General features: G+C 36.9%; 4 protein-coding genes and 1 pseudogene across 4 annotated transcripts; 2 read left to right on the plus strand and 3 right to left on the minus strand.

The window, feature by feature from the left end:
- Window positions 1-10,855: 10,855 nt before the first annotated feature.
- LOC125828988 (syntaxin-71-like) lies at window positions 10,856-33,828 on the minus strand (annotated as a pseudogene).
- Window positions 33,829-37,380: 3,552 nt separating this feature from the next.
- LOC125828996 (uncharacterized) lies at window positions 37,381-46,183 on the minus strand. The gene is made up of 6 exons (XM_049508284.1): window positions 45,990-46,183; window positions 45,774-45,913; window positions 40,254-40,606; window positions 39,196-39,292; window positions 38,823-39,110; window positions 37,381-38,667 (listed from the first exon to the last, which is right to left on the minus strand). The coding sequence occupies exons 1-6, from the start codon at window positions 46,135-46,137 to the stop codon at window positions 37,696-37,698; spliced, it is 1,998 nt and encodes a 665-aa protein (XP_049364241.1). The 5' UTR covers window positions 46,138-46,183; the 3' UTR covers window positions 37,381-37,695.
- A 17,839-nt stretch (window positions 46,184-64,022) lies between these two features.
- Window positions 64,023-71,645, plus strand: LOC125829005 (vesicle transport protein GOT1-like). Its single transcript, XM_049508290.1, has 7 exons — window positions 64,023-64,197; window positions 64,380-64,449; window positions 65,325-65,416; window positions 65,534-65,614; window positions 65,762-65,859; window positions 65,939-66,020; window positions 71,279-71,645. The coding sequence occupies exons 2-7, from the start codon at window positions 64,419-64,421 to the stop codon at window positions 71,315-71,317; spliced, it is 423 nt and encodes a 140-aa protein (XP_049364247.1). The 5' UTR covers window positions 64,023-64,197; window positions 64,380-64,418; the 3' UTR covers window positions 71,318-71,645.
- A 1,684-nt stretch (window positions 71,646-73,329) lies between these two features.
- LOC125828998 (feruloyl CoA ortho-hydroxylase F6H1-3-like) lies at window positions 73,330-75,081 on the plus strand. Its single transcript, XM_049508285.1, has 2 exons — window positions 73,330-73,874; window positions 74,452-75,081. Exons 1-2 carry the CDS (start codon window positions 73,357-73,359, stop codon window positions 75,023-75,025), a joined length of 1,092 nt encoding a protein of 363 aa, XP_049364242.1. The 5' UTR covers window positions 73,330-73,356; the 3' UTR covers window positions 75,026-75,081.
- Window positions 75,082-109,354: 34,273 nt separating this feature from the next.
- LOC125828989 (uncharacterized) lies at window positions 109,355-110,865 on the minus strand. Its single transcript, XM_049508278.1, has 4 exons — window positions 110,488-110,865; window positions 109,797-110,139; window positions 109,522-109,664; window positions 109,355-109,387 (listed from the first exon to the last, which is right to left on the minus strand). The coding sequence occupies exons 1-4, from the start codon at window positions 110,863-110,865 to the stop codon at window positions 109,355-109,357; spliced, it is 897 nt and encodes a 298-aa protein (XP_049364235.1).
- Between the last annotated feature and the right edge of the window lie 33,314 nt (window positions 110,866-144,179).

The raw sequence follows: 144,179 nt of genomic DNA on the forward strand, positions 1-144,179 counted from the left end.
CATCTCTCGCCTCATGGTACATGTTAAACCGATCGTAAAGGAGAAACTTAAGGAAAGGTATAGGGAGTCAAAGAGGGCTAAAATCGATGATGGTAATTTCTCTCATGCAGGGTCTGATGGACATGGTCGTCCTAAGTTTTGACAAAGGTTTTTTGGCCAAGGTTCCTCCAATGCTCTTTCTAAGTTCAACAAAAATAGGGTGTCTAACCCTAAGCCTCAAGGAGGGAATGATAGTGGATCATCATTGCCTATGTCTACTTGTGCTAGGTGTGGGAAGAAGCATGAGGGTAAGTGCCTAGCCGGCACGGATGCTTGCTTCGGTTGTGGTAAAAGTGGTCATAAGATGAGGGACTGCCCAATGCTTACGACTAAAGGAAGAGAGGACAAAAGCAAGCTCCACCTAATGGTTCGGGTTCCAGTTCTCCCAAGCAAAAATGATTCTATGCACTCCAGACTCGTGGTGAACAAAAGGGTTCTCCCGATGTGGTTACCGATATGTTGAAAGTCTTCCAACTTGATGTTTATGCTTTACTTGACCCCGGTGCTACCTAGTCTTTTGTGACGCCATATGTGGCGATGAAGTTTGATACCCATTTCTGTCTCTAATCCTGTTGGTGATTCTACTGTGGCTAAGAGGGTCTATAGAAAGTGTCTCGTCTCATTGTCTCATAGAGTTACTTTTGTTGACTTGGTAGAGTTAGATATGCTAGATTTTGATGTCATTCTTGGTATGGATTGGCTGCACTCATGTTATGCTTCTGTTGATTGTATAACTCGTGTAATCAAGCTTCAGTTCCCGAATGAGCCTAACCTAGAATGGAAAGGGGGAAATTCTATGCTTAAGGGCCAGTTTGTTTCTTGTCTTAAAGCTAGAAAAGGGATTTCTAAGGGTTGCATTTACCATCTAGTTAGGGTAAGGGAAGTAGATTCTGAAACCCCTACTCTTGAGTCGGTCCCCGTTATTAACGAGTTTTCGGAAGTTTTCCCAGATGATCTACCCGGTATTCCTCCTGAAAGGGAAATAGACTTCGGTATTGACCTTCTCCCAGATACGCAACCTATTTCTATTCCTCCTTACCGAATGACTCCGACAGAACTTAAATAATTGAAGGAGCAATTGAAAGATTTGTTGGATAAGGGTTTCATCTGACTAAGTATTTCTACATGGGGTGCTCCAGTTTTTGTTAGAAAGAAAGATGGTTCACTCCGTATGTGTATTTACTACCGACAATTAAATAAGGTCACCGTGAAGAACAAATATCCTCTTCCAAGGATAGATGATTTGTTTGACCAACTTCAAGGAGCAAGTTACTTCTCTAAGATTGACCTTCGGTCGGGTTATCACCAATTGAGGGTGAAAGGAGATGACATTCCGAAAACGGCTTCTCGAACTCGGTATGGTCATTATGAGTTTTTAGTAATGTCGTTTGGTTTGACTAATGCTCCAGCAGCTTTTATAGACTTGATGAATAGGGCGTTTAGCAAATACCTTGACATGTTTGTGATTGTGTTCATTGATGATATATTGATATATTCAAGGAGTGAAGATGAGCACACTAATCACTTGAAGATTGTGTTGCAAATCCTCAAGGACCAACAACTTTGCAAAGGTATTGAGGTAGATCCTAAGAAGCCAGATGCGGTCAAGAGTTGGCCTAGACCTCTATCCCCTTTGGATATTTGGAGCTTTTGCGTTTAGCCGGTTACTATAGAAGGTTTGTGGAAGGGTTTTGGTCGATTACCTCTCCATTGACGGCATTGACCCAAAAGAAAGCCAAATTCTTATAGTCGGAAGCTTGTGAGAAGAGTTTTCAAGAATTGAAAGATAGACTAACTTTCGCTCCAGTGTTGAATTTATCGGAAGGGATCGATGATTTTGTCATTTATTGTGATGCCTCGAGAATTGGGTTAGGATGTGTTCTTATGCAAAATGGGAAAGTTGGCCTATGCTTCAAGACAACATAAGATTCATGAAAAGAATTATCTGGCCTATGACCTTTGTTAGAATAGAAATAAGTATTTCCTACTTAGAATAGAAATAAGAATAGGAATAGGAATAGGAATAAGAATAGGAATCCTAGTTGGAAAAGGATTCCAATGTAGTGTCTATAAATAGGGTCTCAATGTAACTATTTAGATACACAATTCAATAATATTTTTCGTATATATTTCTCACATGGTATCAGAGCATTGGTGAGAACAAACAAGTTACCGTATGTCTATGTCAATTTCCGGTGACTGTTGGGTCTGATTTTGTTATACTTTTTTCTTTCTGTGGGTGTTGTGCGAAAACCAACACCACCACGAGGCTCGGAAAGCCCCCGCGACCAAACCCCAGCCAAAACCACCGGAAAACACCACCCCACGCGCTCTCACGCGCCTATCGGAGGTGGCAGTTTCCGGCGAGATCTGTCTCACGCGCCGGCGCGTGAGGGCTTTTCTGATCATATTTTTTTGAGATTTTTTTGACAGTTGGGGTCGTCCAGCCAATCCGACCAGGCCCATACTGTTTTTGACCAGATCCGATCGCCGGAATTAGAGTTCCAGCTATTTCCAGGCAGTTTCCGGCGACTTTTCTTCGAGATTTGAATTTTCCGAGACAAATTTAGCATAATGTCTTTTGGGTGTGATGTTTTTGGTTCCAAAAATATGGGGATTGAAAGTTCTAGCCCTATAATCACTTCAGAACTTTTATTGGGAAGTTCAAACTATTTATCTTGGGCTTCCTCGGTTGAGTTGTGGTGCAAGGGTCAAGGTGTCCAAGATCACTTAACGAACAAGGCTTATGAGGTAGATGTAAAGGCAAAGACTAGTGAGGAAGATGCAAAAGCCAAAGCACAATGGGAGAAAGTAGATGCTCAATTATGTAGTCTCCTATGGCGTTCTATTGATTTCAAGTTGATGCCCTTGTTTCGCCCATTCCAGACGTGTTATACAGTTTGGGAAAAGGCTCGTGCTTTATACACTAATGACATATCTCGATTCTATGATGTGATATCTCGATTGACCAACTTAAAGAAACAAGAATCCGATATGTCTACTTACTTAGGACAGGTACAGGCAGTCATGGAGGAATTTGACACATTAATGTCAGTTACTACGAATGTGGAAAAACAACAAGAACACAGACAAACATTGTTTCTAGTTCTTACTCTTGCTGGACTTCCTCCTGATCATGATTCTGTACGTGATCAGATTTTAGCTAGCCCTACAGTTCCTACAATCGATGAATTATTCTCTCGTCTCCTTCGTCTTGCGGCACCTCCCAGTCACAAGGTAGTTTCATCACCCACTGTTGACTCATCTATTCTTGCATCTCAAACCTTTGAAAAGCGTACATATCAATCTATGGAGAATCGGCGAGGAGGAGGGCGTTTTGGGAAACCTCGATCCAAGTGTAGTCATTGTCATAAGCCTGGACACACTCGTGATATATGTTATATTTTGCATGGTCCACCACCCAGTTATGATCCTATTGTTCTAAAGGAATATAATGAGTTCCTTCGAAATCGCGCAAGTAAACAGACATCTCCACCAGTAGCATATGGTGCTCAACCTAATCAACCATCCAATAATGCTCATATTGCTCAGACAGAATATGATGAGTTCCTTCAGTATCGTGCAAATAAGCAAACGTCTCCACAAGTAGTTTCGGTTGCACAACCTGATGTCTCTGTTGCGGGTAATTCTTTTGCTTGTGTGTCGCAATCTAGTACTCTTGGAACATGGGTCATGGACTCTGGGGCTTCTGATCATATCTCTGGTAATAAATCACTTTTATCCGATATTGTTTATTCACAATCTCTTCCAGCTATTACTTTAGCCAATGGGATCCAAACCAAACCAAAAGGGGTTGGAAAAGCCAAACCCCTATCTTTTGTCACCCTAGACTCTGTTCTTTATGTCCCTGGTTCTCCTTTTAATCTAGCATCTGTTAGTCGTTTGACGAAAGCCCTACATTGTAGCATAACTTTTTTCGATGATTTTTTTCTCATGCAGGACCGCAGTACGGGACAGATGATTGGAACAGGACATGAATCACAAGGCCTTTACTATCTTACCTCTTCAAATTCCTTAGCAGCATGCTCCGTTACAGATTCCCCAGATTTAATTCACAAACGTTTGGGACATCCGAGTCTATCCAAACTGCAAAAGATGGTGCCTAGTTTGTCTAGTTTATCCACATTAGATTGTGAGTCGTGTCAACTTGGGAAACACACTCGTGCTACGTTTTCTCGTAGTACTGAGGGTCGTTCAGAGTCTATTTTTTCATTAGTTCATTCTGATATTTGGGGTCCTAGTAGAGTCAGTTCCACCTTAGGATTTCGTTATTTTGTTAGTTTCATTGATGATTATTCAAAATGTACTTGGGTTTTCTTAATGAAAGATCGTTCTGAGTTATTTTCTATTTTCAAAAGTTTCTTTGCTGAAATACAAAATCAGTTTGGTGTTTCTATTCGTACTTTTCGTAGTGATAATGCCTTAGAATACTTATCCTCCCAATTTCGGGAGTTTATGACTCACCAAGGCATTATTCACCAGACTACTTGTCCATACACCCCTCAACAAAATGGTGTAGCTGAAAGAAAAAATCGGCATCTTATTGAGACCGCTCGTACTCTTCTCCTTGAATCCAATGTTCCATTGCGTTTTTGGGGAGATGCAGTTCTTACGTCTTGTTATTTGATAAATAGAATGCCCTCTTCTTCTATTCAGAATCAGGTTCCCCATTCCATACTGTTTCCTCAGTCACATCTCTATCCTATCCCTCCTCGTGTCTTTGGGAGCACATGCTTCGTTCATAACTTAGCCCCAGGAAAAGATAAATTAGCTCCTCGTGCCCTCAAATGTGTCTTTCTTGGTTACTCTCGAGTCCAAAAAGGGTATCGTTGTTATTCACATGATCTTCATCGATACCTTATGTCTGCTGATGTTACATTTTTTGAGTCTCAGCCTTACTATACATCTTCTGATCATCCTGATGTCTCTATGGTCTTACCCATACCTCAGGTTTTACCTGTGCCAACCTTTGTGGAATCTACGGTTACTTCTACATCTCCAGTTGTAGTGCCACCACTACTAACTTATCATCGCCGTCCACGTCCAACCCTAGTCCCAGATGATTCATGTCATGCGCCAGACCCTGCTCCTACTGCGGACTTGCCTCCTCCTAGCCAACCGCTTGCACTTCAAAAAGGTATACGATCCACTCGAAATACTAACCCACATTATACCTTCTTAAGTTATCATCGTCTATCATCACCCCATTATGCATTTGTGTCGTCTTTGTCCTCTATTTCCATTCCTAAGACTACAGGTGAAGCACTTTCTCATTCTGGATGGAGGCAGGCTATGGTTGATGAGATGTCTGCTTTACATAAGAGTGGTACTTGGGAGCTTGTCTCCCTTCCTGCAGGTAAATCTACTGTTGGTTGTCGTTGGGTTTATGCAGTCAAAATTGGTCCAGACGGTCAGGTTGATCGACTTAAGGCTCGCCTTGTTGCCAAAGGGTATACTCAGATATTTGGGCTAGATTATAGTGACACTTTCGCTCCTGTGGCTAAAATTGCATCTGTTCGTCTTTTTCTATCTATGGCTGCCGTTCGTCATTGGCCTCTTCATCAGTTGGACATTAAGAATGCTTTTCTGCATGGTGATCTTGAGGAAGAAGTCTATATGGAGCAACCACCTGGTTTTGTTGCTCAGGGGGAGTCTAGTAGCCTTGTATGTCGATTGCGCAGGTCACTCTATGGTCTAAAACAGTCTCCTCGAGCTTGGTTCGGGAAGTTCAGCACAGTAATTCAGGAGTTTGGCATGACTCGTAGTGGAGCTGATCACTCTGTGTTTTATCGGCATTCTGCACCAAGTCGATGTATCTATTTGGTTGTTTACGTTGATGATATTGTTATCACCGGTAATGATCAAGATGGTATCACCGATTTGAAGCAACATCTCTTTAAGCACTTCCAAACTAAAGACCTTGGCAGATTGAAGTATTTTCTAGGTATTGAGGTTGCTCAGTCTAGATCAGGTATTGTTATTTCTCAGCGCAAGTATGCCTTAGACATTCTTGAGGAGACAGGGATGATGGGATGTAGACCTGTTGACACTCATATGGATCCGAATGTTAAACTTCTTCCAGGACAGGGGGAGCCACTTAGTAATCCTGAAAGGTATAGACGACTTGTTGGAAAGTTGAATTATCTCACAGTGACTAGACCTGACATCTCTTTTCCTGTGAGTGTTGTAAGTCAGTTTATGACTTCCCCTTGTGATAGTCATTGGGAAGCAGTTGTTCGTATTCTGCGATATATAAAGTCAGCTCCCGGTAAAGGACTACTCTTTGAGGATCAAGGCCATGAGCATATCATTGGATATACAGACGCTGATTGGGCAGGATCACCCTCTGACAGACGTTCGACATCCGGATATTGTGTTTTAGTAGGAGGTAATTTGGTGTCGTGGAAGAGCAAGAAACAGAATGTGGTTGCTCGATCTAGTGCAGAATCAGAATATCGAGCAATGGCGACAGCAACTTGTGAGCTAGTTTGGATCAAACAGTTGCTGGGAGAACTAAAATTTGGCAAAGTTGATAAGATGGAACTTGTGTGTGATAATCAAGCGGCTCTTCATATCGCATCAAATCCAGTGTTTCATGAAAGGACTAAGCACATTGAGGTTGACTGTCACTTTGTCAGAGAAAAGATACTCTCGGGAGATATTGTTACGAAATTTGTGAAGTCAAATGATCAGCTTGCAGATATCTTCACCAAGTCCCTCACATGTCCTCGTATTAATTACATCTGTAACAAGCTAGGTACATATGATTTGTATGCACCAGCTTGAGGGGGAGTGTTAGAATAGAAATAAGTATTTCCTACTTAGAATAGAAATAAGAATAGGAATAGGAATAGGAATAAGAATAGGAATCCTAGTTGGAAAAGGATTCCAATGTAGTGTCTATAAATAGGGTCTCAATGTAACTATTTAGATACACAATTCAATAATATTTTTCGTATATATTTCTCACAACCTTGAACTAGTGGCGGTTGTTTTCGCCTTAAAGATTTTGGAGGCATTATTTGTATATTATTCATGTGGATGCCTTATGAAAAATATTCCAAGGCAAAGGAATAAGGAAGGGTTCAAGGACGGTGGAAGAGTCCACAGTCAGTGAAGTCAGTGAACCCATCCTTGAACCCAAGCCTTGTGAAAAATATTCTAAGGCAAGGGTCTAAGGAAGGGTTCAAGAAAGATAAAAGAGTACACGTTCAGTGAACCCATCCTTGAACCCAAGCCTTGCATATTCTAAGGCAAGGTTCTAAGGAAGGATTCAAAGACGGTAGAAGAGTCCATGGTCGAACCCAAGCCTTGTGAAAAATATTCTAAGGCAAGGATCTAAGGAAGGGTTCAAGGCAGGTGGAAGAGTCCACGGTCAGTGAACCCATCCTTGAACCCAAGCCTTATGAAAAATATTCCAAGGCAAGGGTCTAAGGAAGGGATAAAGGACGGTGGAAGAGTCCACAGTCAGTGAACCCATCCTTGAACAAAAGCCTTGTGAAAAATATTCTATGGCAAGGAAGGTTTCAGGGAAGGTTGAACCCATCCTTGAACCCAAGCCTTGTAAAAAAATTATTCTAAGGCAATGATTCACGGACAGGTTCAAGAACTGTAGAATGGTCCACGGATAATAGACCCGTCCGTGGAGATTGACTTAGAAAAATAAAACTCGCCAGTTATTTTTTTCAAGGGTATATGGGTCTTTTCCTATGCATCTAATATCTAAACTAGGTCGTTTTAATCCTAATCCTAGACCTTATTTAAGCCTTTTAATCCTAAAATGTAACCATTCTAAATCACTCTTTAAATTTCCCCAAATCTCTCCAAGTTCTTTCCCAAATATTTCTCTCTCTAAGAGAAGAAGAAGTCAAGCTAGGGTTTTCAAGACCAAGTCTCCTAATCCTCCATTGATTGCAAGTTTTTGGCATCAAGGTATGATAGTTTTCATCCATGATTCCTTCCATTCATAGAGTTCCCAAATTCTCCTATTTTCAAAGTTAGAAATCCTCAATTGAGTTAAGGTTTTCTTCAATTGCCATGGGTTCTCTTCAATGTTGATTTAAATGATTGAATTATGATCTATTATGCATAAATTGATCAAATACTATGATTTTTATGATGATTCCCCATGAACCCATGTAAATCCCATGTTTTCCAATTATGATAATATGATGTGGGTCTTGAACTATGAAAGGTGAATTATGGAATTATGGAATTATGGAATTATGCATATTCTTATGGAATTGATGAGACATGAAGTAGATTGCTTTGAGACTAAAAGCATATATGTTGTTGTTGTGGTTAATTATTGTGAAAGGATTGCTCACATGACTAACTCATGCATGAATGTCAAAGGTTTTTTCACATTAAGGATTCTAAGGTTGAAAGGTCTGCTAACCTAAAATGAATCAAACATAAGGAGTAATTCTAATGAAACCTAGCTTCCATTGGTTACTTCATTGTACCTTTCCATGGATGACATATGACTTAAACTTGGATTGGTAAGATGAAGTTCCCTTCCATGGATAAAGACAAGTTAAGAAAATGACTATTCCGTGGGATTTACGCTCAACACCGAGAGGATATTGAGATGGGAACTTTCCCATTAGTAGAGGTCGGGTTTCTAGAAGCAAACTCTTTATTCCATACCTATGTGCCCCCATAGGATGATTGTCTTAGATAGACATTAGCTAGTGGATCCACATAAGCTAGAAGTTCATGGTCTTACCTTGGCAAGTAGGACACCCCTTTTTGGTGTGGGATAGACACTGGATTCCGTGTTGATAGCTCACATGGTCTTATACGTAGGTTAAAGGTAAATATCCTACAATAATGAACTAAGGTTACTTCAAGAAGTATCTCACATGTGACTTAAGATGATGTCTATTTGCATTGATCATGTTTTATGACTTATGGTTTCTATCTCTCAAGATTTATGCTTTTCTTGATCGTTGCTTACTCATGAAGATGTCCCTTTTTAGCATGTTTTAAATGTTTATGCATAACTATCATACTTGGTACATTGTTTTGTACTAATGCATACTCTTGCCTACATTTTCCCAAATGTAGGGTCCAACAGTTAGAGTTCTCAATATCGTGGCTAGAGGTTGATTTGAGAGATTTCGAGCTTTGGTGAGTCCTCATGCTTCGAGGACGGCTTTTCTTTGTTTCAGTTTTCTTTCTTACTTTCAGTTTTGGACATGATGTATGGGCTAGGCCCAATCTCATTCTTATGTCCTAGATGGCTAAGGGCATCTCCAACCCTAATCTCTATTATACTCTCCAAATATAGAGTTCTCTATTTTATGAGACAACCAACTCCAACCCAATTCTCTATTTTACACTCTCAAAAAGAATCTTTTTTTCTCTCCTCAATATTATATTATTATTTCTATTTCATTCTTATTTTCTTATTTCATAATATGCATTCTTTTTTTTTCAAATAATCACTTTATATAATTTTCATGTAATGTACAAATTTACTTTTTCAAATTTTTACTTCATATAAAATTATATTTTTTTGCTCAAATTCTAAAAAACATAAATTGCAAGCTAATATTATATAATATACAAATTAATGGACAATTCAAATAAAAGTGAAATTATTAATGAAATATAATTACATAAATACTCTACTTTTAAGATTATTATATTGCTCCCATAAAGGTTCTATTAATGCATTACGAAGTTCAAAATGAACATTTTTACCCTTAATTATTTTATGTCTTGCTAAAGATTGTTCAAATCCGAGATTTTCATGCAACAAGAACAACTACGAATAATTGAAAACAGAAATCAACAAGCACAACCGCAATCACAATTACACTAATTATGTGAACCATACACTATTTTTTTCCGAATATTCTTACACCTGAAAACGACCTACCGGATTACTAAATTATTGTTGTGATAAAATTATTATGTTATGCATTGTTATATGTTATTTAAATTATTATGTTATGTATTGTTATCTTGTATTTAAATTATTATGTTATGTATTGTATTTTTAAATTAAAATTTTCATCTTATCATATTAATGTTGTGCATTCTTCATAGTCAAAATTAATGATGATATCAAACTATATTAAAGTGCCGAAAATTTTAAAAAATTGCAACATTACTAATTTAGGATGAAAGTAGTATATATTAAATAATACATTTTTAAAAAATGTTATATTACATTTAAAATTGATTACTAATATTAGAGATATAATTAATGGCCATATATGGAAAATAATATGTTAATTACAAAATAATAGAAATAATAAAAAAATAATGAAAAAGTGCAATAGAGAGCTGAATAGTAGTTCTCCAAATTTGGAGAACTACTATCCACCTCTCTATAAATAGAGAATAGAGGGTCATTTAGAGAATGGTTGGAGATCCCATTCTCTATTTTACTCTCCAAATGAAGAGAATGGAGGGTAAAATAGGAGATGGTCTAATGAGATATGTGTTTAGACTTCCGCTTTACTTTTATAAAACACTTGAACTTGAAATGTTGTTCTTTACCTCTCTTTATTCTATGTCTTATGTTATGACTGTTAAGTGGCTTGTATAGGGCCTTTCGGGGTCCTATACGCCATGTTACGCCTAGGGGGTACCTTGGGTCGTGACAAAAGATATATCAACTAGTGTTATTCATGGATATAATATAATTATAATGTCTTAGTTCCTTGACCAATTCCTCACATTTGTGGCATAGTGCTATTCGTGGATATAATAATTCATCCTTAAAAGTAACCAGGATGGGATAAATCATTGGGTTCTAACAGATTATTAGAATGAGAACCTACTAATACAAATAGGTTGCACCTCCAAGAATTATGCACAACAAAATGATGTCAATACAGAAGTTTCAGCTAGATCTCAGTTGAAAAAGGAAAAGACTTGTTAAATCTGGTAACATCAAAAGATAGAAGTACTATCCTTCAAACTGCCTGAACTTACAGAGAATGACACAATATAGAGGAAGCTCAATTTACCTGGTTAATCGTGTCCCTAAGCCTAACATTCGTATTCTTAAGCTCAGATGTAGCCTTGTCGATCTGTCCACAAATTAAAGCAAATTAGCACAAGTTTTGAACTCTTTCCTTTAAACTGACTAAGTAATTACAATAAGATTTTATGACCTTCGACTCAATCTCATCCATCAAAGCACTTGCCTATCCAACTACTTCATAGATTGGATAATCATTAATATCCACAATATAGAAGGAGCAAAACAGACCACACAAAAGAAATCCCAGACCCCATTCATATCACTCACCATGTTTTTCAAAGTATCAAAACTTTCTGATATGACCTCCAAACCTTGATCCTATGAGAAGTCGGAACAAAACCATACATCGGTATTTAGGAACCAAAAAGTCAGCAATAAGATGTAATAAAAGGCAAAAAACTTCAGATGAATCATGAACAAGACCTTAATGAAATATTCCAAAAAAATACATGCATGTTACATTTTGCAAAATTCATATTCTTGTTGGAATTGACTTGATTCTTCAGTTCGTTGAAAGTAATCATCATCAAATTGTCCATTTTGTATCCATTCCAAATATAGAAAGAAATGATAAACATATCATCACGATAAAGGAATTGTATAACATTGAAGCGGATAAATGATTAGCGTGGAGTGGAAAAGCTTTTGGAACGAATGCAACTTTATAACCTAAATCAAATTTAATTTCTGCACGAGAACCTGAACCTCCCCATCCACCAGATTGTTTGGGTGTAGCTGCTGCACCGTCTGAAATTGCAGTTATCCTATTGGGCAGTGCAAGTATCAAATCATTACATACAACAAATTGTTTGCTTGGAAGCCCTTTAACCTTCAAGAGGAGGTATTGTTAGTTGACAAGACAAAACAAACCCACTGAAATTAGATTATTTCTTGTGAAGTACGGGCAAACACTGGAGGAAAACAGTCCTAAAGAAATCCAAATAATATAATAACGGAGAAAGGAGTGTATGAGAGCCAGTAACAAGAACCAACTGCACAGACTAAGCTCTTAAGTAACATTATACTTCTATAGCTATTTGTCATATTAAATAGAGAAGGCTTGCTGCCATTATTACAGAGTGGATGATGATTTGAGGTCAAATACTATTATCCCTAGCGAGCTCAATAACCTGCTCATACTAATTTCTACAACACGTGTTCATGAAAAATTGAGATCTACCAACTATCACGCCTTTCACAGCATTAACACCGTATTGCATCCTCATCTCCAGGCACAGCCGCAAGAACTTCAAATAAAAATCATCAAATGCTTTACATCGGAATCTATTATAAATTATTTTATTATAAGTATATTTATATCCAAGTATACACAATGTCATTTCATATGCTTCCTTATGTTTTCCCCGCATGAATTGCACCGATGATACTATAAAGAAGTAGACATGCATACATACATAAACCGCTAAACATACAACCATCACATATCTCAAATCACGCCTCTTGGAAACTCTAAAGAACTCGAGTTTTCCCCTTTGGAAGTATCTTGACTTAATTTTGGTCTTAAACAACAAATAAATGCAAAAATTAATTTAAAAAAAGGCCAAATAATACCCAGATTATTACCAAATCCTAACCCCACGCCAATTCATGACCATCCCCACCCCCTAACTTAAGGTATTTTAGACCATGAAATCAACTCAAGACGCTGCATCAAGAATAATATTCTAGATTCTAAGGTTTATTAATCAAATTACAATATTGGTGAGAAACAAACTTACCATTACTAACGAATTTCGTGGAAAAATGAATGCAAACAGCCCTAAATCACCCCTCTCAATCCTTAGAACAATAATGCAGCAAATTGGAGGTTTTGAGACTTTTTTTGCATAAATTCTCAACTTACCTCGCTATAGCGGCCCTGCTATAGTATTCTGAGCACCGCTATGGCGCTTGCATATTGATACAATGCTTAGATGATTAGAAATGTTTTAAAAAGTAGTTATTATTGTTCATTAGTTACCAAAACAAATATTTATTGTTCACTTTCGTTAGAGTTTGTTAGACCAGTTATTCGGTTAGCTTGTAGCTTTAGCTTCCGATTCTGTTCTATAAATAGAGACGTAATACAATTGTAATTCTGATAATTCTTCTCTTCTCTATTTTATTATGTTCTTCTTAGCTTCTATCTCGGAATTGCCCTGATATAGCTATCTTCTTCTTCGAGGTTCATTCTCCTAGTTGATATTATCCTTTCAATTACTGGTAATTGGATCACATATGGTTGCTATAGCGGACGCCTCCCACTATAACGGACTATGCAAATTACAGAGACTCAAAAATCCCTGAAAAACTCATTTTTCACAACATAATGCTCTTCCCTTTGATGTCTCGAATTATCTCCTTCACACCAAACTAGATTTCGGGAGTTTTACTCACCCAAATTTGATTCCGTCAAACCCTATGGGTTCATTAATGTCTTGGCTACAAGAAAATATCAACCAAGCCTAAACATTACACCCCACCCATTCTCGGATGGCAGTAGACTGCACATAGCCCAGATTCTGTTTGAGGCTAGCCTAGCCTAAAATTTTCAAGTCACTGGCCACAAAGTTTTTTGTCCCCGATATCTCTCACCATTGGCCTAGTCATAACGATTGGGACAGATCATTACATATATGAAAATGGGCTTCTCTGTGATTTTGGACCTTATGATAACAAGTTGGAAGAAGTTCCTAAATGGACCATATAAAGGATGGTCTTGATATTTTATCCCTTAGAAAAAAATCTTTTAAAAATAATCTTCATTTATTTATTTTTAAAAAAAACTAATTGAGAAAAATTGCCCTCAAAAGTTATAAACTACTTGCTGATTGTTTAGTGTCATCCAAAACAATAACAAACTAAAAAAACATAATCTTATAGCATCATATGTGTTCTTATTAAATAAATGGAGCTACAAGTATCTTTTTTTATTCATTTATGAACCTAAAAACTATATTTTCTTATTTATTTTGTACCTTTTTTTGAAATTAATTTACTCCAAGACTCAATTATCATTGTTCAAGATAATATTTTAGCACTTACAATTTTTCTGTATGGATATATATTTTTCACTGAAATCTTCTATTCTATTTTATTTTAAATCTAAAATCGCTTTGGTATGATTTGGTTCGGTCAGTACAATCAAATTTTTTTTAAATCACTCAAAACTTAACTTAGGGCTTTCATGCAATAAATTATGTCGTATTGGCAATATTTCACACTACCTTGTTATGCCTTAACTAGTTCTCATAATAGTCCCAATTAGATAGCATATTTTCGGATGCTTCTCTACTTACAAAGTATAACCAATGTTATTGTCATGACTCAACCTACGCTAGTGACATTTTCTTGTAATATGTTGTCATCTCCGGCTTTACAAGATGTGGAACCAATTGTTGTTGATCATATATTTTATTAAATTTGTACTTCAGCGTTGTCATATTCCACAGAATGACAATAGCTCAGCGGAGAAACATGGGATACTAGAACTAGCCAGAACATCATGTACAATTTATTGCTTTACTGTTTTCTTCTAAATAATTAAATCCTTTAAGCTAAATCATAAATCTCTTTATCTTCTCAATTCCAATCTTGTGGAATATGTTATGGTTATGTTTGAATTGCTTTCACCATCATGTGTGCTTGTTAAACATATTGACGTCTATTTTTCCTTGTTGTTTGGGGCATTTTCATACCTATTATAAGTTTCTTGCGATGACACCCAATCACTTATCTATTAAGATTACATTTGACATTATTTTTGTTAAGGAGGTCATATTTTTACGTTATTTAACACATTGATTTTTTGTCTATTTAATGTTTCCTTGTAGCCTCAACCAACTCCATCGCAACAATAATAACTATGCAAACACTTCTATTCTCAAATGGACTCTTACAATTACGAAGAATCTACACAACTAAAATTATCCAGGTAGGATATCCAAGATCATAGTCCTGAACGGCATGCCCATAAAGATACTAGAAAACAATAATACAGACTCATATCTGTAAATATCGACTCATCAACATATCCATACTAAATACATACCCAACTCGTGCTATTAATGTTAAGAATAATTAGTAATGCATATGGACTCAATGGTGCAAAGAATAAAACATAATACAATTAAACAAAACTCTCAATGCATAATGCATTGCACTACTTCATTTGATATGGTGCAATGAAAGGTATCTCAACTCTTTATCGTCAAAAAGAGGCTCTCGATAGGTTTGTTTATTTTGCAATAATATCTTTTGAATTAGTGTTAAAATTTAATTGGTTTAAATACTACAGACAAATCGTTTTGGTATTTTCGTATTAGAAAAATAGTAATTATGATAATTTAACTTTCATGACTCATTCGACAGTTTAGTATAATAGAGATTATGATTACTCAAGCCCAATTAAGTACTAAAACGTCAAATGTTTGATTTATATTATGTAACTAGTCAAGTGGCAAAAGGTGGAGGATTTGTGGCTTAGGTCGGAGGTTCAAGCCCCACACCATGCAAAGCGAAGCCTGGTATTTAAGTGGAGAAGGGTAGAGGGGCGGGCCCATTATCCACCGAGTTTAGAAGGCTGTGATTGGTCCAAAGGGCGGGTCACAGACGGATTTCTCGGTTATCAAAAAAAATATATATATTATGTGACTAGTCATTTTGTATCCATTTACGATTTATTATTCTATATGAAAAAAGTCAATATTGTATTATATAACTTCGGAAAGATTATTTCAATTTAATAAAATATTAGTCATTAATTGTAATACACTACCTTCATTCTTGTTCTCAAAATCTTATTAATGGATAAATAATAATAATAATAATATTAATGGATAATAATAATAATAATAATAATAATAATAATAATAATAATGACAATAATAATATTTAAGTAGTTCAATGTAAAATCCTACTTTTATTTAACTAAGAATTTACAAATTTGAAAAGAAAGTTTATTGCATTCTGAATGTCATGACTATATAAGCAAATAATTAAGAAGGTATATTTTGGTGATTTGAAGTCCGATTCGAACTCTATTTCAGAAAAAAATTCAAACTTGAATTCCTTATCTTATGGCTAAACAAATTACGAAGGAAAATTTCAGTTTTGACGCTGGGTCTCGAGTTAACTTTGACTCAATTTTGATCCAAACTACTATATTGCGATATGAGTATAGATGAACTCGTATTTAAATGTAGATCATTTTTTGATTGATTTAGGGTGTTCTGAGGCAACATGGAAGGAAATAAAATATGATGTTGTGAGTTTTGTGGCGTGTTTGCTCAATCTTTGAGTTAGGGCATAACTTATTGTTCTAAGACTTAGCTTGGGTAGTAAGTTATTGTATAAAATATGTTATGAGTTGGGCAAACTATTGAGTTGAAGTACTAAATGAGACCATTTAATGTTGTAATACTCGAAAACCTTTGAGTTAGGTCATAACTTATTGTTCTAAGAGTTGGTTTGTTTGGGTAGTAAGTTATTGTATAAAACATGTTATGAGTTGGGTAAACTATTGAGTTGAAGTACTAAATGAGGCAATTTAATGTTGTAATACTCGAAAAGAAAGTTTTAGCTGATAAATGGCTTGAGAACTTGTTTGTGAAATATATGAAACTTATTTAGGGGTAGGATGGGTATTCAAAGTTTAGGAGACAAGAAAAGAATACGGCCATTCTCAATAATACAAGAAGAAATACAATAGATGGTATCTAGACACATACCTGATTCCTCGTCAATAGAATTCAGAAGAAAGAAAGACTTTATAATGGGGAATACACAAGTACACAAATGAATATACAGCTAGAGTCAACCAAATACCTTCAAATTGGAAAGTGGGTATGCCCGCGATAATAATTTACTTCTTCAATACTCTGCAATTGTATAACATTCATCAGTAAGCAATCAGATTGATTCTTAGAGAGTTAGAGTTCACAGTATGAAATACCAAATAAAATTTATGACATGCAACCCTCAAAATTATAATGTCCTGGTTCCTTGGCCAATGCCTCACATTTGAGGCATAATGCTATTCGTGGATATAATAATTGAATATCCTTAAACGTAACCAGGATTGTTAGAATGAGAACTTACTTATACAAATAGGCAGGAATTCCAAGAATTATGCACAACAAAATGATGTCAATGCAAAAGTTTAGACTAGATCTCAGTTGAAAAAGGGAAAGACTAGTTAAATTTGGTAACATCAAAAGATAGAAGTACTATCCGGCAGACTGCCTGAACTTACAGAGAATGACATAATATAGTGGAAGCTCAGATTACCTGGCTAACCAAAACAAAACCATACATCGGTATTTAGGAACCAACAAGTCAACAATAAGACGTAATAAAAGGCAAAAATCATCCGATGAATCGTGAACAAGTCCTTAGTTAAATATTCCAAAAAATACTTGCCTGTTACATTTTGCATATTTCATATTCTTGTTAGATTTAATTTCTGCACGAGAACCTGAACCTCCCATCCACCAGATTGTTTGGGTGCAGCTGCTGCACCGTCTGAAATTGCATTTATCATATTGGGCAGTGCAAGTATCAAATCATTACATACAACAAATTCTTCGCTTGAAAGCCCTTTAACCTGCAAGAGAGTATTGTTAGTTGACAAAATAAATCCAGTGAAATTAGGTTATTTCTAGTGAAGCACGGGCAAACACTAGAGGAATACAGTCTTAAAGAAATCCTAATAATATAATAACGGAGAAAGGAGTGTATGAGAGGCAGTGACAAGAAGCAACTGCACAGACTAAGCTCTTAAGTAACATTATACTTCTATAGCTATTTGTCTTACTAAATATAGACGGCTTGCTGCCATCACTACAGAGTGGACTATGATTTGAGGTCAAACACTATCATCCCTAGTGAGCTCAATAACCTGCTCATAGTGATTTCAACAACACATGTTCATGAATAATTGAGATCTAGAAACTATCACGCCTTTTGTAGCATTAACTACAGTGATCCTCTTACAATCTAGGTGCTTGATATCGTTAGAATCTCGTAGATACCCTAGAACGTTCTAGTAACTTGTAATTATGTATTTTGATTATCTTACCTTTCTTCAAAATGAACACTTGGCTATTTTAACCCAATCAATTGAGGGAATAATCAAGCTGAGTTTTCTCTCAAACTGTGTTCAGGTGAGCATGAAGCAGAAAAAGAGACTAGGCCCTGCTTCTCTTAACGCGTGAAGCGAAGCGCTCACTTCACTTCACCGAAGTGCAGCGAAATTTTTAAAGAAAAACAAAATAAACCTTCCACAATGACAATATATATAAGTAAATGTTCAATTTAAATACCAAAAAGTAGATAGCAGAAAATCCTCCATAGTACAAGCAAATTCAATACTAAAATATAAACTTTAGCAATTCTTCCTAACACATGAGCTGGGAAACTTTGACAAGACGTAACGTTTGGGTTATCATCAATGAGATGGTGTTTGTGATATGAATCCCCCCTTTTGTGATCTTGTTACAAAAAAGACATTGAATAGTTCTTGTCAGTATCACTAATTTTTTGTGCATAGATCCAAGTTTGTCTTTGTTTTGATCTTGTGCCCATTTACAATATTGAAGAGAAAAGAATTCAGATTCAGCTACTTTACTTTTTTTTAAATCCACTGAGAATGGACTATTAGAATTCTTTTTTAGAATTCAACTACTTTAATTAAAATTGAAACAAAAATGAAGAAAAATAACCCTAGCATCAATACCTAAATCATTCTGTCATGACCCGGATTTATTGGGTCAAACGGCAAGCACATGCATAGAATTAGTCCACATCTCTCATATAAGTACAATGAAAGTAGAATTTTGGAAATTATCTCATCTCTCTCCTCTACAAGCTCTCTCCATCTTCTGACTTATTTCTCTAAATCTCGGCCTCCTCTTTGATTCACTTCTTCTTCAGATTTTCAATTGATCCGAACTACTTTAATGAACTTGTGTAATGATTAAACTGAAATCGCACAACTGAAAAATTGAAAGAAATTGGGATTTTCATTGATAACTGGAATGATTATAAGATGCCATCTAGTAATCGAAGTGAACTATCTCTAATGGTGGAACTTGGAAGCTTAACAGCTTATCCATAGCAATTACGTGCAGGTTTAGAGAAGAAGTAATGAGGAAGAAGAAGGGAAGCGAGAAACATGGAATACCGGGTGGATCTGTGATCCTTGTGGAAGCTCGAGATGGTAAGCTACTGACCTAATACGTTTGATAACTTTATTAGGTCCTTAATGTGAGAAATATTGAAAAAGAATATTATTCAATTGTTGTCGACCCTATTTATAGACACTACAATACAATCCTTTACCAAGTAGGATACTATTTCTATTACTATTTCTATTCCTATTCTAAAAAGGATTGTCCTATTCCTATTCTAAGTAAGATTGTATATACATATTACTATTCTAACACTCCTCCTCAAGCTAGTGCATACAAATCATATGTATCTAGCTTGTAACAAATATAATTAATACGAGGACCAATGAAGAGCTTGGTGAGATATCTGCAAGTTGATCACTCGACTTCACAAAATTGACAATCAATCTCAATGTGCTTGGTCTTCTCATGAAATACTGAATTTGATGCATAATGCCGATAAAACACAGTGATAAAATTACAGTATTGAACTTCCCAAACCAAACTTGCAAAGACTGTTTCAGACCATAGAGTGACTCACATAATCGACATACAAGGCTACTAAACTCCCCCTGAGCAACAAAGTGCTCAAAATCTAGTATAAAGTATATGGATCATGTTGGAATCAATAGATGAGTGGATATTAAACAAGTCACTGAAAAACTGGCCGAAACATGCTCATATGCCGGAGTATTAGATTTGATGGCTAAAAGTGATCACAATCTAAGAAATAATATGGCTAGGGTCGGAATGATGGCACAACCTTACTGAAAAAGAAAAATTATACGGGTAGGGTTGGAATGATGGCACAACCCTACGCAAATCAGATTTGAGAAGTCACCAGAAAGACGAATGAAACTATGTAAATCAGATTTGAGGAGTCACCAGAAAGACGAATGAAACTATGCAAATCAAATCTGAGGAGTCACTGAAAAGACAAATGATGCTATGCAACTCAGATATGAGAAAATAGTTCGGAAGAATCCACGGTACTACACAAATTAAATATGAAAAGTAGTCTGGAGATGCACAATGCTACGCAAATCAGATATGCAAAAAAAGGTAGTCATCGAAAGGATGGCACGGTGCTACACAAATTATATATGAAAAAGTAATCACTGGAATGATGACAGTGTTACACAAATTAAATATGAAAAAGTAGTCACTGGAAATATGGCACGGTGCTACAAGAATTTAGATTTAAGAAAGTATCACCAGAATGATGGCACAGTGCTACACAAATTAGATATGAGAAAATAGTCACAAGAAAGATACATGGTGACCCAACTTTCGCTAACATAATCATTGGCCAAACGGGCAACATATATGGGTGCCACCCACTGGCAGCGGAAGCTTTTTGATTTTCTACCAAGATCGTAGAGGCTCTGATACCATGTGATAAATATTGAAAAAGAATATTATTGAATTGTTGTCATGTCTACATTATTACATTGAGACCCTATTTATAGACACTACAATACAATCCTTTACCAAGTAAGATACTATTTACTGTTCCTATTTCTATTACTATTTCTAATCCTATTCTAAATAGGATTGTATAAACCTATTCCTATTCTAAGTAGGATTGTATATGCCTATTACTATTCTAACACATAGTATTTAGCACTAAGCTTTAAATTCTTGCAAACCTCAACTGATGTCTGCCAATACGACTGTAGCTTCAAATAGACTAGATCCCCCTCCTTCAATCCTCTATTTGTATGGTGCCGGTCGGCAAAGAACTTCATATAAACCTATGCCTGATGGAGGTTCTCCCTAAGGTTCTGGAACATGGTTTGCCTGTGAGCCCAGCTATGACCCCATGGAGTGTGAGAAGAATGGGGTAGGGAACCAGTGGTATTTTGGGAAGAGTAAACCCATAAAATGCTTCGAAAGGAGTAGCTTTTAGGGAACAATGGTGGTTGATGTTATACCACTACTCGGCCAAAGGTAACTGTTTGAGCCACTGTTTGGGATTTGAAAAAACCATGGCTCTCAAGTAGGTTTCTAGGCATCTATTCAGTAGTTTGGTCTGGCCATCTGACTAAGGGTGATAAGATGAAGATAATTGCTTAGTGCCCATTTGAACAAATGCTCCCAAAACTGACTTGTAAAATAGAGTCTCTATTTGAGACTATGGTCCTTGGTAAGTCATGCAGTTTGTGGACTTCATTTAGGAAGACTAAAGCAACATCTTGGGTCATATAAAGATTCTTCAATCTCAATAAATGCCCATACTTTTATATGTACCTTGCTGACCTGAATGACCAAAATAGTGTTTTTGTGCCTTGAAGAAGGCAATCCTTCGATGAAATCCAAGGCAATGTCCTGTCAAGGAACTTCAGGGATTGGTAGAGGTTGTAACAACCCAGGATAATGCACATTTACATTCATAACCCCCCCCCCCCCGGCATAAATCACATTCAGACACTCATCTCACAATAAAAACCATATGAATTCTTTTATATGTACCTTGCTGACCTGAATGACCCCCAAGGGGAGATTGATGAGGGGGGAGATTGATGAGGCACTTCAAAAAAACTTCTGCCTCAAACCAGCACTTCTTCCCACAAAAATCTTCATTGCATATCTAATGACTCCAATAAGGGCATTGAGGCTTACTAGAAGGAGCTGTAATAAGGACAGTAAGTAGTTCTTGAGCCACTGGACCATGCTCATAACTTCCACCAATTTCTAGCATCCATGGCTTCTTTTAGCCTCTCAAAGGCATTCTCAGCTTCTTCACTCCATAAAAAGGCATTTTTCTGGAGCATGTTGGTCAATGGTCTGCTAATAATACCATAAGATTGAATAAATCTTCTACAGTATCCAGTGAGCCCTAGGAAACCCCTCAAGGATCTAACAGATTTTGGTTTAGGCAAAGTGACCATGCATTCAACCTTGGCAGGGATTGTGCACACCCCTTTCCCATTAATACTATGACCCAAGTACTCCACTTGTAATTTTCCAAAGGAGCATTTAGACAACTTAGCACGAAGTTGCTCCTTCCTCAATACTGTAAGAACCTATCTGAGGTGAATTGTATGCTCCAATAAAGATGTATTGAAGATCAACATGTCATCAAAGAAAATGAGTACAAACTTGTAATTGTCCAAAGGAGCATTTAGACTACTTAGCACGAAGTTGCTCCTTCCTCAACACTGTAAGAACCTTGCTGAGGTGAACTGTATGCTACATTAAAGATGTACTGAAGATCAACATGTCATCAAAGAAAATGAGTACAAACTTCCGCAAATGTTCTTTAAACACATGGTTCGTAAGACTTTAGAATGTGGCAGGGGGATTGGTTAGTCCAAAGGGCATGACCTTGAACTCATAGTGCCCTAAATGAGTCACAAAACCAGTCTTGTGGGTATCTTCAGCTCCCATTTTTATGTGGTGGTAACCTGCCCTTAAGTCAATTTTGGAGAAAATAGCTGATCCATGCAACTCATCCATATCTTCTACAAAGGGAATAGAAAATCTGTTTTTGATAGTGATCTTGTTAAGCTCTCTATAATCAAAGAAAAACCTTCAACTCCCATCCTTTTTCTTGACTAATAGTACTGGTGAAGAGAAAGGAGAATGACTAGGTTGGATAGTACCATGCTTAAGCATATATATCTGATACTTGTTTCTCTATTTCATTCTTTTGAAAGTAATTATACCTCTAAGGTCTAATGTTGACAGGTGCTACATCCTTTTTCATGGGAATAGACGGGCTCACACAGCTTGCCTTTTCTTGAGTAGTTGCTTAACTCCACTAGCAGTCATACTCTTGAGCTCCTTCTTGGTTGTACATGCTCCTGAGAGTTGCCCTTTTTCCTTTGTGATTCACCTCAACCTTGTACTCCACAAAATCTAGGAGCAATGGGTTATGTCCTTTCATCCAGTCTCCCCCCAAAATCATATCATTTCCTCCCAATGTCACCAACCTGATCAAGTCTATAAACTCCACACCTTGTATTTTCCACTTGAAATTTGGACATGAGTGTCAGCTCATGATATGGCTCACATTAGCCACTGTTACCCTCATGGGAGCAGCTCTACACACTCTACACCCTATCTTCTTGGCAGTTTCACTATCCAAAAAATCGTGAGTGCTACCTGAATCCAGTAAAATAGTTAGCTTGTTCTTCTTTGCATCCCCTTGTAACCTAATGGTATTAGGCACCTTCATACTGTTGAGACTACAATTATATAGTAAAGTGTGAGCTCTCTAACAGCTTAAGCTATTAGATGAGATGACCACACACTTCAACATGGTTTTACAAGAAGGCTCTTGGGTTTTAGGCTATTTGTTTTGGGTAACCATTGGGTGAGATAGGGTGGCTGGTTTTGGTTGTGGCGGTGATGAGTTGGGAATTTTTGACTCATTTATATCTTTCTCTCATGATTTTGTCTCACTTATGTAGAGAATGAGGCTAATTATCTTTTGTTTGATGTTGTTGCGGGTATTTGTGGCGTACAGGAAGTTTGATGGAAAGTGATGAAATTTAGAAGAAAAGAGTGGAAAAAAAAAAGAGCTGCGGACAGGGAAATTGACCCTCTGATGTTGCAAAAGTGACCAAGGACTGGTTTTGTGGTTGGTCAACAACAGGTCAAGTTTCGCTTTAGCGGCCACACGCAGACCTCTTTAGTAAGAGGTCCATGACAGTCAATGGTTTCTTTTGTGACCAGATGGATCGCTTTAGCGATAAGGTCAACAGTGGCCACACGCAGACCGCTTCAGCGAATGCTGAGGAATGTCAGTTATCGTTTTAGCGAATACTTGGGTTGCTTTAGAAGTAGAACTTTAGCATTTGTCTGATCGCTTTAGCGACTGTCAAGGAACTGGTCAGGGGCAATGCAGGAAATTCACATGTTTTACCCCGAATTTTCGCAAAAGCTGAGGAGGAGGATCTTATCTTAAAATTATGTTTTGACATTTGAAGAACATTTTATACTTGGAGCCAGTGGCGGAGCCAGGATTTTCGTGGAGGGTGTTCAACATATAAAGAAGTAAATAAAAAAAATGGAGCAAAACAGATCGGGAAGAAAAAAATTATCCTTAATCCGTTAAATTTAACTTGCCTTGTCATGCCGCGTTTAACGTTTCTTCCTACTTTTACCCTGCTTCATTGATTCTTTTTTTTAAAAAAAGTGATTTTTTTCTTTTATTTTTTATTGTTTTCCTTTATTTTGAATTTTTAAAATAAATTAAATTAGTGTTCATTCAATCATATGTTGCTTTAAAAATTGTTTAATACTCTTTAAAAATGTGTGGGAATTGAATTACTAATATTATAATGCATATTAAAAGGATAAATAAATGGCATCACCGATTTTGTTCATTTATTCAATTTATAAGGTTTTCCATCGGTAAAAAAAAGATGAATAAATCAAATAAATGTAGTTTACATCTCTCTAGAATAGAACTGAAAAAATGAGAAAGAAATATCATGCATAATCATGCCTTTCAAATTTATATTAAGTTTAGTTTAACTTATCTTTAAAATATTTTTTTCTCTATCTCAATTTCAAGTATAAGAATAATTGACAGTTTCTTAAAAAGTTCCTTTGAATTAGTATATAAAAAGAGAGTTACGTAAAAACAAAATGAGCAATAGAGATAAAAAGAATAGAATACAAAAAATAAAAATAATGTGCCTAATAAATTTGAACAAATGAATATTGAAAACGAGAAATAACATTAAAAAAGATGACAAAAAATAGGGAAAAGACATAAAATCCCCCCTGAACTTGTCCGCATAACTTACTTTAGCACTTTAACTATATGGGTGTTTAAATAACCCCCTTAACATCTTTTAAGTGTTTTTTTTTCAACTCTCCCATCACTAGCCCAGTTGAAGGCTAGGTGTTGTTGAGTCACACGCGTTTTTATTCTTCCACGCGTATATTAACTAAATTTCTAATTAATTACTTAAATCTCCATAATAATTTTTTTCATCACTAATTGTCTTCCCCAATGTTTGTCACCTTCTCAACAACAACTCTTCTTTTTACAGTGCAATTTTCTTCAACTTTTCTTCTTCCATTATATAATAATTTTCTCTTTATGTAAAAATAAAAAAAACTTCTCCAATTTTCTTTCTTTTCGTAAGAAAATAGGTTTCAATATTCCATTTGTAGACATCAATTTCCACATTAAACCAACAACTCCTACACCCACCACGATTATATCTAAAATTGAGCCAAAAACTAAACCCATCGATGAATTTACCCCTCAATCTACAAATTATAATTCAAATTTCAATTGCAATTCTAGTTCAGTTTTTAGTTACATCATACCACCTTCCTCGAAAATTTAAAAAATTATTTACATAAAAATGTTAATTTATCAATGAATTGGACGAAATCTCCACAATCAATTTTTTGCCAACAATATCTTTGAATTTTTTTAGTTGAAATCGGGTTCTGTTTTTGATAACTCTTTAAACTCATAGATCTAATAATCTTTTTTTATGTCGAAAATGGTGTCAATGAATCAAACACCAAAAATTTTTGTCAAAGAAAAACAGAAAAAAAAAAGCGATTAAAAACAGAAAAGAAAAGAAAAAGAAAAAATGTGGAAAAAGTTACAGTTAGGAGTAAATGAGTAAATGTTTACCTTGAACTGAATGAAAAGAATAAGAAAGAGTCTTGAGAAAAGAAAAAGAAAGGAAGAAGAAGATGCAAAAAAAAAAAAACTACAGAGAAAAGTTAATTGAAAAATAAAATGTTTATAAATTAGTAAAATAAGTTATTAAATATGTCGTCCAATAAAAAGATGACATGTGTCAGTTTTTTGGTTTTTTTTCTGTCTCACGCGCTTATAGAAAGTTGGTGATACAAATTTTGCCACGTCACATTTTAAGGGGAAATTAAATTCAGTTCAAATTAAATTAGGGGGGTAAACAAACACCCCCAAAAATGTTGAGCCCATCTCAGCCTTGCTATTTGATTTTTCAAATGAAGAAAACAAAACAAATCAAGTGTTGTTGCGCGAAATCGATCCCAAGACGGCAAGGCGAATTCTTGAACCCCCTTTATCACTGAGCTAGCCTCTTTACATGTGTTGACGGGGTTCATTTTTATATATATACACATGAAAACAAAATTTGACCTTATATATACAGTGTAATTTTCCGACAAAGGGGGTTCGGGTGAACCCCCTAACCTCCATGTAGATCCGCCCCTGCTTGGAGCTTGGGTTTAGGCTTGGATAACAATTTTCCTCGCAATTCACCAATTGGAGTGAAGATTGAAACTCTATTGTAACTATTTTTATTCTTTCTTCAATTCCTTGTTTAGTAGTGCTTGAATTGTTGGTATAATGGTTTAAAGATGATTTGGATTTTGAGCTAGAAATATTCAATTGTGGGTTGATTCTTGTATTGTGTTTTTGCATATTAATTGAATACTATCTTGTTTATGATATGGGTCTTTGATTCTCTAACTGATTTCATGCTTAAATTGACTTTCCAAGGGATTGATCAACCCAAGGACTATTTATCTTGATCTAGCTTGAGAAAGAGGATTAAGTGTAGAAAAGATTGATTGGCACAATTTGAGAATTGGGTTGGCTATTTCGCTAGAGTTCGGGAGAATCTAGATCCGGGCCTAACTTTCATTTTAGGATTTGAACCAAAGATAGAATAATCCTAGTGTTGCCATATTGGATTGTTTAATTTTCTATACTTGCTAAGTTTGAATGAATTAGTCAAGATATACTTGCTTGTAATCGAGAGATGCATACTGGTACTTGAGGATCCAAGGAATAGTTGACTTGCCCATGATTATCAAGATAATGTGTGGTCATTTACTATGGATCATTTGAGCATGAATTAAATCCTCATTCCCAAATCCTTTCGAACCCCTTGCTTGAAAAGGTTGTTTCCCTTGTTCTCCTCTATCCCCTATCCTCAAGTGTCACCGAAAATCTTCATATTATAATTGTATCTTTCGCTTTGATTCAAACTAGTAGCTTGTAATTCTTTGTTATTTCAATCGTCGTTATATTGTTCCTTGTGGGATTCGACCCCGACCTTATATGTTGGGTTTTTGTTGCTAGCGACCGCCTACTCATTGACTTGTATGATGGATAGTTGTATCTTTCATTTGAATTCAAACTAGTAGCTTGTAATATATTGTTATTTCAATCATCGTTATATTGTTCCTTGTGGGATTTGACCTCGACCTTATATGTTGGGTTTTTATTGCTAACGACCGCCAACTCATTGTAACACCCTGAAAATTTCTAAGCTAAGGTCCGAACCATTCTTCATTTGCGTATAAGTTCGTATCGGGTGATTGTAAAATTGTCTTTAGGTGTTCATGTCTATTATTTAGTATGGAATGGATTTTGATATGAATTAAGGCCACAAGAATCCCCTTACAGATTAAGTTTTGATATCAAATTCTACTTGGATCAACTTCAAACGATTATATCTCTTAGATCATGAAGATATAGGTGGCCCATAACCTATCAGTGGCCCTCGCTAAAGCAGCCAATCAGCGCGAAAGCGAACCCATGGATTTCATTAAAAGTTGGGAAAGCGACATTGAAGTCGCTTATACGGCATCAAAGACTTTAAAGCCATACCAAAGAAGTGTAACGGTGCAATTCTTTTCCTCTTCTGTTTTGTTCAAAGTTTTCCCGAACTCTTTTGCCCTTCATCTTCAATGAAAATATGGTATGTCTTTTACTCTCTCATACTCTTTAGATGGTAAAATCGTTATCGTCCTCTTATGTTTTTGTTTGAATGTTGTGGTATTGTTTGGGTGAGAGGTTTCACAAAGTGGGGGGGATGGGTATTAACTTTACTGATCTGTCAAAATTTGTTTGTTAAACTTAGAATGAATGAGTTTGGGTTGTAGTATAACACATGGGGAAGTCTTGAGTACCTATTTTGTGTTCAAATAAATTGATAAGTAGTGTGCCCGTCCAAGTGTTTGATGAATTGTTTGTGAGAATTCGACATTGATCGGTGAAAGTTTTGTGTTGAAATGTTGTAGACTTTGAATTACTTTTTGATCACTGTATAGTCGAAATCGTATGAGTTGATGGGTGCAATAGTCGGATGGGTAAGTTGGGGACGACAGGCCGCAATAGAGAACCTTTAGGCGCTAAAGTAACTCTCGCTAAAGCGGCCTCCCCTCGCTTTTGTGATTCCCTCTAACGCGGCACTAAGCCGTTAAAGCGATGTTCGCTTAAGAGGCCTTTGGTCGCTTTTGCGACATCAAAAGCCAGTTTTTGCAGGTTTTCCTAATTGTTGAAATGTGGCAGTTTGGTCCCGAGATGATTTTAAACTAATTTCTTTGGATTTTATCAGTAGCATTGCATTGTTTAACACATCTTTCTTATGTTTTCATGCTATTGTGATATTTTTAGGTTTTCAAAAAGTCGAGAATGGTGCATCAATGTAGAAGTCGACGAAGACTATGATAGGACTCGATTCGTTTCTCTTCAAAGTCAGAACATCTACTATGGGACTTAGTCAGAAAGAAGTTGTTCCCCGAGAGAGGTATTTCTCTTGAAAAGGTCTCCAAGACTCTTCCCAGATTCTATCAAAGACTAGAGGTCACTGGATGGATATGCTTCGCACTTGAACCTTGCAACGCGAATGAGCAATAGGTGAGGGAATTCTATGCTAATCTCATGGTGACAAAACTGGCCAACCCGCTGATGAATATTCGGGGAAAAGTTGTTAACTTTGGGCTGGAAGCAATAAATGAAATATATGGGTTACAAAATCATGGCATTGAGAAGTTCATGGAAAAAGACTACACTCCGGGCAGCTGGTTAGTCTCGAAGTTATGCCCAAGCAAGAAAGTACCCTAGGCCAAAACAAAATCTTAAATCATATCCAACGAGTTCACAACTGAATCGAGGAATTGGATATTGAATGTTTGTAGCCGAGTCTCTCCATGCGGGAACACTAGTTGCATTCCAGTGTTGAGGGCACAGATAATAGCTTGCATTCTTGATGACATCCCGTTGAATGTTGGGAATCTTATTGTCAATTGTAAAGATATGACACCTGGCCTAACTCAACCCCAAAAGCTAGCCCTCCAAGTCCATATAAGGAGACCAATTTTCCATCTCTCTACCGATGTGGGACTTCTTAACACTCCCCTGCACGCCTAGGCCTCAACTGGAGCGTGAACACTTATAAATGGTGGCCCAACATCGGTGAATAACAAATTGGAATGGGTCTGGCCCTGATAACATGTAAAGATATGGCACATGAGCCTAACTCAACCCCAAAATCTAGCTCATGAGGTGAGGTTTGTCCAAGTCCATATAAGGATACCAATTTCCCATCCCTCTACCGATGTGGGACTTCTTAGCATTTTTTTGCTTTTCAGAAAAATCAACCAAAATCCATCAGGATTCCTTCTATTAGCTCCAAGTCAAAAGACCAGCATAAACAGTAGTATTTTCAGACATACAAGAGGATGGACATGAGAGCTTAACTGATATTCAACTGAATCAATCCTGGTCACAAACCTTTCAAGCTCCCAGAAGCTTTCTGCATCAACACTGTCTATGTCTACTTCAATCTCATCATCATGTTGATAAAATGTTGAGTTCCTCTTCTTAATAATCTGAACAACAGCATCAAGCTTTTTAAAGGTAAACTCTGAAGATGTGTGTTGAGTCTATGTTTTTCTTCATAGGTCATATCCATTTTATTTGATACCTCCAATCCAGATTAAACTCGGCCTCTATAATTGCTCACATGTCTTCAAAAATCTTTAACAATTATTTTGACATAACATGAACATCATGTCCTTTAGGATTATAAGTCATGGCATTACGGAAAACAAGTCTCACATCCTCAGCAAACTCCCTGGGAGATTTGTACAAATTTTGAGACAGCCTAGCTTTGATAGCCCAAATCCATAGGATGCTTGATGATAGCATGATAATCATGCAGCCCAAGACCCTCCACATTCACTGGCTCATTAAACACCCATCTATGCTTGTGCTTCATTAACCTCTGAAACAGGGTGGTGCATCTCTTAAACACATGATTTCTATGTTTATCAAAGTCAAAGCTAACGCCAAATGGATACCCCTGCTCCGACTCACCATTGTGTTTCCTCCCAGCGCCATTTGGCTTAATTTTTTATTGCTTTCCGGAGGCAATCTATCCTTCCCAAGTAAGAATTCAGAATTAGTGTAATACTGATTGGCCTTCGGGGTCCTTTTCTCCTTCTCCACGAATATAGCAACTACATTATTATTTTCCAGAACTGCAACCCTTGGTCACTGGAATGGTCTCAATCAAGGGTGCCCCACCAAACCCACCTCTAAATTCACTCGCACTAAAGCCCTACTATTCATCACATCACTATCGATATATCGTGGTTGACTATAAGAATTAACAGCACCACTAGGAATAGCAGTAATCCTACCAATATTATTATAACAACCATTAGTATTTGTATCATGTGTGGTCAGCTGAAGCTCCTTAGCCTCAAGCTCTGTAACTGAACTCCTACTCTGATCAAGCTCACCCACTACTCCTAATACCTCTAATCTCAACTCTTGATGTCGCTCCCACTATATTAATCCTAATTCTATCTCGAACCCTAGAAATTACAGGCTTAACTGTCGAATCCAGCTCAGCATGCTCTCTATTTAATCCATCTGTATAACTCGCCATAGAAGCTCTTCACCCCGAACTTCCCCACCATTATTAGGCTTCACAATTGTGTTGCCACCAACCTCAACCATGTCTCTACCATCTAAATCTCCCTGTGATCCAAGGGTATCTTCCTTCCCTTGTCCACCATTTATCAAGTATGTAAAGATATGGCATCTGGGCCTAACTCAACCCCAAAAGCTAGCTTATGAGGAGAGGTTTGTCCAAGTCCATTTAAGGAGACCAATTTCCCATCTCTCTATCGATGTGGACTTCTTAACATCAATGAATTCTATGAGTTCAAACTCTACGACGACCCCTCTCCATGTTTCCTTCTTTGATAATTGAACTGTGCAAGCGGGTTGAAGTTGAGGAGTATTCAGGCGATAATTGGATAAGGCCCAAAATCCCAATTCTTCCTTTAAAGAAGTGAGGTGAAGGGACTGCCACCAAAAGCAATAAGCAGAAGATGGATTCAGGAAAGACGTTGAGTATTGAGGCCGACTCTTCTAGACCATCGGCGGTGGGACCATTTGAGTCATTGGCCGAAGAGTTGAGGGTAGTCCGAGAGTTGGTGACCAAACTGCCTCAAGGGCCAGGTGAGACATCTGCGGGACCTAATTTGTTGTCCCAAAACAGGAGTTTGATGATTTCTTGGAGGATCAAAGGAAGCAAAAAGCTCATCTATTGAGGTTGGAGAAGGCGCACACTGATCTTGCTAAATCACATGGTGAGTTGAGTCGCTCCCACAAAAAGTTGAAGAAGAGAGAACAAAAGAGATGAAATTTTCACCCGGGTGTGGAAGGGGGTTGAAAGGGTATTGAAAGGTCCTTAAAGCTAATGATCTGCTTTCCTCATCGAGACCGAATGAGAGTAATGATGTTCCGGCACAGTGGTCTGAGGATGATGATGTTGATGACAGTGAGGCAACCGAGAGTGATGACAGCGAGTGATGCAGTTCAGGGAGCCCCTCATATTCTCTTTATGTTTTCATGTTGTACTGTGAGGACACAGTACCATTCTTAGTTGGGAGTGCTCCCCCTAGGATTCTTTTGATGTTTTTGTTCAAGTTAGGATTGCTATAATTGGATTTGGTTTATTTGTGTTATTTTTGAGATTGTTATGGTGGAAGCTTAGAACAACTCATCCATGACAGTTACCTGCAGATTTAGAGAAGAAGAAATGAGGAAGAAGGGAAGAGAGAAGAGAATAATTAGGTAATAATTGGTTAGGTTCCCTCGCTCCAGCTGATATCTGTTATAACAGATTCCATTAACCGCTAGGTTAACTAGGACAGTTGATCACGCCAGTTGTGCTAGATTATGAACCGTTTGATGCATGCCTCCATGTGACTCACACGTGCCTCTACTAACTTCCGCTTCCTCCACGTGTATTCTACCACTGACCTCTTTCTAGATATTTCTCTTGCTACTTTCCTATACTTATCAGCTACTTCCCCAACTTCATAGTTCAAATCTCTAATTCCCTTTCTTACCTTCTATACGTTACAGCTTCATTAGTTGGATTGGTTATTTTTCCTTCATTGTAGATGGTGTTTCTCAAAGTAATAGAAAATTAGAAAATTGTGTCCCAATTTTTGTTTCTGTCAATTAGTTTGTTACACATACTCTTAAGGTTATCGTACTATTTTTGTCGAGCTAACAAGTAACAACCCTTCAATACTGATAATAAATCAGAAAGTTACCTTCACGGAGCTAAAGGTAAAGTAAGCAAGCATGATAACAACAACATTAACATATCAAGTATAGTCCAACAAAGTGGGGTTTGTAGTGGCTAAAGTGTATGAAGACCTTACACCTACCTCAAAGATAGAAAGGTTGTTTTCGAGATAAGCAAGCATGATAAATGACAAAGCAATCCCAACTTTGAAAGTCAAAACTAATTGATTAGCATATGAAGTTCTTAAGGTTAATCACACTTAACCACATCATCTTTTTCAGATCAACATTCATAACCCTCCTCTGATAGCAAAATATACTCATTACTCACTTATAGCTAAAACAAAAGGCTTAAGTTCATTCAAGCTGATTAAAATTTGAATTATACAAACTCTTCTTAGGTTCTACTTCAATAAATGCACTTAACCTCTTCAAGAACGCATATCAGTAAAGCCCAATTGACCAAATTATGAAGGATAACAAAATGGAAACACCTTCTTCACAGCCAATCTTTGCAATTTGGGAACATCCTCAATTAATCTAGTGTTTATTCTTCAAATATCCGCACTAATACTCACAGAAGACGCTCTATTTTTTTCTTTCTTAGCTGTATCTGCTTTCTACTACCCCAAATGCCTTCAAATGTTCAAATTTAGAAGTAGGAAATAAATCTCTAGATATTTTAAGCTTTCTGTGACAAAAAAGGAGTAAATTGAAGAGCACTGAAAATCAAATTTAGAAGTAGGAAATAAATCTCTAGATATTTTAAGCTTTCTGTGACAAAAAAGGAGTAAATTGAAGAGCACTGAAAATCAAATTTAGAAGTAGGAAATAAATCTCTAGATATTTTAGGCTTTCTGTGACGAAAAAGAAGTAAATTGAAGAGCACTGAAGATTGAAGTGACCTGAAGAGCAGCTTCAATGTCGGAATTGATGGCGGTGTAAAGAGCAGCTTCAAAAGAATCATCCCCAGAAAGTTTGGAGTCTTTTCGCTTCCATATTGTACTTCTTGCAAATGGCGGTGTAAAGAGCTGTTTCAACTCTTTTTTGAACAAAGTAAGAGTTGTCCGTGCTATATATACGCTGGAACGGACGGACGGAGAAAACGGTCAATTTTTTATTTTATTTTTTAACTCGGTGTTTGGAACCCACATTGGAACTCCGAAAGGCCCATTCGGGAGTGGCGCTCCCAACAGGATTTTCTCAATACTCAGGGCTAAGGGTGAAGCACTCCCACCAGTGCACCACAACCCATATTGATGAAAACGGTCAATTAAAATGTCCATCTTACTTCAAAATTATCTTTTTTGTCAATATTTTGGTTCAAACCAGCCCCTAATAATTTAGTTCAAAAATGTCGTTTTTTGCTATTTTTGGATTTAAAATGTTCTTTTCCTAATAAACATATTATTTTTCTATATAAATATTCTTTATTTGATAAAAATATTGTAACTCATCATTAATTTTCATATAAAATATCATAGTAATCAATCATTATTTTTCATTTGAATAACAATAAATTTATTTTCCTAATAAAATAAGAAACTTTTTGTTTCTAAATATTTTCGAATTGAAGAAGGATACACATTTGCTAGAATGATCATTGGTTTTAAAGTTCAACATTAATGCCATAAAAAATAAAACTTATTACATTGCTTCAAATAAACAAAATATCATCGATGGAGTTATTGTTGATCATTTTTTATATTAACTTTAAAATCAATGAATATGTAAGAAATGTTATCCTATTTCAATTCAAGAAAGATTAAAAAATAATAATATTTTCTATTTTATTAGAATTTTTTGAATTATTATCTAAATAAAAATTAGTGATGAGGTTACTATGATATATATATATATATATATTATCTTATATTAATTAGGAAAATAATGTGTTTAAAAGGAAAAAGAAACAATATGTGTATTCGGAAAAGAGACACTTTTTACCCAAAAGTAACGATATGTATATTTTTGGATCGATGAATTAATGACAAGGCCCTTTTTAGACCAAAATATTGACAACAAGTGTATTTTTAAAACCAAATTGTTAATGTGGGTATTTTTGTTCAATTTTGTGTATTTTAAGAATATCTTTTTTATTCTTTTCCATTGCAATACTCCCTCCACCCCATATTAGTTGATCATCTTACTAAAAATAATTCTCTCATCTCAGTTGTCCACCTCTAAATTAAGAAAGGATTAATTAAATTTTTCCTTTATCACCGTTGTAATTAAGTTTTTTTGAAAGTGTTCACATTTATTTGTAAAATTCTCAAGAAGTTTTGAGGGGTAAATTAGTAAAATTATCTTCTTATTTATGATTTCTTAATAAGCGTGTAAAAAAATGATCAACTAATATGAAAAGGAGATAGTAATACATAATTATTCATAATTAACGTCCAAACATATAAAATGGCCACAACAACCCAATAAAGCAAATCAAGAAAAGGATTAGCTCCGAACAGGCTGCCCAAATCCATCTTAGACATAAAGAAACAACAATAAAAGTGCAAATATTGTTCCAAAAGAGAAATGCTAGAAATGCTACTTTTTTGTTCTCTCTCATCTTCTTCGGTTGTGTGAAAACTAAAAAAGTTATGAACGAAAATTTTTACTTTATGAGTCGCATAATCAACATTACTTATGCGAGATAGTTGATTTATTTAAAAATAAAAGACAATATTAAATATCTATATTATTCCTAATTAGAATGCTTAACTAGAGGACAAATATAAAAAACTTTAAAAAACTTAAAGTACGAAAAAATCTCCATATATATTAAGGAAAAAGAAGGCATGCCAGCATTGTTTAAGTATTTTAAAAATAATGTGATTTTAAAATGACGCTATTTTTTTCAATCAAATCGTATCGATATAATATAACTTTTTAAAATAAACCAACTAAATCGTATCACTAACACTATGAGTTAGGAGTTAAAATTATATTTTCCTCTTGATTGATGGCATGGAAAGAAGTTGAAATATGCAAATATAAAAATTACTCGTACTTTAAATTATACTTAAAACATTTAAAATAATATACTCTATTAAAAAGTGAAAACAAAATTTTTATATAGTAGGTATTAAAATTTTAAAACGACGCTGATATGTCTTTCCTTATATTGTCCTCTAGGCATCCTAATTAGGAATAATATAGATTTTCAATATTGTCTTTTTTTATAATTTATATTTAAATATAATCTTGTGGGACCTTTCAGTTCACGTGTCAATTAATAAATTGTATCGCATAAGTAGGTGACGAGTTCTTCAAATTATCGACATATAGTGATTGATGTGAATCGGGACAGTCTTTTTGAAACAAAAAAATTAGACGTGTGAAATGTTTCAATTGAATGAAATGGCATATGCATTGTTTGCAACAATTTGTAAAGGTGATAGAAAACAAATTGTAATCACAAATAAAATATGAAAGAAACATGAATATTATTGATAAACATTATGGGTACAAATTCGTTCCTCCCTTGATTCTTCTCTCTTAAGAATATGATTTGGACTTGATCTTCATAATTTGAGGGCCGTTAATGGCTTATTTCTCGAACGTATGAGGCAACATCTTGATCTCTTAATGAATATCCCATGAATTTATGGAATTTTGAAGATGTCTTTTCAAGGGATTTATAGTATCTTTTATATAGGCATGAACTAGGCTTTAGGGTTGATAGCTTCCAAGAACCGGAATTTAACATATCTTTTAGAATCCAAATTGAAATTGGACACGTCTTGTAGAGTCCCACAAAATTTCAATGTCTACAAGTGTCCCCTGCTTTAAGGCTTGTTGTAGGGTAAACTTGATAAAATTCAAAGACGAAGCTTGAAGTACGCATTCTTCCACCTTTGAGGTTTTATGGCTTCAAATATGCAGATTTTATTTGTGAGAGAAGAGATGAATGATAGATTTGGTCCCACTAGGCGTGCCAATTTGTTTGCAACAAATTTTAAAGGTGACAGAAATAAATTTCAATGAAACATGAATATTATTGATAAACATTGTGCTACAAATTTGTTCCTCCCTTGATTCTTCTCTCGAACTAGGATACTTTGGATTTAATCTCTTATGAATATTCGATGATATTGTGAAATATTCGAGATGTCTTTTCAAGGGAATATAGTACTCTATATATAGACATGAATTAGAGTTTAAGGTTAAGTAGCTCTAAGAATCCTAAGAGGCATGAAATAGAGTTTAAGGTTAAGTAGTTCTAAGAATCCTAAGAGGAATCGAACACATCTTGTAGAGTCCCACAAAATTTCAATATCTTCACACATGTTTTGCTTGCATTGGAACACAAAAATCTGAAAATTGATGACTATTTTTTGACTTATCTAACGTTTAAAATCTAACGATAACATATCAAGTATCAATTGACCACACTTTTTGATAAAAGCAAATGAAATATTTTATCGAATGTGCTACTAGAACTTGAGTTGCCATCAATAGATCGAAAAACTCCAGGAAGACCCACCCTCCCCTCCTAGAAAAAGGGAAAAAAAATTGAGCCCCCAAGTCATTACTTTATTGATCTCATGATCAAGATGATCCTAATTACACATTATGAATATTTTTTTTTATTTGTTGGTGATCTAGTTATTGTAGAATTATATTCAACCACTATGGAAAGTCAAACTTAATGTTTTCATATGTCCATGAAAATGTCATAATATAGGAGGGGCTGGGTTTTAGTTGTCATGCTAATATGATTGATTCTCATCTCATTACCTGAACAAAATTTGGTACTTTGATGTTACAAGTAAGCATAAAATACATATTTAATAAATTTTTATCATCGAAAGAAAACACAACTTTGTGGTTCCACCTAGTAATGAAAATTTCATATAAAATATCTTGTAAATTATATAGTTGTCTAGTATAAAGGCAGAAAAGAAATTAAAAACAGAGCTCATCCATCCACTGATGCCAAAATCCTAATAGTTTAGACCTAAGAGAGATCGGTAAATGAGGCCTTTCCAAAAGTGATTAAAGTTAACTTCAGATGCCTGCCCTACAACCTTGTGTATGAAAAAGTTAACAATAGATAAATGGACATCTCCGAGACTAACTCATGTTGTACAACAGAAATGCTAAATGAGTCCACGGAAACAATAACAAAGAAACATCGGTTATCTGTTGTTGGATTACTTCCTCGATTTCTTCCTGGAAGATTTGGATGAAGCCTTTGATTGCACTGCATTCTGAGAGGCTCCTTTTGGATTAGCTGGCTGGTTTGACTTCGTATCACTACTGCTCGCTGTCTCTTTAGCCACTGCACCTTGAGAACCTCTAATTTGAGCTGCTCTCTTATCCTTTCTCTTTGGTCTGTAACTAGACCTCTCCCTCTTGGGAAGCCACCTCTCTGGATCAGGTGGAGGTCCTGGATTAGCTGGGTCAAAGCCCTTTGGATATTTTGGCTTTCTCTTCCTCTTTTTCTTCGCCTTATCCTTACTCTTCCCTTCGTATGTTTCAGTGGCACCAGCATTTGGACCTTTCTCGGCTTGCTTGGCACCAGAAGTTTTCTCCAAACTGTCGACGTCTATTGCTTTCAAACCAAGTAGTGGTTTTAACTGCTTCTCATAAGCTTCTGCTTTCTCAATGTCAGCATGGGCGGCAGTCTGGATTAATCCAACTAAAGCCTCAATACTTCCACGGCTTTTCACTAGCTGTTCATAAAGGCGTGCTGCCTCCTCTTTCCTTCCATGCCTGAGCTTGAAAGCAGCAGCCTCCTGCATGATGGTATTGAGCTTATTGTCTTCAGTCATGGCATTTGACCACCACTTGATTGCGGAATCAAACACAGCATCGGCACCATCAGTATCTCCAGCCCGTTCCTTCAGAGAGACAATAGTGGAAACAGTTGCAGGCTTGTGTTGAATGTCAGGTATTTTCGCCAAGGAATCAGCTGCAATCTGTGGATGGCCAGCAGCTGCAGCAACCTGAGCCCTTGCAAGCAGGATAACCTTGGACCTGTCAGGAAACTTATCTGCATACTGTCCAAGTATTTCTTCAGTTTTAGCAGCCTTGTTCTCTCTCACATGTACAGCAGCTTGAAGAAGTACAGGCATCAAGCTACCAGGGAACATCCCAGGTAGAACGCCAACAAGTTCCCTAGCCTGTAACAATCCAATGACAAAAATAAACATTGGAAAAAGACTCGGGGAATAAACAGTAGCAATTGGATGTCTATTAATGGGTCCCCTTGTTTCTAATGCATCAAATGTTCAAAGGAGAACCATTACAAACATATGTAATCTTACAGATAATATACCTGATCCATCTTATTAGAATGAAGTAGCAGCAGCACCATATTGGTATATATTGCTTCCCTTTGCTTCTGTGAGAGCTTCAAGTCCAGTCCACGAGCAAGTTGGAACTTCTCTGGTCCATCACTTTTCTCTATTACCTTGTCAAGTTTCCTTAGGCCATCAGAGACATCTTTAGGACCCTTTAAAGCAATGAGATTATTTACTGCCACCGCAAGTGAAGACTCGTCGGCCAAATTTCTTTTGACAAGATCAGTATAAGATGCAACGGCCTCTTGGGTGTTCCCTAGAATCTGGAGTGAGAAAAAAAACAATTTGCATCATTGCAACTTATCAAAGCAAAAGAAGACTACTCAAACTCGTGTCATAAGAATTTACCTGTTGTACATATGCAATTTGAACAGCTATAGGTGCCAATTCAATTTCAACATCATCATCAGCTAAATTCTCTTCCATTAGTGTTTCCTGACCAATTCTGTAATTCCGTTGACCACAATAAGATTTCATATTTCTTTTATATTTTCATTTCATTCACAGAGAATTGCAAAGAAGTGGAAGATTTTACCACATTTGATTCGACACTTCTAAAAGTGCATAAAGTTTTAAAAGACAAACAAAGAGAAAATATCATTATACGATTGTTCCAAATGAATAGACCAGAATGAAGTTTGTCCCTTGTGACATCTCATAAATAGATATTCCAGTTTATCCTATGATCTCTGGCATCAAATAATAAACTGCATTCAATTGTCTACAAGATATAAAGAGGAAATAATCATCCTACAAAACGCAACTTATAATTTACAACCTCATATAAACATGCCCCCTATTTAATACTCTTCCCCCCCCCCCCCCCCCCCCTCCAAATCAAAGAGAAGACATTAAGACTTGAAAGAAAAAGGCAAGTAACAATTATAACCAATCAAAGACACAGAAGCATTATTCGCATGATCCAGAAAATTGGAATGGCTAAAAAAAACCTTTCTTTCTTGTATAAAGAACCGTAAACTCCATTTTACGTACAACAAATAAGAAGATATAGCAGCTTTGCAGACATTTTAACCCCCAACATACAAACACTTTTTGACTGTAATGGCACATCTTTTCAATTAATTTAGTTCTAAATTGTTAGTCTATTATTACTTAAGGGTTAACAAACCAACAAAAAGTTAAGCCCATTTAAGAAAATAAAAGATGCTTAAGTTCATAGAGACAAGAACATATCAATTGCTAAAGTAAGTACATCTTGATGCCAACTTAAACCCTCCAAAATAACTTCCAAGCGAGGAAATATCTGATGTTTTTTAATAGTCATAGATTGTGCATCATCAAGTGTTAAGAAAATGGATAAAAGTCATACAAATAAAGCAAGTCAGGACTAACTGAATCCAATTTTTTCATGATGTTATGAAGAGCTTATTAGAGTCAAAACTTGCCTTCGAGCTGACAATAGCAGTTGTTCTGCATCTTTGTATTTCTCCCTTTCAATTAAAGAGCAGGCAGTATTGTAAGCCAATTCAAAACTGCTAGTTGCTTTAACTCTCGGTGCATCCAAGGTTCCTTGCACTTCAGAAGACCTTCCAGCAGAAACCAGACCAGCAACAAGATTTATCTCCAAGGAATCTATAGTAGACTTTGGGAGCTTTTGATAAATATCAACAGATGCACCCATCTTTCCTATACGATACAAAATTTGAGATTCCAACAGCATTGACTCAGTACTTCCTTCTTGCCCCTTCAAGGACTCTAAAGCCTCCTCCAATTTATTTTGCCGATATAAGCAATATCCCTTTTCAAAGAAAGCATGACAATGAAAAAGGGAAAATGTTAATGAGAGAACCAAAATCCAGAATTGAAGAGAAAGGAACTTATTTTTCTTTTCATCAAGTAGAGGAGATACTCAGTAAGCATAAGACAAAAATATGTAAATAATTTGCATAAAGATGGTGCTGGAACAACCCAAAGCTAGCTTGGCACTGAAAAGAAGCTTATGAAATGGTTAGCTATCCCCTGTAAGAAAGATCAGGGACTGATGACTGCTCGTATATTTCCTATTATACTTCCTACTTCATAGTTGGAATTGCCCATGGGAGGAAGCCATAAGGATGTTTCAATTGTAATCATATCATTCAGGTATACAATACGAGACCATCAGATGAAAAAATCACTGCCTCTAACATCCTGGGAAATCGAACTTTGGTAAGAGTATCCTAACTAGCTTAACAACATACATTGTACCTTCTTCTCTTTTTCCTCTTCCCTTTTCTCAAAGATTGATAATAACATGCCATGAGGGGCTTCTCAAACATCATCCTAGATTTGGAGTTGATTGACATTTGACCCTCTACTACAAGGAGCACAATAGACCTGGTCAAGAGTGGAGGAGCTTTCCCAAGCCTCAAGAATTGACAGAGTTTTAATCTCCCCTGAATGGAGTGAAATGTTCAAAGCCATTAAACAGCATACCATGCCCATGGTGTTCTCGGATCATAAGCCAATTATTCTGGAAATTGGGGATCGGGTAGCATCACCCTCATATTTTAAATTCGAGAAGATGTGGTTACAATCTGATGGTTTCATAGATATGCTGAAAGATTGGTGGAACTCTTATACAGTTGTGGGTACCCCAGATTTTATGTTCACACAAAAGCTAAGGATCCTGAAGGACATTACGATGAATCATAAATGAAAATAAAATCAGTTAGCAAATAAAGGATAACCAAACAACCCACAAGCTACTCGTTATGGCCCTGCAAACCTTGGAGGGGTTTGATCTTATATGGTTAAACAAGAACAAAGTATGCAATTACATTTACCAACATAATATAATTCATATACTCACTCTGCTAAATCCTGTAAAAGAATATAATATTAATCAAGTGAGATTACAAACAAAAACTTATGCAACAAATAACAGCAACTTGCCACTACACAGGATTACCACAACTCTAAGTTTGAGACAGAGAACAAAGGAGACAGAGGAAAATCAAAATGACTTGGGGGCTGGGATGATTAGGCCAACTTTGAGGATTATCAAGTCTTTTGTTATTTTTTTACTTAAATATCACTAAATTATAAGTAAATTTTGATGAAAACATATATACGATAGAATTGTTCATAAAAATAATATTATGTATATATATAAATATAAAAATGTGTATATATTTGTTGGTTCCGTTCGGGTATTTCTTCAATTTTTTTGAACAAAACCAAATATTATCGGTTTTTAAAAATGAAAAACCAAGTCAAACCCAAATAAAAATCAGTTTATTTAATCGATTTGGTTAATTGGTTTAGTCTATCAGAAACTGCCTCTCTATCTCTAAGGTAGTGGTAAGGTCTGCGTACACTTTACCCTCCCCCGACTCCACTTTGTAGATTACACAAGGTGTGTTGTTGTCGTGAACACCCCTACTTGTGCCCCAGACAGAGCCCCACCCCAGGCCCTGAAGGGTTCACCATGGCCTTCTTTCAGAAATCCTGGAGTTTCATCAAGGATGACATGATGCGTGCTTTCAACATTATCCACAACTGTCAGATGGTAAGTCCGGCAGTGCTTCTTTTATTGCTCTCATCCCAAAGAAGAAGGGAGTTGTGGAGCTGAGAGATTTTAAACTCATCAGCTTAATAGGTAGTGTGTGCAAGCTAGTGACTAAAGTTCTAGCTGAAAAATTGACAAAAGTGGTGACAAAATTGATTTCTGGACAGCAAAGTGCTTTCATGAAAAATAGGCAAGTCGCTGATGCCTCCATGATTGCCAATGAGGTTCTTGATTGGAAGCTCAAAACTGGAGATACTGACCTTCTATACAAGCTGAACATAGAAAAGGCCTTTGACCAATTAAATTGATACATTGAAGAAAAAAATAGATGTATAAGGTGGATATATTTTTGTATTTCAACTGTAAAATTCTCCGTTTGGTTAATAGTATCCGTGGCGGTTTTTTCTCCTCAAAAGAGTCGCAGGCAGGGAGACCCTCTCTCCCCCTTTTTGTTTATTCTGGCAATGGAAGGGGGGTCACTCAAATGCTGGCGAAGGTTAAAGAGCTCCAATGGATTCGAGGGTTCCAGGTTGGCAGGAAACCCTCCACCACTATCATTGTTTCTCATTTGCTCTATGTAGATGATACTTTGATTTTTTGTGGAGCAGACAGTCCACAATCTCAACTTCACTCGAATGGTCTTTTGAGTCTATCTCTGGTCTACATATCAATATGCTCGAAAAAGGCTTAGCTCAAGTGGCAAAAGGTGGAGGATTTGTGGCACAGGTCACAGGTTCAAGCCCCACACCATGCAAAGCGAAGCCCGGTATTTAAGTGGAGAAGGGTAGAGGGGTGGGCACATTATCCACCGAGTTTAGAAGGCTGTGATTGGTCCAAAGGGCGGGTCACAGACGGATTTCTTGGTTATAAAAAAAAAAAAAGAAAACTGCATTAATACTCTATATTTTTGGTGTAAAGAAGAGGGTATAGATGATGTAAATCAGTTAGTAGATTTCCTAGGCTATTTGTAATCATGACTACTTCGCCTTGGAATTTTTTTGTTTGGTTGCCAGCATACCCTCATTGCTGATGAATACAACTTTACCATTCTCAAAAAAAAAAAAAAAAAAAAAAAGTTATCCAGTAAATTATCTTAGAAGAGTCAGCGGACATACTCAGCTGCAATATGGGCTCTCTCTCCACTATCTACGTCGGTTTACCATTAGGTGCTAACTTCAAATCAGTTTGAGATATGGAATGGAGTTACAGAAAGAATGGAGAAAAGGCATGCAACATGGAGAGTCGGTGCCTGTCTCTAGGTGGTAGGCTCACCATAATCAACATTGTCCTTGATAGCATCCCCATTTACATTTTGTCTCTATTTCATATGCCAAGTTCAGCCATAAAACACAAATAGACAGCCTCAAAAGAAGATTCCTATGGGAAGGAAATAGTTAATCACAAATGTCCTTTGGTTAAATGGCAAATTGTGACTCTTCCTAAGCCTTAGGAAGGCTTGGGGATCAAAGATTTGAAGTTTCATATTAGTAATGAAATGGCTATGGAGGTTTAGCCAACCTGAGGCAGGTTACTGGAATGACATTATTGTTGCCAAATACGATGCTCAAAACCACTGGTATTCCCAAGAGAGGCAGTGAAACCACATGGAGTTTAGGTCTGGAAACACATTAGTATATAGAAAATGAATTTTCTCAGAAAGTTCCCTTCAAAGCTGGCAATGGACTCAATGTCAAATTTTGGGATGATTTATGATTTGGGGACACTACAGTGAAGGTTTCCTTTCCAAGACTTCTTCAGATAGCTAGCAACAAAGATGCAACCAGAGTGCAGTTTCCAGAAGAATCCTACAGGATTGAGAAATGAATGATTTACTCATCCTCCTTGGGGCTTTGGAAGAACACGATCTGGATACTACCTCCAAACATAGGATCCTATTGGGCAACTCTAAGAAGGGAGTTAACACTATGAAAGAATGTTACAAACAAGGATGCTCTCAGTAATGGAATTCTTGAAGCTTGGCCTTGAAAACGTGCTTGGAGGACTAGACAAAAAAGAAGGGCAGCCCGGTGCACTAAAGCTCCCGCTATGTGCAGGGTCCAGGGAAGGGCCTGACCACAAGGGCCTATTGTACGTAGCCTTACCTTGCATTTCTGCCAGAGGCTGTTTCCAAGGCTTGAACCCGTGACCTCCTGGTCACATGGCAGCAACTTTACCAATTACTCCAAGGCTCCCCTTTCTTTGAAGGACTAAACAGCCTTTCAAAAATTAGTTGCTTCACATGGACAGCACTCCATAGGAAATGCCCGACACAAGACAATCTCAGAAAGAGAAGTTATCATCCTTGACGAACAGATGCTTCTTTTGCAAGCGGAATAATGAATCTGTCAACCACCTCTTTCTGCATTGCTCAGTAACAGCTGACATTTGGCATCTATTTTCTCTGTGCTTGGCCTCTAATGGGTCATGCCCTATTCCATCAAAGACAACTATGAAAGTTGGATACTCTGGAGAGTTGATGAAACCATCAAAAGGATCTGGAGATGATCCCAGCAGCATTATTTTCGTGTATTTCTAAGGAAAGGAATAGTGGATGCTTTGATGGAATTTCAACTCCTACAAGTACTCTAAATGCTAGATGTCTAGTTAGTATGTTTAGTAGGCATTTTAACTCCCCTGTAAACAGTGTTGACAAATTTTTGGATTTTATTAGCTCCTTGACCCTGAGTCCTGACTTAGCAGTGGTCTTGGGGTTATATTTAGACCTTTTTTTTACAGGTTTTTGCTTAGTTTTTAGCTTCATATAGTTATTCCCTGAACCTAACAGTTAGATGCTTTGTAACTCTGCATCCTCTTGATGCCTCTTCAGTCTTTAATACAATTTATTTACTTCACCAAAAGAATAGATTAGTACTTTGGTGATTTTGAGTACTAAATACATACTCCCACCATCTCAAATTATCTTTTACTTTTTAGTATGTCCCAAGAAGAATGACACTTTTTCTATACTTAGAATATTAACTTTGAACTTCTAACTTAACCCTTAGTGAGACCATTTATAGCCAGAAATATCTATGGCCTGTTTTAAACCACAAGTATCAAAATCATTTCTTTCTTAAACTCCGTGTGAAATAAAAAGATCACATAAATTGGACAAGAGGGAGTAATATTGTAGAAGTGTTGGTTGGGGCAAGTGACATGGAGAGATTTAGAGAGTGTTGTAATGTACAATTACATAGAGAAGTCAGTTGTCCACCCTCATAATACAAAATGTTTTCTCAGATATCAAACACGAAAAGTAACTTCTTCAGTCGAAAATTTATGTCATACCAAACTCGCCTAAGCACCATTTTCCAATTTCAATGTCAAAGCAAAACCAAAATCTCTAGATATATATGCGTGCATAATTCCTAATTCCCAATCACCTTTAAATTATATATAGTGCAATAGGCATTACCTTAAAGAAGCTAAGATCAAGAGAACCCTTTTTGCTAGAGTCTTTAATAGCAACCAAAGCTTCTTCTATAGAATCTGCTTTCACTAACGCCACCACTTTACACCGTATCGCATCCTCATCTCCAGGCGCAGCCGCAAGAACTTCAAATAAAAATCATCAAATGCTTTACACTAGAATATTACAGATAGATGAAATTATAGCTTAAAAGGAACTTACTCTGATCGGAAACTTTGACGGCTTGCTCATACTCGGATCGTTGGATGTGGCGATTAAGCGAAGTGAAGAGATCTTCAATTGATTTAACAGGGGCTGCTGCTGCTGCTGCTGCAGATGCCTTTGCTTTCTCTTTGGGCTTAGGAGCCATTTCTGAAGCAATTTCCCAGATCTTCTCCTTGGTTATTCAGGAATCAGGATGACCGAAATTAAAAGGAAGAATTATTTTACCAATCCCTTAAAAATAAAAATAAAAAAAAATAAAAAAACCATCTACTAATTACCATACCCTATACACTAAAATATTTAACAGAAATATAAATTATTTTATTATTTAGAAATTTTGATTAAGTATACGTTATTTCATATTTATTTTCAGCACAAGGTATTAATCAACCGTATAAATAAAAAATATAAATTATTTTATTATTTAGATATTTTGATTAAGTATACATTATTTTATTCATTTTTTTTAGAAGGGTAAACTTTATTTCTATATATTCATAGGTGTTAGTCCCCCATCACAAAAGTTGTTTCTTTACAAAATTCTAATATTCTAATTACAGCCAGTCAATTGCATTAAAAACACTTTGTGTTGTCTATAATTACTTGTATATTCCAAAAATAGTAAAGGCCTAAGCAATCTTCTGTATGTGGCTCTTTTTGCCTTCAAAACATCTTTGATTTCTCTCTTTCCATAAGGTCCACTATATATATGTGGGAACCATCTTCCATCTCTCCTCCTTTCTTCATGCATTACCATCATTGTTCCAACTTCTTAGCACTTCTTTGATTCTTCAGGTTTCACCTACCTGATCTTTCTCTTGTGTATGAACATCTGTCATAGTTGGTCTGTCCATTTACAATGCAAAAAGAGATGGTTGACTGTCTTTATTTGTTCTTCACATAGATAGCATCTAGAGCATAGATTGTGTTTCCTCTTGTTAACGTTTTCATGAGTCAGGACTATTTTCTTTGTTAGATCTTTGTAAGCAGACCTGACAGTGAAAATACATTTGATATCCACCTTACACACCAAGTTGTCCTTTTCTTATGTAAGGTTGAGATTTGAGGGACTGTATTGCGAAAATCTGCTACAAAGGTCACCTCTCAGTCATTTAAATTCCTTCTTAGGTGAAAATTCTAACCCTGTCTTGTCCATAGTTCAGCCACAAAAGCATCCTCGGCCTGGCATAAGTTGTAAAGTTTAGGGAAAATTTGCTTCAAAGGCCATTGCCCACACCATATATCCTTTCAGAACGCCACCTTCTCTCCATTCCAACCTTGCAACTCGTTCTTGTTGAAACTAGTTGTCATAACTTCCTAATGGATCTCCATACACTACAATTATAGGGAGTTATCACCTCCTATGTCATCCATCTATCCGGCATGCCATACTTTGAACTGATCACTTCTTTCCATAGAGCTTCTTCTGGAGATGCAAACTTCTATAACCACTTCATCATCAGAATTTTGTTATGTCTGTCTAGCTCCCTGATGCTTAAGCCCCCTCATTTCCTGCTTTCTAGTAGCTCTTTCCATTTCAATGATATTTCTTCTTGTCTTCACTTCCTTTCCATATGAAGTTCCTCCTAACAATATCCAGTTTGTCAGTAACACTAGCTGGGTAGGAAAGAGTGACATCATAAATGAACAAGTAGAGTCTATTACACTGCTTATCAAAGTGAGTCTGCCGCCAAAGGATAGGTATTGGCTTTTTCAGTTTGCTAATCTGTTTTCACTTATTTCTATTACACCACTCCATATGTTCTTGGACTTGCTCTTAGTTCCTAAGGAAATTCCCAGGTACGTGGTTGGGAGTTCACCCACTTTCCCCCTAACTTTTCTACTAGATCTTCAATGCTTGACATTGTATTAGCTGGGTATATAAAACTTTTACCCCAATTTATGTGCAAATCAAAAACTGCAAAGATGTTGAAAATAACTCTGAGAATTAACATTTGTTCCCATATGGCACCACAAAATCCTCTGAACCATCCTCTGATTTTTGTTGTTTGCATTAGGTTGCTTAGTCCCTCCATAGAGATTATGAAAAGGAAAGGGGATAGTGGATCCCCTTGCCTTAAACTCCTATAGGAGGAGAAAAATCCACATGGACATCTGTTTATCAAAATTGAGAACTTTATTGTGTTGATATGAGCCACTTTGAACCAAAATCTATCCTCTGTAGCATATTCATTAAGAAGTCCCAATTTAGGTGATCATATGCTTTCTGGATGTCCACTTTACATAGAATCCCTGCTTTTTTGTCTTTTTGTCTTGAGTCTACACACTCATTTTCCATCAGCACTGCATCTGTGATCTATCTGTTCTTGATGAAAGTTATTTGTTGCTTGTCTACAAGCTTTTGCATCACTCTTTTCAACCTTTCTACTAGGACCTTCACAATGATTTTATATACCCCCCCCCCCCCCACACACACACAAGAATTATGAGTCTAAAATCATTAAGCTACATTGCTCCTACCTTTTTTGGAATTAATGTTATAAAGGTAGCATTTATGCTTTTCACAAAAGTCCCTTCCCTATGAAAAGCCTTAATTTCTGCCACTACCTCATTACTTTTGATGTTCTAGCAGTGGCTGAAAAAAGCCATTATGAAGTCATCCAGTCTTGGTGCTTTGTCCCCATCATAGGATCTTATGGCATCTATGATTTCTTGTTCTTCAAAGGGGGTTGTTAGCATATTGTTGTCTTTTTCATCGCTCACAAAACAATCTCTCATATTCAAGTCAGCCCTCTAATCTTCAGTTTCTGAGTACAAATTTTCATAATACTCAATTATCACCTTTTACACCTCTTTTAGTTCAGTCACCAACACCTCATTGATTTTTAGCTTATCAATTGTGTTAACTCTCCTCAGTGCATTAGCTATTTTATGGGGAAAAAAACGGTGTTTCTATCCCCTTCTTTGAGCCAAGTTGCCCTAGATCTTTACTCCAGGTTGTTTCCTCGTGGTTTGTTATCTCTTCAAACTCTGAATTGAGTGCCACTTTAGAAACTATCTCTCATTCCTCCAAGTTTCTTTGTTCTTGTATGATTTCAAGTCAGTGAACTGTTTCAAGACTTTTTGTTTTTATTGTTTCAGATTACCATTGATTGTTGTACTCCATTTTTTGTGCTTGTCTTTCAAGTCCCTCAATTTTGATTCCAGGATGAAATCAGGTTTGCCACGGAAGTTGAAAGATTCCCACCAGCTCCGTATTCTGTCATTGAAACCCTCTGTATTTTAACCACCAATTTTTAAATTTGAAATACGGCTTGGTCACCTCCCATTTTCCGCATTGTAGAAGTATTGGAGCATGGCCTGATACTATCCTCTACATCACTGATTGTTTGATGTTTCTGAAGGTTGAATCCCAATCCTCTGAGAATAGGAATTTGTCAAGTCTGGCAGTTGTAGTGTGTGTCTCTCCTCTCCTCCAAGTGTAATTTCCTTCGAGTAATTGTAGATCCATCAATTCTATATCCTCAATAAAATTTGAGAATTGTGTCATTGATGTGTTGATTCTATTACAATTGACCTTTTCAAATGGGTATCTATGTTAAAATCCCCACATAATACCCAAGGACATTGATTAAACCCCTAGTTGCCCCCAATTCCCACCATGTTTCCTCTCTTTTTGTAGTGTCATTTGGTGCATACACCCTTGCGATGTGCTAGTTAAGATCACAATTCAATCCTGATAAACTGCAAGACACTGAGTATTTTCCCACACTGCTAACCACTCCTTCCCAACTTTTTTTGTCCCACATTATGACAATCCCTCCCCTTGTCCCACTTGCCTCCATTTGCACATGATCAGCCCATCTGCTACCCCATATTTCTTTGACATAGTTTGCAATTTCCCCTTCCAGACTTGTCTCTTGGAGACATACTACATCAACTTTCCAGATCTTCAACAAATTTTTAATCATACTTCTTTTTCTCTTGCAGTTTAGCCCCCTTACGTTCCATGATATTATGTTCACCTTCATTGATCCATGGCCAGATACCCCCTTCTAATCCTAGAACCATTACTCATGATTTTTGTGTCCAGTTGTAAACTTTTCAATTCTTGTAAATCTCTTCTTTTGTCGTTACCCAATTCACTTTGTTTTCCCTTATCTTCTGTTTTATTTCTCTTTATCTTCGTCAGCATCTCCTTTTCTTTTCCTTCATATCCCTTAAAATTAACTCCAAACTCCACACAAAGTCTTGACTGTATTTTATGTATTCATTCGAATATTGTTGAATCAGTTTGCTCTGGATTTGTAATGGTCCTACATCTTCTTGTTATTCGATTATGATTATCTTCTATTTGTTGTTCCAAGGTCACCATATCTTAATGTCACAACCCAAACCTACACCTTGAACGTGGCTGACACTTGAGAACCATTCTTGGTCCCCATATCGGTGCTCAATACTACTCTCAATAATATATATTCATACTCTAATGTATTAAAACACACTCTTTCTCTGATTTGAGATAATTTCTCAAACTATCCTCTTTAAAGAGGTAACTACTCTAAAATATCTTTGAACTCATAAACTCTTTTTAGAAATCGAAGTTTTTTTTTTTTCAATGTAAAAAATGATACATTTGAGAACACTTAGTTCCCTTAAACTTTACTAAAAAATGTCTCTTTAAATTTTCCTCAAAAACTCAGTTTAAAACACAAATTTTGGCTTTAAAGAATTCTCAAGATTTATAACTCGACATAGAGTTCATGTTGAAATATAGACATGAACAAAGCAACTCAAGGATCTCAATTACAATATAAGAACTCAATACTCGGAACTTAACGATACTACTCATCTCAAGATTACTCAATTCACAGGGTTCATGCTGGAATATAGACATGAACGAATCGACTCAAGGACCTCAATGCAATACTTAGCTCCCTCATATTCTTTTTCAATCACGAATACAACCCATCTCGTTCTTATATTTATTTTCTCAAGACTTAGTTCAAATCTATAGTTAATTGTGAAAGACTTCTCAAAATGACTCAAAAAGGACCTCTTGAACTTTCCTCTTAACTTTTCTTTAATTTGAAATGGAATTTAAGACATGTAATTAGGACATGAAAGATCTCTCAAGGATTAATGAAGACTTTAAGAGTTAATCAAGAAGAGAACGTAGACACGATTTGAAAGAATGCATATGGGACGAAAGACAGAGAAAAAAAGGGCATGATGACCCTAGCGGATTGCATGGCGCAGGGTGCTCTGCCTCAAAGTACCTAGGACCATTTGGGGCGTACTGCAAGCGCATTTCCCCACCTCGAACTCTGAAATTCGATGAATTTTCTTGCTCAATTTCGGGTCCTAACTCATCTAGAATCGATTGGTTTCTTCCAAACTCTCTTTGATCCACAAACTCAACACGAATTCATTGAAATTCCACCCAAATTCTATCAGGAAACACCACTCATTGTCAAGACCCTCACCTCAAGAACTCGAAACCTCCATTGTTAAAGAATGAAGCTAAAACTCAAGAACTACTCAAGACCAAAATACCCTTTTCTCAAACGGATGAAATGTCTTAACTAGAGAGGCTTCACTCAAACGAGCATAACATTTTACTCGGAGATCAAAATTTAGCAAACTAGGTGGTGTTGGAAAGAGGACTCAAAGACCTTCAATTTGGTAGGTCATGGCCACCTAACTCTTTATTTGCTAAAAAGTATGGTCGTTTGAATTTGACCAAAAAAAATCTCATAGTGAAACTTAATTGGAAAGAAAGTTTCCAACTCAACTTTATGCTAGGGAATTCTTGTGACCTTGACACTTAAGAAAAATTAGAATCACTTGGTACAATATTATTCAAAATGAAGAATGGCTCGAGTCTTAAATTAGAAGCTTTCGAAATGTTACACTTTCTTCTCCTCCTTCTCCTTCTTTTTCATTCAAAATCTCCATTGAGTTCCTTATCCGTTGTGTCTCCTATAAAATCTCATTCCATTGTACCAATTTTGCTTGGGCTGATTGTTCCATAGAGATTGCCGCAATTTTGATATTAATTATGCTGAAAGCTTGGCCTGTCTCTGCTGATTTAATTTGTTCCTATGTTATTGGGTCTTTGAATGGGCCCAATACCTCGTTCTGGCATAAACCCCTTTTATCTTTCCTTTTACTTGCTGATTCTTTTGAAATTGGTATCACTTTTGCTCTTTCCCCTTCACTTGAAGTGCCCATGTTCCCCTCCACAAATTTCACTGACAAGGATTTTAGTAACCCTTGACCAGACTGTCTTTGGTTAATATCCATTGGATATTTGCCCCTTTCCTCTCTCTTCTTCTCTGACATTCTCGCTGTCATCGGTATTTCAAACCACACTAAAATTGTGAATGTGAATTCATCGTTCGTCACCTTTACTTTCTTGGGAACCGTGCTACTGTCCCCTGTCACTTCAATTCTGGCCCAATGAAGATGATTTTTTAGCGATGTCTCCTCCTCTGTCTCGATGTATCCTCCACAGAGATTTCCAATTTCTTGGAAAAACTTTTTGGACCATATATTCATGGGTAACCCCATTAATAATATCCAGACCCAGTCTCTCTTGATTTTCACCGGCCAACATCTAATGGTTGGCTTCCACCAATATGTCTAACTTCATCTTCTTCCAGATCCATCGGCCTGTGAGAACATGCTCTGCCGCTTTCCTCGTCGTAAGTTCAAACAAAAAGTGTCAATCATTCATCGCAAATACATTGACTTCTATTGCTGATATCCATGAGTTACAAGCCCATATTCTCACATCATTCAAACTGAGAGTTTCTTGAACTTGGCTTTGGATTTTTTCGACGACGTATCTACCCAGGATGTCGTACTCTTTTTGTGATGTTTACCCGATGATGTCGATGTTTTTGGTTGTGTTTTGAGTGTTGGCCGTCTCCACTGCCTCTGTCATCTATCTGCTACATTTAGTAGTTTTTTTGTATGATTTCCCTATTGCTCTTTCTCTTTTTTATCTCTCATGTGCTCTAGCTATTTCATAAGTGAAACCAACTATTTTGTGTGCTATATTCCTGCAACCTCCTTTATTATTTGTTTCAAGTGTAATAATGATTGATCTGATCATGCCCTGAATGTCAATGAAACGGACGTATCTCCCATTTTCATTGTATTTAAGAGTGCAATAAAATTATGTAAAGTGGTCGTTCATGCTCCACCTCTTAAATGTCCTAGTACTTTTGAAGCTTCAATAAATATGGCTAGCAACCATCTCAAGACTTTAATGCTGATTTTTGCTCTTGCCATCTGGTATTGGTTGTGCTCCACCCATTCGAACTAAACTTCTGCACCATCTTAAATCTAGTAATCTCATACAACTTGAAACATGCGTTGTAATAGATGCTCTCATTCACCGCTTGATGTGCTCCAGCTGGATTGCTAGAGTCACCCATCAGAAACCTAACTGAAAAGTATTTTTTGTTTAATAACTACCATACCTCAATTTTCGTGTCTATGAGCATTTACTTTACAGATTTTGCTTACTAGCAACTCTTTTATTACAATTTTCATATTTATTTTCAGCACAAGGTATTAACTAACGGAAAATATAAATTATTTATTAGAGAAAATACATAAAATCTCCCCTGAACTTGGCAGCAAAACTTACTTTAACACTTTAATACCCCCCTAATCTCTTTCAAGTGAATTAAAATACACCCAAATCGCTGACATGGCAAGTAAAAAAATTAAAGAACGTAAATACCAAAAATTAAAGAAAAAAAAGAATAAGTGGACCCCAACTATTTTCTTTTTATCTAATAATCTTTTTTTGCTTCATCTTCTTCATACCCTACCACCCACCAGTCCTTAGTACCATCAACCCCTCCCTCACCTCCCGCCCCTTCATCTTCTTCACACCCAATCCACCCTCCCGCCCTCGACAACCACTTGCACTACTCCTTTCTTCTTCGTCGAACCCCCTCTCCCCCCCCCCCCCAACAAACCCCACTCCTACCCTCTTTCTTTCTCTTAGAATCTCGGTGCTTCACACCTTTCTTCTTCTTCTTCTTCTTATTTGTTGAACTTTCCATCTTTTTTCTCCTTCTTTCAAGACACCTACATCCCACCCTCATTTCCTTTAATTTCTATCAATAAACCCAAAAAGTGTGATGAACAAGGAAAAAATAGGAAAGTCATCAATTTGTTCCTGCTTCAAATTAAAATTAGTATTTATGGCAAGGTTTGAATGTGATGAACTTGAAGCTCTTTTTAATGAAACTCTACAAATTTTTCATTTCAAATTAATTTTTTAGCTGTTATTATTTATTTGTTTTTGATTATGTGTCTTAAAAATTAAGTGTTTTGTGAGAATGGTTTTGAGATTTTGAATCTCTTTCAACTGAAAATTTGTTTTTTTTAAAGATTATTTTTCTTATAATCATGGATTAATTTTTATTTTTTGAGATTTTTTTACTTTCTAAAATTGTGAGTAAATAAAAAGAAACAAAAAATAATTAAAAATCAAAATTTAAATAATGGTTAATGTGACGTTGATGTGGTGTTGATGTGGCATTGACGTATCAATGACATGCCGTGTGTGGAATGCACTTGCCATTGTGAGACTGATATTATAATATTACGGTGTATTTTAATTCACTTGAAAAGAGATTTGGGGGTAAATAATTATCCGAAAAGTTAAAGTGGTAAAGTAAGTTTTGCCGCCAAGTTCGGGGGGATTTTATGTATTTTCTCTATTTATTATTTAGATATTTTGATTAAGTATACATTATTTCATGGAAAAAGGGTCTGAAAAATATTCCAACTTTGACCGAAATTGTTGTTACGATACCAAACTTTATGAAGGACCTTTTACCCTTCTGCACTATTTAATATTGTATTTTAAAGGTATAAATGTGTTCACATGGACACATTACTATTTATAATGATGCAATATTTATGATGTCCACGTGGGCACATATATACCTTTAAAATACACTATTAAATAGTGCAGAGAGGTAAAAGGTCATTTCCAATGTTCGATATCGTAACAACAATTTCAGTCAAAGTTCAAATATATTTCAGACTTTTTTCTCCTATTTCATATTCATTTTCAACACAAGGTATTAATCAACAGTATAAATAGAAAATATTTTATACCTTGTCCCTAAAAATACTTAAATGAAATATTTTATACCTATGTAAAAAATACTTTATATCTTGCTCTGAAAAATACTTGGACTAAATATGCTTGTAATAAAATTCTTTATACCTTAATCTTAAATTATTGCAATAATGTACCCTAGACCCAGAATATTCATAAAACTATAACTTTTACTTAACTTCAAAATTCAAAACTTATTTTCATAGCAAATTAAAAAAAAAAGTTGCATGTAGAATATAACTTCAAATAGAAAAAATAAAGTCAGTGTATGAAATCAAACCACCCAATATAAAAAAAAAAGTTGCATGTAACTGTTGGACTATGATTGTCGAGCCTTGTGAGCTGTGTATTATAAGTTGTTAGGTTAGGCTGATTTCTATGTTTTTGTAGTTAAGGCGGTTCAGTTGTGATGAAATAAGTACTCGTATTCTAGCTTAGTTTTGCCTTGTTTAGTGGGTTTCTTGCTGAGTTTCGTGTTGTTTGGTACTCACTTCTTACTTCTACACTTGTATAGATTTCGAGCTCAGACTCATGTGATCATTATTCTTCATCTTTCTCTGAGGTTTTCAGAGTATATTAAAAGGTAATTGCTTGTCATTCCGGCGGGCCCTCTTGTTCCTTATTTTATGCTTTGTTCTATTTGAGAAACAAAGACATTAAGAGATGTATTTATCTTTCAATTATGTTTTCATACATTAGAGGCTTGTATACATGATAACCAGATTTTGGGACTTTTATGAAATTGACTAAGTTTTCGATACTTTATTTTATGTATTTTTTTGTATTGTTGGATTTGAGACTGACTTGTTTAGATGGGATTAGGCGAGAGTAAACACGTCCATTTTGCGTCGTGACAATTTGGGGAATATGGGTTTCTTTTAAGATTAGTTTTCTATTATGGAGAAGTTGGAATAATAGAATTGCTATAGAATATAATCTTAAAAGGATGAAGATTAACATAGTATCGAGATGTTATTGTTATGATGATTATAAAGATGAAATGATGACACATTTTTTTACCAACTATCATAGCTCAAAAGTTATGAAAGCAGCTTGCTTTGTGTGTAGGTGTTCAAATGTATGGAGGATTACAACAACAAATTATGAGTTGATGGAGGACATCAAACAAGCAAAAATTGAAATAGATCTTGAAAGCAGTATCAATAATAATAATGGGGGAGCTATGAAAAAAAAGGAATGCTAGAAGACTTGACAATAATATTACTTTTTATAAGCTATGTCAATAGTGTAAAATTACAATATTTCAAGTAGTAAAATGTAAATATCCTTGGGTGGTGATTGATAGCAGTTGAGATGAAATTCAGAGAGCCTTGCAGAATTACAAGTCCAAGATATATAGGCATGCTGGTAAATTGAGTTTTCTACAATAAGAAAAAATTAAATGTAAGCATATGAGATTTATAGGGGTAATCCAAGGAAGAGTATTTATAGTTTTTATCTAAGGGATGAACACTGTGATATATTATATGTTGAGGTAAAGAAATTGGGGATAAAATCCAACATGAAGGCGAAGGCTACAACAATTTTATAAGCACTCAAATATTGCAGAGGACAGAACATCAACAATATATCACTAAACACTGATTCTCTGGGAATAAAAAAAAATGACAAAAAGGGTATGAAAAGTTCCATGACAAATAACATAATATATTCAAGAGATTCAAGAAATAATTCAGGCTACAAAGTCACATATAAGACATATTTTCATAGAAACAAATTAGTTAGCAGATAAATTGGTGAATGAGACATATGAACATCAAGAACCATTTAATGCTGACACATTTACAAATCTGTCAGTGAAACATAGAAAAATTCTTAACATAGATAAAACACAATTTTTTACATTACGAAGTAGTATAAGAAAGATAAGAAGCAATGAACAACATCAAAAACATGCAAAAATATAAAATTCATAAAGGTCACAATTATACTATATATAGAAATCATTTTGACCTCAAAAGTGCTTACATAACTGTACAAACAACAAGCTCTGCTATATCATCTTACAAAAAGTTCCATTAACAAAAAATGAAGTCCTTAATGTTAGTTGGAAAGATTTAGATCAAAAGAAGGAAAAGAATATTAAAAAGAGGATCACCTAGAGCATTTGGATATTCCCACAATGGAACCATCTGCAAAAAAGGATGCTAATATAACTAGGAGAAAAAAGAAATGAGAGGAAAAGACGTGGACACAGGAAGAACGCATAATGACACAATTTCACTTCTCTCAAAACTTGACATCTCTGTCGAAACCAGGTTTATATCCACTTCATCCATCAGAGTTTACACTACAACAAAAGAGACTTTTAGTGACATTTAATTTTTCTTTTAGCAGCAAAATGTATTGCCACAAAAATATTTAGCGACATTTAATCTATTGCCATTGCATCCTATGTTGCTAAAGGCTTTAACAACGTTTATTTAGAGTGTCGGTAAAGACCTATAATATTGCCGCTAAAAGTAAATACTTTTAGTGACATTTATTTAGTGGCAATAACTATTGCCAGTAAAGCTTTCATATTTATAAATTATAATTTTCGATAAATGGAATCTATTTTAGTGGAAATTATTATGAAGATTATAATTGACCATGAATTCAATTAATTCATATGTATAACTAGAAAAATCAATACAAAATAGTAATAGAAGAATTATCAAAACTCAAACGACGTCATTCATTTAAATGAAAGAACAAATCAGACTTAATACGTCCACTTTCTTGTCTTCTAGTGGTAAAAAATGAATTACATATAAGATTGTATTCAAGTTATCAAAAGAAACAAAAAAGAATGCGTTCAACAATGAAAAAACAAGAAAAATGAGTTAGTGAAAGTATGACAGTTTGGATCACGATCATATGTAATATCGGGAGGATCTTTAGTATAGCAAATTATATTGATATTTGTGGAGAAGCTTGTTGCACTGTTAGAAATAAAGGAGAAAAATAAGTCTATCAACACAATCAAATTAGAAATCTACTAAAATAAACACTATGAACAAAATACTGAGAGCATGAATGGAAGAGTTCTAACGAGTAATGAGAGAAGTCTTGGACATTTTAAAGTAGTTCATCTAAATTTCAAGCCATAAAAGAAGCCGATAAAAGATAAAATTACAAAAATACAACCAAAGAACGAATCAGGAAGGAGGATTTACTAAAAGATAAAATAGTTGATATGCACTCATGTATGATAAAAGAGATTAACCTATGACAAGAAAGAATTTGTTGCCACAAATGCCTTGAGAAGTTTTTATAGTGCCTGTTCATTGCCACTTTCTTTTTTTTTCCAACACTTGTGAATACACATCTCCTTCCCAAGCAACTCTTCCATGAGATTGTTCCTCAGGTGTCTTGCTGTTACTCAACTTCTCTTTCATCATGTCCTGAAAATAATTAGGATTATGATTTATGACATTATAAATGTTATTTAAGTCATGTGAAAAGTAAAAAACAATGTAACGAAACTTAGACGCTTTCAACAGATTAGTTGAAGCCCACTAATTTCTCATATTTAAGTCTTATAAACAATTTTTATTTCGTGTTTCACTAGAAGACAATCAATCTTTTTTCAGTTTCATGCCAACAAACTACACACTAGTTACTGAGATTACCAGGCATATAAAATACTTCTAACATGATGTATTTTTCTGATAATTAGAAACATAGTAATCACCAAAAAAGAAAATTGACAAAAAGAGAACCAATTTCCAAACTAGTAACTACCCTGAGTTTTGAAATAATGAATCAAGTTCAATTCAATCAACCCTCTGAATAAAAGTTCTAGCTGTCCAGATTTTTTTCCAATCAATTTTTTAAGTCAGAATTTTCACAATTAAAAGATAAAATGCAGTATATTGAATCTTTGTGATCTTTTTATCCTTATTTTTTTTTTTTGTCATAATTGAACTTTGACTTCACATAATGATAGTAGCAACAATAGAATAGAATAGAATAGCTCTCTTACGAATACTTTTAGCACTATATAAAGAAATAAAATATTGTTAAGATATTTTACAATCTTAGCTGACATGTTTAGTTTTACAATGGCAATAAAATGCTTACAAATAACAGATTCAAACAAAATAACACATATATTCACCAGACTTCACCACCATATACACATGCAGAAACTTGTCTAGAAGTATTGTAATAAAATATTTGCCACTAAACTGCAAGAAATCAAAAGGTTGCACCCATTATATTAAAAATTTACTCCGATATCACACAAGTTGAAGCCTGATAGTGGATTATACTATCTAGGTTCGCTACGTCATAATAGTAGCTACTATGACGTCTAGTCTAAAGTAATGCCTTTTCAAATCAACCAAGCAATTCAGATGCTCTAGCAGTTTTCAAAGTATCCACCAAAATCCAAGAAAGTGTAACTTAGAGAATGTATTCCAAATATTCTATCAAATTATTCTATTACTAATGGCACCAGTCACCTAGTGTATATTACCTAGATGGACTAAGATGTGACATACTAAATGCAACATCTTTAAAATTCAGTATAACAAGGAAATAGATTTGGAGAAAGATAAACTTGACATAATTCCAATGTTCTTCCTCCCAGAAACATGGCCTATAACGAATGTAAAATATGTGCAGAAATCATACAACTATCACATGTATTCATGAAAGCAACTACATGTCTGTGTGACCTGACTGAGATAGAGGAAATTTAATTTGCGATCTCAGTATATCCATGATAGTGGAAAATGAGGGAGGATTCCATGGCTCACTTCAACATTATCAAAAGTAACTTTAGATAACATATTAAACAATCAGGAAACTAAATGACGTAAGCTTAAAGACATGTAAAAGAAACATATTTAGACCAGAAAGTCTCAATAATAGTCACCACTTGAGGATTCAAGTCACTTGGAATATATGTCATGCCTCTTCCTGTTAAAGCCAACAACTTCTATCACCTACAAAGTCACATTCATTTTAATGCATCCCATGCCATGTAAATAATCATGAGGCTCGACAGATGATCCTCTTATTTGATTGTCAAAAATAAAACTTGTAGCAAAAGCTAGAATGTACTATCTCAAAGAGAAACAATTTCAAGAATTGCAAAACATGATTTTCATTTGGTCTTTCATAAATCAAACTTACTATCTGAACATTGCAATCTGTAACCTGATAAAGAAAATTCCTCACAAACATTGGATACAACACAACTGTAACAACTAAGCAATATCTATGTGATAAAATAAAATTCGAGGACTACGAGATAAATCAACAAAATATCACCAACCATCCTATTTAACATGCCCTATGAACATCTGGAACTAAGCCCTTTGACCCCTTAGCAACGGTATTATCTCTGCAACAAGGAACAACTCTAGTCCTATATATTGATATTCATGAACCAGACAATTAGGCAAGAGATGAAGAGTTCTGCAACTAATATTAACAACATAGTATCTGAAATAGTGTAAGATGCCTCTTGTTTCTATCTAAATTGACAATTTAAACTCTACCTCAAAATTCTTCAGATAAAGCAAAGATAGAATAGAACTACTAGCCTTCAGTACTTATTATTTTTACTTCAATTTTTTTCTTATCCATATCACCAATTTAGTGTTCATATATTTTATCAATATTCCATCAGATATATGCACCAATAACCTAGAACTTGGAGGAATGTAAAATTTCATTCACTCAACACAAAATATCACAAAGCATACACTAGATTTAGAGAAACCTCAACAATCAACAATGTATTTTGACAGAAAAATCAAAGATTATAGATCATAATTAAGATCGAAAACTAAAAATTATCATCATAGATATATGAGGAGAACTTTACTTATTTAAATACACATAACTTACACGTTTTGATCTTCACGACAAATTGAATTGAAAAGAAATCAATAATTGGGCGACAAGAAGAATGAAATAGAGAGTGCATGAACCTACAACAATTCAAGAAGGGGAGAGAGATGGATCTGCAAAATCAGAAGGAGATGACAGAGAGTGAGAGATGATTCCTTGAGGAGAAAGAGACGAGTTGCGCGCCACGGACGATAGGGAAGAGGTCTACCCTATTCTGTGTGGTAACAGTGGCGGTAGAGGGTAATGTTTTGCCTTGGGGAATATATTTAGTGAAAAAATTGTATGGAAGATTAATTTTAAATGTCGGTAATTAGTCATTCCTTCCCGTCAATTGCTCATATGCCACAAATACTTGTGCCCAGAGAAAATTTTAGCGGCATTTACAAATGTCGTTAAAAACTAATTTTGTTGTAGTGTTACCTCTACAAAAAAGAACATAGATTAGAAAAAGATGATAAGGGGAAGGAAAATAAGAGATCACAAGAAGAATACTTACTTTGAAGAGCTGAGAAAGAAAGTTAGATGGATAGAAAGAACAAAACGCAACGGAAAATTCAATAATTAAAAGACAAATAACAGGGAAGAAGAAAGAGAAGAGAAAACAGTGAAACTATTTTGCAGAGATAGAGTTGCTCAGCATAAGCCATTACTTTCTTGAGTTGCAACTACTGTTGTTCGATACTCAGCTTCAGTTATTGACAACAACACTATTGGTTGCCTTTTGCTGCACCAAGAAACTACTCTAGCTTCAAGCTTAAACACAAATCCAATAGTTGAACGACGAGTCCTGCATAGTCAGAGTCGCATTGACCAACCAACTTGCATTCTTCACTTCTTTTATACAGAAGACCATAACTAATTATACTTTTCACATATCTTAGCATTCGTCGAGCAACCTACATATGGTGCTTCTTTGGATTGTGCATGTAGCGACTCATCACACCAACTTCAAAAGGAATATCAGGTTGAGTCTGAGTTAAATAAATCAGACTATCTACCAATTGTCATATCTTCTAAATTTTTTCCTTTGTGTGCACACATTTTATCATTTGGTTCAATTGGAGTTGCAATAGGCTTGCACCCCAACATTCCAAATTTCTTCAACAAGTCTCTGAAATACTTTCGCTGATGAAGTTATTTCTCATAGAGTAAGATCAATCTCCAAACCAAGAAAATGATTAAGCTATCCAAGTTCTTTCATATGAAATAGAACAAATAAATTTTCCTTCGTTTGAATGATTTCTTCTTCATTATCCCAGTTACAATCAAATCATCGATATAGACTAGCACTATATCTTGCTTCCCTCCATCGACTTTGACAAACAAACTTGAATTTGCATATGTAATTAAATAACCACTTTGAGTTAAAAATTCAACAATTTTACTGTACCAGGCCCTTGGCGATTGCTTTAATCCATAGGGCGCCTCCCGCAACTTACAAACATATCCAGGGTGCTCTTGACTTTGAAAACCCATTGGTTGAGCCATGTAAATCTCCCGATCTAGCTCCCCATCTAAAAGTACATTTTTAACATCCATGTGTTAATGATCCACAATAAATAACGAAAAACCTTTTTCAAGGAGTTCATTGCGGCGACAAAGACGAAAGAAAGAAGGAGATAAGATTAGGAAATTCTATGTTTTAGGGTAGGGGTGTTCATGGGTCGGTTTGGATCGGTTATTGGTCAAAATCAAAATCAAATCAACTTAATTGGTTTTAAAATTATCAAAATCAAACAAAATATAATATATATTTATCGGTTTGGTTGTTATCGGTTTCGGTTCGGTTTGGTTCGGTTATTCAGTTATTAACCATAGACAAAAATAAAAGAAATAATTCATTCAAAACGTGAAAAAAGTGAAAACAATCCATTCAAAACGTGAAAACAATCCATTCAAAACGAAAATAGTTAGAATGACTGACATTACATAACTTTCAAAATTTACTATGAATAAAGCTTCAAAATTTATTATTTTGGCCTAGAAGGAAGAGACAGTGACATTTTCAATCTCATAAAAAATTGTCATAGACACTCATATACATGAAACCAATAAAATAAATATTCTCACTTTGGGCATTTTTTGTTTTCATAAGTAAATTATAAATAAATTTTAATGAAAACATATATAAGATCTTTAAAATTAATATATTATGTATGTATAATAATGAAATATATGTATATAATTTGTCGGTTTGGTTTGGTTATTTTTTCAGTTTTTTCGAACAAAATCATAACCAACCCAAATATTATCGGTTTTTAAAAATCTAAAACCAAACCACACCTAACCCAAATAAAATCGATTTATTTAATCGATTTGGTTTGATTATTTCAATTTGGATCGGATGAACACCCCAATTTTAGGGTATTAATATAAAGCCTGGACGGTTCCCTTGATGAATCGGGCCAGGAGTTTTTGTTGGATTTGACTTTTTTTATTTTGTTTTGATTTTTATTCTAATTTTAGATCCGTCTAAATCTATTTGTACAAATCATTTATTTGAATAAAAGAGCCTGAAGTTTCACCAAAATGTATTTAAAAAAGGATAATTATCCCTTGTAAATTTTAAATTAAAATAATAATAAATAAATAACAATAAAAAATATATCCCTTGTAAATTAACATTTGAAAAGTAAGTCAAAAAATAAAAAGTAGGGGAAACCTACTTTTGGTTTTTAATTTATTTTAAGTCATTTCTAATAATGCCAACCACTTCCTAACTTATTTTAAGTTGTTTTTATATTTACCAAACATTTTCAGAAGTTCAAAACTGAACTTAAAAATAAATTTGACCAATTTTTAAGTCAATTCAAACACCATCTTAATTGTAAATATTCCTCCATTAATAATTATTTAAAAATACTTTTTCAACTTAAAAAAAAAGTAATTAAAATCACTTTTTATGTTTTCGCGAACACTTTGAAAACTGAAAAAAAAAAAAAAACTTACTAAAAATAAGCCAAATAATCCAAACGGCCACAATTATTTTGGGCTTAAATTTACCATTTTTAAAAACGGGTTATAACTATTGATTTGAGATATCAGATTCAGAATTTGCTGTTGGATTCATGTCATCACGCTAATAGCATTCGCTTGCTTCGTACCGAAGTCGTAGACGAATCCGAAATCCCCCATTTTCTACCCGCACAATCACTCTGAATGTTCACTTAACCTGCTTCGGTTCTGAGAGAATTTGCTTCAATTTTTCTTTCAATTTCATAGGTTTGTTCGTTTTTTCATTGTGTTGAATGTATTTGAGTTTCCAGATCTTGTTGAAGTGTATGCTTTGATACCCTAACGGATTGTTTGACATTGATTTTTTGAACTTCGAGCTTTTTTCTCATTTTAAGTTATTTGATTGGATTTGTATAGTCTACTTTTATAACTGTATTTTTTGATTGCAGGTGTCAAAATTGGATTTGATTTGTTTGGATTGAGTGACAATGGTTTCCTTCGAAATGAATGATCGGAAAAGTAAGTCAACTTGTCATGGCTTGTGAACAACATTAACTTTGTTTTTCTGCTGGTTATTTCATATTGTAGGCTTTGAAGACTTGTATTACTAACTAACATCGGAATGTTGAATGCACAAACGGGTATCAATGAACTTTGATAGTTTTTTGTAATTTATATTGGCATCTCCTTGGGAACTATGTCCAACTAGATGTCGTGGTCTATCCTATGTTTGAAATGGTTATTGGCATTATGGATATTTTGTATCTGATTAGTTTTAACTTGATATAGGGAATCTTGATCATGTTTGTCTTAGCTCAAGAGTACAGAACAATTTAAATACGTATAGTTTGGTGTAATTGTTACATTGATTTTTTTTCTAGCATGGACATACTAGGCTTTTTAGGTAAAAGTTTTCCTTAATTAGAGTGATTAGTTCTGCAGTGTTCCTATTTTATTGAGTGCGACATTAGCAATTTTACCGGGTCTTTTAGCAAACATTTTGTGTATTTGATTGTATATAAAGTTTAATATATTATTTAACTTGTATTATATTTTATAATTACGAATGAAAGAGAATGTTAAATTAATAGTCGAAAAGTTAGTTTGACTTTGAGAGAGAAGACATTAGATCAAAACTTAAAAATTGATGAGTTAAATAACTTTGAATTTCAGAAACGTGTGAGTTGCATATTTAATATTTTTTAGAATGTTGTTGAACTTTCGGACAGCCCAAAATGAAAAAATGTGTCTTATAAACTGGGATAGAGGGAGTATTGATGATTCTGCTACTTAATGCAAATCTAGATGTTGAAAGAAAGTTACATAAGAAAGGAAGTATTTTCTGTTCTATTAAGTTGTTATGTCTACTAAGCTTTGGATGCTTGTTGAAACAGAGATTGGGCTAGGGTTGACTGGATTCGGAGTGTTTTTCTCATTCTTTGGGATTATTTTCTTCTTTGATAAGGGACTAATTGCCATGGGGAACGTAAGTACAATTATGCTGCCACGATCATTCTATCTCTCAATTTTTCCATTTTGTTCATCAGCTTTTATGTTCTTTCTGCTAATCCCCAGTTGACACTCTGTTATTTTACCGAATCAGATCCTCTTCTTCTCAGGGGTGGCACTAACCATTGGTCTCAAGTCATCGTTGCAATTTTTTATGAAACGCAGCAACTATAAGGTTTACTTAGTTTTATATGTTCTTTTCCTTCTGCTTGTCACCCCCTCTTTCCTCTTGTTCTCTGTCGAGATAAGTATTTTGCTGATATATCTCTTGTGTTTCTACTACTAATCTTGTTTATTCTTTTTCTCTTTCCTTGTTTCGTAGGGAACAGCTGCATTTGGTGCTGGATTTTTCTTTGTTATCATTGGTTGGCCTATATTAGGAATGATTCTCGAGGCTTATGGATTCATTGTACTCTTCAGGTATATTGAATATATGTTCCCTTGAATGTTATACTTTCTCTTATTATTCCTTTAGTTGCTGATGAATTGTTTTGTACAGCGGTTTCTGGCCAACACTATCAGTATTCCTGCAAAAGATACCTATTCTAGGTTGGATTTTCCAGCAGCCGTTTGTCAGATCGGTATGTTATGTTTTCAAAAGTCATATATCTCATTGCATTACTACTGTGTCAGAAGAAGTTTGTTAAATAGTTTCTGCTGCAAAGCCGTTTATCTAAGTCTAAGGTGGCCCTTGGACTAGCAATCATTTTTCTATCTTTTACTTTGCTTTTACTTTGTTCTTGGTTTTACGATTTTCTGAATGGGGGAAAGGCACATCCTTGAATTACACATGAAAAATTCAGCAACTGCTCTTAACCATATTAGCCTTTGTCATGTCATCATATTCTGTGTAATAAAAGAAAGAAATCCTTGAAGAACTTATAAGAATAATACAGTAAAGTTTCACTTATTCCCACCCTATAGGTCTACTTCAATATATCTCAACCACCACTCTAAATTCAACACACTAGCTTTTTCTACACACCCTATTTACCTTTGTTCTAGCATTTCACAATCTTTTGAACTCTATAGCCCCCATATATTTTCCTCAAGGACAGATGAGTTCACTGTAAAGTGTAAATTACCCCTTGTTTGATCATTTGATCAATAACAATGCATAGATGGAATGTCTTCTAACTAAGCTTTACAAACAATTAATATTCTTATGTGATGCCCTTTAATACAACTAGTGGTTATGGTACATATTGATCGTTTGCCTTTCTATTTCTTCTTCATTAAGTCCACATTGATTCTGAAATATTGTAGGTCATTGTGAACATCTTCCTTTTATATGATTTTGGAGTTACTTTGTCCATTTTTAGCATGTCCAATTCGTGTCCCACCTAGGGTTTGGTGCATGTGGAGTACCATCTCAATGACTTTCTATCGTAATATCATCTATGCATTCTACTTGCACTCTCTGTTGAATCAAATCATTTCTAATTTGCTTAATAATGTTGCTCAGGCTTATTTCTTAGTAGTCTCATTTTTATGACACTCATTACGTATATATTTAGGACCAACATTCACCTCCATATAATGTGTTGGTCTCATGACCATTGTTCTTGGTTGTACATCGTTATTCTATAGACTTGCCTTTCACTTTGTTAGGGACCTCCTTATCACATAGCACTTTCATGACACTCCTCCATTTTAACCATCTTATTTTTAATTCTATATATCTTTATCTATTGTGCCTTTTCTTGGAAGAGTAAACTTATATCTGAATTGTCTGCATTTAAACACCATAATCCCATTTAATCACTCCACATTCATTCTCATTTTGTGTGATAAACTTGCAATGCATATATTCTACCCAGTGTTATCAAAGGCGAAAAAGCACAAAAAAGCACAAAAAAGCTCTAAGGTCCATGGGGCTTTAAGCACAAAGTGCAAATAAAGCGTGGCTTTAATGAAAAATGGCGCAAAGGGAGAAAAAATACAAATGTATATGTTTAGTCCAAGTCTAATAATTATAAGCATCAATGACAATTATATGACCAAAGAAATTGAATTTTTTTTTTATGATAAAGTGAAATATCATTTGTTTAGTGTCACTTCTTCATAAGAGATTCATTGGCAAGGAAAAGTTTGTCTTAGAACCTTGATGACGACACTGAAGCGCTCAACACGTTTAGAGCCTCGCTTCAGGGCTTGAGCGCGCCTTTGATAACACTGAATTTCTACCATACTTTTACTTATCTTAGAATCCTCCCTCTATAGCTTGCTTCTTCATATTTCTAACTTTTGGTTAGCGTGCTAATTTCACAACTTAACAAATATCCTCTACGAAGGTCATGGACCATGGAAACAACATCCTGTATACTATTTAGCTCATCCCAAGATTAACTGGAACTCTTCTATATACCCGGAGGGGGCATTCCCATCATTATGAAATTATTTAACTTAACAAAAACTCTCTTTTATAGTTCTTGCACTTGTGATCTCTCTTTTATACACATTGTTTTATGGCATTCATATATTTTATACGATCTTGTTTCTCTCAGGCACCCATCATTTTTCTCTGATACTTTATCATAGACTCTCTCTAGATCAATGGATTTCATGTGGAAATCATCATTCTGTATCTCCAGATAGATTTTCAGCAACCTTATTATATATAATATAGCTTCTATTGTAGATCTACCATGCATAAATCCAAGCGGGTTTTTGCTGCCCTTGGAAGACCCACAAAACCATGCTTTGTTGGTTGTTCCCTGAAGTTCATTGTATATAACTCATGAGTTTGATTTGATGACATCTACCAAATGCAAAAATGTATTTGGCAGGTCTCCCTTCTACTTTTAGCAAATTCTTAACATATTTAATGACTTAACTTCTAGGAGGCACATAGCGTTGTTGTACCCATTATACAAGGTTGCATTAAGTTAAATGGAGAGTCCATTTAAGATAGATTGAGATTGAATTTTTTGTCTCACATGTATGAAAATCAGGATTTTTCAGCATGGTAGATAGTGGGGAGAGTATGAGAAGGAGGAATTGAGTATTCTTATTACTGCTAGGGGTGCATAAATGGGTAGGTCAAAGGGTAACTCAGTTTAAGACCACCAATAGATAGGGTAAGATAGGCTGGGGCCTGGATCCAAAATTTAAAATTGGATATACATAGGGTTGATTTTGGTGTGAAAGGGTTAAAATTATTAGATCAGCTTGATAATCTATCTATTATAATTCATACACTTCCAAAAATTCTAACCCATGTTTTCATACTAAGCTATCATCAGTTCATCACTTAGCTAACTAGATCTTTTATTTTGAAACGCCAAGTAATAATGTTTCAACTTAATATTGATTTCAACGTTATGAGAGTTCAAGAAAGCCATGACATTGAAAACTTCATTTCTTTTAAAAAGAGAGAAACTTCTTTGATAGGCAAGGAAATTTATATTGAAATGATTATATGCCATTTTAGAAACATTTAATCAATCTTGTGTTTGTAAAACATTTAATAGACTCTTGATGCTGTTTTTGAAGCATTTTGCCAATATGAATTGCCATATCATGCTTAATACAATTATAAATTAATATTATAGGTTCCATACGTTCTACCAGGTAATGAGCCGATATTTATGGGTTGGATAGGGAAAAGTTTAAAATTTGGTTGAAGTTACAAATTTTAAAATCAAACTTAAAGTTGGTAAGATGATTTCTGATACTATGGCTATTTTTAGACTGCCCTTTTCCTTTCATAATCCTCTTTTCTTGGCACCTGGGATCAGTTTCGCAAGGCTTACATAGGTGGAGTTTGAGATTCTTATTGCCGGCCCAATTTGTTTGGATCGAGTAGAATGGATATTAGAGGATTTATATAACCAATCTGACTATTTTGAGATTGAGATGTAATTAGACTGAATGGAACATAAAAGATCCAGGGCAAAGCTATGAACTTATGTTACCTTATTCACTCCTAGCTTCCTTACATGTGGAAGTTAAAAAATATATTTGGAGTTCCTACCTGTTTCTTTCTTCTCCTTTTTTTTTTTTTCTGGGTAAAAGAGTTAAGGCCTTAATTGAGTTGGAGATGAGGAGGATTACTAGATCTGGTTTAGTAAATGGTGGCCAGAAGTTTGCAGTGGCATGACTAAAGAAAAATTGTTAACCTTTTCTCCAGAGACACATTTGGTTAGAAATAGAAAAGCTGAGACAAATCAAGGGTTTTATTAGTGTTAAACAAGTCTTTCAGATCTTTCCCAATAGCTGCCATGACCCAATTAGCTGTGATGGCACCTTACCCTAACCCTCTAGGCAAACCACAAAAGCATTTCAAACTACAACATGTAATTAAGAGCCAATGTCATTTGCTAGGCAGGGGAGATTTAGAGGTTTAAGAATATTTTGTTGGTTTTATCATCTATATTCAAAAGCCGCTATTCGAGGTAGAATTTACCCTGTAAAAAGAATGTTAGGGACAACAGGCCCTCTCCCTATCACGTTAGCTCGTCTCTCCACACCATGGCTCACCCTCTTATTGGTAGAGTTTCCTCACCAAGGAATGACCATCCACTTAGTCCTTCCCTTGCTTTACCGACATTTTAACTCATTGCCTTCCAGTCTTTTTTCAAGTTACCCTATAGCTCTCCTTGCAGTAGCCACCTCACCCTGTTGCACCTCCTCATCCCTGAGCCGGTTCCCTCTCTTTCTATTGCCATTTCCCCCTCTCATGTATATCGGATTCCAGGAATCTAAAGAAGTCTGAGCCGTAATCCCTTGCTCTTAAATCCATCCTGTATTTGTCCTATCTCTGCATTTAGGAGTTTGGGAAGAAGGGTGTGCTGAAACAGGGAGAACTGGGTTACAGTTACACAAAACAGAGCAAGCCATGTAGGCAGAAGATTGCAACTGGTATTAAAAGATAGCTAAATGCTAAGAGGTGGTGTGCTATACTGTAGAAGTAGGTACGTTGGATGGAGGTGGCAGTGGAGGGGGAGGAGAGAACACGTAAGTGAGAGCACTGAGATATGGATCAGCACATGGCTGGTTAGGCTTCTGTCAGATCAGGCTGTGTATGCTGGATTAGTGGTTCAGAGAAACCACATTCCTTTCTCCTGGTTGGTCTTAAAATTCATATGGCTCCCAAAATTCGTTTCCTGCACATGTTTTTGAAGACAGTGATGTACTGCTGATGCTCCAACTTGAGAATTGAGATGGACTAAATTTTACAGACAGGACCAAATATTCAGCAACAGGACTAAAAATGAATTTAACTCAGACTTATTTTGGGATCTGTCACTTAGATTTGGAAAAGATCCCTACTGTATGACTTCATGGTCTTGTTTAGAAGACTTGTTCCCTCCCTAACCCTAATTAGATATGATCATACAAGCCGTTTTCACGAATTAACTATTTTACACATACTTGTAGAGTTTGGCAAGACTTTGCCTGACCATGGAAATTATGAGTGTTCCATTCTTCATCATCACTATTATCTTATCTGGGACTTCCCTATTTTAATTAAATAAATCAAATATTCTGTTTGGTTATTAGACACAGGGTTATGGAGGTCGAGGATCATGGTAGAAGGTTAGTAGGTAGTTAGTTGAGTGATGCCTCCTTGCATTCCAGTAACATTAGTTCTAATCTCGTTGTTTCTTGCCCTTCGCTTTCTGTTAATACCTGTTGTTTTTTGTTTCGATTATCACAATATTTTGCTGTTGTACTGTTCCTTTTCTGAATGCTATGTAATGATTTCATTATTATTTGCTATGTCTGTATTTTATTAATATTGCTTTGTTACGAGTCTTTGTGCATTTGTTGAAAATTGCACCATGCCACTTTTGTTTAGTTTCTTTTGCCTGAGACTGTTTGTTCTTCCCTGCAGTTCTTTGACCGCTACCGTGGAAAACGTGTCCCTGTATAAACCTTAGTTGAATGATGCAATGAAGTGAACATCAGTTAACCTCACTTGTACGTTTGTAAAGTACTCTGTTCTCAAGATTGATGTCTCGAAGGGTGTTGACAGTATAGTTTGTTTGCAGTGTATGTTGTGAGCCTCGACGCCAACCAAACTTTTTTGACGATTATCTTTTTTTATTTTTTATAATTCTGGTGTTTGGGCAGCTAACACGATTTTTTTCTTACTATATCTTAGTTTCTAGAGCAAAAAAATAATAATTTTGATCATGTGCTAAAATTTCCAATTTTATCTTTTTCCAATTCATTGATTTATGGAATGTTTTTTTCTTACTCTAATGGACGATTCTTTTTCCAGGTACATAGCTGTTCTGTTCTGTTCTAGTTAATTTATTTGTTCTTTCTGTTGGTTTAAATAAATAGGTTGTTAAAGTAGATGTTTATTAGTCGGTCATTGTTTCCCTTCCATGTCGTTGTCATTTTTTTCCCTTCAGAATCTATTTATCTAACTAACAATATCCTTAATTTTTTAAAAAAAAAGGAAAAATACATAAATATTCATGTTATTTTTTCTAATTTCTACGTAATTGCAAATTATGTATCTGATAAAATTGGGACGATAGACGTATTCAGTTAGATTTTGAGATGGTTTGTGGCGAAACCTATGTTTTCATTCAACTAACATGTCTCAATTTACTAAGTGTAGATAGTTTCAAGAGTTACAAATCCATAATCAAATCTCAAATAAAAAAAGTGAGTTGATTTAGGTTAAGCCTGTTAAGAGTTGCGAGTTTGTTGTAGCTGATCCTAAGAACTTTGTTTATTTGCTATCCTATCCAGAGGACGAGGTACATATTAATACATTATTGACTCTTTGTTGCTTACTTGCTTTATTCTTGCGTCCAAGGTGCATATTAATATAGTAGGATAGTGACGTTTTCAATTAAAAAATAAAAAAATAGACAGGTTGAGATGTGATCACTCATACAAGTTAAATAGCAAGTGTCACCTACTGTAATGGCCCTAACCATGCATTAGCCATGGACATATTTGAGTGTTGTTAATACCTATTAGGCCTGAAATGACAGGAAATCAAGAATTTACAAAGAGTTTTATGACACAGAATAAAGAACTAATAGAAAAAGAGAAAATTAAAAAATAATTTTAAAGTAAAAATAAAAAATTTCAAACTCTCTTTACCAGCCCCCAGTACTAAAACTTGAACAAAACATGCCAAGGCTTTGCTCCTCTCCTTTTGTTTTGTTAATAATTTAAAAATTCATAACGTCAGCAACTCATATCTTCTCAGACCAATACATAAAATATCAAGAAAGATTTGCCCCTGCAAAGGTAATAAGTAGTTTTTAAGTTATATATAATAACAATATATATATTTTTTTTAATGTTATCATTATAATTTGTACATTATAGTATGTTAGTTGTCATTCAGTCAATATTTCTCATAGAGATTTACATGTAATTACTTTATACGTCATTCATCCCTGTTTATGTAAATGTGTTATTACTTGAGGAGTCAAATCGTTTTTTCTTTAATTATAATTGTTTCAAACTACTTTTTTTTTAAAAAAAAACTTTAACTATGTTAACTTAGTACTTTTCATGTAGTTTTTAAATATGTAAATTTTATTTGAATAAAATGAAGAATCTACGTCAAACTTAGGTATATTGACCCTCATACTCCTAATCTCTTCACATAAATTGAGACGGATGAAATAAATAATTTGATTGTATAAATATTTTTCCTCACAAAAATAAATATTATTTTGGTAGTAATAGTAACTAATAACCAAGTATTTGCGAGTTGATTAATCAATGCAACTTGAGCATTATCATAAAAAAAAAAGAGCATGAGTTTTGCAACCAAAGTAGGAAGTAGGCTTCAAAAAAAAAATATTAACTCAATCTTGAATACTTGAAAGAGACCACATATATATAGATTTCCATAGCACTTGAATTTAACCATCAATTCTTCTACTTCTGTTTTTCTAATACTAAGCTCAATAGCTTAAATTATAAACAAAAGCAATGGCTCCAACATTGGCAACAATCTCTATTAATTCCAACACATGGGATGTCAAAATTTTTGTTGTAAATGAAGGGCATGGAGTGAAAGGTCTTGCAGACATGGGCATTCAAACACTTCCTAAACAATACATTCAACCTCTCGAAGAGCGAATAACTTCAAGTGATGTGGTGGTGGATGAAGAACAATGTATACCAGTCATTGATCTATCAAATTGGAATGATACGAAAGTGGACAACATGATATGTAATGCAGCAGAGAAATGGGGTTTTTTCCAGATTGTTAATCATGGAATTCCAATAAAAGTTTTTGAGAATGTTAAAGATGCTACTCATAGGTTCTTTGCTTTGTCTGCTCAAGAAAAGAACAAGTACTCAAAAGACTATTCTTGTACAAATAATGTTCGTTTTGGGACAAGCTTTACTCCTCAAGCTGAAAGGGCTTTAGAGTGGAAAGATTACCTTAGCCTCTTTTATGTTTCTGACGAAGAAGCATCTGCACTTTGGCCTCCTGCTTGCAGGTTCAGTTCTCATTTTAAGTTCGATTAAATATTGTTTCATCTAAAAGTTTAAATTGTTAGAGAAAATATACTTTTTTTATTTGATCATATTATATCTCATCATGGCAAGGGTGGAATCATTAGATAAGGATTCAGACGAATTTATTCGTATTAGGATTTTATTTAACCCTTCCCCCTCCCCCAAGGAGCTCCCACCTTTGTTTCCTTGGTGACTCGAACTCACAACGTTAAGGTTGAAAGTGAGGGGTGCCATCTCAGCAACTTCCTCTTGTCCATATTAGGAAATTCATTAAATATGTATGCATATTTATTCGCAAACACAACAGCTAATAAGATGAGCTATGGGTTAAGTGACAAGTTCAAAACCCATAAACTTCTGACTCTGCAACCGCTTTTTGGGTTGTAGTGAAATTTGGATCAAGACCTCTTGTCTACTCTGATGCCTTGATCAATCGTGTGACTTTCTTATTTAAAAGTTTAATTATATTTAAAGAGAATATATATTGTTTAATGCTTATGATTATATTATGTGTCATCCTAACTGTTTTTGAAAATTTTGTTTGTTGTTTAATCTCAGGGATGAAGCACTTGAGTTCATGAAAAAGACTGAGCTTGTGATCAAAAGACTGATGGAATCACTAATGAAAGGACTAAATGTGAAGGAAATTGATGAAGATAGGGAATCACTTCTAATGGGTTCCAAAAGGATCAACCTTAACTACTATCCTAAATGTCCAAACCCCGAACTTACTGTCGGGGTAGGACGCCACTCTGATGTCTCAACATTAACCATCTTACTTCAAGACAACATCGGAGGACTCTACGTGAAAAAACTGGGCAATGAAACTTGGCTTCCCGTCCCACCAATAAGTGGAGCGCTTGTGATTAACATCGGTGATGCACTTCAAATCCTGAGCAATGGTCGATACAAGAGTATCGAGCATCGTGTTATTGCTAATGGAAGCAATAACAGAGTTTCAGTGCCAATATTTGTGAACCCTAAGCCTAATGATGTTATTGGTCCTTTACAAGAAGTGTTAGAAAGCGGTGAGAAGGCAGTGTATAAGCAAGTTCTTTATTCGGATTATGTCAAGCATTTCTTCAGAAAAGCTCATGATGGGAAGGACACCGTTGATTTTGCAAAGAGATGATATACTTCATTGTATCAAGTGAAACAAAATCTTATTAATTTTTTTTTTTTTCATTTCCAAAGGTGAGGAGGAAACCTAATGAAAAGATGTCATGACATGTAATACTGATAAACCCTTCTTATGAATAATTGTACTACTTTGAACTAATAGAATAAGTTTGTTTTCACAAAAGAAAAAAGAAACTTTTGTATTCAATATATCTTAATTTATATGACGATGTTTGATTAAATGGATAATTTAAAAAATAAATAGAAACTTTGGACACATAACTTAAATATAAACAAAATTCAAATTTTATTTTTGAATGAAGTTAGACGATACAACTAAGGTGTAGAAGAGATCCACATATCACTTCCTTTCTATCTTTCCTTAAAAAACTACTTTTATATCCAATGAAGTCCTAACAAATCATATCACTAAAAGTAGAAAGTGTTATAAAATAGAGAAAACGTTAAACTTAAATTGCAAGAGGAGAGAGAAGGAATAAGTAAAGTAGAAAGTAGAAGTAAATTTTTATTTTCTCTATATTTGATATCCTGCATTGCCTTTTATAGGGAAAATATTACTTGGAGAAGTAATGTTGCTACATTAAATGGTGGGTCCCATGACATCTACACATTTACAACACTCCTCCTTAGATGTTCATATATATATATATATATATAGATAATACACTTTGTTTGTTGCCTCATTAAAACCTTATCTAGAATATTCAGTGGGATAAAATCTTAGTTAAGGGAAAAATAGTGCAGCGCACATTTACTTCCCCGATGATGGCGTCACTTAATGTATCGAAGATAACACATTTCAATCCTGTATCTCAGCTTCTCAAAGGTTGACGTTGGTAATGAATTGGTGAATATATCTGCTAAATTATCACTGGAATGAACTTGTTGAACATCTATATCACCCTTCATTTATAGATCATGAGTAAAAAAGAATTTTGGTGAAATATGTTTTGTTCTATCTCCTTTGATGTATCCTCCTCTTAGTTGAGCTATACATGCAACATTGTCTTCATATAATGTTGTTGGGATGTCTCCTTTTAAGGGAAGACCACATGTTTCCTGGATGTGTTGAGTTATTGATCTCAACCACACACATTCTCGACTTGCTTCATGGATGACTATTATCTCTGCATGATTTGAAGAAGTAGCAACCATAGTTTGTTTTGTTGAACGTCATTATATAGTTGTACCTCTACATGTAAATGAATAACCTGTCTGAGATCAACCTTTATATGAATCAAACAAATATCTTGCATCTGCATAGCCAATTAATTGTGAATCAAATTCTTTTAAATAAAATAGTCCTATATTGATGGTCCCTTGAAGATATCTAAATATATGTTTAATACCATTCCAGTGTCTTCGTGTTAGGGAAAAACTAAATCTTGCTAATAAATTTACTGAAAAAGATATGTCTGGTTGAGAATTACTAACAAGGTACATCAATGCACCAATTGCACTAAGATATGTTATTTCAGAACTAACAAGTTCTTCGTCATTTTCATGAGGTAGAAATTGATCTTTATTAATATCAAGTGATCTCACAATCATTGGGTACATAATGGATCTGCTTTATCCATGTAAAATCTCTTTAAAATATTTTTAGTATATGTTGATTCATGAATAAATACTCCATTTGTAAAATGCCTAATTTGTAGACCAAGACAAAATTTTATCTTTCCAAGGTCTTTCATTTCAATTTTTTTTCCAAACATTCTACTGCCTTTGAAATCTCTTCGCGAGTTCCAATGATGTTCAAGTCATCAACATATACAACTATTATGACAAATTCAGATCTAGACCTTTTTATAAATACACAAGGACAAATTGGGTCTCTTATACCCTTCTTTTAATAAATATTCGCTAAGATGATTATACCACATGCGTCCTGATTGTTTCAATCCATATAAAGATTTTTGAAGTTTTATTGAACAATTCGCCCCAGAATCTTTATATATTTCAGATATTTTTAATCCTTCAGGAATTTTCATAAAACTATAGTTGTCTAGTGAGCCATATAAGTAGGCTGTAATGACATCTATCAGATGCATGTCAAGTTTTTCATGAACTGCCAAATTTATAAGATACCTGAAAGGTGATTTCATCCACCACAAGAGAATATGTTTCCATATAATCAATGCCAGGTCTTTGCGAAAATCCTTGTGCCATAAATTGTGCTTTATATCTTATGACTTCATTTTTCTCATTATGTTTTCGCACAAAGACCTATTTGTAACCCACTGAATTTATACCTTCAGGTGTTCAGACTATCGGTCTGAAAATATCGCATTTTTCAAGTGAAGCTAATTCAATTTGAATTGCATCTTTCCATTTTGGCCAATCATTTCTCTATCTACATTCCTCGACAAATTTTGGTTCAAGATCCTCATTTTAATGCATTATTTCTATAGCAACATTAAGCAAAAATATTATTGACAAGTATATCATTTTGATTCCATATTTCTCTTGATGAGACATAGTTAATAGAGATCTCTTCATTATTTTCTGGCGCCTAAACCTCTTTCAAGGTTTCACTCCTTGCTTTTATTGAGTAGGTACTTTCAAATCATGACCATTTTGATCGTTAGCTCCTTTTCATTTTTGAGGATTTTGTTAATCTTTGAAACCGATTGATCCATCACATTTTAAGCGTGGTTTAGATTCATTTGTATTAATAAATTGTCCTATCGGAAAATCAACTTGAATTGAAGCATTAGTAGCTGGAATATGAGATTTAGTAATTTTAGATACTTCAGTGAATGCATGTGACAGTTGATTTGCAATATTTTGCAAAGGGATTATCTTTTGAACCTCTAGTTCACATTTATTTGTATGAGGATCTGAATGAGATAGTGATAATGCATTCCAATCTATTTTCTTTTTCAGCTGCTTATTTTCTCCCCCTAATGCTGGGTATACTAATTCATCAAAATAACAATCAACAAATCTTGCTGTAAATAAATCTCCAATGATAGGCTCCAAATATTTTATAGTAGAAGGAGATTCATACCCAACATATATCCCCAACCTTCTCTGGGGACCCATCTTTGTACGTTGTGGTGGAGCATTTGGAACATATATTGCACATTCAAATATTGTAAGATGAGAAATGTTTGGCTCCCGATCAAAAGCCAATTGTAACGGAGAGAATTCATGATAGCTTGTGGGTCTGATCCGCACAAGACTTGCTGAATGCAAAATAAAATGACCCCATAATGAAATGGAAAGTTCTGTTCTCATAAGCATTGGTCTAGCAATTAATTGGAGACGTTTAATCAATGATTCCGCTAGACTATTTTGAGTATGAACATGAGCAACTGGATGCTCAACTGCCAGTTGATATACAATAATCTTCAAAAGCTTGGGATATAAATTCACTCGCATTATAATGACGAATTTCCTTAATTTAACAATCTGGAAATTACGCTCTTAACTTTATTATCTGAGCAAATAATGTAGAAAATGTCACATTGCGAGTTAATAATAAGTACACATGTGATCATCTTGTAGATGCATCTATTAAAACTATATAATATTTAAATGGTCCACATGATGGGTGAATGAACCCACACATATCACCCTGTATAACTTCCAAAAATACTGGAGATTCAATTCTCACTTTGATTACTGATGATGGTCTAACAATCAATTTACCTTGAGAACATACAACACAAGAGAATTTCTTAAATTGGAGAATTTTATGGTTCTTCAAACAGTGTCCATGTGAACTGTCAATTATTTTGCGCATCATATTAAAATCGGAATGGCCCAACCTGTCACGACCCAGGGGTACCCCCTAGATGTAACATGACATATAGAATCCTGAAGGACTCCATACAAGCCACTTAGTCCTCGTGAAGGCCCGCGGTTGCCTTCACGAGCCGTCTAGTGGCTCGTGGGGATGGTCCTCTTCTGGGAAGCCTTGACAAGGCTATTGCCTAGCCTACCACGAGCCACACCACGTGCCATGGTCCTCACCTCAAGCCGTGGTAGTGGTCGTGGTTTCTTGGGGAGTGTCTAGGGGAGAGTGGACTGCCCTAGTCCTCTCCCTTGGCCCTTGTCCACTTCTATGGCTCTAACCCACACGTTTAGCTGTAGTTTAGTCTACTAGTTTTCGGGGTGTTACAATATCTCCCCGTTGGGAACATTCGTCCTCGAATGACGCTTTAGACACCTTATAGAAGTAAAGACTCAAGACTAGTAGCCCATCGTGCATGCAACATCATCAAATGCACAAAAAGAAGGAGGAAACATCAATTCCAACTCAAACATACTCAATGTATCACAAGAAAGTAGGAACTACATCTAACAACCCATCTTGCATGAAATTTCAACATTTATCATGTTCTTAGGAGGAATTACCTTCTCCAAGATAAAATCACGCTCAACACAATCTCATGGAGCCTTTATGCAATTTACTCTCAGAAAGCATAATTAAAGCATGTTCATCAATTCATCTCATGAAGCATATATGAAACTCTTACTCAATGCACAACATGAGGAAAATCAATCATATAAACTCATTTTCTTGCTAAACATAAATTTCTCATGAACATGCATAAAATAGGGAAATCATGGAAAACTCATATAACACATATGACTCCCAAAACAAGGAAAACTCAAGAGGAGCTAATTACCTCAAGCTAGAATAGGAGTAAAAGGAAAAAAAATGAGGATATCGGGACATCATATCGGTTCGGCCTCCCAAGTAGCACCCTCAACTAGTTGATTCCTCCATAGAACCTTCACGGAAGCTATTTCCTTGTTTCTCAATTTCTTAACTTTCCGGTCTAGAATCTCTACTAGAACTTCCTCATATGATAGACTTTCATCAACCCCAACCCTTCTAAGGTGATTGTGGATGCCGGATCTCCAACACACTTCTTAAGCATAGAGACATGAAACACCGGATGCACCGAAGCCAATTCATTTGGCAAATCTAACTCATAGGCAACTTTATCAATACGCCTCAAAATTTGGTATGGGCATACATACCGGGGACTAGTTTCCCCTTATTTTCCAAATCTCATCACACCTTTCATGGGTGAGATTTTCAAATAGACCAATCATTTACCTCAAATTCTAGATACCTTCTCCTCACATTGGCATAAGACTTTTGCCGACTTTGAGCCGTTCTCAACCTCTCTCTAATGAGTCGAATTTTCTCAATGGCCTCTAGAACCAATTCGGGACTTATCAAAGCAATTTATCCCACCTCGAACCAACCGATAGGAGATCTACACCTCCTACCATACAAGGCCTCAAATAGAGCCATACCAAATATTTGAGTGATAGCTATTATTGTAGGCAAACTCTACCAATGGCAAATGGTCATCCCAATTACCCTTAAAGTCAATTACACAAGCTCTTAACATATCTTCCAAAGTTTGCATGATACGCTTTGCTTTCCCATTAGTTTGGGAATGAAAAGCCGTGCTAAGCTTAACCTTGGTGCCAAGACCTTTTTGAAAAGATTTCCAAAAGTGAGAAGTAAATTGAGGCCACGATCGGAAATAATGGATAAAGGTACTCCATGCAACTTCACCATCTCTCTTATATACAACTTGGCATAGTCCTCCGCGGAATAGGAAACCTTGACGGGAATAAAGTGAGCCGATTTTGTCATTCGATCTACAATAACCCAAATAGAGTCATGTTGTCTTCGGGTGCGAGGCAAACCAACAATAAAGTCCATATTCACCTCTTCCCACTTCCAAGTAGGAATACCTATATCTTGGGATAAACCTTCTGGTCTTTGATGCTCAACCTTAAGTTGTTGACAATTAGGACACTTAGCAACAAATTCTGCGATATCTTTCTTTATCCCTTCCCACCAATTGACCTCATGCAAGTCAAGTACATCTTGGTGGCTCCCGGGTGAATGGAATACCGAGAACTATGTGCTTCTAACAAGATTTGCTCTCTCAAGTCATCAACATTAGGAACACATAAATGGCCTTGGTATCTAAGTACACCATCTCCCCCTCGGGAGAAAGCCTTAACGGATTTATTAAGTAACGCTTTTTTCAATTCAACCAAAATAGGATCAAGACCTTGCCTATATTTCACATCCGCCACAAAAGATGATTTAGACTCATTGTGAACCATAACACCACCCTTAGTGGAGTCCACTAATTGAACACCTAGTTGGGACAAACTATAAACATCTCGAACCAAATCTTTCTTATCATCTACGATATGAGCAACACTTCCCATAGACAATTGATTAAGAGCATCCGCTACCACATTGGCCTTGCCGAGGTGATAAAGAACACTCATGTCATAATCTTTCAATAATTCAAGCCACCTCCTTTGGCGAAGATTCAAATCCTTTTGACTGAACACGTATTGGAAACTCTTGTGATCAGTAAACACATCAACATGAACCCCATATAGATATTGCCTCCGAATCTTTAAGGAAAAAACAACCACCGCTAATTCAAGGCCATGGGTAGGATGATTCTTCTCATGGACTTTAAGTTGCCTTGAAGCATAGGCAATCACTTTACCATTTTGCATAAGCACACATCCCAACCAAACTCTAGCGGCATCACAATACACCACAAAGCCATTTGTACCTTTCGGTAAAGTCAACACTGGAGCAGAAGTAAGTTTATCCTTCAACTCTTGGAGACTTTTCTCAGAAGATTCCGACCAAATGAACTTAGCCTTTTTTTGAGTCAAAGCCGTCATCGGAGAGGCAATGGAAGAAAATCCCTTGACAAACCTTCTATAATAACTGGCCAAACCGAAGAAGCTTCTAATGTCCGAAGGAGTTAGAGGTCTTGGTTAACTCTTGACCGCATCCGTCTTCTTTGGATCCACCTCAATACCCTTACTCGACACAATATGCCCAAGGAATGCTACGGACCTTAACCAAAATTCACACTTGCTAAACTTTGCGAAAAGCGGATGGTCCTTCAGGACTTGCACTACAACCCTCAAATGGTCGACATGCTCACTCTCACTCCTTGAATAGATCAAAATGTCATCAATGAACACAATCACAAATATGTCAAGGTATTGTCTAAACACCCTATTGATACACTCAAATTACACTTCCCTAAAGAAGTATAAGCAATCGTTATCAAGTAAAGAACCCAACTTGTAGGTTGGGGTCGATCCCATGAGGAATATGGTTCAGACTTAAACTTAACTCACTATTATATTTGTTTAGTCAACTTATTTCCGAGACAAGTAAATAAAGGCGGGGGGGGGGGGGGATTTGTGAAACAAATAACTGATTGTTGATCAAGTAGCAAGTAAGCAAGATTCAAACTTTGTTGTTATCAATGAGAGAGAAACTAGGGTATATGTGTTCCCCATAAATTCTTAACACTGTAATCCTAATAATAATAATCCTTTCCTAGTATTTTAAATGCAAAGTTGGTAAGATATATCCCTAAGTGATTGGTCCTCCAAATAGGGAATTTCACTGTCACGACCGGGGGGTACACCCTAGATGCAACACGGCGTACTCGACCCTGAAGGGGTCTAATACAAGCCTCATAGCATTCTTGAACATAAGAACATAGGAAAATAGAAAAGAATTAAAACTTTTCTTTACAATTGAAGACATTTTCATTAAAAGCAAGTGGAAGACTTTCTAGACTTTATATACTATGTCTCAAACCATCTAATACTTTGAATACAACATTGGCACTTAACCCATACAAAATCTTTAACGTAAACTAAAAGAAATAAAAGAACAAAGTGGGTATTGTCCTCGAAACTATGTGGACTCACCAAGTCTTCATTTTCAAGAAACTTAGAAACCTACTCCTCAACCATAGAACACCAATATCTCCAAACCCTACACTTTGGTAAAAAGGGAGAAGAAATATGGGTTAGCACATTAGATGTACTAAGTATGGAAGCCATGCAAAAATCATGCTTAAAACAAACATTTTCTTGGAAAGTCTTGATATATGCCATTTTGGTAAAACTTCATGAACATTGATAAAAGAGGCATAATATAAGTCATAACCAACATACAAGTCATATTTTCACATTAGAACATAATCATCATGTAAACCTTTACCTTCACATTAAGCCTTCGCCTCAAGTAACCCTTCAAGCTATACTTTGTGCAATGTATGGCTAGCGTCCCATACCACCATCCACACCAAAGTACCACCTTAAGGTCACCAAAATTAAACTTACCTTTCAACCTTTCCACCTTTACACAATAAAGCATATAAGAGACATAAACATTACATAAGTAACATCATCACATTAAAACTAACATCTAAGACAACTCTAAGTCATACTTGTGCAATGTGCAAATAGCATCCCATACTACTGTTCACACAAAGTATTTCTTTGAAGTCACCATAGACAAGACACATTCATACTCAAGAAGTCATAACAACGAAGTAATTCATAATACAATCCAAGTATAGAATGCATCTTCACATTTAACATATAAGCATTTAAGTCACCCCTTTTTCATTAGCTTCATTAGGAACACCTTCATTCATTAGACATTGAGCCAACATTCTCATTAACATCGTCATAAGAGCTCATTCATATCATTTAACATTATAAAGGAACACACCATGACCTCTCTCAAAGCCTACTTGTGCAATGCATAGATGTTGTCCCATACCACCACCCACACTAAGTAGTGCATTCTTAAGAAGCCATAGTTCATTAACATTCTTTGTGGCGGTAATCTTTAACCGACATAGAGCATGTGAGTTTGACATGGAATCCCGGTGTCACTCTCACAGGATAAATGGATTCCAACTTGCCTAAGGTACGACCATTGTTTTTATAGCTTAAGTGGATCAACTAGCTAGACATATGTGGGCACATCGTTTAAGGGATAATGGGATTTATACTAGATTCCCCGCCTCAACTCGCAGATGAGTATCCTTCCCAAGAGATTGCTACTAGGTACCCTGCCTTAACTCACAGATGAGCACCCATCTCAATCCATATCCACTTGGTGCTTGGAATTATTCCCCACGGATTACTTTTCATTCATTACATTAGTTCATTATGTGATAAGGGATTGCTACTAGATACCCCGCCTCTACTCCCGGATGAGCATCCATCCCAAATCTAACATTCACTAAAATAAATTGGGATATAGGGATTGTTACTAGATACTCCGCCTCAACTCCCGGATGAGTATCCATCCCATCCCAACATTCATTCATTGGAAAGCTCATAAATTCAAAGATGAGAATAGCCTTTTACCTAAGAACTCCATTATTGTGAGAAAGTCCTTTCACAACAAGTCATTAATATTCATTAGAGTACAATTGAGAATAGCCTTTCAATAAGTACTTCATCATTAACATTATCATTGAACTTCATTCATTATTCATTCAAGTGTGTGTATGTGAGAATGGTCTTTCATATAATCACCATCATTCTCAAGTGTTAATAGAGAGATAACATTAAATCCTAACTCAATTAAACATGATCATCATTCATTCATTTAGATCACACACATGCTTTACTTCATAGTTATACATTAACCTCCACATGTAAGGTACAAGGAATATATATCCATCAATTCAATACCACAATATACTTAATAAATAAACACCTCCACCTTTCAAGTGGATCAATAGATCAAGCACAATTCTACTTCAACATGTAATTAGGCCATAACTTGCCCTTTCAAGGCCATGATCAAAAGTCACTAACAAACCAACAATTTACTATAATTAAGGCATGTATAATGATACAATTTAACAATCTAAATCAATTTAGGCATAATCCATCAACATTCAATCACGATCAACAAACCTATTTTATAAGGCACAATTTAGAAATTGAGAGAATTCATGGGTTCATGGAGTATTTTCAAGATAAATCATCAATTAAACACCAATACAATCATAATTTGTCATTAGAAACCATTTGAAAACTTTTGATGAAAGAGCCCATGAGATTGAGTAAAACCCTAGATTTTCATGATTTGTAATCACCTTTGAATTGGGTCCTTGAAAGAAAAGTTAGACAAGGATCAAGACTATCATACCTTGCTATTGATTCCCACGAAATCCCCTTGAAAATCCTATGAAAACCTTGGAGAATTTGACCTTGGGAACTTGAAGTCTTTACCTTCAATGGAGGTTTCTAGAGAGAGATCTTTTGGAGGCGAAAGGAAGTTTGTATTTTGGGTTTTGAAATAATAGAATGTAAAATAGAGTTTAACACTTTTAATAATCTTAAAATACCTTAATAAACTTAAAATAACCATCCCCCAACTTATTAGGACTTGGGGTGAATTTACAAATTCATCCCCACCAAGGCCGAACCAAGACAACAAACACAGGTGCCAACGACGGCTCCCCATCCACGGACCGTGGATGGGTTGACGCCTCATCCTGGTCATTTGTCATTTGGTTCAGAGACAAGGCTTGAGGCCCCTTGACCTACGGAGGCCATCCATGGGGCGTGGACCCCTTCCGTGGGTCACCCCATTTTGGGCAGCCTCATGGTTTCCTTGGAGTCTTAGGGTTTAGACTTAGGGTCCTCCTCAAGGACCCTTAGGGTGGTCCCTTGGGGGGGTCGTACCTTGACGTCTAACCCCTAAACACCTCAACCATGGCTCGGGACAACATTAAACCACTTCAAAACTCAAGACACACTCACACACTCACTTGTTAGACTCTAGTTTCACTAGTTCGTTTTTAGGTCGTTACATTATCCCCCACTTAGGAACATTCATCTTCGAATGACACTTTAAACACATTAAGGGGTTAACGACTTAAGATTAGCTGCCCATCATCATGCAACATCATATAAATGCATAAACATAGGAGTAAACATCAACTCCACATCAAAAAGGCTCAATGCAAGGAAAAATGTAGGAACTACATCTACAAACTCATTATGCATCAAAACTTCACATTTCTCATTTCATTGGAGGAACTTCCTTCTCCAACTCAAATCATTCTTATCATAACATCATTAGGCACATTATGCAGTTACTGTCAAAAGGACATTTAGGCATGTTCAACATTTAACCTCATGAAGCATGTAAGTAACTCAGACTAAATGCACAATAACATGAGGAACATAATTCATGAAAACTCATTTTCTCATTCAAACAAGAATTCAACTAGAACATGCATAACATAAGGAGACCATGGAAACACATGGTCACACATGACTCCAAAACATGAAACAAGCCCAAAAGGAACTCTTTGTCGTAGGCTTGAATAGACATATAAGGAAAGAGGTAAGGATATCAGAACTCTCAACAACCTTACTATTCAACATACTATTCCCCACTTAGTAGTAAATCCAACTAAGGCTTATCATGAACCCAACAAAGGAACCTTAACAAGACATTCACAACCATAAGGAACTATCAACATACTGGTACTTTTAAACTAGGAAGGTCCTCATTAAGCAACTCTTGCTCACAAACAACCTTACCAACACCACTCAAGGTCTCATATGAGTCTACCACACCGGGTCTAAACTCCTCAAACTCACTACACCTCTCAAGGTGAGAACATCAAGCAAGCCTAACTCATGAACATCAAGGACACTCAATAACCTTACCATCCAAGCACAATATCCCCCACTTTGGAGTAAGCCTATACAAACTCTTTACAACATCACTTCTTTCAATTCTAAGGTCGGAGCAAGTCATCACTAAACCTTCACACTCATCTCCCCTAGGCATTTCTAAAACACCACATTTCATCAACTCTTTGAATACACCTCAAAACTCATCATGACTAAGCCGAGTTCTACAAACAAAACACACAACCATAAAGCAACCCATTCATACTAAAGTCACACCACAAACTATCATCTCAATTCTATCAAGTCACATAGCCATAATTGGCATCACAACCAACCTTCCTCCCTCACACCTTCTAGCATACTCCTTCAAGTGGTCATACTCTAAAGACCATCACATAAGGAATAAGGGAAAGACATTATAGAGTTAAACTCTATGGCATGACTTGAAGAAAGAAGAAGTTAGACTTTCTTAACACCCAATAGCCTCCTATTCATAATGTGGCACAGTTCACATTATGAACAAGACTCTACTAGATGTGGTTTGAGACATCCTAATACCATTCCAAAATCTTGTGTTCTAATACCATGTTTGTCACGACCCGGGGTACCCCCCGGATGCAACATGGCGTACTCAACCCTGAAGGGGTCTAATACAAGCCTCATAGCATTCTTGAACATAAGAACATAGGAAAATAGAGGAAGAATTAAAAGTTTTCTTTACAATCGAAGATATTTTCATTAAAAGCAAATGGAAGACTTTCTAGACTTTATATACTATGTCTCAAATCATCTAATACTTTGAATACAATATTGGGACTTAGCCCATACAAAAGTTTAACGTAAACTAAAAGACATAAAGAAACAAAGTGGGTATTGTCCTCGAAACTATGAGGACTCACCAAGTCTTCATCTTCAAGCAGCTTAGAAACCTACTACTCAACCATAGAACACCAATATCTCCAAACCCTACACTTTGGTAAAAAGGGAGAAGAAATATGGGTTAGCACATTAGATGTACTAAGTATGGAAGCCATGCAAAAATCATGCTTAAAACAAACATTTTCTTGGAAAGTCATGATATATGCCATTTTGGTAAAACTTCATGAACATTGATAAAAGAGGCATAATATAAGTCACAACCAACATACAAGTCATATTTTCACATTAGAACATAATCATCATGTAAACTTTTACCTTCACATTAAGCCTTCGCCTCAAGTAACCCTCAAGCTATACTTTGTGCAATGTATGGATAGCATCCCATACCACCATCCACACCAAAGTACCACCTTAAGGTCACCAAAAGTGAACTTACCTTTCAACCTTTTCTACCTTTACACAATAAAGCATATAAGAGACATAAACATTACATAAGTCACATCATTACATTAAAACCAACATCTAAGACACCTCTAAGTCATACTTGTGCAATGTGCAAGTAGCATCCCATACTACTACTCACACTAAGTACTCCTTAGAAAGTCACCATAGACAAGGCACATTCATACTCAAGAAGTCATAACAAAGAAGTAATTCATAATACAATCCAAGTATAGAATGCATCTTCACATTAAACATATAAGCATTTAAGTCACCCCTTTTTCATTAGCTTCATTAAGAACACCTTCATTCATTAGACATTGAGCCAACATTCTCATTAACATCATCATAAGAGCTCATTCATTTCATTTAACATTATAAAGGAACACACCATGACCTCTCTCAAAACCTACTTGTGCAATGCATAGATGTTGTCCCATACCACCACCCACACTAAGTAGTGCATTCTTAAGAAGCCATAGTTCATTAACATTCTTTGTGGCGGTAATCCTTAACTGACATAGAGCATGTGAGCTTGACATGGAATCCCGGTGTAACCCTCACAGGATAAAGGGATTCCTACTTGCCTAAGGTAGGACCATTGTTTTTATAGCTTAAGTGGATCAACTAGCTAGACATATGTGGGCACATCGTTTAAGGGATAGGGGGATTTCTACTAGATGCCCTGCGTCAACTCACAGATGAGCATCCTTCCCAAGAGATTTCTACTAGGTACCCCACCTCAACTCACAGATGAGCACCCATCTCAATCCATATCCACTCGGTGCTTGGCATTATTCCCCACAGAGTACTTTACATTCATTACATTAGTTCATTATGGGATAAGGGATTGCTACTAGATACCCCGCCTCTACTCCCGGATGAGCATCAACCCCAAACATAACATTCACTAAAATGGGATATAGGGATTGTTACTAGATACTCTGCGCAACTCCCGGATGAGTATCCATCCCATCCCAACATTCATTCATTGGAAAGCTCAAAGATTCATACATGAGAATAGACTTTAACCTAAGAGCCCCATTATTGTGAGAAAGTCCTTTCACAACAAGTCATTAACATTCATTAAAGTACAATTGAGAATAGCCTTTCAATAAGTACTTCATCATTAACATTATCATTGAACTTCATTCATTCTTTATTCAAGTGTGTGTGTGTGAGAATGGTCTTTCACATAATCACCATCATTCCCATGTGTTAATAGAGAGATAACATTCAATCCTAACACAATTACCTTCTAAATATGATCATTATTCATTCATTTAGATCACACATATGCTTCACTTCATAGTTATACATTAACCTCCACATGTTGGGTACAAGGAATATATATCCATCAATTCAATACCATAATATACTTAGTAAATAAATACCTCCACCTTTCAAGTGGATCAATAGATCAAGCACAATTCTACTTCAACATGTAATTAGGCCATAACTTGCCCTTTCAAGGCCATGATTAAAAGTCACCAACACAACAACAATTTACTATAATTAAGGCAAGTATAATGATACAATTTAACAATCTAAATCAATTTAGGCATAATCCATTAACATTCAATCATGATCAACAAACCCACTTCATAAGGCACAATTTAGAAATTGAGAGAATTCATGGATTCATGGAGTATTTTTATCATAAATCATCAATTAAACACCAATACAATCATAATTTGTCATTAGAAACCATTTGAAAACTTTTGATGAAAGAACACATGAGATTGAGTAAAACCCTAGATTTTCATGATTTGAAATCACCTTTGAATTGAGTCCTTGAAAGAAAAGTTAGACAAGGATCAAGACTACCATACCTTGCTATTGATTCCCACAAAATCTCCTTGAAAATCCTTTGAAAACTCTGAAGAATTTGACCTTGGGAGCTTGAAGTCTTCACCTCCAATGGAGGTTTCTAGAGAAAGATCTTTTGGAGGGGAAAGGAAGTTTGTATTTGGGGTTTTGAAATAATAGAATGTAAAATAGAGTTTATCACTTTTAATACTCTTAAAATACCTTAATAAACTTAAAATAACCGTCCCCCAACTTATTAGGACTTGGGGTGAATTTACCAATTCACCCCCACTAAGGCCGAACCAATACAACAAACACAGGTCCCAACGATGGCTCCCCATCCACGGACTGTGGATGGGTTGACGCCTCGTCCCGATCAACCGTCATTTGGTTCAGAGACAAGGCTTGAGGCCCCTTGCCTACAGAGGCCATCCACGGGGCCTGGATGGACCTACGGGGCGTGGACCCATTTCATAGGTCACCCCATTTTGTGCAGCCTCATGGTTTCCTTAGGGTGGTCCTTGGGGGGTCGTACCTTGACATCTAACCCCTAAACACCTCAACCATGGCTCGGGACAACATTTAACCACTTCAAAACTCAAGACACACTCACTAGTTAGGCTCTAGTTTCACTAGTTCATTTTTAGGGTCGTTAAATTCACTCCACACTTTGGTCCGGCTACGTGTGTATACTTTACCATCCCTTGACTTTACCTCAGATTATACATCACATCAATGTATAGCTTATTTTTCACCCTCGCACCAATTGACATTAGATTATTATATAGTATCACACTAAATCTTTGTTGATAATTCTTTTCTCATTAAATACTTCCTTGGTCCGGCAAGTAGCAACAAGGCAAGTTCTAACTCGTGCACTCGTTAAAAAGACTTCTTAGTGAAAGAATTACAATACATGCATAAAAACTATTCAATAATTATTTAATTATTATTCATACTTTGTAAATTGCTCATGGTTCCCACAACCCTAGTTGTGGATTTAGCTACTCATGCATGAAAGAACACAATTAATGTTTTGGTAAAGAGAATTCATGAACTTACGTTTAGAGTAGAAGAAACCCGTAATCTCCAATTGAACTTCAAATCGAAAATCTTAGAAACCGAAATCCGAAAATCAAATTGCCAAAGTTTGCAAGTTAATTCCCAAGAAAATATTAAGAACTAAAAGTAAACTATAATGTCTAACACCAAAAAATGAAGTTTACATAACCTATTTATAGAAAAACATGTCCTAAACAAAAATGATACAAAATAAGGAAATAAACTTCTGGGATGTGGCGTTGATCGACGACTCGACCTATGGACCTGGGTCGACCTACGGTCTGTAGATCCTCTCCGTTGGTCAACACAGAACTTTTCCATAGCAGCTAGAACCTTCAACTCCCAATTCATCAATGATGGACGTGCATGATGGACCATAGGTTGACCTACGGTCCGTGGGTCCTCTTCTGTGGCTCCACACTTAGAGGATTTTCATCAGGTATTGGAACTTCAACTCTTTGAACACCTTTCTACGGACGTGCAGGATGGACCGTAGGTCCCTTCGTAGTTCCACACTTGGTCAGACTTCCCTGATGCTCCCATCTACGCCTACCCATTGACAGACCGTCACAGGACCTACGGTTCGTAGGTCCTTCCGTATGTGGCCACTTCTGTAGAATTTCATCTGTCATCCCACTCAACCATGTCCAAGCCTATTTCCTGCAGACATGACACAAGAAACATTATCTTCAATACAAAATGGCCCTAGACACACACAACTCTTAAGTGAAATGTATCAAAAATACCGTAAACTCACGGTATATAAACACCCTCAACTTAAACATGTTGTTTGTCATGAAGCGACACACTAACACTCTAAACGACACTTGTGTAGAAACAGACATACAAACTCAAGCAATCACATGGCCATTTCAATCCATTCCATTTTTTCAGTGCAAATCATTTCTATTAGACTCAATAAGATAACTCATGCAGATCAAGATATGACAAAGATTGACCAATAGACACCACAACATACACTTTTCACAATCACCAAGGTACCAACTTTCCGATAATGTAACTAGTGCCCTTACTTCAAACAAAATCCTTTTCACATAGTAGATATGAATTTTGAGTTTTAGGATTCATTCAACACTCACGCTAAGAAGTGACTTCAAGTACATTTAGTGCTCAATACCATAGGCTTGCCTTTATTTTCACTACTTAGACTCTCCAAACTAGTTGTTAGGATCACTATGGGACTTTCTTAGCTTGTAACGTAGGCTCGGTGTGGTACATTTGGGTACTTTTTAGTGATTTTCTTCCCTCCTTGACATTACATTGGCTTTTTTATCTCTTTTCTCAACCTATTTTTGACATCCTTTCATTTTACTTTCTTTCCCTTTACTCTTTTCAACATGGATGTGACTTTTGACTTTGTAGCTCTTATTTTTCACTTTCTTTTATTTTTCACTTTATTTTTCTTTATTTCTTTCAGCACTTTTATTTATTATCTTTTGGCTTCTTTTGCACAAAGTCACATACTCTTCTATCTTTTCTTTTTCTGTTTTCAACCCAAAACTCTTTTCATATCCTTTTTTCTTTCGGTTTCCTCTTTCATAGCCACCCTTAACTTATGGATTTTGCATTAGTTGAGGTGCACAATATCCGATGTCAGACCAGGGCCAAGATTGAGGTAACTTTTTGCATTAGCCACCCTCAGCTTATACTTTTGTCCTAAGTCAAGGTGCAAATGTCCAAGAAGGGACCGGGGCCAAGACAATTATTTTAGGGAAGGTGAGTTAGGTGAATCAAAAGAAATGGTCTATTTAAGGCTCAAACATTTGGATCAAAGGGAACATTGATTTCATTTGGTTGGATCATTTTAGGCTTAAGTTGACTAATTTTAACAAGGGCCTATGATCACTTCCCAACTTCTGGCCTAGATCATCTTAGCAGGACCAACGAGGCAAGTTCTAGATTGACACAAACTGTCTGAACATTCAAACTTTCTCGCACACTCTTGGCACATTGTTTCATTATCAGATTATCAGATTACACAGTTCAAGTTTAAGCTCTTGTCATGAGGTCAAATAAGTTCCTTATCATGTCACATGAGATCCAACACATTCAACTCATCAAGACTATCGATCTAGCACATTTCAACATTTTTGGAGAGGGATCTTTTTTTTCATACTTTTAATGCCATCATGCTTTCATTTTTCTACTTACTCCTACATATACATTCCTAAACATGCCGGTTCAACATAAATTAAACAGTCTCTTGGGGGGAAAAGAAAACATGCAAGAAAACCCCACGAGAGGATTATGAGTTGGATTAGTTAGACTTCACCATTTACCCCACCCCCTACAAAATAAAGTGCAATTGTCCCCAATGCACAAAAAGTAAAAAAACAAAGGATCGGGTGAAGCAAACCTGTGGCGCATATGCTGTCACCCCCGAGAGCACCCCTAGACGTGACAGATGTACTTGACCCCGAAGGGGTCTCATACAAGCCTCTTCGTATTCATAACATTCGATAAATAGAAACAGTAAGAAATTTAAAAATATATTTAAATCCAAATAATCCAAAATACTCATTAAAAATCTTTTGAAAGACACAACAGAAGTCTAAGTCTTACATGGCCATCTAAACAATGACATGAAAACTAAAGTAGGGTCACGACCCTTTATAATCAAAAAGACTAAAATTGTCTATTACATGAAATAAAAGCAACTTCTAAACACTTTTCCTCGATCTATGAGGACATACCACTTGATCTTGGAAGAATAACAATCTAAGCACTTCAATCTAGATAGAAGCAATCACTTGCCGGAACCTACACATGTAGTAAAACCATGAAGAAGAATGTGTTAGCACAATTAAGTACCAAGTATGATGACCATGCAAAAATCATGTTTTAAACGGACATTTTTCTTTGGAAGTCATGCATATGCCAATTCTTGAGAAAACCTTTATGAACATAAGTAAAAGAGGCATAAGATACAACCACATCATCATACTAGTCATTCCACCACATTAGGCCTTCACCTTAAGTATCCCCAATGCCATACCTTCTCCAATGTATGAATAGCTTCCCATACCACTATTCACACTAAAGTACCACATTAAGAATACCAAAAGTGAACTTATATTCATTCTTTCACATTATTCATACATAAGAGATATAAACATTTCATAAGATATGACAAGGAGGGAACTCATAATACAATCTGTGTGTAGCATGCATTATTACAATTAAACATATAAGAGTCAACATTTTCATTAGCTTCATTTAGAGGACTTTCATTCATTAGTCATTAAGACTTAGAGAACTCACTATAGCCCTCTTGAAGCCTACTCGTGCCATGTATGGATAGCATCCCATACTACTACCCACACTTCATAGAACTTCTCAAGAAACTATAATGCACATCTCACATAATGGGAATAGGCATTTAACCGACATAGACCATGAGAGCTAAGTCATGGAATCCGGTTTCATATGACCCCACACCGAAGAAAGGTGTTCTACTTGCCTAAGGTAGAACTAGGTGATATGTTAGCTTTGGTAAGAATACCATTGGCTAATATATATATCTTATGTGGGAACATAATTATGGGATAGGAAGATGTTCATTGGAACCCTAGCCTAACATTGGGAGAGTTTCCATTTTATCATATCCCCTCGATGCTTAGCCTCCATTCCCATAGAGTAGTTAATTCACATTAGCATCATTGTACTTGAGAGGGCTACCAACACTAAGTCTACCCACCCCAAAGTACATTACTAAAGAAAGGGCCACCATCACTAGGTCTACCAATTCAAGGTACATTAAGGGTAGCTCATTGACTTTCCAAGAAGGGTGCCATCATCATTGGGTCTACCGATACAAGTGTCAGCATCTCACACATGAAAGGGCTATCATCATTTGGGTCTACCGATTCAAGGTTTATCATTCATTCCATTATGGAAGGGTGCCACTGGCCTATTGATTCTAAAACACAACATTAGAATAGGTCAAAGACTCATCAAGTAAGGGTTACCAAATTTAGGCTTACCAATTCAAGTTCATTAAGTCAAGACACATTCATTGGTTGTTTATGAAAGGAATGCCATAGTCCTATCGATTCATAATCATCATGTCAATACACATTCATCATACAAGAGAGGGTGCCTAATCTTACCAATTCAAGATACTTCATTCATGATCACATTCGTCAATATAAGAAAAGTGTGCCTTAAGACTACCAATTCAACATATACAATACACAGGAGAAAGTCCTTCACATTCCATCATTCATCATTCATGAGTGTCAATTGAGAATATACTATCAACAATAACACAATTACATTCTATACATGATCATCATTCTATCACTGAAATCACATGCATATCCTTCACATCATAATTATACATAGTAATTAAACACATCCACCTTTCAAGTGGATCAACATCTCTAGTACAATTTTACCTCAACATATAATTAGGTCAAATCTTGCCTTCAAGGCCATGAATCTCAAATTATCAACACACCAACAATTTACCATGATTAAGGCATAGATAATGATACAATTCAATATCCCAAAGAAATTTAGACAAACTCCCTTCATAAGCTTTCATAATCATCAAACCCACTTCATAAGGCACAATTTAGGAATTGATAGGAATAATGGGTTACTAGAGTATTTTCATCATAAATCATCAATTAAACACCAAAAAAATCATAATATGACATTAGTAACCATTTGAAATCGTTTGAAGAAAGAACCCATGAGATTGAGTAAAACCCTAGATTTTTCATGAACTTGAAAACTTCTTTGAAATGGAATCTAGGTGTGAATGCTACCCCTAGATGAAGGATCACCATACCTTGCTTAAGATTCCCCAAGAAATTTGGGGAAGAACCTCCTTGAAATCACCAACCCTATCTTTAATGGCTCCCTTGTTCTTCCTTGAGTTTAGAGAGAGAAATACTTGAGAGTTGATGGGTCTTCTTTTAATTCTATTTGGAGGGACTTAGTTGAAAGGATTTAAGTCTAAAAAGGTCTTATAGTTGCTAGGAAAGGAATAGAATAATGTGGGCTCAACTTAGGAAAAGAACTAAGGACCCACAAAGTCTTAACTTAAAAATTCACCCCTTGCCCGACTTACCTTGCCCTTTTGCCTATCTTGGCTTGCCAAAGGGCACTAGGCGACTCGCCAAGTGCACCCTTGGTTCGCCCAATTTTCCAGTGAGCTCCCAAATTGGGCAGTCCACTAGGAGATCTAGAGGGGTCAATGGGCGACACGCCAAGCTGGTTGGAGAGCTTGGACTTAGCTCGCCTGTTGGTCCAGATCCTAGTCCAATGGGATAGCGCACTAGGCGATCAGAAGAGCCCAAGGGCGACTCGCCCAACCCTTTGGGTGATCAAGTACTCCTATCACCAAACAGCCCCTCAAAGAACAAGGTTTGTTTCACTCAATCTTGCTACCATAGGTCCTTACTTGCACCCTAGACTTCTTCCTTGCTCAATTAAGTTCTAAAACCGTCTAGACATCAACTTAAGGTCACACTAACCCACACAATGAGGTTCTAGTTCAACCTATCATTTTGTGAGTCGTTACATTATCCCCTATTTTGGAACATTAGTCCTCGAATGTCACTTTAAACACATTAATCTAAAACGACTCAAGACTAGCTGCCCATCAATCATGACACATCAATATACTGCATACTCATAGGAGGAAACATCAACTCCACATCAATAAACTTAATGCAATACAAGAAAGTAGGAACTACTTCTACCAACTAACTATGCATCAAAACAACAACAAACATTTCTCATTTCATTGGAGGAACTTCCTTCTCCAACTCATATCATGCTCATCATAACATTATTTGGCACATTATGCAATTTCTTCACAAAAGCACATTTAGGCATGTTCAACATTTATCCTCATGAGGCATTTAGGCAACTCATACTAGATGCATATCAACATGAGGAACAAATAATTTATAAAACTCTTTTTCTCATTTAAACATAAACTCATCAAGAACATGCATAACATAAGAAGACCATGGAAACACATATTCACACATGACTCCAAAACAAGAAACAAGCTACTAGGAATTCTTGGTCTCAAGCTTGAATAGGAATAGAAGGAAAGAGGTAAGGATATCAAACCATCCACAACCTTACTACTCCATGTACTATCCCCCACTTCGGAGAAAACCCAACTAAGGCTAATCATTGAAACAACATAAGACCCTCATCACAACAAAAATAGAACTATAACTTATCGGTACATTCTTTCTGATTAGCTCCTTTCCCCTCTTTGGCATGAAGTGCATAGAAATGGTTCTTCTTTGGAGCATTAGGATCAGGGCCAACATAAGAAGCTTGTTTGGCCTCCATTCCTCTATCCTTAAGAGTAGGAAAATTTCTCACTTGGTGATCATGCTTTCCTCAACCATAGCACCTACTAGTACCGGCTAGGCACTTCCCATGATGCCTCTTTCCACAAGTGGTACAAAGAGGTTTAGAAAATGGAGGTCCACCATATTTGTCCTCATTATCCTTAGGAGCACTAGAAAAATCTTGGTTAGGAGCTCTCTTCTTGAACCTAGGTTGACCTTGCTCATCGGACCTACCCCTCTTCAACTTTCTACTCTTCCTCTTAAGTTTGGATTCCTCAATAGATTGAGCATAAACCATGAGCCTAGAAATGTTCATATCATCATGGAGCATCGCCATACAACACTCTTCCTCAACTAGGTTGGAAACTCCCGTAACAAAATGACTCATCTCATCCCTAGGGATTGATACCAAAGATGGGGCATACTTATACAATTGGGTAAATCTCAAGAGCTCCCAAATTGGGCAGTCCACTAGGCGATCTAGAGGGTCAATGGGCGACACACCAATCTAGTTTGCGAGCTTGGGCTTAGCTCGCCCTTTGGTCCAGACCCTAGGCCAATGGGATAGCCCACTAGGTGATCACAAGAGCCCAAGGGTGACTCGCCCAACCCTTTGGGAGATCAAGTACTCCCTTCACCAAACAACCCCTCAAAGAACAAGGTTTGTTTCACTCAATCTTGCTAGCATAGGTCCTTACTTGCACCCTAGACTTCTTCCTTGCTTAATTAAGTTCTAAAACAGTCTAGACATCAACTTAAGGTCACACTAACCTACACAATGAGGCTCTAGTTCAACCTATCATTTTGCTAGTCGTTACATATGCGTCGAAGACCATTCAAGAAGTGGGTGGGTCCGATTTCTCGGAACCCACTGGATCAACACTCGAAACGCCATTAATAGCGCTTACATCTACTATCCTAACACTCTCAGTAGTGCTCTCATCAACTCTCCCAACATCGTCAGTAGTGCTCACATTGCTAGATAGGCCCACACCTATCTCCCTGGCCCTCTGCTGTCTCATCTCCTCGTCAACTGTGGATTCCTCTGAGCTACCTCAATCTGCTGGTGCTCCCTCTTACTCTCTTCGCCTCAGTATCATCAGAAGTACGACCGGAGCGGGGGCACTTTTCAGCAGCACGTGAAGAATCTGGTGGTGGCATGTCATCACCAAATAGGGCACTCATCACCAGATTATCAACCCTTGTCGTAGGTTCAGACTCCGGCTCAGTCTCTGGGGAGCAAAAAGTATAGCCACATCAGCACAGAGGTTCTCTAACTCCTTTCGGAGGGTGGTCACATCAATGGTCAGGGCCAGCCTCTCCAAGACTCGCAACTCAAAAGGCATCCAGGCATTGATGAACGACTTGGACCTTTTGGTCCATCATATGCTCCATCTGCTGCTCAACCCTCTCTTTGGACTCCACTATAGCACGCTGCATCCATGGTATCACATGCTGAAGCAGGGTGGCCATTTGTGCCTCTAGATTCTGTACTCGAGCTAGAGGGATGGTGGTGGAACTGGAAGAATGTGTGGCTCTAGAAGAGGTAAGGGCCTGACTGGCGGCCGGAGACGGAGGAGCCTCGGCATCTGCTGTTGTAGTAGCTGGAGGGGCAGTGCCATCATCATGCATCTGCTCCACATCTACTACAAGATCATCGCCCAACGGTGGCACCTCAACCCGTGGCTCCCTACGAGTTGCAGCTATGTTGACCTCATCTCGAATCAAGCTAATATCTAAAGTCTTGGTTGCCTGAGGCAACCTGTCATAGTGTCACACTGGTACATAGTCCATGCAAAACTGAAAGATGAGGCAGGGGTAGGGAAAAGTGGTGGCGGCCTTGAAGGCCTTCTCATGAATCACCACAATCAGGATGCAGCCGAAATCGAACTCCAAACCGGCAACCATAGCTGGAACTATCACCGCACGATCCCATGTGAGCATATTATCTGCTTGAATAGAGGACACACAGTTACACACCAGTAGCCAAAAAAAATTATTGGCAAAGGTCAGGGTTGCCTTCTTAATACCCAAACTCGGGGTCTGGACCCAATCTGCCCGCTCCCTATGCGTGGCAAAGTGTTGTGCTAACCACTTAATAAGTGACTCCTGCTGCTCGACATCTCTCTGAAATGCTCCACTCTGGATGATGACCATCCAATAGTCAAACTTTGATGTATTGATGGTTAGAGTGGTCTGGGCCATAGATGAACGTGCAGAGGGTGGTCTCAGAGATGTCCACAGAAAAACTCCGAACTAGTGTAGCCTCAAGTGGAGGCTGAGCTATGGGCTTGGCCCTCTTGGAGATGAACCCTCTAACAGTGACGGCATAAGAGGCATATAACTACCTGACTATGTCCTCGCTGTACGTTCCTGGGGCTGTGCCATCAACTCACACCCGTGTCTACGAAATAGCCCCTCAATGACTAGAGCGGTGTGAAGGCTACCTGTGAGAACCCGACGTTCATTGGGGACTAGTCAAGCCATCTTACCATTCTCATTCAGCATTCGGGCATCTTTGTATAATTGAAACTGGCCCTCCACACACCATCGATTAGGTTCCTCAGCAACTAGTGCAGGCTCGGAATTGGGGGATACTGGAATGTCACCTGCACTATCAGCCTCAGAAGATGAGGCAGTGATGCCATTAGAACTGGAGCCGGATGCGGACTCGAGCCAGCTGGTGATCCGATCGGTGTGGCCCTCTCATCAGACTGGGGGAAGTGACCACGTCGGGAATCACCAGTTGGGTTTGGTTCCTCGTAGTGCAAAGAGTAGTAGGGGAGGTCCTAGTGTTGGGAGGAACATAGTCAAAGTCCTCATCGATCAGTCGCAAGGAAGGTGCTACAGATTTCGATTTGCCGTTTGCGGGGTAAGTCAGAGCTTGCTTAGGGGCCATAGTACTTGTAGAAGCTTAGTTAGTACCAAAACAAGCAAATAAAACAGTTGGAAGAATTTTAGAACAAGAAATGAATCAAAACAAAAAACTAAAAATTGTCTGAGCAGTAGCTGAACTGCCAACCCATGGTGGGTGCCTACGGTCCGTGAGTTGACCTACAGTCCGTAGGTCCCCTCCCTAGGTCAATTTACCCAGAATTGTGTCTCTGATGTGGGAACCACGGATGTGCAGAGCGGTACGTCGATGGAACGACGGGCAGTAGTCTACACCGTGGTTCTCCACTTAGCAAAAGTTGTGTGTGCTTCTGGCCCACGGACCCTACCTATGGTCCGTAGAAGAGGTCTCGTGGGTCATTCTGTGCTAGGTTTTCAGATGGTTCACTTCTTTCAAACCTTTTCCTTCACCAATTTTAAGCAACTTGGGCCTATGCATGCCTTTCAACAAGTAATATGGTAGTTAATCATCCTTAGGGTTCCATTTTTACTGAATTTCACAAGTTATCACACCGATACCCATGAACTCTAAGTCAAAACTTCCAATTAGGCCTATTAACTTGAATTATTCAGTATTAAGTAACTACACACTCACATATCATCATACCAAGTGTGTTCTAGCAACAATTTCACATACAAACACAAAATTAACAACCCAAGGTCAAGTTCATTGTTGTGATTTCAAATGGAAACTATGAAAAATTTCAAAGTTCGAGAGAAATCAACATACCTTACAAGTATACAACAATGGTGAGTGTGTGATTGCAATAAACTTCTAGACCCTTTTTGCAAGCCTTTGACACGAACCCGGACTATGGAATCATTGGGGAATGAGATGGGTGATTTGGGAGAGAAAGGGATGATATGGGATTTTGGGGAAGTGAATGGGAATGATATGGGAGTTGTAGGAGTGATTAAGAGGATTTAGAGGGTTGAAAAATGGTTGGGGAGAATTATATGGACGTGGGATTTTTTTTGAATTTTAATGGTTTTATTTAAAAGGGGTTTGGGTCAGGTCGGCAGAACCCTAGTTATGGACCCACGAGACCCCGTCGACGGTTTGTGGGTCGACCTACGGACCGTAGGTCACTATGACACTTAGAATTTTAGAAAACTTACTTGGGGTCTACGGACGCCATTCACGGTCCGTGTATAGACCCACATACCGTCGATGGGGTCCGTAGACCTCTGTACAACCTTTTTCTGTAGATTCAGATTTTCATCACTGCACACGTAGCAACTGTTAGCAACAGTTAGGACTTTATTTTTGACATTTTCTGGACACTTTTTAGACACAGACCCTATTCTATATCTAGACAACACTAATACAAAAATAAAACACCTATCTAAAGAGTTATATAAATTAGAATAAAAGAAGAAAAATCCTAAATCGAAAAGAAAAACCTGTAGTTGGCTAGATTGTACATCTTGGGTTGCCTCCCAAGCAATGCTTGATTTAACATCCGGGCACGACGCATGCCCCTTGATTACTCAGACTTCATCAAGATAATATGCTTCAATCACTTCTTGCACACTCTCCAATTTCCTCATTTAGACTTTGATCCTTTGCCCGTTCACCTTGAATCTTATTCCCACCTTGTTCTTGAGCTTGACTGTTCCATGTGGAAACAATTGAGTGAGTTTGAATGGCCCGGTCCACTTGGACTTGAGCTTGCCAGGAAACAAGCGCAACCTTGAGTTGAATAGAAGCACCAGATCACCCACAACAAATTCACACTTTTCAATCTTTTGATCATGATACTTATTCATCTTCTCATTGTACAAGGCTGATCTTTCATAAGCTTTTAGGAGAAACTCATCAAGCTCATTCATGTCATTCACTCTTTGACTCAATGTGGCTCCCCAATCAAAATTCAACTTCTTTAGCGCCCACATAACCTTATGCTCTAGCTCTACCGGTAAATGGCACGACTTCCCATATACAAATTGGTAGGGGGACATACCTATGGGAGTCTTGAATGTGGTGCGATAGGCCCGTAGAGCATCATCAAGCCTCCTTGACCAATCAGTTCTATTGACATTCACAGTCTTTGCAAGGATTTGCTTTATCTCTTTGTTTGACACTTCAACTTGCCCACTAAACTGCAAATGGTAAGGAGTGGCTACATTGTGACAGACTCATATTTCTCTAGCAATGCCTTGAACAACTTATTGCAAAAATAGGAACCTCCATCGCTGATAATCGTCCTAGGTGTACCAAATCTAGAGAAGATACTCTTTTTCAGGAATGCGATGACACTCTTACCCTCATTGTTTGAAAGCGCAATTGCTTCCACCCATTTTGACACATAATCAACCGCTACAAGAATATACTTCATCCCATGTGAGCCCACAAATGGACCCATAAAGTCTAGGCGCCAAACATCAAACAACTCAATCACCAATATCGGATTCATAGGTAGCTCTTGCCTCTTTGAAATTCCTCCTTCTCTTTGGCAACGATCACAAGACTTGGCGAAATCATGAGCATCTTGGTGGATGGTAGGCCAGAAATACCCACACTGCAAAATTTTATGCACAGTCCGATTACCACTATGATGCCCACCAATAGGCGATGAATGACACACCTCTAGTTTACTCATCATCTCAACCTCGGGCACACAACGACGAATAATCCCATCAGCACAAATATGGAACGAGTAAGGCTCATCTCAAAAGAACTTCTTCACATCATGCATAAACTTTTTCCTTCGGTGAAACGACAAATCCAATGGAACCAGATCACTTGCCAAGTAGTTAGCAAAATCCGCAAACCAAGGAATAAGATCAACAGATGCAGCCAATACCTGTTCGTCTGGAAATACATCATTAATTTCAGCCCCATCTCCTAGCTTGAGCATAGCTTCCTCTTCTAATATGGACAAATGATCGGAAACTTGATTTTCTATCCCCTTTCTAGCTTTCACCTCAAAATCTAACTCTTTCAACAACAATACCCATCTAATAAACCTTGGTTTTGCATCCTTTTTATCCATTAGATACCTTAATGCAGAATGGTCAGTATGCAGTATGACCTTAGTACTAAGCAAGTAGGATCAAAATTTTTCGAATGCAAAAACCACAACAATGAGTTCTTGTTCAATCACCGTATAGTTCTTTTGAGCCACATTCAGAGCTTTGCTGGCTTAGTAAATAGGATGAAGAGTCTTCTCTCGCCTGTGTCCCAATACCACACCAGGTGCCACTCCACTTGCATAACACATCACTGCAAACGGTTTCCCCCAATCCGGTGAAATAATGATAGGTGCGGAAACGAGCTTTTCTTTTAACTCTCCAAATGCTCTCAGACAAGCATCATCAAAATCAAACTTACACTCATTTTCGAGCAATTTGTACAATGGGTGTGCATTTTTGGAGAAATCCTTGATAAACCTCCTATAAAAGCCTGCATACCCAAGAAAACTTCTAACACCTTTAACTGAGATAGGTGGTGGAAGATTCTATTACCTCGACTTTAGCTCTATTAACCTCAATACCCTTCTAAGAAATCTGATGACTCAGAACGATCCCCCCTTTCACCATGAAGTTGCATTTTTCCTAATTGAGGATAAGATTGCACTCTTCACACAGTTTCAGTACCTCGGCCAAATGCATCAGCCAACAATCAAACGAGTCACCTACCACAGAGAAATCATCCTTAAATACCTTAATAGTGTCCTCCACCATATATGAAAATATTGACATAATGCAACACTGGAAGGTCGATGGAGCATTACACAACCCAAATGACATCCGTTTGAAAGAGAAAGTCCCATAAGGGCAAGTGAAGGTGGTCTTCCCTTGGTCTTCCGTAGCAATGGAGATCTGATTGTAGCCCGAATAACCATCAAGAAAGAAATACCAACCCTTACCAGCAAGGCGATCCAGCATCTGATCCATGAATGTCATAGGGAAGTGATCCTTTTCTGTCACAGCATTCAATTTCCGGTAGTCCATGCATACATTCCATCCAGTCACTGGCCGCATCAGAAAAGGCTCATTTTTTGCATTAGGAACAACAATAATCCCACTTTTCTTAGGAACACACTGAACATGACAAACCCAACTACTATCTGCAATGGGATATATGACTCCAACATCCAACCATTTGATGATTTCCTTTTTCACTACCTCTTGCATAGGCGTATTTAGTCTCCTTTGGTGCTCAATACTAGGCTTGTGTTTCGACATGAGTTGGATTTTATGAGAACAAATGCTAGGAGGAATCCCAATAATGCCCGCAATAGTCCATCCAATCGCCCTCTTGAACCTTTTTAACACAGAAACTAATGCCTCAACTTGTACCTCAGTCAAATCGGCCGCAATGATGACCGGTAAAGTACCTTCTCTCCCCAAGAGTACATACCTCAAATGCAATGGTAGAGCCTAGAGCTCCAATTTTGGAGCCTCTTCAACATACGGTTTTACGGGTGGAGAGTCGCGATTCTTCATATGATATCTCTAATTTCTTTGGTTTGGAATGGAATTCGAACCTATCAAGTGCGGCAACTAATTCATCATAGTCTTCAATACCATCACCCTCAAAATTCATTATAACCTCTGCCAGAGCATCAACACCCAACCTCTCTTCAATAGACACATCAGAACCTCACTCCACAATATGATTAACCACTGATACTGACTTGAGGTTGCTTTCCTGCTTCATAGACCTACAGATGTTGAAAGTTACCTCTTCATTATTCAATTAGAACTTCATCTTCCCTCTCTCCATATCGACCAAGGTGCGCTTAGTAGCAAGGAATGTTCTCCCTAAGATGATGGGAACCTCAAAATCAATCTCACAATCATGTATCACAAAATCCACCGAAAAAATAAACGACTCCACTTTCACTAAGACATCTTGGAGAACACCAATGGGCTTATTCACAGTTCTATCGGCCATGGGTAGTCGCATCGCAGTCGGTTTTGGAGCCCCTCAACCCAACTTCTTGTAGATAGACTATGGCATCAGATTAATGCTAGCACCCAAATCACACAACGCCTTCGCAAAATGCAACAACCCAATGGTACGATGAATAGTGAAAGCACCAGGTTCCTTTTTCTTCTACACAAGTGACCTAGTAGCAATAGCATTGCAATGTTACAACCTCTCATCATTCTCAAAGCTAACAACCCTCTCTTTGGTCACCAAATCCTTCATAAACTTTGCATACCCAGGCATTTGCTCCAAATCCTCTATTAACGGAACCTTGATGGAAAGCTGTTTCAACATAGTAATGAACCTACAGTATTTTCCTTCTTCATTCTTCTTCGCTAATCTCCGTGGGAATTTCGGTGGAGGTCTAGGCATGGGAATAACTTTTTGGGTCACCTCCGCTACCTTCTCTATAGCATTCTTGGACTCTCCAGTAACCTCGATCTCATCATCATCTTTTTCGACCATAATTTCAACCTTAGACGACATAGGGGGATCAATGGTCTGCTTACCTCCTCGAGTAGTGACTGCCATACAATGCCCATCATTCTTGAGATTCTGGATGGTGTTGCTAGGAAGTGTGCCAGGCTGGCGTGGGTTTACTTTAGTGGACAACTGATTCATCTGCTGCTCAAGTTGCTTGATCAACACTGCATATGCATTAAATTTTTGGCCAATTCCAGACAAGTCGTTTCACATCTCCTTCACATTTTCATCAGTCGTATCAAACTTCTTCATCATCTTCTGCATCATATCCTCAATACGTGACATACTACCCCCATCTTCCCTATTGCTAGATTCTCGATTTGCAGGTGGAACATAAGGCCCAACTCTCTCGTTTCTGTTGCCATAGTTGGTCCAGTTGTACTTGTTGCTGTGATGGTAGTTCCCATCCTGCACATAGTTACCCTCTCGATTGTAGTTACCATAGTTACGACCTTGGTTTCCTTGATCTTGGCGCCAATTATCTGAATTGGAACCTTGGGCGTTGGCTTGGAAACCCATGTCTGATTATTCACCAAATAAGCATCCTCCTCATAGTAGCGTTCCTCAACTGGTGGTGGTGGAGTTATAGTCAAGTAGTTTACCGCATTCACTTTTCTGCACCTTCGCTCACATTTTTCAACACCAACCCAAGTTCTGTCCTCATTTGAGCTATCTTCTCATGAATTTCATCAGTAGATTGACTAGGTGCAACTTGAGCTACAAATGTGCTTCTTTCAGTGTCTGACTTTCAGTGCTCCATGCTTTATTATTTTGGGAAATCTTCTCTAGTTTCTCTGCGATCTCCTCAAATGTACACTCACCATATGATCTTCCAGCGATAGTATTAAGCACAACCTTACCATTGTCATCCTGACCTTTGTAGAAATACTCCTTCAGTGACTCATCATTGATGCGGTGATTCAGAACACTTCTTATGAACGCAGTGAACCTATCCCATGAACTACTCACAGACTCTTCAGGTAGTGCTACAAAGTTGTTCAACTTGTCTTTGTGATTCAACTTCTTGGACAACGGGAAATACTTTGCTATGAACACCTTGTGCAATTGGTCCCATGTATGAATAGAGTTATACAAAAGCTTAAAAAACCAGATCGCAACATCTTCGTTCAATGATAGATGGAAGACTCTCAACTCAATGACGTTCATATCCAACTCCGGTCGTCCCACACAACTCCTGCAAACACTCCTCAACTTGGCCATGTGCCCATGTGGATCTTTCGAAGCCATACTAGAAACAACCCCCTCGAAGTAAGCGTATGTATTAGACTGCTCACCACCACAAATGTATGCCTTAGAGGTAGAGGAGGGATAACAATGGGTCCTTTTGATTCAACTGTATTGAACTCGACCCTGTAGTTATCTTGCAGCCTTGGTTCTGGTAGGTTCTGCACCCACAATGCATCTCGGAGTAGATTACCACCAGGAACCTGATTGTTCTCATTATTCGCTCTATCGTCATGCTCCTCTATGATTGGATTATTATTGCCCACTTGATTTGCCATTCTTCTCAAAGTCTTTCTTAGTTCGGGGTCGTATGGGGTCAGTGATTTGCCTCGACTCCGTGTACTTGGAATACACTAAAGTAGAAACCTGTAGAAAACAAAAACAAAAGAAAATGTAAAATTAGAAAATAATTGACTAATGTTCAATAATGTAGTTAAACTTAATCCAGAAGCCTTATTCCCCGAAAGCGGCGCCAAAATTTGATACGCTCAAATTACACCTCCCTAAAGAAGTATAAGCGATCGTTATCAAGTAAAGAACCCAACTTGTAGGTTGGGGTCTATCCCACTAGGAATATGGTTCAGACTTAAACTTAACTCACTATTATATTCATTTAGTCAACTTATTTCCGAGACAAGTAAATATAGGGGGGATTTGTGAAACAAATAATTGATTGTTGATCAAGTAGCAAGTAAGCAAGATTTAAACTTTGTTGTTATCAATGAGAGATAAACTAGGGTATATGTGTTCCCCATAAGATCTTAACGCAGTAATCCTAATAATAGTAATCCTTTCCTAGTATTTTACATACAAAGTTGGTAAGATATGTGTCCCTAAGTGATTGGTCCTCTAAATAGGGAATTTCACTCGCACCTTGGTCCGGCTACGTGTGTATACTTTACTAACCCTTACCTTTACTTCAGATTAGACATCACATCAATGTATGACTTAGTTTTCACCCTCGTACCAATTGACATTAGACTATTAGATAGTATCAAACTAAATCTCTATTGATAAATCTTTTCTCATTAACTACTTCCTTGGTCCGGCAAGTAGCAAAAAGGCGAGTTCTAATGCGTGCACTCGTTAAAAAAACTTCTAAGCAAAAGAATTACCAATACATGCATAAACATTATTCAAGAATTACTTAGTTATTATTCATACTTTGTTAATTGCTCATGGTTCCCACAACCCTAGTTGTGGATTTTGCTACTTATGCTTGAAAGAACACAATTCATATTTTGATCAAGAGAATTCATGACCTTACGTTTATAGTAGAAGAAACCTATAATCTCCAATTGAATTTCAAATAAAAAATATTAGAAACCGAAATTCGGAAATCAAATTGCCAAGTTTGCAAGTTAATTCCCAAGAAAATATCAAGAACTAAAAGTAAACAATAATGTCTAACCCCTAAAAACGAGGTTTACATACCCTATTTATATAAAAAACATGTCCTGAACAAAAAGGAAACACAATAAGAAAATAAGCTTCTAGGATGCAGCTTTGATCGACGACTGGACCTACGGACTTTGGGTCGACCTACGGTCTGTAGGTCCCCTACATTCCGTAGGTCCCCTACGTTGGTCAACAATTAGAACTTTTCCACAACAACTGGAACCTTCAACTCCCAGTTCATCAATAATGGACGTGCAGGACAAACCGTAGGTTGACCTATGGTCCATGGGTCCTCTTTCGTGGCTCCACTCTTAGGAATTTCATCAAGTATTGGAACTTCAACTCTCTAAACACCTTCTATGGAAGTGCAGGACGGCCCGTAGGTCGACATATGGTCTGTAGGTCCCTTCGTAGTTACACACTTGGTCAAACTTCCCTGATGCTCCCATCTACGCCTACCCATAGACGGACCGTCACAGACCTACGATCCGTAGGTGGCCACTTTTGCAAAATTTCAGCTGTCATCCCACTCAACCACATCCAAGGCTATTTCGTACAAACATGACACAAAAACATTATTTTCAATGCAAAATGGCCCTAGACACACACAACTCTTAAGTGAAATGTATCAAAATACCGTAAACTCACGATATATCAACTATTCATCAAGTCCATAAACGCCGCCAAAGAATTAGTCAACCCAAACGACATTACCAAAAACTCAGAATGACCATACCGGGTTCTAAAAGCCGTCTTTATAATATCTTCATCTCTCACCCTCAATTGGTGATAACCCGACCTAAGGTCAATTTTTGAGAAATAACTTGCCCCTTGAAGTTGGTCAAACTAATCATCTATCCTTGGAAGAGGATGCTTGTTCTTAATGGTCACTTTGTTCAACTAACGATAATTGATGCACATACGAAGTAACCCATATTTATTTCTAACAAACAACACGGCAACACCCCATGGTAAGATGCTCAGTCAGATGAAGCCCTTATCCAACAAGTCCTTCAACTGTTCTTTCAACTCCTTTAAATTAGCCGGGGCCATTCTATAAGGAGGAATTGAGATAGGTTGTGTATCTGGGAGAAGGTTAATACCGAAGTCTATTTCCCGCTCGGGAGAAATACTGGGTAAATCATCTAGGAACACTTTTAGAAACTAATTTACTATGGGGACCAACTCAAGTGTAGGGGTTTCAGAATCTATACCCCTCACCTTAATAAGATGGTAAATGCAATCCTTAGGGATCATCTTTCTAGCTTTAAGACATGAGACGAACTGACCCTTAGGCATAGAATTTTCCCCCTTCCACTCAAGGACATGCTCATTCAGGAACTGAAAGTTGAGTACACGAGTCCTACAATCAATTGACACATAACAAGAGTGCAACCAATCCATAGAAAGTAAAACATCGAAAGATAACATATCAAACTCTACCAAATCAATAAGAGTAACTCTATGGGATAGGGAAATAGGGCATCTTCTATAAACCTTCTTAGCCACCACAGAATCACCAACAGGAGTAGAGACAAAAAAAGGTTCTAACAACACATTAGGGAGCACATCAAATATCATTTCCACATATGGCGTCACACAAGACAAAGTAGCACCAGGGTCTAACAAAGCATACACATCTATATAGAAAAATTTTAACATACCGTTGACCATGTATGAAGAATTTTCTTGTTCACCTCAGTTTTGGAGAACATAGAAGCAGTTTTGCTTGGGAGCATTGGAATTTTAATCACTAGGAGGATCTTGCTTACCCTCTCTTCCCTTAGCAGTAAGCATTGGGCAATATCTCATTTTGTGACCACTCTTACCACAATCATAGCACTCATCCATGCCGGCTAGACACTTACCATCGTGCCTCCTTCCACACTTGGTACAATTAGGCCTAGAAAATGAAGATCCACTACCATTATCTCCTTGAGGCTTGAGTTTAGTCACCCTATCTCTAGTGAACTTGGAAGGAGCATTGGAGAAACCTTGGTTGGAAAACCTTTGTCTAAACCTTGGTCGAACTTGTCCATCGAACCTTGTATTGGAGAAGTTCCCGTCACCAGTCCTTGCCCTCTTTACCTCCCTATTCTTTTCCTTGAGCGTTGACTCCTCAATTTGTTAGACATGCACCATAAGACATGAGATATCCATATCATGGATAAACATTGCCGTTCGACATTCTTTCTATACCATGACAGAGACACCTGCCACAAACTTACTCATCTTAGCCCTAGAATCCGCCACGATAGTTGGAGCGTACTTGGATAGTTGGGTTAACTATAAAGCATACTCCCTCACACTCATACTTCCTTGACGAAGGTTAATGAACTCTTGCACCTTTGCTTCCCTCATCTCAAGGGGAAAGAACCTGTCAAGAAAAGCAGACTTAAACATTTCCCACTCTACGGGGCCCGCTCCTACTGACCTTCCTTCCTTCTATTGGTTATACCAGACTTGAGCAACACCTTTCAATTGATAAGCGGCCAATTCCGCCTTCTCTACCGGATTCACCCCCATAATAGCAAGTACCTTATAGGCCTTATCGATAAATTCTTGAGGATCTTCCTCAAGTTTGGAGCCATAAAATTCCAGAGGGTTCATTTTTGCAAAGTCCCTAACTATTGAAGCCGCTGAATTCCTATTCGGGTTCACATGATTAACCACCTCTCTATTGGCTTGTGCCGTCAAGGCTTGAGCCAACATTTGGAAAGCCGACCTAACCTTCACATTTGTTACATTCTCGGTCAAAGGATCAACTGGAGCTTTATGAGGATCTCCTTGATTCACATTGTCTTCCTCATTCCTTCTAGAGAAAGCCCTTTGAGTAGTCATATTCTGTAGACCATCGGGTTAGGATTAGGATAAATACCTTATAGAGTTAAACTCTATCACATGACTAAAGAGTAATGGAAGAAGTAAAATTTCCTAACCATCGTGTAGCTTCTTATCCATAAATGTGGTGTGCTTCACACTCATGAACAAGACTCTCCAGATGTGTCTTATGAGTCATAATCCTAGAATAATTCTAAACCTTGTGCTCTGATACCAAGTTTGTCACGACCCAAGGGTACCCCCAAGATGTAACACAACGTATAGAATCCCGAAGGACTCTACATAAGCCTCTTAGTCCTCATAACATAAGTAAATAAAATAATGATAGAAAACACATTTCAAGTCTAAAAAAGTTTTTTCATAAACGAAAGTGGAAGTCTAGACACTTTGTCTCAAGATAGCCATCTATTACAATATTGAATGAAATAGGGCCTAGCCTATACAACATGTCCAAAAATGGAAAGTACATGAAAGAAACTAAAACATAGAAGTCCGTCCTCGAACCATGAGGACTCACCAAGCTCAGGAACACAATTAATCCAAGATCTAGTCATGAGAATTACCACCTTGAGAATTGGACCCTATATCTTGGAAAAATATAGGCAAAAGTAGGCGTTAGTACAAAAATGCACTAAGTATGATAGCCATGCATAAAAACATTGAAAACATGCTAAGAGGGACATTTCATTTCAAAGCATGCACTTTACCAAGTTTAAACATCATCACGGAGATAGTTGGAAAACATAACTCAAAACATCATCTTGAATGCATGCTAGATTTATCATGAAAACCTTTGAACACTTATGGGATAATTCTTTAAGCATGCCTTAGTTCATGATTACTTTGAACACTACGAGATACTTCTTTAAGCAATCCTTAGTTCAATATTAAACTTCTTGTTATTGTGGGAAATAAGCCTTAACCTACATGAGACCATGTGAGCTTATCCAGTGACTCCCTCACTGAAAAGGGTTGGTCTACTTGCCTAAGGTAGAACCAGTAATCTTAGCTTAAGTGGATCCACTAGCTAAATAACCTATGAGGGCACATAGTTTATGGTATAAGGAGATTGTTACTAGAAACCTGACCTTACTATGGGAGAGCTTCCATCTCAAGAGATTGCTTCTAGAAACCTGACCTTACTACGGGTGAGCTTTCATCTCAAATAATATCCACTCGGTGCTAAGCATTACATTCCACGGAGTAGTTATTAAGTCTTGAATTGACTCAATTACTCATGAAAGGGCGCCCTTGGCCTACCGATTCATGATAAATCACTAGAAAAACTCATTAGTCACTCATGAAAGGTTTCCATTGGCCTACCGATTCAAGGTAGATCATCAGAATAACTCTTTAGATCATGTGTGAGAAACCCTTTCACTATCCATGATTACTTGCTTTTAGATTCAATTAGGTGAGAAAACCTTTCAACCTGATAACCTTCATTACTCATGCATAGGTGTGTATATGATGATGTCCTTTCAACAACACAACAACAACAACAAACAACATGGAGACTTTACTCTCAAAGCATCATCAATACAATTGCATAGATTTCATAGCAAATGCATAATTTTATACTTTACCTCTTTGAGGTTCAAAAATTTCTTTCAATCATCACATCTAGAATTCTAGCATTAGACATGAATAGCATTATAATTCAAGTGATTCTATCACCTCATGCATTAATTCATAAAACTCCTCTTTCATCAACAAAGACCCACATTATAAGATCACAATTGAGAAATATGGGAATTGAAATACATTATAAAAACCATAGGAAATCATCAATTCATACTTAATATAACATAATTAAACCATTAGAATCAAGTTTGAAAGGAACCCATGACTTTTGAATCAAACCCTAACAATTGGGGATTTCTATCTTTTGGAAATTGGAGTTTTTGAGAGGACTCCATGGATGAAAAATACCATACCTTAACAACAAAGCCCAATGAAATTGATGTACAAAATCTTTCTCTTGAACCCTTGCTTAAATCTCCTTCTTCTTTTTCTCCAAGTTTCTAGAGAGAGAATATTTTGGAGGGAATGAACTTTGGAAATTAATTTGGGTTTTGGAAAATATGACTTAATTGGGTGAGTTTTAGAGTTAAAAATGCTTATATAGTGACCCTAGGCTTAGGCAAAATGACCTCACTTAAGTTGGATTAAAACCGGATAAGACTCATTTGCCCCTGAAATAACTGCCAGCCCTTGACCCGCGACACACGACCGACGGACCGTGGATGGATCTACGTTCTGTCCTGGTCAACCGTCGTTTGTTGTCAGAGAGTTTTGGGCCATCGACAGACCCCTAGACCACAGACCGTGGACCCACCTACGGTCCGTGGGTCCAGTCGTGGTCCTGGCCTAGAGATTTTCTTAGGTGTCCAACCACAGACTCACCTTTGATCCGTGGTCCCAACCACGGTCTGTGGTTTTCCACCGTGGATGGCACCTGGAACTTGTTGAAAGACTGCTATTTGCCTCGTTTCGAATTCGGGGTGTTATAGTTTAAATGTTGTTTTGAAGTGGGTTCAATTAATTGTTCATGTTTTAATTGAGTAATTGTAGTTACAAATGCAATTCTAGCTTAGTTCTCTATGCTTGCTTGAGAAAGAGGTAGTAGAGTAGAATGATTGATTCATAGTTGTATTGATTGCATCTTTACAATCTAGCTTGAGAAAGTTGGTTTGATTGCTTCTTTACAAACCCAACTTGAAAGAGTTGGTTATATAAGAAATTGGGTTGTTTGACTGTGTTATGCTTGTTGAGGTTCAAGAGAACTCACTTGAAGCACAATAATTGATTGAGAAATTGCTATTGTATTCAAAACCTAGCCTACCCATTGAGATTCAATAACTTTAAGCAACTAGTAATCAACCATTGCGCAAAATTAGCATTCGACTGATCACACTCTTAAGGTCCAATCTCTACTTGTTTACTTCCCGTGTTAACTAATCTTTATCTTAAATTGGTTATCAAATTCCCCCATTTGATATTTAATCGTTGAAACTTTGTGATTTGTTTTAATGTTGCGAAAGCTTTACTTCTACAAATGATTAGGACATGTTTTTACTTCTTAATTAAATTCTTTACTGTATCACTCCCTGTGGGATCGACTCCAACTCTTAGTTGGGTTTATACTTGTTAGCGACCGCCTACACTTAGTAATTGATGAAGTGTAGTTAAGCGTTATCAACTATGATTTTCTTATTATGTCTTTTCGTTTGACTAATGCTCCTGCAACATTCATGTATCTTATGAAGAGAGTATTTAAGCCCTATCTCGACATGTTTGTGATTGTATTCATTGATGACATATTGATTTATTTGAGGAATTATGAGGATCATGCTAGCCATATCAAAATAGTTCTCCAAACTATCAAAGATAGAGAGTTCTATGCTAAAGTTTCTAAGTGTGAATTTTGGCTTGAGTCAGTGGCATTTTTAGGCCACATATTGTTTGGTGAAGGGATTCGAGTTGATACTCAGAAGATTGAAGCAGTGCAAATGTCACGACCCGAGAGCACCCCCTAGTAGTAACACGGCGTACTCGATCCCGAAGGGGTCTTATACAAGCCTCATAGCATTCATTCATCGCATAGGTATTAGAAATAGTACGGAATAAAAACTTTTTATTTAAAATCCATACAATCTAAAGACATTCATTAATGCAAGCGGAAGTTTATATCTCACATAGCCATCTTAGACACAATCTTTAACAATATAGGGACACAACCCTTTACAATAGAATTCTAAAGTAGTCTATTACGTGAAAAGAAAATAAACTTCTAAGAAAGACCCTTGTCCTCGAACTATGAGGACGTACCAGTTGATTTTTGGAAGAATAGCAATCCAAGCACTTCAGTCTAGGTAGAAACAATCACTTGCCGGAACCTACACTTTGTAGTAAAAACATAGAAGAATGGGTTAGGACACAAAAATGTACTAAGTATGATGACCATGCACAAACATGATTTAAAAGGGGACATTTTGGTTAGAAACCATGCATGATGTTACTTTTTAGAAATATCATGAACAATAGCATAAGAGACATCAAGTACAAATATAATCATCATACAAGTCATAACATCACATTTGAACAATATCAACATGTAACTCTTTACCTTCACATTTAGCCTTTACCTCAAGTAACCCTCATGCTATACCTTGTGCAATGTATGGATAGCGTCCCATACCATCATCCACACCAAGGTACCACATTAAGGTCACCAAAAGTGAACTTACCATTTCCAATAATACTCATACACAAGAGACCTAAACCTTTAACAAGTTATTTCATCACATAAGAACCATCACCTAAGACAACCCCTAAGTCATACTTGTGCAATGTGCAAGTAGTATCCCATACTACTACTCACACTAAGTACTCCTTTGAAGTCACCATAGGCAAGGTACATTGAAATACTATAAGTCATTACAAGGAAGTAACTCATAATACAATCCAAGTATAGCAAGCATCATTACATTAGACCTTCAAATTCAACATTCTTTATTAGCTTCATTTAGAGGACCTTCATACAATAGTCATTAAGACTTAGAGAACTCACTATAGCCCTCTTGAAGCCTACTCGTGCCATGTATGGATAGCATCCCATACTACTACCCACACTTCATAGAACTCCTCAAGAAACTATAATGCACATCTCACATGATGGGAATAAGCGTTTAACCGACATAGACCATGAGAACTAGATCATGGAATCCGGTGTCATGTAACCCCACACCGTAGAAGGTGGTCAACTTGCCTAAGGAAGACCGATATTTAGCTTAAGTGGATCCACTAGCTATCCTATGTGGGCACATAGTTAAGGGACAAGGATATTGCTACTAGATACCCCACCTCAAGTCACGTGCGGGTATCCATCTGAAGAGATTGCTACTAGAAACCCAGCCTCAACTCACGAGAGGGCTTCCATCCCATTCAATATCCTTTCGGTGCTTAGCCTACATTCCCATAGAGTATTTTAACATTCATTACATTAAGGGATAAGAGAATGTTACTAGACACCCCGACTCAACTCACGTGAGGGCATCCATTTCAACCCAACATTCATTCATTGGATAACTCATAGATTCAAAGATGAGAATAGCCTTACATCTAAGAATCCCATAATCGTTCATTAGTGCAAGATCGAGAATATCCTTTCAATCAACACATCCTTAGGATTCATTAGAGTAAAATTGAGAATAGCCTTTCAGTAAGTACTTCATCATTAACATTACCATTGAACCCTATTCATTCTTCATTCAAGTGTGTTAATAAACAGAGTACCTCCAATCCTAACACAATTAACTTCTAGACATGATCATCATTCATTAATTGAAACCACATGTACATCCTTCACATCACATTCATATATACAACATCATCATAATATTTCAATTCCTCACACTATGCCTTCAAGTCCATGATCACAATGTACATAGTAAGTAAACACCTCCACCTTTCAAGTGGATCAACAATTCAAGCACAATTCTACTTTAACATGAAATCAGGTCTAACTAGCCCTTTCAAGGCTATGATCACAAATCCTCAATTAACCAAAAATTCACCATAATTAGGCATATATGATGATATAATTCAACAATCTAAATCAATCTAGGCATAAATCCATCAACATTCATTCATAATCAACAACCCACTTCATAAGGCACAATTTAGGAATTGAGAGAAATCATGGGTTCATAGAGTATTTTCATCTTAAATCATCAATTAAGTATCAATATAATCATAATTTATCATTTGAAAACGTTTGATGCAAGAAACCATGAGATTGAGTAAAACCTAGGGTTTTTGTGAAACTTGAAAGCTTTGAAAACTTCTTTGAAATTGACTTTAGGGTGAAAGCTAACCCTAGATGAAGGATCACCATACCTTTATCTTGAAGAATCCCACGAAAATCTACCCAATAGCCTTCCTCTTCAAGCCATAAACCTTCTTCTTCTCTTGGTCTTCAATGGAGTTCTAGAGAGAAGATATTTTGAGAGGGAGGGGGTTTGATTTGGGGAAATTGAAGAATGAAATAAAAAATAGTATTTTATTATTTTAATACTCTTAAAATACCTAAATAAACCCAAAATAACAGTCCAAGAACTTAAAAAGACTTGGAGTGAATTTACCAACTCACCTCTAGCTTGGCCGTGTCCTTGACAACAAACCAGGTCCAATTGACGGACCCCCATCCACGGACCGTGGATGGGTTGATGGACCATACTGGTCATCCGTCAATTGGGGCTGTGGCTTGTTTTGGGTCCCCTTGACCTACAGAGGCTATCCACGGGGCGTGGATGGACCTACGAGGCGTGGAACCCTTCCATAGGTCACCAAACTTTTGCCAACTTTCATCAAATGGGGAAGCCTTGGGGGTTAAGCTTAGTGTCCTCCTCAAGGACCCCTAGGGTGGTCCATGGGGAGTCGTACCTTGACCTTTTTCCCCTATACCCCTCAACCATGACTCAGAACAACATAAACCAACCTTAAACCTCAAGACAAACTCACAGATTCACTAGTTAGGCTCTAGTTTCACTAGTTCGTTTTTAGGGTCGTTACAACAGAACTGTCCCAGACCCACATCTCCAACTGATAGAAGGAGTTTCTTGGGATTGGATGGTTACTATAGAAGGTTTATCGAGGGTTTTTCGTCTATTTCATCCCCATTGACTAAGTTGACCCAGAAAACGGCTAAGTTTCAATGGTTCGAAGCTTATGAGAAAAACTTCCAGGAATTGAAAACTCAGTTGACTAGTGCTCCAATGTTTACCCTACCTAAGGGTACAAAAGGCTTTGTTGTTTATTGCGATCCCTCTAGAGTTGGACTTGGTTGTGTATTGATGCAAAATTGTAAGGTCATAGCCTATGCCTCCGCCAGCTTAAGATTTACGAGAAAAATTTTCCAACTCATGATCTCGAGTTGGAAACGGTGGTGTTTGCTTTGAAAATATGGCGTCACTATTTGAGGAAGAATGTTCCCAAGGGGAGATATTGTAACACCTCCGACTTCCATTAGTTTTTAGTTTTGGGTCAACTTCAAAATACCATATCTTTGGCCCATGAGGTATCAAATTGAAGGTCTTTGAGTTATCTTTCCAATACCACCAAGTTTGCTAAATTTTGAGCTCTGAGTAAAAAGTTACGGCTACTTAAGTGAAACCTCTCTAATTAAGGAAGTTCATGCGTTTGGGAAAGGGGTATTTTGGTCTTATACTTACACCACTAGGTATAAAATGTTTTTTCACTCCTAATAAGGGTCTAGTATGATTTAGACAACTTTTCCACGTTTCTAAACACTTAGAGGTTTAGAGAAGAACAAATGTTCTTTCGAGGTACGTAAGCTTCTTATAGTGTTGGGTTTGTTCCCTCTCACACCAACCATGTAATTCATTTTATGAATTCATCCATGAGATTTTTTATATTGAGATTCTTGAGAAGTTTTTGAGTTTTAAACCCATTCTTTAACAATGGAGGTTTCTGAGTTCTTGAGGTGAGGGTATTGTGTATGACTGTTGTTTCTTGATGGATTTTTTTGTAGGATTTCATTCGATTTTAGATGTGTCATGACCCAGGGGTACCCCCTAGATGTAACATGACATACTCAACCCTGAAGGGGTCTCATACAAGCCCTTGGCATATCATGACATAAGATAAATAGAAATGATGCAAAATTTAAAACTTTTTACAATCGAAGTCTTTCATAAAATCAAATGGAAGTCTAGACACTTTCTCAATAACCATCTAATAAATTCGGAGTATCAATAAGGGTCACAACCCTTTACAACATAGTCTCAAAAGATAATGTAAGGAAGAAACTAGAAATGAATAACTCTCATCCTCGAACAATGAGGACTCACCAAAAGTGTGGAGAGAATCAATCCAAGCTTTAAACAATAGGAGAAGCACACCTCAACGACCGGGCCCTGCACTTATAGAAAAATGTAGAAAATATAGGTTAGTACAAAAATGCACTAAGTATGATAGCCATGCATAAAATCCTTAAAAACATGCTAAAATGGACATTTTAGTTGAAACCATGCACTTTATCAAATTTATGAGTCATCATGCACATTGGTGTAAATATATAAGTCAAACCATCTCATAAGCAACCCTAAGCTATACTTGTGCAATGTATAGATAAGATCCGATAATCTTATCGAATACTAAGTACCGCTTTTAGGCCACCATAATCATGCATATCATACCTTGACCTCATCCATAGCCAATACTCATAGTCAAGGAAACATTCATGTTCATTAACTTGTAACAAGGAAAGCCACTCATAGCAACAATCCATATCATACATGCACAAATTCATATATCTTCATAGCATAAGAGAACCACACCATAACCCCTTCAAAGCCTACTTGTACAATGCATGAATGAAGTCCCATACCACCACTCACACTAAGTAGAGTTCCTTGAGAAGTCATAAGTATAGTTCATGTTCATGTTCTTGTCTTAATTCATATTCTTGTCATGTAGGGAAATAGCCTTAACCTACATAGACCATGTGAGATACATGGAACCCGGTGTACTGCCCCACACCGAAAAGAGGTGTCCTACTTGCCTAAGGTAGAACTCTTGTTTGATAGCTTAGGTGGATCCACTAGCTAAAGACCTATGTGGGCACATAGTTACGGGATATGGAGATTGTTTCTAGAAACCCAGACTAACTAAGGTAAACGATTTCCATCTCATAAGATAACTAATTTGGGAACCCGGACTAACTAGCATAAAAGGAACCCATTTTGAAAGTCGGATTAACTGACATAAAAGTTTTCATCTCATATTCATAGCCACTCGGTGCTAAGCATAATTCCCATTAAGTTCATGTTAAGTTTTTAATTATGTTCATGTTTATGGAAGAATGCCCTAGCACTCAAACCAACATGGTATCATGATAGCTCATAGATTCAATAGGTGAGAATAACCTTTCAACCTTAGAATCATTAATATGTGAGTAAACCTTTCACATCATGTTCAGTGTGTTCATGAGAATAGCCTTTCAATCAACACAATAAGATTACCATAGTCATAGACATTTCATGCATAGTCATGTGTAAGGGTATCGGGAGAATGATCTTTCAACAATACCGCAATTACACCATAGTCATAGGATCTTCACTCTCTAAGTGAATCATAAGCTCATGCATAATTCTCATAAACATGTAGAATTCTAATAATTTTCCCTTCAAGGATCATGAATTACATTCAACCCAAACATCTAGAATTTCTACATTAGATATGGATAATATCATGATTTACTTAACTCAATCAATATAGACATAATCTATTCACATGCTTCTATAATCAATCAACCCACATCATGAGATCACACTTTAGTAATGTGGGGAATTCATGGGTTCTTGGGGGGACTTCATCATAAATCAACAATAAATCATCAATTCAATCATAATCCATCATAAATCAATTTTTTTTTGAAAAGAACCCATGACTTGGAGTGAGACCCTAACTTTTTGGGGAAATTGTAAGTTTTGAAATCTAGTTTAGAATGGATTCTATGGGTGAAAGCTACCCATAGATGAAAAACTACCATACCTTGATGATGAATCTCCAAAGAATTTGAGGAAGAAGCCTTGATTTCTTCAAACCCTAGCTCCAATTCTACTCTTCTTCTTCTTCTTCTTCTTCTTCTTCTTCTTCTTCTTCTTCTTCTTCTTCTTCTTCTTCTTCTTCTTCTTCTTCTTCTTTGAGTTTTAGAGAGAGAAATATTGTGAGGAAGATGAACTTTTGATTTGATTTGGGTGTTTGTGAAAAATGACTTAGTTTGGGTGTTTTTGACTTAAGAACAACTTATATAGTGACCCCAAACTTACCCAAAATGAACTCACTTTAATAGGACTTAAAAGGAAAAGACCCATTTAACCCTCACTTAGTGAAAATAAAAATAAAAAATTTAACCCTCACTTAAATTACCCAGCCTAGGTGCCACGAGGAGCTCCATGAGCCATGGTCATGACCACGAGCCGTGGTCCCACTCGTGGACTTGGGGCAGTAGCTAGGAACTTGGTGCCTTAAGCTTACGTTCCCAAGGCATCTTCATGAGGGACTCCACAAGCCGTGTTCAAGACCACTAGCCGTGGTCCCTTTCGTGGACCTTAAGGCAGTAGCTAGGCTACTTGTGCCCTAAACTCATATGCCCAAGGAAACTTCACTAGGGGCTCCACGAGCCATTGTCAAGACCACTGTCTGTGATCCCACTCTTGAAACTTGAGGCAGTAGCTAGGACATTTGGTTTCTACTCCCCAATGGCCAAGGCAACTCCATGAAGCCTCCCATGAACTATGGACAAGACCACTGGCCGTGGTGATGGCCGTGAAGTTGGGGCAGTGTTTGCCAAGGTTGGGGCAACCTTGTCCTTTGGCTTTGGCTTGGCTCCATTGCCTTGGAACTTTCCCTTTGGCCTTGACTCTTATAGCCCTCATTACAACCCTAGATGGTATACTAATCTACGTGAGTCATTTTATGATTTTTAACCCTTACGTTTAGCTCTAGTTTAACCTACTAGTTTCTGCAATGTTACAAGATGAGTTAGAACTTGAAATTGAGCAAGAAAATTCATCAAATTTCTATGCCAAGACTACTGAACAATAGTTTGGGTCTTGGCACGGCGTACCACTCAGTGCACCCCAAACACTGTCCAGTAGTTTTGGGGCTGGCACCCCGCGCCATCTTGTGCGCCAGGGTCGGCACGTCATTTTGTTTTCTGTCCTTCATTCTGTATGTGTTCTTTTGAATTGTATCTACGTTCTCTTCCTAATATGAACTCTTAAAGTCTTCATTAATCCTTGAGAGATCCTACATGTCATAATCACATGTCATAATTCACATTTTGAATTCACGTAAAGTTAAGAGGAAAGTTCAAGAGGTCCTTTTTGAGTCACTTTGAGAAATCTTTAAATTAATTATAGTTTTGAACTAAATCTTGAGTAAATGAGTATGAGAATGAGGAGAGTTGTCTTTCATGTTTCAAAATGAGTATAAGGGAACTAAGAATTCTGAAATGTAACACTTTTACATTTTCAAAGAGAGAAACATCAATTTGTAAATGAGTTATGAGTTCAGAGGAGTTTCAGAGCATTACCTCTTTTAATAGGATCTTTTGAGTAATTACCTCAAATTGAGAAAGAGTTATGTTTTAACCATTTGAGCATGAGTTATATGTATTATTGTGAGTAGTATTGAGCACTGATATGGGATGAGTTCAGACAACTCAAAATCCTCATAAATCATGTGCAACATGGGTAAAAGATCATACTTTTTAGATGATTCCTTATTGCTTTTAAGCATAGTTTAGTAGATCCACTTAGTTGAGGTGTTCTATACCTTGGCAAGGTATAGGATAGTTTTGGCAGCGTGGGCGAGATGCTTTATCATCACGTAGCTCATAGTTATTGGTGTTGGTTACAAAATCTCCCAAATAAGAGTAAATAATATGCTATTGTATTTTCTTACATCATTGAGTTTTATCTCCTGCTTTATAATGTTTTAAATATTGTATCAATCATTGTTGCTTTGCATTCAGTTGATTTGAGGTGAGTATTCCTTCCAACCTTGTCAGCTCAGTTAACTATTGCTATCAATTTTCCTCTTACATACTTGTACATTCAATGTACTGACGTCATTCGACCTACATCTTTTTATGATGTAGATACCGTTATTCAGGATCATCAACCAAAGCTCTATTGATGCCATTTGCACATCCAGCTTGTTTGGTCTAGCCTCCTTGCTTTCTAGAGGGTTCTACGTTTATTTTCAGTATTTTGTTATGATGTCGTGATTCTTGTCTCAACTTCTATCATAGTATCTAGAGGCATCATAGACAATAGTAGTTGAGGAGTCTTTCATTATTTCCTCGTTGATGTTTCGATACCTTGAGAAGATTTCTTATGTTTATTTAAGCAGTTTAGACATTTATTGAGTTGAGTTATTGTTGAGACCCTTTTTAGTTAAATATTTCAAGTTGAGGTTCTTGTTTTGTTGAGTAAGTCTTTCGCTGAGTAGTGAGTCAGGACACGGGTTCACTTGGGGACCAATGATGGTTCTTGAGTATCGGCTACGTCCAGGATGTAGACTCGGGGCGTGAGAGTTTCGATAAGCTAAGTAAGAATATCGGGTGGTGTATTTATTTAATTGTGGTTAGAATTTAAAATTGGACCAGTACTATAACTGAAACAGTACATCAACAAACTAGGTCTATAAGTGAAACATAAGATATAAAAATAGATGATGATATAAATAAAATGCAAAACACTACAAAAATAAGGCTAATAGTAAGGCTTATGATTAAAGAACCTCCACTTACGGTTAGAGAACTTACACTTTATGATAACAACCTAAACATGTGAAGTTCGTCTTCTCTTGATCCTCCAGCACAATGGCTATCTGATTGTGAATAACCATTCAAAAGCATAGTACTCCTTGCCATCAAGTCTATCAAATAGTTGATTAATGAAGAAAATAGGGTAATGATCTTTTCTAGGGTCCTCATTCAACTTTCTGTAGTCCATGCATATTATATGCATGAAGAAATTATCTCATTTTTCTCATTTTTAATCATTGTAATCCCTCCTTTCTTAGGGACACATTCATATGTCTAACCTAGTTGTTGTCAGAAATCGGGTAAACAATATTTGTATCAAGCCACTTGATCACCTCTTTCCTTAACACATATTTCATGACTTGATTTAGCCTTATTTGATGTTGAATAGCATCCTTCTTTGATGTAGATCTTGTGCATAAAAAGTGGATATGGTTCTGTGGATATCAGACATCTTCCAACCTAGAGCTCATTTGCAGTGTTTCAAAACTATTGGGGCTTCTTAACCTACACATTAGATAAACCTACAACAAAAATATTGGTAAAGTTTCATCCTCTGTAACAATCCAAACTAGAGGTGAGAAAGATGTTTTTTCAACTCTATGTTTGGAGATTCCTCAATAGAAAACTTGGGAGAGGGCCTAAAGGTCTCTTAAAAAGCTCAAAATTTCAACTTCTTATGAAAACACTCGCAAACATATAGAAAAAAACATCATCTCATGACTTGCTATGTCTCCAATGAAAAATTTCCTCATAAGATATCTTTCTATCAAATCTTTAGACAAAAGAAGTGGCAACACAAAATCCACATGTAATATTTTTATAGTTGACATGTCCGTATAGACTGCATTTAGTTTATCGCTTTATCAATATTAAAGACCTTTACGTTTTCATGCACTCGCATAGTCCCATTCCGAAAAGCTACATCAACCAAAGCTTTACGGTGTCCAAAAATGAACTTCCTAAAGTATATAGGGCTTTCAGATCCACCTCAAAATCTAGAAGGACAAAATCAACCGGAAAGGTAAGAGACCAACCTTGCACTAAGAAATTTTCACTAATACCATCTAATCTTGTCAAGAATCTATGTACACTTTATAACAATAGTTGTTGTCACGACTCCATTCCTCGAGTCATGATGACACCTACTATAACCCACTAATAGACTAGCCAACCCATAACCCAGAACGACAATTAATTAGTATAAGGGTAGAAATAAGTAGAAAGAGAAGTTATAAACAACAAAATAAGACTAGAGAATTGTCACTACCCGAGTCTACACCCCGTACTTGACCAACACTTGAGAACCATTTTTGATCCCCAAGAAAACTCTTGGCTTGGGTAACTATGACTCACAATCCTCTTGAAGATTCGCATAAAGTTAAATAAATGAGCATTTAGACATTCAAAGTAAATTTTAAAATAATGTCTTGAAATACTTAACATAATCCAGAAGTTAAATAAACATCCTGAAAAAACAATGGAAAACATCTAATTCTGTTCATCTATGAAGCCTCTATCTGTTTCAAGATAGATGTTAGGAAAACCCACGACACCTCATATACTACTAAAAACTGAAATGAAATTGGAGTCTCCCAAAAGCAAGGAAGCCTCACCAAATACTGTCTATGAGTGTAAGACGATTTCAACGAAGCGCCTATTGATGATCCTGAATATATGTATCAGCATCATAAAAGAAGTAGGTCGAATGACATTATTACATTGAATGTACGCGTATGTAATATGGCTGAGTGAACATATAACTGAATTGAATGACTGAAAGCTGCTCAATTGAATCAATACATGAGCATGAAACGAAAAACATTTGACCTTTACAATAATATATGCAATAAAAGCAATACAAAAATAATATACTTTACTTGTGGGGAGTTTCTCTAACTGGCAACCATTACAGTGAGCCTAGCAATGGTACAACGTTTCACCCATGTTGCAAAGACCATCCTATACTTTGCCGGGGTATAGGATGATATGATATTGCAACTATGGATCCATATAACAGGCCTTCTCAAAGGCAGTAAAGAGTCGCATAATGAATCAATGCTATCCTATCCTATACTAACTACATAGTTTTGTGGGACTTTTGAGTTTTAAAAGACTCTAACCCGATTTGGTGCTCGATACTACTCCCAAAATAACAAATATCAATTATGCTCAATTCACCATTTACAAAGAAAAGGGCCATTACTTTACTGAAGTACTTTTCAAAAACATAACTCATTCTTACATTTAAATGTATATTTATGGACTTGTCTTTCAAGCCCAAGATCAATATGCATAGCACCGAAAACTCTTATAGTTTTCTGAATATAGCCCTTAAACCTTTCATGTAAACTCACTTTAGTTTTGAATGCACACTAAGAAACGTGATTAGGATATGTAGGGAATATCAAAGGTAAATTGAGCTTATAGGATCTAATATAGATAGGTGAAACATAGCCACAACTTAAAGGAACACACGCTGGATGAAACAATGAAGAATTAGCCCAGTGACCCCTCACGTACTGTTGGCGCTGGGAGCCAGGCCCCAAAGTACTGGGGGTTGTATTTGAGCGAGTGCACCATCCCAGTCCCCAAAGTCTGTGAATGGGTTCGTGCGCACTGCTGGCGCGCCGCCGCAACCCTTCCCCACCGACCCCGACAATATTTTTTGGTGAAATTAATGCTTCAACCTAGTTTAGAATTAGGAAATTTCTCCTATACTCTACGTGTTTCTGAAACCCAAAACTAATACATGAGAAGTTCATTCAAATACTTTGGAAAACATAACTTTACCAACTCAACAGGGTTCATGTGATTTAAAGCATTAACAACTCAATAGGATTCACAAAAGAAAAGAATCAAAACTCAGTTGTTAAGAACCAAATTCAAATATCAAGAACTACAAATAGATCCTTTAGATGTAATGATTTCTTGATTAAATTGAGATGTAGGGCATGAGGAAGAACAAGTAAAACACTGTGAGAAGCCTAACATACTTGGAAAGAATGAAGGTTCTCGGCGAACGTCGTTGGAATCTTGAAGAACACTTGAAAACCTAGATTTTTCTCCTCTTGGAACCTTCCTCTAATTCCCCCAAGTGTTAAAGAACATGAAAAAAATTAATTAATAGTGTTTCAAACCTTAATTGGGTGAAGAAAATCATGGCGAGGCTTAGAAGGAATGGGAAAAGACCAAACTACCCTTCTAAAAATGATTGAGGAGCCTTAAAAGAGAGGCCTTCACTAAAATGGGTAAAAAATCTTACTCCGAGCTTGGAATTAAGCAAACTTGACGGCATTGGAAAGAGAACTCAAAAACCTTTAATTTGATAGGTCATGATACACCTAAGTCTTTATGTGATGAGATATATGGTTGTTAGAAGTCGACCCAAAACTCAAAACAAATGAGTGACTTGCACGAACCCCTTTTTAGCCATTTTCAAAGTTCGAGGTGCTACAATATCTCTCCCTTGGGAACATTCATCCTCGAATGAGATCACTAAGCACAATAGGGGGGGGAGTATCTAACAACAGAACTCAAGCACAAAACATGGAATTAGCATAAACTTAACATTTCAACTTAAAGAGTACTTTACAAAGAGTTAAGCACCTTGGTGTGGAATTGATCGGAAGGAAAAAGGTGAGGGTATCTAGTCTTCATATCCTTCTCGGCTTCCCATGTTTCCTCCTCTACAAACTAATTCCTCAATAAGATCTTGATTGATGCAACCTCTTTGATTCTCAACTTGCGAATATGACGATCAAGAATATGAATGTGAATCTTCTTATAATATAGGATTCCCTTGACCACAATGTTCTAGGTAGGTACAATAAGTGAAGGATCAGCCAAACACTTCTTTAGCATAGAGATGTAAAATACCGGATGTACTATTGCTAATTGTAACGGTATCTCCAAGTCATAAGCTACGTTGCCAACTCTATTGGATATCCTGTAAGGACCAATGTATCGGGACTGAGTTTTCCCTTCTTACCAAATCTCATAACACCCTTCATAGGTGAAACCTTCAAAAAGACCCACTCACTAATCTTAAATTCCAAGACTCTCCTTCTAACATATGTATAGAATTTCTGATGACTTTATGCTATTTTTAGCCTTTCCTGAATAGTCTTCACTTTCTCCATGGCTTGATGAGCCAAGTCTGTCCCTATCAGCATAGCATTACCAAATTCAAACCAACCATTAGGAGATCTACATCTCCGCCCAAATAGAGCCTTATAAGGAGCCATGTATATACTGGAGTGATAACTATTGTCGTACGCAAACCCTATGAGAGGCAAGTGGTCATCCCAATTAGCTTTGAAATCCATGACACATTCATTCCACATATCCTCTAAGGTCTGAATCATGCGCTCTGCTTGGAAATCCGTGTAAGGATGAAAAGGATCACTAAGTTTTACCTTCGAACCCAAATGTCACGACGCAAGGCTAGCCTCTAGATGTGACAGGGCGTACTCTACCCCGAAGGGGTCTCATACAAGCCTCAGAGCATTATTGAACATAAGAACATAGGAAAATAGAGAAGAATTTAAAACTTTCTTTACAATCGAAGACATTTTCATTAAAAAGCTAGCGGAAGACGTTCTAGACTTTGTCTCAAACCATCTAACACTTTGAATACAACATTGGGACTTAGCCCATACAAAAGCTTTAACATAAACTAAAAGATATAAAGGGAACGTAGTGGATTTTTTACTCGAAACTATGAGGATGCACCAAGTCATCATCTTCAAGCACCTTAGAAACCTACACCTCAAGCATAAAACACCAATATCTCCAAACCCTACACTTTGGTAAGAATGGAGAAGAATGGGGTTAGCACAAAAAGTACTAAGCATGATAGCCATGCAAAAACATGCTTAAAAAGGACATTTTTGTTTGAAAGTCATGATATATGCAATTTTGGTAAAACTTCATGAACATTGATGAAAGAGGCATAATATGTCACAACCAACATACAAGTCATATTTTCACATTTGGACATAATCAACATATAAACCATTACCTTCACCTTAAGCCTTCACCCCAAGTAACCCTCAAACTATACCTTGTGCAATGTATGGGTAGCGTCCCATACCACCACCCACACTAAGGTACCACCTTAAGGCCACCAAAAGTGAACTTACCATTCATCCTTTGCACCTTTACACAATAAAACATATAAGAGACATAAACATTACATAAGTCACATCATCACATTAAGACCAACATCTAAGACAACTCTAAGTCATACTTGTGAAATGTGCAAGTAGCATCGCATACTACTACTCACACTAAGTACTCCTTTGAAGTCATTATAGACAAGGCACATTCATATACGATAAGTCATGACAAGGAAGTAATTCATAATTCAATCCAAGTATAGCATGCATCTTTATATTGAAGCATATACGAGTCAACATTCTTCATTAACTTTATTTAGAGCACCTTCATTCATTAGACATTAAATCATCATTCTCATTAACTTTATCATAAGAGGACATTCATACATTAGCCATTAAGACTTAGAACTCACTATGACCCTCTCAAAGCCTACTTGTGCAATGCATGGATAGCATCCCATACTACCACCCACACTTCAAAGAACTCATCAAGAAATTATAATGCACATCTCACAAGATGGGAATTGGCATTAACCGACATAGACCATGAGAGTTAAATCATGGAATTTGGTGTCATATGACCCCACACCGAAGAAAGGTGTTCTACACTGCCTAGGGTAGAACTAGTAAACATCCTATGTAGGCAGATAGTTATAGGAGAAGAAAGATGTTCATTGGAATCTAACCTAACATTGGGAGAGTCACCATCTTAGCCATATCCACTCGGTGCTTAGCCTCTATTCCCATAGAGTAGTTCATTCACATTACATTGTTGTACTTGAGAGGGCCACCAACATTCGGCCTACCGACCCAAGGTACATTACACAATAAAGGGCCACCACCATTAGGTCTACCGATTCAAGGTACATTAAGGATAAATCATTGACTTTCCAAGAAGGGCCATCAACATTAGGTCTACCTTTAACGACTCGGAAAATGATAGGTTGAACTAGAGCCTAATGTGAGGGTGTATGTCAAGAGTTTAGGGGTTTAGTTGCTAATCATTAAAGTAAGTACTAGACCCCTAAGTTATGAAGACCTTTTAAGGTATGGAAGGGGGTACAACGCCAGGAGCCAAGCCAAAAAGGGGCAAGCCTAAGCGAAAGGCCAAGGCTTCCCCAAGTTGGCTAGACACTACCCAAGGACCACAAGCACTTTCACGACCAGTGGTCTTGACCAAGGTTCGTGAAAGGGCTCCTGAAGGTACCTTAGCCATGTGTGAGGCATGGCATTAAGGCCTAGCCAATGCCTAGGAACCATGACCTTCACCAAGACTCATGGTCTTGACCAACGATTGTGGGAGGTGTCATGGTCTTGCCTTGGCATTGTGGGAGTGGTCCCTAACGGGATTGCCCAAATTAAAGGTGTTTGAGTAATTTCGTTTTATTTAATTAAAGTGTGGGGTTGATCTTAAATGGTTTATATCACCAGTATATATAGTTTTAAGTCCTAAAATAAGTCATTAACTCCTTATTTCTGTAAAACCCAAAAGAAGTTCCTCTTTCCAAATATTCTCTCTCTAAACTGAAGGAAGAAAAATGAAGCCATTGAAGCTAGGGTTGGTGGATTTCCAAGGCGTTTCTTCTTCAATTTTCGTGGGGGAATCAATAGTAAGGTATGGTAGTCTTGATCCTTGTCTAACATTTTATTCAAGGAGCCAATTCAAAGGAGATTTCAAACTATGAAAATCTATGGTTTTACTTAATCTCATGGGTTCTTTCCTCAAACGATTTCAAAAGATTTCTAATGTCAAATTATGATTGTATTAATGTTTAATTGATGATTTATGATGAAAATACTCTATGAACCCATGAATTCTTTCAATTCCTGAATTGTACCTTTATGAAGTGGGTTAGATGATTATGAAGGCTTATGAATGAATTGTGTCTAAATTTCTTTGGGTTATGGAATTGTATCATTATATATGCCTTAATTGTAGTGAATTGTTGGTATGCTGGTGATTTGAGATATATGGCCTTGAAAGGGCAAGTTATGATATTACATGTTAAAGTAGAGTTGTTCTTGAGCTTTTGATCCACTTGAATGGTGGAGGTGTTTACTTATTGTGATCATGGCCTTTTAAGGCAAAGTATGAATGACTAATGTATGATTATGATGAAAATTATAGGTGTGTGATTACTATGAATGTGTTATGAACATGCTTAGAAGGCAATTGTATGAATGATAATGGTTTATGTAAAAGGCTATTCTCATATACTCACACAAACTCATGAATGACTAATAAATGAAGTTCTATGATAATGTTAATGAATGTTGGGTCTATTGAAAGGCTATTCTCAATTGCACTCTAATGAATGAAAAGACATGTTGTGAATGAACTTTCTCACAATATTGGATTCTTAGGTGAAAGGCTATTCTCATCTTTGAATCTATGATCTTTTCAATGAATGAATGTTGGGTTTGGGATGGGTACTCATCCATGAGTAGAGGCGGAGTACCTAGTAAAAATGTCTTATCCCTTAATGCATTTAAAGTAATGAATGTCAATTACTCCATTGGGAATAATTCCAAGCACCGAGTGGATATGGATTGAGATGAGTGCTAATTTGTGAGTTGAGGTGGGGTACTTAGTAGCAATATCTTGAGATGGATGCTCATTTGTGAGTTGAGGCGCGGTATCTAGCAGTAATCTCCCTATCCCATAAACTATGTGGCCACATAGGTCTAGGTAGTGGATCCACTTAAGCTATAAAAATGATGGTCCTACCTTAGGCAAGTAGGAATCCCTTTATCCAGTGAGGGTGACACCGGGATTCCATGTTAAGATCTCATGGTCTATGTCGGTTTAGGCTTACCTCTACAAAGAGTGTTATTGAACTATGACTTCTTAAGGATGTACTACTTAGTGTTGGTGGTGGTTGATGAGTCCACAAATTGGACTCATTTTGGGCTTTATTTTGATAAGAATAGTGTCCTCAAATACTTATTTTATCTAAATATCTGATGAAAACTCTTAAGTTTCAGGAATTTGAAGTTTTAGTGAAAGCATGGACACTTAGGTGCAAAAAGGAACAAAAAGGTTGAAAAGAACGAAGAAGATGAAGCCTGATCATCACCAAGCACACTTGGCGATTCGCCGAAGGGATTTACTCCACCCTTTGTTCCAGTACGCGAATCCTTGAAGGAGAAGGTAAAAAAGGCGATAAAAGGAGCAGTCGACGCTTCGCCAAATAGTTCTGTGAAGCAGTACTATACCGTCCAATGGTCCAGAACGTGAAGATGCGAAAGGCAAGCATGAAATGACGATGAGACAGACAAAGGGTGAATCGCTGAAGTCATTCGGTGATATCGACTAACTTCACTGAAAGATCCGCCAGTGCTATTTTTTGAAGTCTATAAATACTGAACTTATTATTACTTTTAGAGAGTCGAACTTTTATTTTAATTTCCAGAATAGAATAGTACTTTTTAGATATTTTCTCTCAAGTTTGGAGAGGGTTTTTGGGAACTTGAAGAAAGGAGTTCTTCTTCCCCAAGTTGGAAATGGGTCTTCTCTATTCTTCTTCCTTTGCTTAAATTAAGGTTTAATTTCTTATACCCATTTGATTTTACTATCATTTTAGGTGTATTTTGTTATTTCTTGTTGTGTGGCTAAAAACCCCATTCTTGGGGTGTGATTTGGCAAATATGTGTTGATATTATTGTTGGGTCTTGCTTGTTGATAGGTTAGATGTAGTTTAATGGTGATTTCACCTAGTGGTTGTGGTTTAATCTAAAGGGTTTGTAGTTGTGTGTTTTTGGCTTGCCCGAGAGGGCGGTCGCGAAACCAAGACCACTAGACTAATGGCCTAAGGAGTGGGTCGACATGAGGTTTAGCCCGAGAGGGTAAGCCCTAGTCCCATATCCGAACACTCAGCTTGAAAGAGTGAGTGGGGTAAGGCGTAGGCTGGTCTTCATGCGACAAATGGGCGTCCGAGAGGAACGCATTTAAAACGGGGTAAGTTGCCTGAGAGGTAACTTATTTCCATTTAAAGCTTAGCCTAGTCACTATTATCTTACAAATTTCTTATCAAAAGCATGTACCCAACTATTCATCTCAACTTGTATTGCGGTCACACTCCAAGAACATTTCCCCATACTTGATTTTCTTGTTAATTTTTCTGCTTTTACTAGTTGTAACAAAACCCCTAAATCGATATTTGACACTTTCGTGTCACCCCCTTTATTTACCATGTTTTTGTTCGTTAATGTCTTTAGCTACGACTAGTTAGAGCTTAATTTAATTTTTCTATCAATTCTCAAAACCACTTCCTTGGGACACAACCCCAACCTTTAGTTGGGTTACTATAGTATTGACGGTCATAGACACTCATACTGTAGGTTAGTGTCATTGGTCACGATAAGCATTAAAATGGCGGCGTTGCCGGGGAGTGGTGTTATTTGAGAATTTTTAGAGTAGTAGAGTTTTTGTTCCTCTTAGTTGAAGTTCACTAATTTAATTTTTAGTTTTTTTCTGTTGACTGTGTAAACATTTCAGAAAGCATGAGTGTTAATGGTAGTAACGGGAGCCAAGTAGGCCATCAAGACGACATTGGTAAACTCAACGATGTCCAAGAGCCCAACATCAATGATCCACATCTCATGGTAGGTGTCGGCGCCATCCGTCTAACTCCAGCAGAGGGAATGCGGTGTTCCACATAACAATCACCATGTTGCAACTTTTGCAACTAAAGGAATTTTCAGTGGATTGGCTCATGAGGACCCACATGAGCATCTTCGAAACTTCGTGGATGTATGTGGACCTTTCTCGTTCAAGAACATCTCTCAGGAATCAGTTCAATTAAGACTATTCCCTTTCTCATTGATGGGGAAGCTTGCAAGTGGCTAGCTGAATTACCATGAAATTCAATCACTTCATGGGAGGAGCTGGTCACCGCATTTAATGTGCAATTTTTCCCTCCATCAAAGATGATGACTATTCAGGATAACATCCAAAGCTTCAAGCGTCTGAATAGAGAACCTCTTCATGAAACTTGGCTCCGGTTTAAGAAATTTGTGCTATATTGCCCGACCCATGGTCTACTTGATAGTGTGCTCCTTTAATACTTTTACCGAAGTCTAGACTCAGTGAACAAAGGTGTAACTGATCAACTCTTGCCCGGAGGCTTAATGCAAAAACCATACGCGGTAGCAACTCAACTTCTCGATGGGATGACAACCATCAACAGGGCGTGGTACAGTCGCGAAGACCAGGTCTCACCGGTCATATTTCAGCTATCCAAGGAGCAGGTTGAAAAAGATAATGAGAGAGACCAAAACATGGCCAAGATCATGACGCAGCTTGACATTTTATCTAAAAATATCATGGGGAATGGTGCCCGTGGTGTCAATGCTGTAGGAGTCAGGGGTGCGAATCCTGAGGAGATGAAGTTTGAAGCCATGTATGACGAGGAAGTAAATTTCCTAGCTAACCAAGGCGAGGGCTACCGTTCAAACTACCCAAGGCAGGTTGGTAATCAAGGATGGGTTAGAGACGAAGGTTGGAAGGATTGAGATCGTGAATGGAGGGTCCGTAATCCAAATTGGAAGGATGGGAAGAAGGATAGATATGTGCCTCCCCACGAGCGTTAGAAGCCCAAGGATTCGGAAGGTGGTACGTCTCGCATATCCTAAACAAAGTTGAAGGGTCAGACAAAATGCTAAAAGGTATGAAAGAAGATGTGTCTACCCTCAGCCAAACTGTCACCTCTCATTCAGTTTCAATGAAATAGTTAGAGACCCAAATGGGTCGTATCTCGTCTCATCTCAATTCGAGGCAACAAGAGGGTTTGCCTAGTGACACTATGGCTAACCCAAAGAGTGAGGTCTAAAGGTTACCTTGCGTCATGCCGCGACGTTAACAAAGGCACAGTTTGGGAGGCAACCCAAAACAATTTACTTGTTTTTTTATTTATCTTGATAAAATAATAGTGTGCTATTTGTACAGATTGAGTAAGGAAAGTGCTTGAAAAGATGTATGGAGGCGAGCAACGATTTAGTTTGGCGGATCACCGATGAGTTCTGTGCACCCAACCATTCCTACCATTTGACACAATACATCTTAAAGGTTGAGTCTGTAAAATTTGGTGGAGTATGAATTTTGTCGGTGCATCGCCAATCCAATTGGCGATCTTGATCAAGACCTCCAATGCATTGCTCACTTGAACTGAAAATTCTATGATATTCGGTGAGGACATTACATATTCGGCGTTTCGCCGAGTGATTGAGCAAGATCGACTAACATTGCCGAATGAGCAAAACTGGACGGTCATAAGCCACATGTTTAAAACTTCCATTTCATTCACTTTCTTTCACTTTGTCCCTTTTCACAAACTCACACTCACACTTTAGCAGTATATTTCTCACACTTTTAGAGTATTTTACGTGTGAAATTGTGCTCGAATTAGGATCACATTGCTTCCTAGCAAACCAATACTATCTAATTTGGAATCAAAGGTTGGTAATCAAACTCCTCTGTTATTTGATCAGATTTTTAACTCATTTGCATAATTACTGACAGTAGAAAATCTCTGTTGTGTCTATGAGTCACTAGGATTGTATGTATTATCAATTAAGACTTCATATTCTCTACATGATTTGAGGGACCACCACTTAGCTTTGCTTTGAAGTGAACTGTTAAGCGGTGAGAATAGAAGTTTCTTTGGGTTTTCATTTAAATCGAGTTATATAAGTGTAAGTTGCACTATCTGGGGTTGCGGGGTGAAATTTGAAAGGATGGGTTGAAACTAGACACGTTGAGCTGATTGACGAGATGAACACAATCCACCGAACTACTCGACGGTTTGCCTAATGTCCCCATTCCTCCTTTAACTGAATACTTTATGTATTAATCAATCAGTGACTTTTGGCGGTTAGTTTAAATCACAAAATATATTCGGCGACTCACCGAAAGATCCCTTGCTCACCCTTTGTCTACGCCCTTGTATCAGTTGTACATCACTTTCAACGATTGGCCTAATAGGATAAGTACTTCACCAACTAGCTTGGCAAAGCGATTCCACACCCAGAAACACCCTTTCTCTCCGATTTGAAGTGCTATCTAACTTATCCTCGAAGTTTTTACAGTAATGGCTAGATCAAAAGTTGCAGGGAGAAATGATCCACCTAGGCACATAAGATCATGAGAGTTCAAGAAAGAAGAAAAAAAATCTGAGCTAGCCAGACAAAGGAAATTTACCAATGAAGCTAGAGCAAAGAGATGAATTCCCATCGACCCTAATGTGCCTTCATGGGATCGAGGTTTTGTTAATGCAATACGGGCCTTCAGAGCAGCTCAGGAGATAGATCAGATGATTGCAGCTAATATTGTTGTAGAGGACAAGGCAGAGGCAAACAATACTCCGGGTATTGATGCCCAGATAGATGAAGCGACCTATTAGGTAGGATCACCTCTTTACCTGCCGCTCTGTCTTATTATATTTTGTACTTTTGGATTCTTATCACTTGCATTTGAGGACAAATGATCTTATTTGTGGTGGGGTGAGGCTTACCTTTTTGCGTGCTTGTTTCAGATACTTGTGTTTTGTATATATTTGGGTTGTCTATTTATAATTGTGTTAATAACTGCTTTTCATGGATGTTTAAGCTCATGGCTCTCGTTTACTTTTAATTGCAAAATGATTTTGACCCTTCCAAAAACTTTTGACTTTTTCACACATTTTTGCCACTCCTCGTGAGTTGAATGTGGCTGTTCTTTTGCAAAAAATTAAGTCTCAATTTTGATCAATACCGATGACTTGAATAGTGCTCTCAATTGAACGAACATGAATGTATGGCTACGATGAGGCCAAATGAAGTTGCATAGACAATATGTGAAATCTTTACATCTCGTTGTAACTAGCCATTTATCGGATTGATTTTCTTGTTATGACCGTTACACACTAGCGAAAGTGTGTAGTCTTGCTTAACTTAAGTGTCGATGCCTTGTGTGATTAGCTTGCTTTGAACCATGCATGAATAAACCTAGAACTTGTCCTGTTAGCCTGATTGATTTAGAAAGGTGTCCTCTTGATATGATCTTAGGCAATTTTAAAGAGTGTGTGCCAAATTTGACATATACCTCTTTTGTGGCCTACCCGTGAGTGTGTGAAACTCTTTTGAACACCCTTTGAGCCTTACCTTTCTTTGGAATAACCTTGATGAACCCTAGACCTCACTTGACCCACTACCTATAATCCTCTTAATTTGTGGTTTAGTGAATAGCCAACTTAGGCCAAAAGCCTAAGTTGGGGTATGGTGAAAAAGAAAAGGACGAGTCAAGAAGTGCAGGAAAAGTCCCCCTTAACCCATGGTGTTGTAGAACAGTGGAAACCCTTTCAATTAAAAAAAAGAAAAAAAGTGGAATAAGGTACGAAGGAAATTGGGTTTCCAAGCAATCCATGAAGGTGAATAAACAGGTGACTTAGAAGCACTAGAAAAAGAATCGATAAAGGAAAAGAATGGAATGCCCTGAGAATACCACATCCCATGAGGAAGGAGCCACTGAGCATAAATGACCATACCTTTGCACTAATCCCCATTACAAGCCTTAGAAAGAACTTTTTGATCTTGAGTAAGCCGAATCGAAAGTCGATTGGAAAATAAGGGCAAACCTATGGGTAAAAACATGCATTGTGTTCCTCTTTTTGAGTGTGAGCGTTGCATCTGATTTCTGATCTTGAATTGATTAACCTCTGTGTGTGAACATGGAATCATTCTTCATGTGAGGGAATTTAGATACTTTTTGTCGAGCTTGAACTTGCACAAGTAGCATGTATTGCGAGCACGAGAATCTCTAGTAATGGTGTGTCACAACTTGAATCCTTGAGTACACAGTTGATCTGTGCATAAGTAATTTGAATCTTGTTGTGTATGTTCATGATTAAGTCTTGTGTAGCACTTTTGAGACACCCTTTTGAACGACTGAACTTGAGTTTGCTTGAGGGAAAGCAAAAGTTTAAGTTGGGGGTGTTGATAAGTCCACAAATTGGACTCATTAAGGGCTTTATTTTGATAAGAATAGAGTCCTCGAATGCTAATTTTGTCTAAATATCTGACAAAAACTCTTAAGTTTCAGGTATTTGAAGTTTTAGTGAAAGCATGGACACTTAGGCTAAAATGGAACAAAAAGGATGAAAATAACGAAGAAGCTAAAGCCCGAGCATCACCAAGCACACTTGGCGATTCTTCGAAGGGATTTACTCCGCTCTTTGTTTGAGTACGCGAATCCTTGAAGGAGAAGGATAAAAAAGGGAATGAAAGGAGCAGTCGGTGCTTCGCTGAATAGTTTTGCGAAGCAGTACTATACCGCCCAATGGTCCAGAACGTGAAGATGCAGAAGGTAAGCACGAAACGATGATGAGACAGACGAAGGGCGAATCGACGAAGTCATTCGGTGATATCGACTAATTTCGCCGAAAGATCCGCCAACGCTATTTTCTGAAGTCTATAAATACTGAACTTATTATTAATTTTGGAGAGTCGAACTTTTATTTTAATTTCCAGAATAGAATAGTACTTTTTAGATATTTTCTCTCAAGTTTGGAGAGGGTTTTTGGGAACTTAAAGAAAGGAGTTCATCTTCCCCAAGTTGGAAGTGGGTCTTCTCTATTCTTCTTCCTTTGCTTAAATTAAGGTTTAATTTCTTATACCCATTTGGTTTTACTATCATTTTAGGTGTATTTTGTTATTTCTTGTTGTGTGGCTAAAAACCCCCATTCTTGAGTGTGATTTAGCAAATATGTGTTGATATTATTATTGGGTCTTGCTTGCTGATAGGTTAGATGTAGTTTAATGGTGATTTCACCTAGTGGTTATGGTTTAATCTAAAGGGTTTGTAGTTGTAAATACAAAGCCACTCATGTGTTTTCGACTTGCGTGAGAGGCAGGTCATGAAACCAAGACCACTAGACTGATGGCCTAAGGAGTGGGTCGACATGAGGTTCATCCCGAGAGGGTGAGCCCTAGTCCCGTATCCTAACACTCATCTCAAGAGAGTTGGGTAAGGTTTAGGCTGGTTTTCATGTGGCAAATGGGTGTCCGAGTGGAACGCATTTGAAACGAGGTAAGTTGCCCGAGAGGGAACTGATTTCCATTTAAAGCTTAACCTAGTCACTATTATCTTACAAATTTGTTATCAAAAGCATGTACCCAACTATTTATCTCAACTTGTATTGCGGTCAAACCCCAAGAACATTTCCCCATACTTGATTTTCTTGTTAATTTTTGCTGCTTTTACTTGTAAAAAAACCCCAAATCGATAGTTGACACTTTCATGTCACCCCCTTTATTTACCATGTTTTTGTTTGTTAATGTCTTTAGCTATGACTAGTTAGAGCTTAATTTAATTTTTCTATCAATTCTCAAAACCACTCCCTTGGGACACGATCCCAATCTTTAGTAGGGTTACTATACCATCGACGATCGTAGACACTCATACCGTATGTTAGTGTCGTTGGTCACGAGAAGCATTAGTGGTATGGGACACCATTTATGCATTGCACAAGTAGGCATTTGAGGGAGGACATGGTGTGTTCCTTATAATGTTAATGAAATGAATAGACTCTTGGGATCATGTTAATGAATAATGTTGATCTTATGTCTTAATGAATGAAGGTGTTCTTAACGAAGTTAATGAATGAGTAACTTAAATGCTTATAGGTGTAATGAAAGAATGCATGTTATACTTGGATTGGATATATGAGTACTTCCTTGTTATGATTTGTTGAGTATGAATATGCCTACTCTATGGTGACTTCAAAGGAGCACGTAGTGTGAGTAGTAGTATGGGATGCTACTTGCACATTGCACAAGTGTGACTTAGAGTTATCTTAGATGACGGTCCTTATGTGATGATTATGTCTTATGAAATGTTGTGTCTCTTATATGTGACTATTGTGTAAGGAGGGAATGGTTGTATGATGAGTTCACCTTTGGTGACCTTAGGGTGATGCTTTGGTGTGGATGGTGGTATGGGACGCTATCCATTCATTTCACAAAGTGTTGCCTAAGGGTTACTTGAGGTGAAGGGCTAAAGGTAAAGGAATGGTTTATATGTGGGGTATGGTTTAATGTGAATAATGACTTGTATGTTGGTTGTGATTGTGTATTATGACTCTTATACTTGCATTTCATGAAGTTTTATCAAAATGGCATAAAAGTATGATTTTCAAACGAATGTCCTTTATAAGCATGCTTTTGCATGGCTATCATACTTAGTACTTAATTCTGCTAATCCATATCTTCTTTCATGTTTTACTACAAGTGTAGGTTTCGACAAGTGATTTGACTCTATATAGTGAAGCTTGGAGTGGAGTTCCTCCAAGACTTCTTTTGGGTATGTCCTCATAGATCGAGGACAAGGACTTTTTATGTTTCATTTCAATTCATGTTTTAAGACTATTGTTAAGACTTCGATTGTAAAGGGTCGCGTCCCTATCTTGTTTAAAGTTTATCTAAGATGGCCAGGTGAGACTTTAGTATTTCGCTGTTTATAACTGAGTTTTAGATTGTTCGTTTTATTAAAAAAAAGTTTTTAATTCCGCGCTATTTTCATTATTGAATGCAATGAATGACTATGAAGCTTGTATAAGACCCCTTCGGGGTCGAGTACGCCGTGCTACAACTAGGGGGTACTCTCGGGTCGTGACACTACCGTACAAGGTTCATCATTTCACACATAAAAGGGCCACCAACATTAGGTCTACCGCTTCAAGGTTTATCATCACATTGGTTTCTAGACTCATCATGAAGGGCCACCACATGTAGGTCTACCGGTACAGGACATAGCCTAAAATACCTCATTAGTCATTCATAGAAAGGCTACCAACATTAGGTCTACCAATTCTAGGTCATTCATTCATTCATTAACGAAAAGGCTACCAACATTAGGTCTACCAATTCTAGGTCATTCATTCATTCATTCACGAAAAGGCAACCAACATTAGGTCTACTAATTCATTTCATTAAGACATTAAGTCAATATACATTCATTATTCAAGAGGAGGATAAGCCTACCAATTCAAGATACTTCATTCATGATCACATTCACCAATACAAGAAGAGGATGCCTTTGCCTACCATTTCAACATACACATTCACTTTTACATTCATTCATACAAGAATAGGATGCACAAGCCTACCAATTCAAGATATACAACATTACATTATAGAACCCTTCACATTCCATCATCCACATTCATAAGTGTTAAGTGAGAATATGCTTTCTATCACAACACATTTATATTCTATATAAGATCATCATTCTATCATTGAAATCACATGAATATACTTCACATTATACATAGTAACTAAATACCTCCACCTTTCAAGTGGATCAATACAATTAGGCAAGAGTAATAGCATAATTTCCACATTTTATATCAATGTAAACATTAACAATTCACATTCCATCAAAATCAATCAAATCTCAATCTCAAATCACGACTTAGGAATTTGGGGGAAAACATGGGTTCTAGGAAGAATTCATCTTAAATCATCCTTAAATCTACAATTCATTCACAATTCAATGCAATAATGCCTTTAGAAATCGTTATGAATCGAACCCATGCATAGATTGAAAGTTAGGGTTATGGGGTAAACTTTGAAGATTTGAAGTCACTTTGAAGTTGGCTCCTTGAAAGATAATAAGTCAAGGATGAAGACCACCATACCTTTAATGGAGAAATCCCACGAAAATCCCTTGAAAAATTTGAAGATTTTGACCTAGGAAGCTTGAAGTCTTCACCTCCAATGGAGGTTTCTAGAGAGAGAGCTTTTGGAGGGAGGTTTTGATTTGGGGTTTTGAAATAATGAGGTCTAAATGTGTTTTAATACTTTAAAAACCTTTAAAATACCATAATTAACTAATTAAAATAGTCCCCCAACGAAAAAACACCCAATTCACCCGCACATTTGCCGAATCCACTTGACAGATTGCAGGTGCAAACCACGCCCTAGACTCACGGACCGTGAGTCCACTCATGGACCATCCTGTTGGTCTGTGGTCTGGGGCTGCAGCTTGGCAATAGGGGGATTGACATATGGAGCAAGACCACGATTTGTGGTTTGGTCTACGGGGCGTCGTCCCCTTCCGTGGTTCACCAAAACTTGGGCAGCTTGTTTGTTTCAAGGGGTCTTGGGAGTTAGGCTTAGGGTCCTCCTCAAGGACCCCTAGGGTGGTCCTTGGGGAGTCGTACCTTGAAGTTTGACCCCTAAACCCCTCAACCAAAGCTCAGAACAACTTTAAACACCCTCAAACCACATGACAACTCAAAGACACACAAGTTAAGCTCTAGTTTGACTTATTCGTTTTACGGGTCGTTACATTATCCCCCACTTAGGAACATTCATCCTCGAATGATACTTTAAACACATTAAGGGATTAATGACTCAAGATTAGCAACCCATCATGCATGCAATTATCATAAACAATGCACAAAACGAGAAGGAAACATCAACTCCATCTCAAACATAATCCATGCAATTCAAGAAAGTAGGAACTACATCTACAAACTCATTATGCATCATAACTTCAACATTTCTCAATCTCATTGGAGGAACTTCCTTCTCCAACTCAAATCATGCTCACCATAACATCATTAAACAATTCATGCAATTCTTCTCATAGACACATTTAAGCATGCTCAACATTTAACCTCATGAAGCATATAAACAACTCATATAAATGCATATCAACATGAGGAACATAATTTATGAAAAACTCATTTTCTGATTCAAACAAGAATTCATCAAGAATATGCATAACATAAGGAGACCATGGAAACACAATATCACACATGACTCCAAAGAAATGAAACAAGCCAAAAAGTAACTCTTTGTCTTAGGCTTGAATAGGCATATAAAAGAAGAGGTAAGGGTATCAGAACTCTCACCAACCTTACTATTCAACATACTACCCCTCAAGGTCTCATATGAGTCTATCACTCCGGGTGTAAACTCCTTAAACTCACTACACCTCTTAATGTGAGAACATCTAGCAAGACAAACTCATGAACATCAAGGACACTCAAAGACCTTACCATATAGGCACATTATCCTCCACTTGGGAGTAAGCCTAAGCAACTCTTTTAAACTTCACTTCTTTCAATCCTAAGGTTGGAGCAAGTCATCATCAAACCTTCACACTCAACATACCTAGGGATTTCTAAAACACCACTTTTCATCAATTCTTCCAACGTACCTCACAACTCATCATGACTAAGCCGGGTTTTACCAACAACACACATAACCATAAGGCAACCCATTCATACTAAAGTCACACCACAAACTATCATTCCAATCTATCAAGTCACGTAGCCATAGTTGGCATCACAACCAACCTTCCTCCCTCACACCTTCTAGCATTATCTTTTCAAGTGGTCATACCCTAAAGACCATCGGATAAGGAATACGAGAGAGACATTATAGAGTTAAACTCTATGGCATGACTTGAAGAATAAAGAAGTGAGACTTTCTTAACACCCTATGCCTTTTATTCATAATCTGGCGCGCTTCACATTATGAACAAGACTCTACTAGATGTGGTTTGAGACAACCTAATACCATTCCAAAATCTTGTGTTCTGATACCATGTTTGTCACGACCCAAGGCGAGCCCCTAGATGCGATACGGCGTACTCGACCCCGAATGGGTCTCATACAAGCCTCATAGCATTCTTGAACAAAATAAAATAGGAAAATAGAGAAGAATTTAAAACTTTCTTTACAATCGAAGACATTTTCATTAAAAAGCAAGCAAAAGACTTTCTAGACTTTGTCTCAAACCATCTAACTCTTTGAATACAATATTGGGACTTAGCCCATACAAAAGCTTTCACATAAACTAAAAGACATAAAGAAAACATAGTGGATTTTGTCCTCGAAACTATGAGGACTCACCAAGTCTTCATCTTCAAGCACCTTAGAAACCTTCTCCTCAAGCATAGAACACAATATCTCCAAACCCTACATTTTGGTAAAAATGGAGAAGAATGGGGTTAGCACAGAAAGTTCCAAGTATGATAGCCATGCAAAAACATGCTTAAAAAGGACATTTTTGTTTGAAAGTCATAATATAGGCCATTTTGGTAAAACTTCATGAACATTGATAAAAGAGGCATAATATAAGCGACAACCAACATACAAGTCATGTTTTCACATTTGGACATAATCAACATATAAACCATAACCTTTACCTTAAGCCTTCACCTCAAGTAACGCTCAAGCTATACCTTGTGCAATGTATGGGTAGGGTCCCATACCACCACCCACACTAAGGTACCACCTTAAGGCCACCAAATGTGAACTTACCATTCATCCTTTGCACCTTTACACAACAAATCATATAAGATAGCTAAACATTACATAAGTAACATCTTCACATTAAGACCAACATCTAAGACAACTCTAAGTCATACTTGTTCAATGTGCAAGTAGCATCCCATACTACTACTCACACTAAGTACTCCTTTGAAGTCACCATAGACAAGGCACATTCATATACGATAAGTGGTGACAAGGAAGTAACTCATAATACAATCCAAGTATAGCATGCATCTTTACATTTAAGCATATAAGAGTCAACATTCTTCATTAACTTCATTTAGAGAACCTTCATTCATTAGACATTAGATCATCATTCTCATTAAATTTATCATAAGAGGACATTCATACATTAGCCATTAAGACTTAGAGAACGCACTATGACCCTCTCAAAGCCTACTCGTGCAACGCATGGATAACATCCCATACTACCACCCACACTTATTAGAACTCGTCAAGAAACCATAATGCACATGTCACATGATGGGAATAGGCATTAACTGACATAGACCA

The sequence above is a fragment of the Solanum verrucosum genome, unplaced genomic scaffold, assembly GCF_900185275.1.
Source record: "Solanum verrucosum unplaced genomic scaffold, falcon-dt-bn FXZP01000231.1, whole genome shotgun sequence".
Taxonomy (NCBI): domain Eukaryota; kingdom Viridiplantae; phylum Streptophyta; class Magnoliopsida; order Solanales; family Solanaceae; genus Solanum; species Solanum verrucosum.

What these genes read in the sequence shown, in the direction of transcription:
- LOC125828996 (XM_049508284.1), bottom strand. Translation starts at nt 46,137, where the DNA reads ATGGCTCCTAAGCCCAAAGAGAAAGCAAAGGCATCTGCAGCAGCAGCA. An exon ending in CGTCAAAGTTTCCGATCAGA is followed by an intron (nt 45,914 to 45,989) that starts GTAAGTTCCTTT and finishes TTTTATTTGAAG; the next exon opens with TTCTTGCGGCTGCGCCTGGA. An exon ending in ATTCTAATAAGATGGATCAG is followed by an intron (nt 38,668 to 38,822) that starts GTATATTATCTG and finishes GGATTGTTACAG; the next exon opens with GCTAGGGAACTTGTTGGCGT.
- LOC125828989 (XM_049508278.1), bottom strand. Translation starts at nt 110,865, where the DNA reads ATGACTACTCAAAGGGCTTTCTCTAGAAGGAATGAGGAAGACAATGTG. An exon ending in AATTGAAAGGTGTTGCTCAA is followed by an intron (nt 110,140 to 110,487) that starts GTCTGGTATAAC and finishes CAAATTGAGGAG; the next exon opens with TCAACGCTCAAGGAAAAGAA. An exon ending in ATTCTGTGGTGGCTAAGAAG is followed by an intron (nt 109,388 to 109,521) that starts GTTTATAGAAGA and finishes AATTGATTGTAG; the next exon opens with GACTCGTGTACTCAACTTTC.
- LOC125828998 (XM_049508285.1), top strand. Translation starts at nt 73,357, where the DNA reads ATGGCTCCAACATTGGCAACAATCTCTATTAATTCCAACACATGGGAT. An exon ending in CTTTGGCCTCCTGCTTGCAG is followed by an intron (nt 73,875 to 74,451) that starts GTTCAGTTCTCA and finishes GTTTAATCTCAG; the next exon opens with GGATGAAGCACTTGAGTTCA.
- LOC125829005 (XM_049508290.1), top strand. Translation starts at nt 64,419, where the DNA reads ATGGTTTCCTTCGAAATGAATGATCGGAAAA. An exon ending in GACTAATTGCCATGGGGAAC is followed by an intron (nt 65,417 to 65,533) that starts GTAAGTACAATT and finishes TTACCGAATCAG; the next exon opens with ATCCTCTTCTTCTCAGGGGT. An exon ending in AGCAGCCGTTTGTCAGATCG is followed by an intron (nt 66,021 to 71,278) that starts GTATGTTATGTT and finishes TCTTCCCTGCAG; the next exon opens with TTCTTTGACCGCTACCGTGG.